General features: G+C 46.8%; 2 protein-coding genes and 2 long non-coding RNA genes across 35 annotated transcripts; all 4 read left to right on the top strand.

Moving 5' to 3' along the window:
- Positions 1-4,109: 4,109 nt before the first annotated feature.
- LOC129832251 (E3 ubiquitin-protein ligase SMURF1-like) lies at positions 4,110-101,970 on the top strand (the record flags this gene model as incomplete). The annotated part of the gene is given in 14 exon segments (XM_055896184.1): positions 4,110-4,243; positions 20,591-20,656; positions 28,611-28,686; positions 34,009-34,220; positions 42,833-42,917; positions 49,046-49,192; positions 50,666-50,882; positions 51,189-51,292; positions 80,517-80,631; positions 82,319-82,497; positions 84,719-84,977; positions 91,440-91,641; positions 92,424-92,508; positions 101,868-101,970. Coding segments are annotated over 14 exon segments (1,981 nt in total), but the record flags the coding sequence as incomplete, so codon positions are not given.
- LOC129832261 (uncharacterized) lies at positions 35,110-38,256 on the top strand. Its single transcript, XR_008755895.1, has 4 exons — positions 35,110-35,897; positions 36,193-36,264; positions 36,317-37,011; positions 37,773-38,256. It is a non-coding gene; the product is annotated as an uncharacterized LOC129832261 (long non-coding RNA).
- On the top strand, positions 38,626-40,172 carry LOC129832268 (uncharacterized). The gene is made up of 3 exons (XR_008755896.1): positions 38,626-39,418; positions 39,519-39,851; positions 40,075-40,172. It is a non-coding gene; the product is annotated as an uncharacterized LOC129832268 (long non-coding RNA).
- A 2,362-nt stretch (positions 101,971-104,332) lies between the features above and the next one.
- LOC129832123 (coiled-coil domain-containing protein 97-like) lies at positions 104,333-117,762 on the top strand. Of its 32 annotated transcripts, none has more exons than XR_008755891.1 (6): positions 104,333-104,960; positions 105,176-105,340; positions 106,028-106,187; positions 111,277-111,997; positions 112,048-112,443; positions 112,548-116,253. XR_008755891.1 is itself a non-coding variant. In XM_055896173.1 (6 exons), exons 1-6 carry the CDS (start codon positions 104,733-104,735, stop codon positions 117,632-117,634), a joined length of 1,086 nt encoding a protein of 361 aa, XP_055752148.1. In that variant the 5' UTR covers positions 104,370-104,732; the 3' UTR covers positions 117,635-117,762. The 32 variants fall into 32 exon arrangements, 31 of the variants coding, with proteins under 31 accessions (XP_055752148.1, XP_055751935.1, XP_055752117.1 ...); XM_055896173.1 differs by lacking the exons at positions 112,048-112,443; positions 112,548-116,253 and adding exons at positions 116,638-116,761; positions 117,505-117,762 and having other exon boundaries at positions 104,370-104,960; positions 111,277-111,555; XM_055896142.1 differs by lacking the exons at positions 104,333-104,960; positions 105,176-105,340; positions 106,028-106,187 and adding an exon at positions 117,490-117,762 and having other exon boundaries at positions 111,713-111,997; positions 112,548-112,829; positions 113,192-113,245; positions 113,350-116,761.
- Positions 117,763-124,256: the final 6,494 nt, after the last annotated feature.

Genomic DNA, 124,256 nt, shown 5'->3' with positions numbered 1-124,256 from the left:
GTACTATGAAGTACCAGGAACGAGATTAAAACCTCGTCTTAGAGAGCAAACTGAACGATAATTTATAGCGAATGCTATCTGGCTATGGGATACTTCTCTCTCAAGTAAAAGTCTTTCTTTGTGAAGCAGTTCCTATTATCTGTGGTTTGTCATGTCGACTAGGGGGGTGGATCTTTGCTATAAAATATCTCAGTTGCCATGTTGACCACTCTCAACTATTCATTAGAGATAGTGAATTGTTATGTGAATTGTTGAAAGTCAAATGCTATTGCAAAGCTTAATTATTATTAACCTGTTAAGGCTAGGGGGTGCTGTTGTCACTATTTATGGAAATCGTGTAATTTTTGAAACGGCTTCCTACAAAATTCTTGATCGTACAATATGCATATTATTATTATTATTGGATAGAAAACAGTCTATAGTTTCTATAGCCGTTGAAATTTTGTCTCTGAGTGGAACAGAACTCATTCTACAGCAATTTCCCTGACATGGAGTCAGATTTCACACATTTTGGCCCCTGTTCTGGAGTCAGTTTTAAGGCCACTGTTATTGCTATGAGTATACGGACACTGCTTACGTCTTCCCCTGGATGCCTTTACGTGATGACGATTTGAATGGGGTCGATTGCGTGTTCACAGGCACTATAAAACAAAAACACGTGTAGGTAGGAACTCTTTTCTAGGTGCGTCATGCGCGCGGAGGACACCGACCTACTGTTTTTCCAAGCATTAGTGTAGGGAGTAATATTTCTCCGGTCATGTTTCTACTCGTTATAGGAGTTAAAAACATCATAAGGTAGTTAATTTGAACCGTTGTATAGCAATTTATATCCTTTTAGTGCGATTTTGAGGCGCTGGGCACATTTCGGGCTCCCGGTCGTACGTTAGTGGGCATTTCGACGGACAAGTGGACATCTTTCGACCAAAAGAAGATTAGACCCAAGAAAGGATTCTTTGCCCAAGATTCTGATGGAAGAACAGCTCACAGTAAGAACAATTTATGATGATAAATCGTGTTTCTGTCGAAAAATGTTAATGGCTTAGGACGCCATCTTTTTTGACGTAGCTTCGCTTGGCGCAACCTGTATTGAAAAGTAAGGATAATTTAAAAAATGTAAATCCGCGATTGTATTAAGAATTAAATTGTCTATCAATCGCTGTCCACCCTGTATTTTGTAGTCAAGTTTATGAGTATTTATGTATAAGACTAGATCACTGTCTAATATGGTGCACGGACATTGTCTGACCAGCTGAGTTACCTTTGTCATTGTCTAACCATGATTTTGGTGGCTAAATATGCACATTTTCGAACAAACTGTATATGGATTGTGTAATATGATGTTACAGGAGTGTCATCTGAAGAATTCTGAGAAGGTTAGTGAAAAAATTTATATATTTTGGCGATGTTGACGTTATCGCTCTCTTTGGCTAGAATCAATGCTGGGGTAATGTTTGCATATGTGGTATGCTAATATAACGATTTATTGTGTTTTCGCTGTAAGACACTTAGAAAATCTGAAATATTGTCTGTATTCACAGGATCTGTGTCTTTCGATTAGTGTATGCTGTGTATTTTTACGAAATGTTTGATGATTAGTAAGTAGGTAAACACGTTGCTCATTGTATTTATTCTAGTCCATTTGTGACGGTGGGTGCAATTGTAAACTATGCCATCTACCTGAAATATGCACTTTTTTCTAACAAAACCTATCCCATACCATAAATATGTTATCAGACTGTCATCTAATGAGTTTTTTTCTTGGTTCAGGGCTATAAATATCTTAGTTTAGCCGAATTAGTGATAGCTACTGGTGTTGGTGGACAAAGAAAAGATGGTGGATTATGCTAATGTGTTTAGCTAATAGATTTACATCTTTACATATTGTGTCTTCCCTGTAAAACATTTTAAAAATCGGACATGTTGGCTGGATTCACAAGATCTGTGTCTTTCATTAGCTGTATTGGACTTTAATGTGTGAAAGTTAAATATTTAAAAATATATATTTTTTGGAATTTCGCGGCTCTGCCTTTTCAGTGGGGGTGGGGGGCCAGTCCTAGACAGGTTAAAGGTGTAGTTTAAGTATAACTCTGACTGGTGTGTGAAGTTTGTCTCTCTCTCTTTGGTAATACAGACATTAATCTACCACAGTATCCTGACTAGAGGTCGACCGATTAGGATTTTTTTAACGCCGATACCGATCAATCGGCCGATTTAAAAACAATTTTATTTTTATTTATTCATTTGTTATTTTTTTTTATTTTTTATATATGTATTTGTAATAATGACAATTACAACAATACTGAATGAACAATGAACCCTTTTATTTTAACTTAATATAATACATCAATAAAATCTATTTAGTCTCAAATAAATAATGAAACATGTTCAATTTGGTTTAAATAATGCAAAAACAAAGTGTTGGAGAAGAAAGTAAAAGTGCAATATGTGCCATGTAAGAAAGCTAACGTTTAAGTTCCTTGCTCAGAACATGAGAACATATGAAAGCTGGTGGTTCCTTTTAACATGAGTCTTCAATATTCCCAGGTAAGAAGTTTTAGATTGTAGTTATTATAGGACTATTTCTGTCTATACCATTTGTATTTCATATACCTTTGACTATTGGATGTTCTTATAGGCACTATAGTATTGCCAGCCTAATCTCGGGAGTTGATAGGCTTGAAGTCATAAACAGCTCTGTGATTCAAGCATTGCTAAGAGCTGCTGGCAAACACAGTAAAGTTTGAATGAACGCTTACGAGCCTGCTGCTGCTTACCACCGCTCAGTCAGACTGCTCTATCAAATATCAAATCATAGAGTTAATTATAATAAACACACAGAAATACGAGCCTTAGGTCATTAACTTCTCTCGGGTAGGGGGCGCAGCATTCGGAATTTTGGATGAAATGCATGCCCAAATTAAACTGCCTGCTTCTCGGGCCCAGAATATATGATATGCATATAACTGGTAGATTTGGATAGAAAACACTCTAAAGTTTCCAAAACTGTTAAAATAGTGTCTATGAGTATAACAGAACTGATTTGGCAGGCGAAAACCTGAGAGAAATCCATCCAGGAAGTAGTTTTTTTTTTTGGTTTTGTAGTTTTCTATTCAATGCCATTACAGTATCCATTGACTTAGGACTCAAATTGCAGTTTCTATGCCTTCCACTAGATGTCAACAGTCTTTGGAAATTGTTTCAGGCTTGTATTCTGAAAAATGAAGAAGTAAGAGCATTCTGAATGACTGGACCCTAAAGTGTCACAGAGCTTTTTCATGCGCGAGACCGAGACAGTGCGTTTCTTGTTTACCTTTTATATTGACAATGTTATTGTCCGGTTGAAATATTATCGATTATTTAGGCTAAAAACAACCTGAGGATTGAATATAAACATTGTTTGACATGTTTCTATGAATTTTACGGTTACAATTTAGATTTTTTTGTCTTCCTGTTTTGACTGCGTTTGAGACTGTGGATTACTGAAGAAAACGAGCAAACAAAACGGGTTTTTGGATATAAAGAGACTATCGAACAAAAGGAACATTTATTGAGTAAATGAATGTCTGCTGAGTGCAACCATATGAAGATCATCAAAGGTAAGGGATTAATTGTATCTCTATTTCTGACTTGTGTAACTCTTCTACTTGGCTGGTTACTGTTTATAATGATTTGTCTAGTGGGCTATGTTCTCAAATAATCGTATGGTATGCTTTCGCCGTAAATCATTTTTTTTACCTGACACCGTGGTTGGATTCACAAGAAGTTCATCTTTAAACCTATGTAAAATATGTTTTGTTTTCTGAATTTTTATAATGAGTATTTCTGTATTTGAATTTGGCGCCCAGCAGTTTCACTGGCTGTTGAAGAGGTGGGACGCTAACGTCTCACGTATCCAAGAGAGGTTAACCGGTAGTCAGTCTGCCACGCAGTCTCCTCGTGGAGTGCAATGTAATCGGTCGTAATCGGCGTACACGATTACCGATTGTTATGAAAACTTGAAATCGGCCCTAATTAATCGTCCGACCTCTAATCCTGACCCGTGTGTGTGTGTGTGTGTGTGTGTGTGTGTGTGTGTGTGTGTGTGTGTGTGTGTGTGTGTGTGTGTGTAGGTACATAGGGAAGACAGACTCCATCACCATCAGTGTGTGGAACCATAAGAAGATCCACAAGAGGCAAGGGGCCGGGTTCCTGGGCTGTATACGACTGCTGGCTAACTCCATCAGCAGACTGAAAGACACAGGCTGTAAGATACACACACACACACACACACACACACACACACACACACACACACACACACACACACACACACACACACACACACACACACACACACACACACACACACACACACACACACACCGGCTGTAGGGCACACACACACACACACACCGGCTGTAGGGCACACACACACACACACACCGGCTGTAGGGCACACACACACACACACACCGGCTGTAGGGCACACACACACACACACACCGGCTGTAGGGCACACACACACACACACACCGGCTGTAGGGCACACACACACACACACACCGGCTGTAGGGCACACACACACACACACACCGGCTGTAGGGCACACACACACACACACCGGCTGTAGGGCACACACACACACACACACCGGCTGTAGGGCACACACACACACACACACACACACACCGGCTGTAGGGCACACACACACACACACACCGGCTGTAAGACACACACACACACACACACCGGCTGTAAGACACACACACACACCGGCTGTAAGACACACATAGTTAATTTGAATCCACAAATCACATCACAGTCAAGAAGGATTCAAACATTATTAAAGTGACAGATACTGAACATGAACACATGATAAAGGGAGAAGCTTCAGCTAGACTGACCATAACAGCTGAAACAGAGCAGTACCTTCTCCTCCATACAGCTAGACTGACCATACCAGCTGAAACAGAGCAGTACCTTCTCCTCCATACAGCTAGACTGACCATACCAGCTGAAACAGAGCAGTACCTTCTCCTCCATACAGCTAGACTGACCATACCAGCTGAAACAGAGCAGTACCTTCTCCATACAGCTAGACTGACCATACCAGCTGAAACAGAGCAGTACCTTCTCCTCCATACAGCTAGACTGACCATACCAGCTGAAACAGAGCAGTACCTTCTCCTCCATACAGCTAGACTGACCATACCAGCTGAAACAGAGCAGTACCTTCTCCTCCATACAGCTAGACTGACCATACCAGCTGAAACAGAGCAGTACCTTCTCCTCCATACAGCTAGACTGACCATACCAGCTGAAACAGAGCAGTACCTTCTCCTCCATACAGCTAGACTGACCATACCAGCTGAAACAGAGCAGTACCTTCTCCTCCATACAGCTAGACTGACCATACCAGCTGAAACAGAGCAGTACCTTCTTCTCCATACAGCTAGACTGACCATACCAGCTGAAACAGAGCAGTACCTTCTGCTCCATACAGCTAGACTGACCATACCAGCTGAAACAGAGCAGTACCTTCTCCTCCATACAGCTAGACTGACCATACCAGCTGAAACAGAGCAGTACCTTCTCCATACAGCTAGACTGACCATACCAGCTGAAACAGAGCAGTACCTTCTCCTCCATACAGCTAGACTGACCATACCAGCTGAAACAGAGCAGTACCTTCTCCTCCATACAGCTAGACTGACCATACCAGCTGAAACAGAGCAGTACCTTCTCCTCCATACAGCTAGACTGACCATACCAGCTGAAACAGAGCAGTACCTTCTCCATACAGCTAGACTGACCATACCAGCTGAAACAGAGCAGTACCTTCTCCTCCATACAGCTAGACTGACCATACCAGCTGAAACAGAGCAGTACCTTCTTCTCCATACAGCTAGACTGACCATACCAGCTGAAACAGAGCAGTACCTTCTCCATACAGCTAGACTGACCATACCAGCTGAAACAGAGCAGTACCTTCTCCTCCATACAGCTAGACTGACCATACCAGCTGAAACAGAGCAGTACCTTCTCCTCCATACAGCTAGACTGACCATACCAGCTGAAACAGAGCAGTACCTTCTCCTCCATACAGCTAGACTGACCATACCAGCTGAAACAGAGCAGTACCTTCTTCTCCATACAGCTAGACTGACCATACCAGCTGAAACAGAGCAGTACCTTCTGCTCCATACAGCTAGACTGACCATACCAGCTGAAACAGAGCAGTACCTTCTCCTCCATACAGCTAGACTGACCATACCAGCTGAAACAGAGCAGTACCTTCTCCATACAGCTAGACTGACCATACCAGCTGAAACAGAGCAGTACCTTCTCCTCCATACAGCTAGACTGACCATACCAGCTGAAACAGAGCAGTACCTTCTCCTCCATACAGCTAGACTGACCATACCAGCTGAAACAGAGCAGTACCTTCTCCTCCATACAGCTAGACTGACCATACCAGCTGAAACAGAGCAGTACCTTCTCCATACAGCTAGACTGACCATACCAGCTGAAACAGAGCAGTACCTTCTCCTCCATACAGCTAGACTGACCATACCAGCTGAAACAGAGCAGTACCTTCTTCTCCATACAGCTAGACTGACCATACCAGCTGAAACAGAGCAGTACCTTCTCCTCCATACAGCTAGACTGACCATACCAGCTGAAACAGAGCAGTACCTTCTTCTCCATACAGCTAGACTGACCATACCAGCTGAAACAGAGCAGTACCTTCTCCATACAGCTAGACTGACCATACCAGCTGAAACAGAGCAGTACCTTCTCCTCCATACAGCTAGACTGACCATACCAGCTGAAACAGAGCAGTACCTTCTCCTCCATACAGCTAGACTGACCATACAAGCTGAAACAGAGCAGTACCTTCTCCTCCATACAGCTAGACTGACCATACCAGCTGAAACAGAGCAGTACCTTCTCCTCCATACAGCTAGACTGACCATACCAGCTGAAACAGAGCAGTACCTTCTCCTCCATACAGCTAGACTGACCATACCAGCTGAAACAGAGCAGTACCTTCTCCATACAGCTAGACTGACCATACCAGCTGAAACAGAGCAGTACCTTCTCCTCCATACAGCTAGACTGACCATACCAGCTGAGACAGAGCAGTACCTTCTCCATACAGCTAGACTGACCATACCAGCTGAAACAGAGCAGTACCTTCTCCTCCATACAGCTAGACTGACCATACCAGCTGAAACAGAGCAGTACCTTCTTCTCCATACAGCTAGACTGACCATACCAGCTGAAACAGAGCAGTACCTTCTCCTCCATACAGCTAGACTGACCATACCAGCTGAAACAGAGCAGTACCTTCTCCTCCATACAGCTAGACTGACCATACCAGCTGAAACAGAGCAGTACCTTCTCCATACAGCTAGACTGACCATACCAGCTGAAACAGAGCAGTACCTTCTCCTCCATACAGCTAGACTGACCATACCAGCTGAAACAGAGCAGTACCTTCTCCTCCATACAGCTAGACTGACCATACCAGCTGAAACAGAGCAGTACCTTCTCCTCCATACAGCTAGCCTGACCATACCAGCTGAAACAGAGCAGTACCTCCTCCTCCATACAGCTAGACTGACCATACCAGCTGAAACAGAGCAGTACCTCCTCCTCCATACAGCTAGACTGACCATACCAGCTGAAACAGAGCAGTACCTTCTCCTCCATACAGCTAGACTGACCATACCAGCTGAAACAGAGCAGTACCTTCTCCATACAGCTAGACTGACCATACCAGCTGAAACAGAGCAGTACCTTCTCCTCCATACAGCTAGACTGACCATACCAGCTGAAACAGAGCAGTACCTTCTCCTCCATACAGCTAGACTGACCATACCAGCTGAAACAGAGCAGTACCTTCTCCTCCATACAGCTAGACTGACCATACCAGCTGAAACAGAGCAGTACCTTCTCCTCCATACAGCTAGACTGACCATACCAGCTGAAACAGAGCAGTACCTTCTCCTCCATACAGCTAGACTGACCATACCAGCTGAAACAGAGCAGTACCTTCTCCTCCATACAGCTAGACTGACCATACCAGCTGAAACAGAGCAGTACCTTCTCCATACAGCTAGACTGACCATACCAGCTGAAACAGAGCAGTACCTTCTCCTCCATACAGCTAGACTGACCATACCAGCTGAAACAGAGCAGTACCTTCTCCATACAGCTAGACTGACCATACCAGCTGAAACAGAGCAGTACCTTCTCCTCCATACAGCTAGACTGACCATACCAGCTGAAACAGAGCAGTACCTTCTCCATACAGCTAGACTGACCATACCAGCTGAAACAGAGCAGTACCTTCTTCTCCATACAGCTAGACTGACCATACCAGCTGAAACAGAGCAGTACCTTCTCCATACAGCTAGACTGACCATACCAGCTGAAACAGAGCAGTACCTTCTCCTCCATACAGCTAGACTGACCATACCAGCTGAAACAGAGCAGTACCTTCTCCTCCATACAGCTAGACTGACCATACAAGCTGAAACAGAGCAGTACCTTCTCCTCCATACAGCTAGACTGACCATACCAGCTGAAACAGAGCAGTACCTTCTCCTCCATACAGCTAGACTGACCATACCAGCTGAAACAGAGCAGTCCCTTCTCCATACAGCTAGACTGACCATACCAGCTGAAACAGAGCAGTACCTTCTCCATACAGCTAGACTGACCATACCAGCTGAAACAGAGCAGTACCTTCTTCTCCATACAGCTAGACTGACCATACCAGCTGAAACAGAGCAGTACCTTCTCCATACAGCTAGACTGACCATACCAGCTGAAACAGAGCAGTACCTTCTCCTCCATACAGCTAGACTGACCATACCAGCTGAAACAGAGCAGTACCTTCTCCTCCATACAGCTAGACTGACCATACCAGCTGAAACAGAGCAGTACCTTCTCCTCCATACAGCTAGACTGACCATACCAGCTGAAACAGAGCAGTACCTTCTCCTCCATACAGCTAGACTGACCATACCAGCTGAAACAGAGCAGTACCTTCTCCATACAGCTAGACTGACCATACCAGCTGAAACAGAGCAGTACCTTCTCCTCCATACAGCTAGACTGACCATACCAGCTGAAACAGAGCAGTACCTTCTCCATACAGCTAGACTGACCATACCAGCTGAAACAGAGCAGTACCTTCTCCTCCATACAGCTAGACTGACCATACCAGCTGAAACAGAGCAGTACCTTCTCCTCCATACAGCTAGACTGACCATACCAGCTGAAACAGAGCAGTACCTTCTGCTCCATACAGCTAGACTGACCATACCAGCTGAAACAGAGCAATACCTTCTCCATACAGCTAGACTGACCATACCAGCTGAAACAGAGCAGTACCTTCTCCATACAGCTAGAGTGACCATACCAGCTGAAACAGAGCAGTACCTTCTCCTCCATACAGCTAGACTGACCATACCAGCTGAAACAGAGCAGTACCTTCTCCTCCATACAGCTAGACTGACCAGAACAGCTGAAACAGAGCAGTACCTTCTCCTCCATACAGCTAGACTGACCATACCAGCTGAAACAGAGCAGTACCTTCTCCTCCATACAGCTAGACTGACCATACCAGCTGAAACAGAGCAGTACCTTCTTCTCCATACAGCTAGACTGACCATACCAGCTGAAACAGAGCAGTACCTTCTCCTCCATACAGCTAGACTGACCATACCAGCTGAAACAGAGCAGTACCTTCTCCTCCATACAGCTAGACTGACCATACCAGCTGAAACAGAGCAGTACCTTCTCCTCCATACAGCTAGACTGACCATACCAGCTGAAACAGAGCAGTACCTTCTCCATACAGCTAGACTGACCATACCAGCTGACACAGAGCAGTACCTTCTCCTCCATACAGCTAGACTGACCATACCAGCTGAAACAGAGCAGTACCTTCTCCTCCTTACAGCTAGACTGACCATACCATCTGAAACAGAGCAGTACCTTCTCCTCCATACAGCTAGACTGACCATACCAGCTGAAACAGAGCAGTACCTTCTCCATACAGCTAGACTGACCATACCAGCTGAAACAGAGCAGTACCTTCTCCTCCATATAGCTAGACTGACCATACCAGCTGAAACAGAGCAGTACCTTCTCCTCCATACAGCTAGACTGACCATACCAGCTGAAACAGAGCAGTACCTTCTCCTCCATACAGCTAGACTGACCATACCAGCTGAAACAGAGCAGTACCTTCTCCATACAGCTAGACTGACCATACCAGCTGAAACAGAGCAGTACCTTCTCCTCCATACAGCTAGACTGACCATACCAGCTGAAACAGAGCAGTACCTTCTCCATACAGCTAGACTGACCATACCAGCTGAAACAGAGCAGTACCTTCTTCTCCATACAGCTAGACTGACCATACCAGCTGAAACAGAGCAGTACCTTCTCCTCCATACAGCTAGACTGACCATACCAGCTGAAACAGAGCAGTACCTTCTCCATACAGCTAGACTGACCATACCAGCTGAAACAGAGCAGTACCTTCTCCTCCATACAGCTAGACTGACCATACCAGCTGAAACAGAGCAGTACCTTCTCCTCCATACAGCTAGACTGACCATACCAGCTGAAACAGAGCAGTACCTTCTCCTCCATACAGCTAGACTGACCATACCAGCTGAAACAGAGCAGTCCCTTCTCCTCCATACAGCTAGACTGACCATACCAGCTGAAACAGAGCAGTACCTTCTCCTCCATACAGCTAGACTGACCATACCAGCTGAAACAGAGCAGTACCTTCTCCTCCATACAGCTAGACTGACCATACCAGCTGAAACAGAGCAGTACCTTCTCCTCCATACAGCTAGACTGACCATACCAGCTGAAACAGAGCAGTACCTTCTCCTCCATACAGCTAGACTGACCATACCAGCTGAAACAGAGCAGTACCTTCTCCATACAGCTAGACTGACCATACCAGCTGAAACAGAGCAGTACCTTCTCCATACAGCTAGACTGACCATACCAGCTGAAACAGAGCAGTACCTTCTCCTCCATACAGCTAGACTGACCATACCAGCTGAAACAGAGCAGTACCTTCTCCTCCATACAGCTAGACTGACCATACCAGCTGAAACAGAGCAGTACCTTCTCCTCCATACAGCTAGACTGACCATACCAGCTGAAACAGAGCAGTACCTTTTCCTCCATACAGCTAGGCTGACCATACCAGCTGAAACAGAGCAGTACCTTCTCCTCCATACAGCTAGACTGACCATACCAGCTGAAACAGAGCAGTACCTTCTCCTCCATACAGCTAGACTGACCATACCAGCTGAAACAGAGCAGTACCTTCTCCATACAGCTAGACTGACCATACCAGCTGAAACAGAGCAGTACCTTCTCCTCCATACAGCTAGACTGACCATACCAGCTGAAACAGAGCAGTACCTTCTCCTCCATACAGCTAGACTGACCATACCAGCTGAAACAGAGCAGTACCTTCTCCTCCATACAGCTAGACTGACCATACCAGCTGAAACAGAGCAGTACCTTCTCCTCCATACAGCTAGACTGACCATACCAGCTGAAACAGAGCAGTACCTTCTCCTCCATACAGCTAGACTGACCAAACCAGCTGAAACAGAGCAGTACCTTCTCCTCCATACAGCTAGACTGACCATACCAGCTGAAACAGAGCAGTACCTTCTCCTCCATACAGCTAGACTGACCATACCAGCTGAAACAGAGCAGTACCTTCTCCTCCATACAGCTAGACTGACCATACCAGCTGAAACAGAGCAGTACCTTCTCCTCCATACAGCTAGACTGACCATACCAGCTGAAACAGAGCAGTACCTTCTCCTCCATACAGCTAGACTGACCATACAAGCTGAAACAGAGCAGTACCTTCTTCTCCATACAGCTAGACTGACCATACCAGCTGAAACAGAGCAGTACCTTCTCCTCCATACAGCTAGACTGACCATACCAGCTGAAACAGAGCAGTACCTTCTCCATACAGCTAGACTGACCATACCAGCTGAAACAGAGCAGTACCTTCTCCTCCATACAGCTAGACTGACCATACCAGCTGAAACAGAGCAGTACCTTCTCCTCCATACAGCTAGACTGACCATACCAGCTGAAACAGAGCAGTACCTTGCTAGCTGCTTTGCCCTGGTACTAGAGGCTCTGTACTAGCTGCTTTGCCCTGGTACTAGAGGCTCTGTACTGGCTGCTTTGCCCTGGTACTAGAGGCTCTGTACTGGCTGCTTTGCCCTGGTACTAGAGGCTCTGTACTGGCTGCTTTGCCCTGGTACTAGAGGCTCTGTACTAGCTGCTTTGCCCTGGTACTAGAGGCTCTGTACTAGCTGCTTTGCCCTGGTACTAGAGGCTCTGTACTAGCAGCTTTGCCCTGGTACTAGAGGCTCTGTACTAGCTGCTTTGCCCTGGTACTAGAGGCTCTGTACTGGCTGCTTTGCCCTGGTACTAGAGGCTCTGTACTGGCTGCTTTGCCCTGGTACTAGAGTCTCTGTACTGGCTGCTTTGCACTGGTACTAGAGGCTCTGTACTAGCTGCTTTGCCCTGGTACTAGAGGCTCTGTACTGGCTGCTTTGCCCTGGTACTAGAGGCTCTGTACTGGCTGCTTTGCCCTGGCACTAGAGGCTCTGTACTGGCTGCTTTGCCCTGGTACTAGAGGCTCTGTACTTTCTGCTTTGCCCTGGTACTAGAGGCTCTGTACTAGCTGCTTTGCCCTGGTACTAGAGGCTCTGTACTGGCTGCTTTGCCCTGGTACTAGAGGCTCTGTACTGGCTGCTTTGCCTTGGTACTAGAGGCTCTGTACTGGCTGCTTTGCCCTGGTACTAGAGGCTCTGTACTAGCTGCTTTGCCCTGGTACTAGAGGCTCTGTACTGGCTGCTTTGCCCTGGTACTAGAGGCTCTGTACTGGCTGCTTTGCCCTGGTACTAGAGGCTCTGTCCTGGCAGCTTTGCCCTGGTACTAGAGGCTCTGTACTGGCAGCCTACAGTTCATTCTGAAAATATTCAGACCCTTTTACTTTTGACACATTTACAGCCTTATTCTAAAATTGTTTTTTTCTACACACCCCATAATGACAAAGGAAATACAGGTTTTTATAAATGTTTGCACAAAAAAAAACAAATGAAAAATATCACATTTAAATGTTGATAATTTATCAAAATAATTTACATAAGTATTCAGACCCTTTACTCAGTACTTTGTTGAAGCAGCTTTGGCAGCGATTACAGCCTTCTTGGGTATGGTGCTACAAGCTTGGCACACCTGTATTTGGGGAGTTTCTCCCATTCTTCTCTGCAGATCCTCTCAAGCTCTGTCAGGTTGGATGGGGAGCGTTGCTGCTCAGCTATTTTCTCTCCAGAGATGTTAGATCGGGTTCAAGTCCGGGCTCTGGCTGGGCCACTCGAGGACAGCATGATGCTTCACCGTAGGGATGGTGCCAGGTTTCCTCCAGACGTGACGCTTGGCATTCAGGCCAAAGAGTTCAATCTGGATTTCATCAGACCAGAGAATCTTGTTTCTCATGTTCTGAGAGTCTCTAGGTGCCTTTGACAAAACTCCAAGCTCGCTAGGTTGCAATAGAGCCCGCTTTGCCTGATTTATCCAACAAACTTTTCCAGCGATGTAGAAGCTGTGTTTATTACGCTCTTGTCCGCGACAATATTGACAATCCAGTATTCCAATGCAGCAATTGTTTGCTAGCGGAGGATTACAGGAATGATGTGGCTATTCTCAATTCTGCGCGGTTAAATCCCTGTGGATTGATGAGGATATAAAAAATGGTATGGTTGGGAGGGATGAGGCAAAAGGAATAGCAAATAAGTCTGGATGCACAACCGATTGGCAAATGTACTGCAAATTGAGAAAATCGTGTGACTAAACTAAATAAAAAGAAGAATAACCTACACTATGAAACAAAGACAAATGATATAAAGAACGACAGTAAAAACCTTTGGAGCAACTTAAATTACATTTTGGGCAATAAGGCAAACTCGGCTCCATCATTCATTGAATCAGATGAAGAAACTATGCCATGAAACAAATATAAATTATATAAAGAATGATAGTAAAATGCTTTGGAGCACCTTCGATGACATTTTGAGCAAAAAGGCAAACTCAGCTCCATCATTCATTCAATCAGATGCCTCATTCATCACAAAACTCACTGATTTTGCCAATTAGTTTAATGATTTTATAAAACAGGACAAAACATTGTTGTTTTGTCAACAATGACAAGCCACCGGGGTCTGACAACAACGGCTCAAATAGCCGACCAATCAGCCTATTACCAACTCTTGTTAAACGTTTGGAAAATGTTGTTTGACCAGATACAATGCTATTTTACAGTAAACAAATTGAAAACCGATTTTCAGCACGCTTATAGGGAAGGACATTCAACAAGCACAGCACTTACACAAATTACTGATGATTGGCTGAGAGAAATTGATGATAAAAAGATTGTGGAGGCTGTCTTGTTAGACTTCAGTACGGCTTTTGACATTATCGATCATAGTCTGCTGTTGAAAAAACGTATGTGTTATGGCTTTAAACCACCTGTTGTATTGTGGGTAAAGAGTTACCTGTATAACAGAACACAGAGGATGTTCTTTGTTGGAAGCCATTACATAATAATCCAGGTAGAATCAGGAATTCCCCAGGGCAGCTGTCTAGGCCCCTTACTGGTAGAATTAGGAATTCCCCAGGGCAGCTGTCTAGGCCCCTTACTGGTAGAATTAGGAATTCCCCAGGGCAGCTGTCTAGGCCCCTTACTGGTAGAATCAGGAATTCCCCAGGGCAGCTGTCTAGGCCCCTTACTGGTAGAATCAGGAATTCCCCAGGGCAGCTGTCTAGGCCCCTTACTGGTAGAATCAGGAATTCCCCAGGGCAGCTGTCTAGGCCCCTTACTGGTAGAATCAGGAATTCCCCAGGGCAGCTGTCTAGGCCCCTTACTGGTAGAATCAGGAATTCCCCAGGACAGCTGTCTAGGCCCCTTACTGGTAGAATCAGGAATTCCCCAGGGCAGCTGTCTAGGCCCCTTTTTCCAATCTTTACTAAAACAGGTATGTCTATTTATGCAGATGACTCAACACTATACACGTCAGCTACTACAGTGACTGAAATTACTATAACACTTAACAAAGAGCTGCAGCTAGCGTCCCACCTGGCCAACATCCAGTGAAATTGCAGAGCGCCAAATTCAAAAACAGAAATATTCATTATAAAAATTCATAAAACATACAAGTGTTATACATAGGTTTAAAGATTAACTTCTTGTTAATCCAATCACGGTGTCATATTTTAAAAAGGCTTTACGTCGAAAGCATACCATGCGATTATCTGAGAACAGCGCCCAGCAGACAAATCATTACAAACAGTAACCAGCCAAGTAGAAGAGTTACACAAGTCAGAAATAGAGATACAATTAATCCCTTACCTTTGATGAGCTTCATATGGTTGCACTCAGAAGACATTCATTTACTCAATAAATGTTTGTTTTGTTCGATAAAGTCTCTCTTTATATCTAAAAACCTCCGTTTTGTTCGCTCGTTTTCTTCAGTAATCCACAGGCTCAAACGTAGTCACAACAGGCAGACACAAAATCCAAATAGTATCCGTAAAGTTTGTAGAAACATGTTTATAATCAATCCTAAGGTTGTTTTTAGCCTAAATAATCGATAATATTTAAACCGGACAAATAACATCGTTAATTTATAACGTATACACGAAAGACGTGCTCTCGGTCTCGCGCATGAAAAACCTCTGGGCCACCGTAGTGTCCACTCATTCAGACTGGTCTTACGCCCTCATTTTTCAGAATACAAGCCTGAAACAATTTCTAAAGACTGTTGACATCTAGTGGAAGGTATAGGAAGTGCAATTTGAGTCCTAAATCAATGGATACTGTAAAGGCATTCAATAGAAAACTACAACACAAAAAAGAAATCCTACTTCCTGGATGGATTTCTCTCAGATTTTCGCCAGCCATATCAGTTCTGTTATACTCACAGACATTATTTTAACAGTTTTGGAAACTGTAGAGTGTTTTCTATCCAAATCTACAAATTATATGCATATCATATCTTCTGGGCCCGAGTAGCAGGCAGTTTACTTTGGGCACGCTTTTCATCCGGAGTGCCCCCTACCCTAGAGAAGTTAATAATATGCATGTCAATCTCTCCTGGCTCAAAGTGGAGGAGAGATTGACTTCATCACTACTTGTATTTGTGAGAGGTATTGACATGTTGAATGCACTGAGCTGTCTGTTAGCTCGGACACCCCATGAATACCCCACAAGACATGCCACCAGAGGTCTCTTCAGTCCCCAAGCATACCCCACAAGACATGCCACCAGAGGTCTCTTCACAGTCCACCCATGCATACCCCACAAGACATGCCACCAGAGGTCTCTTCACAGTCCACCACATGCATACCCCACAAGACATGCCACCAGAGGTCTCTTCACAGTCCCCAAGTCCAGAACAGACTATTGGAGGTACTCAGTACTACATAGAGCCATGCATACCCCACAAGACATGCCACCAGAGGTCTCTTCACAGTCCCCAAGTCCAGAACAGACTATGGGAGGCTCACAGTACTACATAGAGCCATGCATACCCCCACAAGACATGCCACCAGAGGTCTCTTCACAGTCCCCAAGTCCAGAACAGACTATGGGAGGCTCACAGTACTACATAGAGCCATGCATACCCCACAAGACATGCCACCAGAGGTCTCTTCACAGTCCACCCATGCATACCCCACAAGACATGCCACCAGAGGTCTCTTCACAGTCCACCCATGCATACCCCACAAGACATGCCACCAGAGGTCTCTTCACAGTCCACCCATGCATACCCCACAAGACATGCCACCAGAGGTCTCTTCACAGCCCCCAAGTCCAGAACAGACTATGGGAGGCTCACAGTACTACATAGAGCCATGCATACCCCACAAGACATGCCACTAGAGGTCTCTTCACAGTCCCCAAGTCCAGAACAGACTATTGGAGGTACTCAGTACTACATAGAGCCATGCATACCCCCACAAGACATGCCACCAGAGGTCTCTTCACAGTCCCCAAGTCCAGAACAGACTATGGGAGGCTCACAGTACTACATAGAGCCATGCATACCCCACAAGACATGCCACCAGAGGTCTCTTCACAGTCCCCAAGTCCAGAACAGACTATGGGAGGCTCACAGTACTACATAGAGCCATGCATACCCCACAAGACATGCCACCAGAGGTCTCTTCACAGTCCCCAAGTCCAGAACAGACTATGGGAGGCTCACAGTACTACATAGAGCCATGCATACCCCACAAGACATGCCACCAGAGGTCTCTTCACAGTCCCCAAGTCCAGAACAGACTATGGGAGGCTCACAGTACTACATAGAGCCATGCATACCCCACAAGACATGCCACTAGAGGTCTCTTCACAGTCCCCAAGTCCAGAACAGACTATTGGAGGTACTCAGTACTACATAGAGCCATGAATACCCCACAAGACATGCCACTAGAGGTCTCTTCACAGTCCCCAAGTCCAGAACAGACTATGGGAGGCTCACAGTACTACATAGAGCCATGCATACCCCACAAGACATGCCACCAGAGGTCTCTTCACAGTCCCCAAGTCCAGAACAGACTATGGGAGGCTCACAGTACTACATAGAGCCATGCATACCCCACAAGACATGCCACCAGAGGTCTCTTCACAGTCCCCAAGTCCAGAACAGACTATGGGAGGCTCACAGTACTACATAGAGCCATGCATACCCCACAAGACATGCCACCAGAGGTCTCTTCACAGTCCCCAAGTCCAGAACAGACTATGGGAGGCTCACAGTACTACATAGAGCCATGCATACCCCACAAGACATGCCACCAGAGGTCTCTTCACAGTCCCCAAGTCCAGAACAGACTATGGGAGGCTCACAGTACTACATAGAGCCATGCATACCCCACAAGACATGCCACCAGAGGTCTCTTCACAGTCCCCAAGTCCAGAACAGACTATGGGAGGCTCACAGTACTACATAGAGCCATGACGACATGGAACTCTATTCCACATCAGTAGAATCAGATTTAAAAACAGATTAAAATACACCTTATGGAACAGCGGGGACTGTGAAGAGACACACACAGACACAATAACATACACACTACTATACAGACAAGTACACATGGATGTAGTGTTGTAGATATGTGGTAGTGGAGTAGTGGCCTGAGGGCACACACTGAATATGTTGTGAAATGTATTGTAATGTTTTTCAAATTGTATAACTATGATTGAAAAGGCAATCGCATGTCTGTGCTGTCTGTTGTTCAGGTGCATGGTTTCTCATCTAAAATTGTATAACTGCCTTCATTTTCTCTGGAGGAAGAGTAGCTGCTGCCTTGACAGGAACTAATGGGGATCCATAATAAACCCCAGGAAGAGTAGCTGCTGCCTTGGCAGGAACTAATGGGGATCCATAATAAACCCCAGGAAGAGTAGCTGCTGCCTTGGCAGGAACTAATGGGGATCCATAATAAACCCCAGGAAGAGTAGCTGCTGCCTTGGCAGGAACTAATGGGGATCCATAATAAACCCCAGGAAGAGGAGCTGCTGCCTTGACAGGAACTAATGGGGATCCATAATAAACCCCAGGAAGAGTAGCTGCTGCCTTGGCAGGAACTAATGGGGATCCATAATAAACCCCAGGAAGAGTAGCTGCTGCCTTGACAGGAACTAATGGGGATCCATAATAAACCCCAGGAAGAGTAGCTGCTGCCTTGGCAGGAACTAATGGGGATCCATAATAAACCCCAGGAAGAGTAGCTGCTGCCTTGACAGGAACTAATGGGGATCCATAATAAACCCCAGGAAGAGTAGCTGCTGCCTTGACAGGAACTAATGGGGATCCATAATAAACCCCAGGAAGAGTAGCTGCTGCCTTGGCAGGAACTAATGGGGATCCATAATAAACCCCAGGAAGAGTAGCTGCTGCCTTGGCAGGAACTAATGGGGATCCATAATAAATACAAACCAGTTGTAGAAACATAAAGGATGATCAATGGAAACAGGAAGCACCTGAGCTCAATTTTAAGTCTCATAGAAAATGGTCTGAATACTTATGTAAGTAAGGTATTTCTGTTTTTAATTTATTTATACATTTGCAAAAATGTCAAAAAACCTGTTTTCGTTTTGTCATTATGGGGTATTGTGATGTCATTATGGGGTATTGTGATGTCATTATGGGGTATTGTGATGTCATTATGGGGTACTGTGTGTAGATTGATGAGGGAAATGCTTTATTTAATCCATTTTAGAATAAGGCTGTAATGTAACAACATTACAGTGAAAGGGACTGACAAACTTCAGTTTCGTTAGGTACCAAAAGGGTCCAAAACATGTTCAGACCTTTACAGCCGACGGCAGTTACAACGGGGGGGCTTTAGTTCTGTTAGCAGATTGACATGTTCTGGCATGGATCTATAGCACACGGGTACACTACAAACTCCTCTCTGTCTTTCTGTCTCTCTGTCTCTCTCTCTCTCTCTCTGACTATGTCTCTCTCTCTCTCTCTCTCTCTCTCTCTCTCTCTCTCTCTCTCTCTGTCTCTCTCTCTCTCTCTGTCTCTCTCTGACTATGTCTCTCTCTCTCTCTCTCTCTCTCTCTCTCTGTCTCTCTCTCTCTCTCTCTCTCTCTCTCTCTCTGACTATGTCTCTCTCTCTCTCTCTCTCTCTCTCTGACTATGTCTCTCTCTGACTATGTCTCTCTCTCTCTCTCTCTCTCTCTCTCCTCTCTCTCTCTCTCTTCTCTCTCTCTCTCTGTCTCTCTGTCTCTCTGTCTCTCTGTCTCTCTCTCTCTCTCTCTGTCTCTCTCTCTGTCTATGTCTCTCTCTCTCTCTCTCTCTCTCTCTCTGACTCTGTCTCTCTCTCTCTCTCTCTCTGACTATGTCTCTCTCTCTCTCTACTGTCTCTCTCTTCTCTCTTCTCTCTCTCTCCCTCTCCTCTCTCTCTCTCTCTCTCTCTCTGACTCTTTCTCTCTCTGTCTCTCTCTCTGACTCTTTTCTCTCTCTCTCTCTCTCTCTCTCTTTTCTCTCTCTCTCTCTCTCTTTTCTCTCTCTCTCTCTCTTTTCTCTCTCTCTTCTCTCTCTCTTTTCTCTCTCTCTCTTTTCTCTCTCTCTCTCTTTTCTCTCTCTCTCTCTCTCTCTCCTCTTTCTCTCTCTCTCTTTTCTCTCTCTCTCTCTCTTTTCTCTCTTCTCTCTCTCTCTTTTCTCTCTCTCTTTTCTCTCTCTCTCTTTTCTCTCTCTCTCTCTCTTTCTCTCTCTCTCTCTCTTTTCTCTCTCTCTCTCTTTTCTCTCTCTCTCTCTCTTTTCTCTCTCTCTCTCTTTCTCTCTCTCTCTCTTTTCTCTCTCTCTCTCTTTTCTCTCTCTCTCTCTTTTCTCTCTCTCTCTTTTCTCTCTCTCTCTCTCTCTCTCTCTCTCTTTTCTCTCTCTCTCTCTCTCTCTCTCTTTTCTCTCTCTTTTCTCTCTCTCTCTCTCTCTCTTTCTCTCTCTCTCTCCAGACCAGCGGTTGGATCTGTGTAAGCTGAATCCATCAGACAGTGATGCAGTACGGGGACAGATCGTAGGTAAGACTGATACGTATGCTATGACGCTGTCACAACGATTCATCGATACGTATGCTATGGTGCTGTCACAACGATTCATCGATACGTATGCTATGATGCTGCCACAACGATTCATCAATACGTATGCTATGATGCTGTCACAACGATTCATTGATATGTATGCTATGGCGCTGTCACAGCGATTCATCGATACGTATGCTATGATGCTGGTGAAGTTGTCTCGCGCACCTACAGTGCTGGTCATAAAGAAAAGCTAGCTAGCTCATGGAGGCAAACAATGTTCTTCCCCAAAAGCAAAACGACATCTGTTTCAGTAGCTAACTAGCTCGCTAACGGTATAGCTAGGTGTCATTATCTAAAATAACCCTAATTTATAAGACAGCTCTTATTTGATTAATGGTGGTCGGATCCATCTATGTGAAGCTAGCCACAATAAGGATTAGCCACAATAGTGGACTTTGCGGTTGAGCCTTCAAAATAAAAGTATGTAATTGACAGTGATGCAAATTAATACAAATAGTAGAATTATGCCATAATTTAATAGATTGTGCTAAACGAGGTTGGAATGTTGTTATATGAAATCAACAAAAGACAATAATTTGTTAAATTTTACAAAAATCTGTTGAAATCCCACTGGATGTATTATAGTTTAGAGTTGCATTTGAGGGCATCCTTATTTCACGGTACAGCCTCACCTATGGATTGGGGATCAATGACACGGGGCATCCTTATTTCACGGTACAGCCTTACCTATGGATTGGGGATCAATGACACGGGGCATCCTTATTTCACGGTACAGCCTTACCTATGGATTGGGGATCAATGACACGGGGCATCCTTATTTCACGGTACAGCCTTACCTATGGATTGGGGATCAATGACACGGGGCATCCTTATTTCACGGTACAGCCTTACCTATGGATCAATGACACGGGGCATCCTTATTTCACGGTACAGCCTTACCTATGGATTGGGGATCAATGACACGGGGCATCCTTATTTCACGGTACAGCCTCACCTATGGATTGGGGATCAATGACACGGGGCATCCTTATTTCACGGTACAGCCTTACCTATGGATTGGGGATCAATGACACGGGGCATCCTTATTTCACGGTACAGCCTTACCTATGGATTGGGGATCAATGACACGGGGCATCCTTATTTCACGGTACAGCCTTACCTATGGATTGGGGATCAATGACACGGGGCATCCTTATTTCACGGTACAGCCTTACCTATGGATTGGGGATCAATGACACGGGGCATCCTTATTTCACGGTACAGCCTTACCTATGGATCAATGACACGGGGCATCCTTATTTCACGGTACAGCCTTACCTATGGATCAATGACACGGGGCATCCTTATTTCACGGTACAGCCTCACCTATGGATCAATGACACGGGGCATCCTTATTTCACGGTACAGCCTCACCTATGGATCAATGACACGGGGCATCCTTATTTCACGGTACAGCCTCACCTATGGATCAATGACACGGGGTATCAGTCTACTCAGTGACACCCAGAGAACATTAGCACCGTAGCTCCTACTGTAGGACTCTGAAACCACTGTGAATTGAGTTTATTGTCAACCTAATGTGTATTGAACACAATTCCCGAGGAGAAACAATACTGCGTGGATGTTTTGGAGTCCGATAACTCTGAGGAGGACGATGGGACAAAAGGTATTGGGTATTGAGTAGACTGTTACCCCATATCATTGATCCCCAATCCTGAGGTGAAGCTGTACAGTGCAATATGAATGTCAGTACACACAATAGGCTGACTGGGGAGGTGATGTCACAGTCCCGCGATAAGAGCTACAACCCTAATATTTGCATAAACTCTCCCCGGTTGTGTTCTGTGGGTGTCACCGAGTAGACGGATACCCCATTTCATTGGTTCACATTCCAACCTCGTTTAACATGATCTAGTCTAAATATGACGTGATTCCACCAATTGTAACCTCCTGCATCACCTTCAAAGATGGACTTTTATTTTGAAGGCAAAACGCAAATTCCACTGTTGTGCCTAATCCTTATTGTGGCTAGCTTCACAACACATAACCCGGTCCGGCCGAGCATCACTAGCCACATGAAGCTAGCTGGCTGCTTATAACGTTAGCTTTGGACAACAGGGTTTAGTAGCTGGCTGCTTATAACGTTAGCTTTGGGCAACAGGGTTTAGTAGCTGGCTGCTTACAACGTTAGCTTTGGGCAACAGGGTTTAGTAGCTGGCTGCTTATAACGTTAGCTTTGGGCAACAGGGTTTAGTAGCTGGCTGCTTATAACGTTAGCTTTGGGCAACAGGGTTTAGTAGCTGGCTGCTTATAACGTTAGCTTTGGGCAACAGGGTTTAGTAGCTGGCTGCTTATAACGTTAGCTTTAGGCAACAGGGTTTAGTAGCTGGCTGCTTATAACGTTAGCTTTGGGCAACAGGGTTTAGTAGCTGGCTGCTTATAACGTTAGCTTTGGACAACAGGGTTTAGTAGCTGGCTGCTTATAACGTTAGCTTTGGGCAACAGGGTTAAGTAGCTGGCTGCTTATAACGTTAGCTTTGGGCAACAGGGTTTAGTAGCTGGCTGCTTATAACGTTAGCTTTGGGCAACAGGGTTTAGTAGCTGGCTGCTTATAACGTTAGCTTTGGACAACAGGGTGAAGTAGCTGGCTGCTTATAACGTTAGCTTTGGACAACAGGGTGAAGTAGCTGGCTGCTTATAACGTTAGCTTTGGGCAACAGGGTTTAGTAGCTGGCTGCTTATAACGTTAGCTTTGGGCAACAGGGTTTAGTAGCCGGCTACTTATAACGTTAGCTTTGGACAACAGGGTTTAGTAGCTAGCTGCTTATAACGTTAGCTTTGGACAACAGGGTTTAGTAGCTGGCTGCTTATAACGTTAGCTTTGGGCAACAGGGTTTAGTAGCTGGCTGCTTATAACGTTAGCTTTGGGCAACAGGGTTTAGTAGCTGGCTGCTTATAACGTTAGCTTTGGGCAACAGGGTTTAGTAGCTGGCTGCTTATAACGTTAGCTTTGGGCAACAGGGTTTAGTAGCTGGCTGCTTATAACGTTAGCTTTGGGCAACAGGGTTTAGTAGCTGGCTGCTTATAACGTTAGCTTTGGGCAACAGGGTTAAGTAGCTGGCTGCTTATAACGTTAGCTTTGGGCCACAGGGTTTAGTAGCTGGCTACTTATAATGTTAGCTTTGGGCAACAGCGTTAAGTAGCTGGCTGCTTATAACGTTAGCTTTGGGCAACAGGGTTTAGTAGCCGGCTGCTTATAAAGTTAGCTTTGGGCAACAGGGTTTAGTAGCTGGCTACTTATAACGTTAGCTTTGGGCAACAGGGTTTAGTAGCCGGCTACTTATAACGTTAGCTTTGGGCAGCAGGGTTTAGTAGCCGGCTGCTTATAACGTTAGCTTTGGGCAACAGGGTTTAGTAGCTAGCTGCTTATAACGTTAGCTTTGGGCAACAGGGTTTAGTAGCCGGCTACTTATGACGTTAGCTTTGTGCAACAGGGTTTAGTAGCCGGCTGCTTATAACGTTAGCTTTGGGCAACAGGGTTTAGTAGCTAGCTGCTTATAACGTTAGCTTTGGGCAACAGGGTTTAGTAGCTGGCTGCTTATAACGTTAGCTTTGGGCAACAGGGTTTAGTAGCTGGCTGCTTATAAAGTTAGCTTTGGACAACAGGGTTTAGTAGCCGGCTGCTTATAACGTTAGCTTTGGGCAACAGGGTTTAGTAGCTGGCTGCTTATAACGTTAGCTTTAGGCAACAGGGTTTAGTAGCTGGCTGCTTATAACGTTAGCTTTAGGCAACAGGGTTTAGTAGCTGGCTGCTTATAACGTTAGCTTTAGGCAACAGGGTTTAGTAGCTGGCTGCTTATAACGTTAGCTTTGGGCAACAGGGTTTAGTAGCTGGCTGCTTATAACGTTAGCTTTGGGCAACAGGGTTTAGTAGCTGGCTGCTTATAACGTTAGCTTTGGGCAACAGGGTTTAGTAGCTGGCTGCTTATAACGTTAGCTTTGGGCAACAGGGTTAAGTAGCTGGCTGCTTATAACGTTAGCTTTGGACAACAGGGTTAAGTAGCTAGCTGCTTATAACGTTAGCTTTGGGCAACAGGGTTTAGTAACTGGCTGCTTATAACGTTAGCTTTGGGCAACAGGGTTTAGTAGCTGGCTGCTAATAACGTTACCTTTGGACAACAGGGTTTAGTAGCTGGCTGCTTATAACGTTAGCTTTAGGCAACAGGGTTTAGTAGCTGGCTGCTTATAACGTTAGCTTTGGGCAACAGGGTTTAGTAGCTGGCTGCTTATAACGTTAGCTTTGGGCAACAGGGTTTAGTAGCTGGCTGCTTATAACGTTAGCTTTGGGCAACAGGGTTTAGTAGCTGGCTGCTTATAACGTTAGCTTTGTGCAACAGGGTTAAGTAGCTGGCTGCTTATAACGTTAGCTTTGGGCAACAGGGTTAAGTAGCCGGCTAGCTATTTATTTTCATGAACTGAAGTTCAATTCCAATAGGCGAACAACAAGTGGGAACCTAGCTAATACTTACTCAAGGATTCCTAAATCATTGCTAAGAATAATGAAAATGACTGCAGGTTCTACTGGTCATTGTTTTCAGGCTGGTTGTATTGGTGCTAGCTAGGTACCAAGCTAAAGCTAGCGACCCCAGAAGATGCCGTCGAACAAATAATGCTTTATTACCAAGCGATATTGTAAACGCGTCGTTCGTGGCCGGTGTTTGCTTGAACTGTGTTATTTAACGCATCAAATTAAAAGCTTATTTAACGTGTCAAATATTGTTATTGTCAAATAGTGTTATTTGACGTGTCTTTTTTGACACGCTAAGACGCAAACGGCGTTCCATAGTATGTATGTCGTGACGCTAATAGCAGTGACGCTATTACTGTGTAACTCCGGTAGGGCAACATCTGAAAAATAGCGCCTACTTGGTAGTGTGTACCGGTGCTCGACCAGTCGGTGAATGCCAACATCACCCACGACAGAGAATGGTTGATTGTCAAGGGCAACGAATCCCATTATCTTGGTGTTATGGATTTCACCTTTGAGTTGTCTCTCGCTGTAAATCAAATCTATTTATAAAGCCCTTCTTACATCAGCTGATATCTCAAAGTGCTGTACAGAAACCTGAAATGTTCTTACTCTTTCAAATGACTGCTGGACTTGTTGACTGCTCGATCCACACAGCAGACATTGTGGGCTAGGTTGGGAATGCTGTGTTGCACGTGTAGTGACATTTTTACGTGGCATCATTACGCCGTGTACCTACGTTATATAGGTATGCACGTCAGCTTTGACATTACGCCGTGTACCTACGTTATATAGGTATGGACGTCAGCTTTGACATTACGCCATGTACCTACGTTATATAGGTATGCACGTCAGCTTTGACATTACGCCGTGTACCTACGTTATATAGGTATGGACGTCAGCTTTGACATTACACCGCCGTGTACCTACGTTATATAGGTATGGACGTCACCTTTGACATTACACTGTGTACCTACGTTATATAGGTATGGACGTCACCTTTGACATTACACCGTGTACCTACGTTATATAGGTATGGACGTCACCTTTGACATTACACCGTGTACCTACGTTATATAGGTATGGACGTCACCTTTGACATTACACCGTGTACCTACGTTATATAGGTATGGACGTCACCTTTGACATTACACCGTGTACCTACGTTATATAGGTATGGACGTCAGCTTTGACATTACGCCGTGTACCTACGTTATATAGGTATGGACGTCAGCTTTGACATTACACCGCCGTGTACCTACGTTATATAGGTATGGACGTCAGCTTTGACATTACGCCGTGTACCTACGTTATATAGGTATGTACGTCAGCTTTGACATTACGCCGTGTACCTACGTTATATAGGTATGGACGTCAGCTTTGACATTACGCCGTGTACCTACGTTATATAGGTATGGACGTCAGCTTTGACATTACACTGTGTACCTACGTTATATAGGTATGGACGTCAGCTTTGACATTACGCCATGTACCTACGTTATATAGGTATGGACGTCAGCTTTGACATTACGCCATGTACCTACGTTATATAGGTATGGACGTCAGCTTTGTCATTACGCCATGTACCTACGTTATATAGGTATGGACGTCACCTTTGACATTACACCGCCGTGTACCTACGTTATATAGGTATGGACGTCAGCTTTGACATTACGCCGTGTACCTACGTTATATAGGTATGGACGTCAGCTTTGACATTACGCCGTGTACCTACGTTATATAGGTATGTACGTCAGCTTTGACATTACACCGTGTACCTACGTTATATAGGTATGGACGTCACCTTTGACATTACACCGTGTACCTACGTTATATAGGTATGGACGTCACCTTTGACATTACACCGTGTACCTACGTTATATAGGTATGGACGTCACCTTTGACATTACACCGTGTACCTACGTTATATAGGTATGGACGTCACCTTTGACATTACGCCGTGTACCTACGTTATATAGGTATGGACGTCAGCTTTGACATTACACCGTGTACCTACGTTATATAGGTATGGACGTCACCTTTGACATTACGCCGTGTACCTACGTTATATAGGTATGGACGTCACCTTTGACATTACGCCGTGTACCTACGTTATATAGGTATGGACGTCAGCTTTGACATTACACTGTGTACCTACGTTATATAGGTATGGACGTCACCTTTGACATTACACCGCCATGTACCTACGTTATATAGGTATGGACGTCAGCTTTGACATTACACCGTGTACCTACGTTATATAGGTATGGACGTCAGCTTTGACATTACGCCGTGTACCTACGTTATATAGGTATGGACGTCACCTTTGACATTACGCCGTGTACCTACGTTATATAGGTATGGACGTCAGCTTTGACATTACGCCGTGTACCTACGTTATATAGGTATGGACGTCACCTTTGACATTACGCCGTGTACCTACGTTATATAGGTATGGACGTCAGCTTTGACATTACGCCGTGTACCTACGTTATATAGGTATGGACGTCACCTTTGACATTACGCCGTGTACCTACGTTATATAGGTATGGACGTCAGCTTTGACATTACGCCGTGTACCTACGTTATATAGGTATGGACGTCACCTTTGACATTACACCGTGTACCTACGTTATATAGGTATGGACGTCACCTTTGACATTACACCATGTACCTACGTTATATAGGTATGGACGTCAGCTTTGACATTACACCGCTGTGTACCTACGTTATATAGGTATGGACGTCACCTTTGACATTACACCGCCGTGTACCTACGTTATATAGGTATGGACGTCAGCTTTGACATTACGCCGCCGTGTACCTACGTTATATAGGTATGGACGTCACCTTTGACATTACACTGTGTACCTACGTTATATAGGTATGGACGTCAGCTTTGACATTACACTGTGTACCTACGTTATATAGGTATGGACGTCACCTTTGACATTACACTGTGTACCTACGTTATATAGGTATGGACGTCAGCTTTGACATTACACCGTGTACCTACGTTATATAGGTATGGACGTCAGCTTTGACATTACGCCGCCGTGTACCTACGTTATATAGGTATGGACGTCACCTTTGACATCGATTTTGCACATCGACTTTAAACTAGACTTCGGGCCAATACCGATGTTGGCATTTTTAGCTAATATCGTCCGATTCCTATATGTTGACCGATATATCGTGCATCCCGAGTACGGGTTAGGGTTAAGGTTAAGGTAAGAGTATGGGTTAGGGTTAGGGTTAGGGTAAGAGTATGGGTTAGGGTTAAGGTTAAGGTAAGAGTACGGGTTAGGGTTAATAGGATTTTGAATGGGGCTGAATTGTGTGTCCCCACAAGGTTAGCTGTACAAGACTGTGTGTGTAATGTGTGTTAACTGTGTTTTCCAGTGAGCCTCCAGACCAGAGATGGTTTGGGCAGTGGAGGACCCGTGGTCGACTGTAGAGGACTGTTGGAGAATGAGGGGTGAGGATCCTACTGTGTGTGTGTGTGTGTGGGTCCAGACCAGAGATGGTTTGGGCAGTGGAGGACCCGTGGTCGACTGTAGAGGACTGTTGGAGAATGAGGGGTGAGGATCCTACTGTGTGTGTGTGTCCAGACCAGAGATGGTTTGGGCAGTGGAGGACCCGTGGTCGACTGTAGAGGACTGTTGGAGAATGAGGGGTGAGGATCCTACTGTGTGTGTGTGTGGGTCCAGACCAGAGATGGTTTGGGCAGTGGAGGACCCGTGGTCGACTGTAGAGGACTGTTGGAGAATGAGGGGTGAGGATCCTACTGTGTGTGTGTGGGTCCAGACCAGAGATGGTTTGGGCAGTGGAGGACCCGTGGTCGACTGTCGAGGACTGTTGGAGAATGAGGGGTGAGGATCCTACTGTGTGTGTGTGTCCAGACCAGAGATTGTTTGGGCAGTGGAGGACCCGTGGTCGACTGTAGAGGACTGTTGGAGAATGAGGGGTGAGGATCCTACTGTGTGTGTGTGGGTCCAGACCAGAGATGGTTTGGGCAGTGGAGGACCCGTGGTCGACTGTAGAGGACTGTTGGAGAATGAGGGGTGAGGATCCTACTGTGTGTGTGTGTGTGTGGGTCCAGACCAGAGATGGTTTGGGCAGTGGAGGACCCGTGGTCGACTGTAGAGGACTGTTGGAGAATGAGGGGTGAGGATCCTACTGTGTGTGTGTGGGTCCAGACCAGAGATGGTTTGGGCAGTGGAGGACCCGTGGTCGACTGTAGAGGACTGTTGGAGAATGAGGGGTGAGGATCCTACTGTGTGTGTGTGGGTCCAGACCAGAGATGGTTTGGGCAGTGGAGGACCCGTGGTCGACTGTAGAGGACTGTTGGAGAATGAGGGGTGAGGATCCTACTGTGTGTGTGTGTGTGTGGGTCCAGACCAGAGATGGTTTGGGCAGTGGAGGACCCGTGGTCGACTGTAGAGGACTGTTGGAGAATGAGGGGTGAGGATCCTACTGTGTGTGTGTGTGTGTGGGTCCAGACCAGAGATGGTTTGGGCAGTGGAGGACCCGTGGTCGACTGTAGAGGACTGTTGGAGAATGAGGGGTGAGGATCCTTCTGTGTGTGTGTGGGTCCAGACCAGAGATGGTTTGGGCAGTGGAGGACCCGTGGTCGACTGTAGAGGACTGTTGGAGAATGAGGGGTGAGGATCCTACTGTGTGTGTGTGTGTGTGTGTGGGTCCAGACCAGAGATGGTTTGGGCAGTGGAGGACCCGTGGTCGACTGTAGAGGACTGTTGGAGAATGAGGGGTGAGGATCCTTCTGTGTGTGTGTGGGTCCAGACCAGAGATGGTTTGGGCAGTGGAGGACCCGTGGTCGACTGTAGAGGACTGTTGGAGAATGAGGGGTGAGGATCCTACTGTGTGTGTGTGTGTGCGTGTGTGTGGGTCCAGACCAGAGATGGTTTGGGCAGTGGAGGACCCGTGGTCGACTGTAGAGGACTGTTGGAGAATGAGGGGTGAGGATCCTACTGTGTGTGTGTGTGTGTGTGTGTGTGTGTGTGGGTCCAGACCAGAGATGGTTTGGGCAGTGGAGGACCGTGGTCGACTGTAGAGGACTGTTGGAGAATGAGGGGTGAGGATCCTACTGTGTGTGTGTGGGTCCAGACCAGAGATGGTTTGGGCAGTGGAGGACCCGTGGTCGACTGTAGAGGACTGTTGGAGAATGAGGGGTGAGGATCCTACTGTGTGTGTGTGTGTGTGGGTCCAGACCAGAGATGGTTTGGGCAGTGGAGGGCCCGTGGTCGACTGTAGAGGACTGTTGGAGAATGAGGGGTGAGGATCCTACTGTGTGTGTGTGTGTGTGGGTCCAGACCAGAGATGGTTTGGGCAGTGGAGGACCCGTGGTCGACTGTAGAGGACTGTTGGAGAATGAGGGGTGAGGATCCTACTGTGTGTGTGTGTGTCCAGACCAGAGATGGTTTGGGCAGTGGAGGACCCGTGGTCGACTGTAGAGGACTGTTGGAGAATGAGGGGTGAGGATCCTACTGTGTGTGTGTGTGTGTGGGTCCAGACCAGAGATGGTTTGGGCAGTGGAGGACCCGTGGTCGACTGTAGAGGACTGTTGGAGAATGAGGGGTGAGGATCCTTCTGTGTGTGTGTGGGTCCAGACCAGAGATGGTTTGGGCAGTGGAGGACCCGTGGTCGACTGTAGAGGACTGTTGGAGAATGAGGGGTGAGGATCCTACTGTGTGTGTGTGTGTGTGGGTCCAGACCAGAGATGGTTTGGGCAGTGGAGGACCCGTGGTCGACTGTAGAGGACTGTTGGAGAATGAGGGGTGAGGATCCTACTGTGTGTGTGTGGGTCCAGACCAGAGATGGTTTGGGCAGTGGAGGACCCGTGGTCGACTGTAGAGGACTGTTGGAGAATGAGGGGTGAGGATCCTACTGTGTGTGTGTGTGTGTGGGTCCAGACCAGAGATGGTTTGGGCAGTGGAGGACCCGTGGTCGACTGTAGAGGACTGTTGGAGAATGAGGGGTGAGGATCCTACTGTGTGTGTGTGTGTGGGTCCAGACCAGAGATGGTTTGGGCAGTGGAGGACCCGTGGTCGACTGTAGAGGACTGTTGGAGAATGAGGGGTGAGGATCCTACTGTGTGTGTGTGTGTGTGGGTCCAGACCAGAGATGGTTTGGGCAGTGGAGGACCCGTGGTCGACTGTAGAGGACTGTTGGAGAATGAGGGGTGAGGATCCTACTGTGTGTGTGTGTGTGTGGGTCCAGACCAGAGATGGTTTGGGCAGTGGAGGACCCGTGGTCGACTGTAGAGGACTGTTGGAGAATGAGGGGTGAGGATCCTACTGTGTGTGTGTGGGTCCAGACCAGAGATGGTTTGGGCAGTGGAGGACCCGTGGTCGACTGTAGAGGACTGTTGGAGAATGAGGGGTGAGGATCCTACTGTGTGTGTGTGTCCAGACCAGAGATGGTTTGGGCAGTGGAGGACCCGTGGTCGACTGTAGAGGACTGTTGGAGAATGAGGGGTGAGGATCCTACTGTGTGTGTGTGGGTCCAGACCAGAGATGGTTTGGGCAGTGGAGGACCCGTGGTCGACTGTAGAGGACTGTTGGAGAATGAGGGGTGAGGATCCTACTGTGTGTGTGTGTGTGGGTCCAGACCAGAGATGGTTTGGGCAGTGGAGGACCCGTGGTCGACTGTAGAGGACTGTTGGAGAATGAGGGGTGAGGATCCTACTGTGTGTGTGTGGGTCCAGACCAGAGATGGTTTGGGCAGTGGAGGGCCCGTGGTCGACTGTAGAGGACTGTTGGAGAATGAGGGGTGAGGATCCTACTGTGTGTGTGTGTGTGTGGGTCCAGACCAGAGATGGTTTGGGCAGTGGAGGACCCGTGGTCGACTGTAGAGGACTGTTGGAGAATGAGGGGTGAGGATCCTACTGTGTGTGTGTGTGTCCAGACCAGAGATGGTTTGGGCAGTGGAGGACCCGTGGTCGACTGTAGAAGACTGTTGGAGAATGAGGGGTGAGGATCCTACTGTGTGTGTGTGTGTGTGGGTCCAGACCAGAGATGGTTTGGGCAGTGGAGGACCCGTGGTCGACTGTAGAGGACTGTTGGAGAATGAGGGGTGAGGATCCTACTGTGTGTGTGTGTGTGTGTGGGTCCAGACCAGAGATGGTTTGGGCAGTGGAGGACCCGTGGTCGACTGTAGAGGACTGTTGGAGAATGAGGGGTGAGAAGCCTTCTGTGTGTGTGTGTGTGTGTGTGGGTCCAGACCAGAGATGGTTTGGGCAGTGGAGGACCCGTGGTCGACTGTAGAGGACTGTTGGAGAATGAGGGGTGAGGATCCTACTGTGTGTGTGTGTGTGTGTGTGGGTCCAGACCAGAGATGGTTTGGGCAGTGGAGGACCCGTGGTCGACTGTAGAGGACTGTTGGAGAATGAGGGGTGAGGATCCTACTGTGTGTGTGTGTGTGTGGGTCCAGACCAGAGATGGTTTGGGCAGTGGAGGACCCGTGGTCGACTGTAGAGGACTGTTGGAGAATGAGGGGTGAGGATCCTACTGTGTGTGTGTGTGTCCAGACCAGAGATGGTTTGGGCAGTGGAGGACCCGTGGTCGACTGTAGAGGACTGTTGGAGAATGAGGGGTGAGGATCCTACTGTGTGTGTGTGTGTGTGGGTCCAGACCAGAGATGGTTTGGGCAGTGGAGGGCCCGTGGTCGACTGTAGAGGACTGTTGGAGAATGAGGGGTGAGGATCCTACTGTGTGTGTGTGGGTCCAGACCAGAGATGGTTTGGGCAGTGGAGGACCCGTGGTCGACTGTAGAGGACTGTTGGAGAATGAGGGGTGAGGATCCTACTGTGTGTGTGTGTGTGTGTGGGTCCAGACCAGAGATGGTTTGGGCAGTGGAGGACCCGTGGTCGACTGTAGAGGACTGTTGGAGAATGAGGGGTGAGGATCCTACTGTGTGTGTGTGTGTGTGTGTGTGGGTCCAGACCAGAGATGGTTTGGGCAGTGGAGGACCCGTGGTCGACTGTAGAGGACTGTTGGAGAATGAGGGGTGAGGATCCTACTGTGTGTGTGTGTGTGTGTGTGTGTGTGGGTCCAGACCAGAGATGGTTTGGGCAGTGGAGGACCCGTGGTCGACTGTAGAGGACTGTTGGAGAATGAGGGGTGAGGATCCTACTGTGTGTGTGTGTGTGTGTGTGTGTGTGTGGGTCCAGACCAGAGATGGTTTGGGCAGTGGAGGACCCGTGGTCGACTGTAGAGGACTGTTGGAGAATGAGGGGTGAGGATCCTACTGTGTGTTGGAGGGCTCTCTCACTGTGTGTGTGTGTGTGTGTGTAACAGGGGTGTGTGTGTGTGGGTCCAGACCAGAGATGGTTTGGGCAGTGGAGGGCCCGTGGTCGACTGTAGAGGACTGTTGGAGAATGAGGGGTGAGAAGCCTTCTGTGTGTGTGTGTGTGTGTGTGTGTGTGTGTGTGTGTGTGTGTGTGGGTCCAGACCAGAGATGGTTTGGGCAGTGGAGGACCCGTGGTCGACTGTAGAGGACTGTTGGAGAATGAGGGGTGAGGATCCTACTGTGTGTGTGTGTGTGTGGGTCCAGACCAGAGATGGTTTGGGCAGTGGAGGACCCGTGGTCGACTGTAGAGGACTGTTGGAGAATGAGGGGTGAGGATCCTACTGTGTGTGTGTGTGTGTGTACGTAACAGGTGTGTGTGTATGTAACAGGTGTGTGTGTGTGTACGTAACAGGTGTGTTTGTGTGTAACGTGTATGTAACGTGTGTGTGTGTGTGTGTGTGTGTGTGTGTGTGTGTGTGTGTGTGTGTAGGCCTGTGTTTGAGAGCTGTTTCAGTGAGGAGCCGCTGCCGTACTCAGACGCCACGGGCGCCGCTGGGGGCGGGACCTGTCCACCGGATTCACCCAACCAGGAGAACCGGCTCCAGGCTCAGCGAATCAGAGGCCAGGATTCCCAAAGACACACCCACACCCCTCAGAACCGACTGCATGGCAACCAATCACCTGATCTGCCTGAGGGATACGGTGAGGGAGACGGAGAGAGAGTTTGTACAAACGGTACAGGGCCAGCTGTGTGTTATTGAGCAGGGCCAGGTGTGTGTGTGTTATTGAGCAGGGCCAGGTGTGTGTGTGTTATTGAGCAGGGCCAGGTGTGTGTGTGTTATTGAGCAGGGCCAGGTGTGTGTGTTATTGAGCAGGGCCAGGTGTGTGTTATTGAGCAGGGCCAGGTGTGTGTTATTGAGCAGGGCCAGGTGTGTGTTATTGAACAGGGCCAGGTGTGTGTTATTGAGCAGGGCCAGGTGTGTGTTATTGAGCAGGGCCAGGTGTGTGTGTTATTGAGCAGGGCCAGGTGTGTGTTATTGAGCAGGTCCAGGTGTGTGATATTGAGCAGGGCCAGGTGTGTGTTATTGAGCAGGGCCAGGTGTGTGTTATTGAGCAGGGCCAGCTGTGTGTTATTGAGCAGGGCCAGGTGTGTGTTATTGAGCAGGGCCAGCTGTGTGTTATTGAGCAGGGCCAGCTGTGTGTTATTGAGCAGGGCCAGCTGTGTGTTATTGAACAGGGCCAGGTGTGTGTTATTGAGCAGGGCCAGGTGTGTCTGTTTATTGAGCAGGGCCAGGTGTGTCTGTTATTGAGCAGGGCCAGGTGTGTGTTATTGAGCAGGGCCAGGTGTGTGTTATTGAACAGGGCCAGGTGTGTGTTATTGAGCAGGGCCAGGTGTGTGTTATTGAGCAGGGCCAGCTGTGTGTTATTGAGCAGGGCCAGGTGTGTGTTATTGAGCAGGGCCAGCTGTGTGTATTGAGCAGGGCCAGCTGTGTGTTATTGAGCAGGGCCAGCTGTGTGTTATTGAGCAGGGCCAGCTGTGTGTTATTGAGCAGGGCCAGCTGTGTGTTATTGAACAGGGCCAGCTGTGTGTTATTGAGCAGGGCCAGGTGTGTGTTATTGAGCAGGGCCAGGTGTGTGTGTTATTGAGCAGGGCCAGGTGTGTCTGTTTATTGAGCAGGGCCAGGTGTGTCTGTTATTGAGCAGGGCCAGGTGTGTCTGTTATTGAGCAGGGCCAGCTGTGTGTTATTGAGCAGGGCCAGCTGTGTGTTATTGAACAGGGCCAGGTGTGTGTTATTGAGCAGGGCCAGGTGTGTGTTATTGAGCAGGGCCAGGTGTGTGTTATTGAGCAGGGCCAGGTGTGTGTTATTGAGCAGGGCCAGGTGTGTGTTATTGAGCAGGGCCAGCTGTGTGTTATTGAGCAGGGCCAGCTGTGTGTTATTGAGCAGGGCCAGCTGTGTGTTATTGAGCAGGGCCAGCTGTGTGTTATTGAACAGGGCCAGGTGTGTGTTATTGAGCAGGGCCAGGTGTGTGTTATTGAGCAGGGCCAAGTGTGTGTTATTGAGCAGGGCCAGGTGTGTGTTATTGAGCAGGGCCAGGTGTGTGTGTTATTGAGCAGGGCCAGGTGTGTGTGTTATTGAGCAGGGCCAGGTGTGTCTGTTTATTGAGCAGGGCCAGGTGTGTCTGTTTATTGAGCAGGGCCAGGTGTGTGTTATTGAGCAGGGCCAGGTGTGTGTTATTGAGCAGCGCCAGGTGTGTGTGTTATTGAGAAGGGCCAGGTGTGTCTGTTTATTGAGCAGGGCCAGGTGTGTCTGTTATTGAGCAGGGCCAGGTGTGTCTGTTATTGAGCAGGGCCAGGTGTGTGTTATTGAGCAGGGCCAGGTGTGTGTTATTGAGCAGGGCCAGCTGTGTGTTATTGAGCAGGGCCAGGTGTGTGTTATTGAGCAGGGCCAGCTGTGTGTTATTGAGCAGGGCCAGCTGTGTGTTATTGAGCAGGGCCAGGTGTGTGTTATTAAGCAGGGCCAGGTGTGTGTGTTATTGAGCAGGGCCAGGTGTGTCTGTTTATTAAGCAGGTCCAGGTGTGTCTGTTATTGAGCAGGGCCAGGTGTGTGTTATTGAGCAGGGCCAGCTGTGTGTTATTGAGCAGGGCCAGCTGTGTGTTATTGAACAGGGCCAGGTGTGTGTTATTGAGCAGGGCCAGGTGTGTGTTATTGAGCAGGGCCAGGTGTGTGTTATTGAGCAGGGCCAGGTGTGTGTGTTATTGAGCAGGGCCAGTTGTGTGTGTTATTGAGCAGGGCCAGGTGTGTGTGTTATTGAGCAGGGCCAGGTGTGTCTGTTTATTGAGCAGGGCCAGGTGTGTGTTATTGAGCAGGGCCAGGTGTGTGTTATTGAGCAGGGCCAGGTGTGTGTTATTGAGCAGGGCCAGGTGTGTGTTATTGAGCAGGGCCAGGTGTGTGTGTTATTGAGCAGGGCCAGGTGTGTCTGTTTATTGAGCAGGGCCAGGTGTGTCTGTTATTGAGCAGGGCCAGGTGTGTCTGTTATTGAGCAGGGCCAGGTGTGTCTGTTATTGAGCAGGGCCAGGTGTGTGTTATTGAGCAGGGCCAGGTGTGTGTTATTGAGCAGGGCCAGCTGTGTGTTATTGAGCAGGGCCAGGTGTGTGTTATTGAGCAGGGCCAGCTGTGTGTTATTGAGCAGGGCCAGCTGTGTGTTATTGAGCAGGGCCAGCTGTGTGTTATTGAGCAGGGCCAGCTGTGTGTTATTGAACAGGGCCAGGTGTGTGTTATTGAGCAGGGCCAGGTGTGTGTTATTGAGCAGGGCCAAGTGTGTGTTATTGAGCAGGGCCAGGTGTGTGTTATTGAGCAGGGCCAGGTGTGTGTGTTATTGAGCAGGGCCAGGTGTGTGTGTTATTGAGCAGGGCCAGGTGTGTCTGTTTATTGAGCAGGGCCAGGTGTGTGTTATTGAGCAGGGCCAGGTGTGTGTTATTGAGCAGGGCCAGGTGTGTGTGTTATTGAGAAGGGCCAGGTGTGTCTGTTATTGAGCAGGGCCAGGTGTGTCTGTTATTGAGCAGGGCCAGGTGTGTCTGTTATTGAGCAGGGCCAGGTGTGTCTGTTATTGAGCAAGGCCAGGTGTGTGTTATTGAGCAGGGCCAGGTGTGTGTTATTGAGCAGGGCCAGCTGTGTGTTATTGAGCAGGGCCAGCTGTGTGTTATTGAGCAGGGCCAGCTGTGTGTTATTGAGCAGGGCCAGGTGTGTGTTATTGAGCAGGGCCAGGTGTGTGTGTTATTGAGCAGGGCCAGGTGTGTCTGTTTATTGAGCAGGGCCAGGTGTGTCTGTTATTGAGCAGGGCCAGGTGTGTCTGTTATTGAGCAGGGCCAGATGTGTCTGTTATTGAGCAGGGCCAGGTGTGTCTGTTATTGAGCAGGGCCAGGTGTGTCTGTTATTGAGCAGGGCCAGGTGTGTCTGTTTATTGAGCAGGGCCAGGTGTGTCTGTTTATTGAGCAGGGCCAGGTGTGTCTGTTATTGAGCAGGGCCAGGTGTGTCTGTTATTGAGCAGGGCCAGGTGTGTCTGTTATTGAGCAGGGCCAGGTGTGTGTTATTGAACAGGGCCAGGTGTGTGTTATTGAACAGGGCCATGTGTGTGTTATTGAGCAGGGCCAGGTGTGTCTGTTATTGAGCAGGGCCAGGTGTGTCTGTTATTGAACAGGGCCAGGTGTGTGTTATTGAACAGGGCCAGGTGTGTGTTATTGAGCAGGGCCAGGTGTGTGTTATTGAGCAGGGCCAGGTGTGTGTTATTGAGCAGGGCCAGCTGTGTGTTATTGAGCAGGGCCAGGTGTGTGTTATTGAGCAGGGCCAGCTGTGTGTTATTGAGCAGGGCCAGGTGTGTGTTATTGAGCAGGGCCAGGTGTGTGTTATTGAGCAGGGCCAGGTGTGTGTTATTGAGCAGGGCCAGGTGTGTGTTATTGAGCAGGGCCAGGTGTGTCTGTTTATTGAGCAGGGCCAGGTGTGTCTGTTTATTGAGCAGGGCCAGGTGTGTCTGTTATTGAGCAGGGCCAGGTGTGTCTGTTATTGAGCAGGGCCAGGTGTGTCTGTTTATTGAGCAGGGCCAGGTGTGTCTGTTTATTGAGCAGGGCCAGGTGTGTCTGTTTATTGAGCAGGGCCAGGTGTGTCTGTTTATTGAGCAGGGCCAGGTGTGTCTGTTATTGAGCAGGGCCAGGTGTGTCTGTTATTGAGCAGGGCCAGGTGTGTCTGTTATTGAGCAGGGCCAGGTGTGTCTGTTATTGAGCAGGGCCAGGTGTGTCTGTTATTGAGCAGGGCCAGGTGTGTCTGTTATTGAACAGGGCCAGGTGTGTGTTATTGAGCAGGGCCAGGTGTGTGTTATTGAGCAGGGCCAGGTGTGTGTTATTGAGCAGGGCCAGCTGTGTGTTATTGAGCAGGGCCAGCTGTGTGTTATTGAGCATGGCCAGGTGTGTGTTATTGAGCAGGGCCAGGTGTGTGTTATTGAGCAGGGCCAGGTGTGTGTTATTGAGCAGGGCCAGGTGTGTGTTATTGAGCAGAGCCAGGTGTGTGTTATTGAGCAGGGCCAGGTGTGTGTGTTATTGAGCAGGGCCAGGTGTGTCTGTTATTGAGCAGGCCAGGTGTGTCTGTTATTGAGCAGGGCCAGGTGTGTCTGTTTATTGAGCAGGGCCAGGTGTGTCTGTTTATTGAGCAGGGCCAGGTGTGTCTGTTATTGAGCAGGGCCAGGTGTGTCTGTTATTGAGCAGGGCCAGGTGTGTCTGTTATTGAGCAGGGCCAGGTGTGTCTGTTATTGAGCAGGGCCAGGTGTGTCTGTTATTGAACAGGGCCAGGTGTGTGTTATTGAACAGGGCCAGGTGTGTGTTATTGAGCAGGGCCAGGTGTGTGTTATTGAGCAGGGCCAGCTGTGTGTTATTGAGCAGGGCCAGGTGTGTGTTATTGAGCAGGGCCAGCTGTGTGTTATTGAGCAGGGCCAGGTGTGTGTTATTGAGCAGGGCCAGCTGTGTGTTATTGAGCAGGGCCAGGTGTGTGTTATTGAGCAGGGCCAGGTGTGTGTTATTGAGCAGGGCCAGGTGTGTGTGTTATTGAGCAGGGCCAGGTGTGTGTGTTATTGAGCAGGGCCAGGTGTGTCTGTTATTGAGCAGGGCCAGGTGTGTGTTATTGAGCAGGGCCAGCTGTGTGTTATTGAGCAGGGCCAGGTGTGTGTTATTGAGCAGGGCCAGCTGTATGTTTATTGAGCAGGGCCAGGTGTGTGTTATTGAGCAGGGCCAGGTGTGTGTTATTGAGCAGGGCCAGGTGTGTGTTATTGAGCAGGGCCAGGTGTGTGTTATTGAGCAGGGCCAGGTGTGTGTTATTGAGCAGGGCCAGGTGTGTGTTATTGAGCAGGGCCAGGTGTGTGTGTTATTGAGCAGGGCCAGGTGTGTGTGTTATTGAGCAGGGCCAGGTGTGTGTTATTGAGCAGGGCCAGCTGTGTGTTATTGAGCAGGGCCAGCTGTGTGTTATTGAGCAGGGCCAGGTGTGTGTTATTGAGCAGGGCCAGCTGTATGTTATTGAGCAGGGCCAGGTGTGTGTTATTGAGCAGGGCCAGGTGTGTGTGTTATTGAGCAGGGCCAGGTGTGTGTGTTATTGAGCAGGGCCAGGTGTGTCTATTTATTGAGCAGGGCCAGGTGTGTGTGTTATTGAGCAGGGCCAGGTGTGTCTGTTTATTGAGCAGGGCCAGGTGTGTCTGTTTATTGAGCAGGGCCAGGTGTGTCTGTTTATTGAGCAGGGCCAGGTGTGTCTGTTTATTGAGCAGGGCCAGGTGTGTGTTATTGAGCAGGGCCAGGTGTGTGTTATTGAGCAGGGCCAGCTGTGTGTTATTGAACAGGGCCAGCTGTGTGTTATTGAACAGGGCCAGGTGTGTGTTATCGAGCAGGGCCAGGTGTGTGTTATTGAGCAGGGCCAGGTGTGTGTTATTGAGCAGGGCCAGGTGTGTGTGTTATTGAGCAATGCCAGGTGTGTGTGTTATTGAGCAGGGCCAGGTGTGTCTGTTTATTGAGCAGGGCCAGGTGTGTGTTATTGAGCAGGGCCAGGTGTGTGTTATTGAGCAGGGCCAGGTGTGTGTTATTGAGCAGGGCCAGGTGTGTGTGTTATTGAGCAGGGCCAGGTGTGTCTGTTTATTAAGCAGGGCCAGGTGTGTCTGTTATTGAGCATGGCCAGGTGTGTCTGTTATTGAGCAGGGCCAGGTGTGTGTTATTGAGCAGGGCCAGCTGTGTGTTATTGAGCAGGGCCAGCTGTGTGTTATTGAGCAGGGCCAGCTGTGTGTTATTGAGCAGGGCCAGCTGTGTGTTATTGAGCAGGGCCAGCTGTGTGTTATTAAGCAGGGCCAGGTGTGTGTTATTGAGCAGGGCCAGGTGTGTGTTATTGAGCAGGGCCAGGTGTGTGTGTTATTGAGCAGGGCCAGGTGTGTCTGTTTATTGAGCAGGGCCAGGTGTGTGTTATTGAGCAGGGCCAAGTGTGTGTGTTATTGAGCAGGGCCAGGTGTGTGTTATTGAGCAGGGCCAGGTGTGTGTGTTATTGAGCAGGGCCAGGTGTGTCTGTTTATTGAGCAGGGCCAGGTGTGTGTTATTGAGCAGGGCCAGGTGTGTGTGTTACTGAGCAGGGCCAGGTGTGTGTTATTGAGCAGGTCCAGGTGTGTGTTATTGAGTAGGGCCAGGTGTGTGTGTTATTGAGCAGGGCCAGGTGTGTGTTATTGAGCAGGGCCAGGTGTGTGTTATTGAGCAGGGCCAGCTGTGTGTTATTGAGCAGGGCCAGCTGTGTGTTATTGAGCAGGGCCAGGTGTGTGTTATTGAGCAGGGCCAGGTGTGTGTTATTGAGCAGGTCCAGGTGTGTGTTATTGAGTAGGGCCAGGTGTGTGTGTTATTGAGCAGGGCCAGGTGTGTGTTATTGAGCAGGGCCAGGTGTGTGTTATTGAGCAGGGCCAGCTGTGTGTTATTGAGCAGGGCCAGCTGTGTGTTATTGAGCAGGGCCAGGTGTGTCTGTTATTGAGCAGGGCCACCAACAGGAGGCTGTTTTATCTGAATGGGGTTGTAGACTACAAGGAACAACCAACAGGGAGGCTGTTTTATCTGAATGGGGTTGTAGACTACAAGGAACAACCAACAGAGAGGCTGTTTTATCTGAATGGGGTTGTACACTACAAGGAACAACCAACAGGGGGGCTGTTTTATCTGAATGGGGTTGTAGACTACAAGGAACAACCAACAGGGAGGCTGTTTAATCTGAATGGGGTTGTAGACTACAAGGAACAACCAAAAAGGAGGCTGTTTTATCTGAATGGGGTTGTAGACTACAAGGAACAACCAACAGGGAGGCTGTTTTATCTGAATGGGGTTGTAGACTACAAGGAACAACCAACAGGGAGGCTGTTTTATCTGAATGGGGTTGTAGACTACAAGGAACAACCAACAGAGAGGCTGTTTTATCTGAATGGGGTTGTAGACTACAAGGAACAACCAACAGGAGGCTGTTTTATCTGAATGGGGTTGTAGACTACAAGGAACAACCAACAGGGAGGCTGTTTTATCTGAATGGGGTTGTTGACTACAAGGAACAACCAACAGGAGGCTGTTTTATCTGAATGGGGTTGTAGACTACAAGGAACAACCAACAGGAGGCTGTTTTATCTGAATGGGGTTGTAGACTACAAGGAACAACCAACAGGGAGGCTGTTTTATCTGAATGGGGTTGTAGACTACAAGGAACAACCAACAGGGAGGCTGTTTTATCTGAATGGGGTTGTAGACTACAAGGAACAACCAACAGGAGGCTGTTTTATCTGAATGGGGTTGTAGACTACAAGGAACAACCAACAGGGAGGCTGTTTTATCTGAATGGGGTTGTAGACTACAAGGAACAACCAACAGAGAGGCTGTTTTATCTGAATGGGGTTGTAGACTACAAGGAACAACCAACAGGAGGCTGTTTTATCTGAATGGGGTTGTAGACTACAAGGAACAACCAACAGACAGGCTGTTTTATCTGAATGGGGTTGTAGACTACAAGGAACAACCAACAGGGAGGCTGTTTTATCTGAATGGGGTTGTAGACTACAAGGAACAACCAACAGGGAGGCTGTTTTATCTGAATGGGGTTGTAGACTACAAGGAACAACCAACAGGAGGCTGTTTTATCTGAATGGGGTTGTAGACTACAAGGAACAACCAACAGACAGGCTGTTTTATCTGAATGGGGTTGTAGACTACAAGGAACAACCAACAGGAGGCTGTTTTATCTGAATGGGGTTGTAGACTACAAGGAACAACCAACAGGGAGGCTGTTTTATCTGAATGGGGTTGTAGACTACAAGGAACAACCAACAGGGAGGCTGTTTTATCTGAATGGGGTTGTAGACTACAAGGAACAACCAACAGGAGGCTGTTTTATCTGAATGGGGTTGTAGACTACAAGGAACAACCAACAGAGAGGCTGTTTTATCTGAATGGGGTTGTAGACTACAAGGAACAACCAACAGGGAGGCTGTTTAATCTGAATGGGGTTGTAGACTACAAGGAACAACCAACAGGAGGCTGTTTTATCTGAATGGGGTTGTAGACTACAAGGAACAACCAACAGGGAGGCTGTTTAATCTGAATGGGGTTGTAGACTACAAGGAACAACCAACAGAGAGGCTGTTTTATCTGAATGGGGTTGTAGACTACAAGGTGTGTGTGACCTTTCTGTGTGTGTGTGTGACCTTTCTGTGTGTGTGTGACCTTTCTGTGTGTGTGTGTGTGTGTGTGTGACCTTTCTGTGTGTGTGTTACAGAGCAGCGCACCACAGTGCAGGGACAGGTGTATTTTCTTCACACACAGACGGGAGTCAGCACCTGGCATGACCCACGCATACCCAGGTAATACACGCCCACCATACAGACAGCCATCTACTTACTACCTTTTACCCTTACCATCCAACCCTCTACCCTTACTATCCTACCCTCTACCCTTACCATCCTACCCTCTACCCTTACTCTCCTACCCTCTACCCTTATTATCCTACCCTCTACCCTTATTATCCTACCCTCTACCCTTACTATCCTACCCTCTACCCTTACTCTCCTACCCTCTACCCTTACTCTCCTACCCTCTACCCTTACTATCCTACCCTCTACCCTTACTATCCTACCCTCTACCCTTACCATCCTACCCTCTACCCTTACTATCCTACCCTCTACCCTTACCATCCTACCCTCTACCCTTACTATCCTACCCTCTACCCTTACTATCCTACCCTGTACCCTTACTATACTACCCTCTACCCTTACCATCCTACCCTCTACCCTTACTATCCTACCCTCTACCCTTACTGGCCTACCCTCTACCCTTACCATCCTACCCTCTACCCTTACCATCCTACCCTCTACCCTTACTATCCTACCCTCTACCCTTACTATCCTACCCTCTACCCTTACTATCCTACCCTCTACCCTTACTATCCTACCCTCTACCCTTACTATCCTACCCTCTACCCTTACTATCCTACCCTCTACCCTTACTATCCTACCCTCTACCCTCTACCCTCTACCCTTACTATCCTACCCTCTACCCTTACCATCCTACCCTCTACCCTTACTATACTACCCTCTACCCTTACCTCCCTACCCTCTACCCTTACTATCCTACCCTCTACCCTTACTATCCTACCCTCTACCCTTACTATCCTACCCTCTACCCTTATTATCCTACCCTCTATCCTACCCTTACTATCCTACTCTCTACCCTTACCATCCTACCCTCTACCCTTACTATCCTACCCTCTACCCTTACTATCCTACCCTCTACCCTTACTATCCTACCCTCTACCCTTACTATCCTACCCTCTACTCTTACCTCCCTACCCTCTACCCTTACTATCCTACCCTCTACCCTTACTATACTACCCTCTACCATTACTATCCTACCCTTACTATACTACCCTCTACCCTTACTATCCTACCCTCTACCCTTACTATCTTACCCTCTACCCTTACTATCCTACCCTTACTATACTACCCTTTACCCTCACCATCCTACCCTCTACCCTTACTATCCTACCCTCTACCCTTACTATCCTACCCTCTACCCTTACTATCCTACCCTCTACCTTTACTATCCTACCCTCTACCTTTACTATCCTACCCTCTACCCTTACTATACTACCCTCTACCCTTACTATCCTACCCTCTACCCTTACTATCCTACCCTCTACCTTTACTATCCTACCCTCTACCCTTACTATACTACCCTCTACCCTTACTATCCTACCCTCTACCCTTACTATCCTACCCTCTACCCTTACTATCCTACCCTCTACCCTTACCATCCTACCCTCTACCCATACTATCCTACCCTCTACCTTTACCATCCTACCCTCTACCCTTACTATCCTACCCTCTACCCTTACTATCCTACCCTCTACCCTTGCCATCCTACCCTCTACCCTTACTTACCTACCCTCTACCCTTACTATCCTACCCTTACTATACTACCCTCTACCCTTACCATCCTACCCTCTACCCTTACTATTCTACCCTCTACCCTTGCCCTCCTACCCTCTACCCTTACTTACCTACCCTCTACCCTTACTATCCTACCCTTACTATACTACCCTCTACCCTTACCATCCTACCCTCTACCCTTACTATCCTGCCCTCTACCCTTGCCATCCTACCCTCTACCCTTACTTACCTACCCTCTACCCTTACTATCCTACCCTCTACCTTTACTATCCTACCCTCTACCCTTGCCATCCTACCCTCTACCCATACTATACTACCCTCTACCCTTACTATCCTACCCTCTACCCTTACTATCCTACCCTCTACCCTTACTATCCTACCCTCTACCCTTACTATCCTACCCTCTACCTTTACTATCCTACCCTTTACCCTTACTACTCTACCCTCTACCCTTACTATCCTACCCTCTACCCTTACTATCCTACCCTCTACCCTTACTATCCTACCCTCTGCCCTTACTATCCTACCCTCTACCCTTACTATCCTACCCTCTACCCTTACTATCCTACCCTCTACCCTTACTATCCTACCCTCTACCCTTACTCGCCTACCCTCTACCCTTACCATCCTACCCTCTACCCTTACTATCCTACCCTCTACCCTTACTATACTACCCTCTACCCTTACTATCCTACCCTCTACCCTTACCATCCTACCCTCTACCCTTACTATACTACCCTCTACCCTTACTATCCTACCCTCTACCCTTACTATCCTACCCTCTACCCTTACTATCCTACCCTCTACCTTTACTATCCTACCCTTTACCCTTACTATCCTACCCTCTACCCTTACTATCCTACCCTCTACCCTTACTATCCTACCCTTTACCCTTACTACTCTACCCTCTACCCTTACTATCCTACCCTCTACCCTTACTATCCTACCCTCTACCCTTACTATCCTACCCTCTACCCTTACTATCCTACCCTCTACCCTTACTATCCTACCCTCTGCCCTTACTATCCTACCCTCTTCCCTTACTATCCTACCCTCTACCCTTACTATCCTACCCTCTACCCTTACTATCCTACCCTCTACCCTTACTATCCTACCCTCTACCCTTACTCTCCTACCCTCTACCCTTACCATCCTACCCTCTACCCTTACTATCCTACCCTCTACCCTTACTATCCTACCCTCTACCCTTACTATCCTACCCTGTACCCTTACTCTCCTACCCTGTACCCTTACCATCCTACCCTCTACCCTTACTATCCTACCCTCTACCCTTACTATACTACCCTCTACCCTTACTATCCTACCCTCTACCCTTACTATCCTACCCTCTACCCTTACTATCCTACCCTGTACCCTTACTATCCTACCCTCTACCCTTACTATTCTACCCTTACCATCCTACCCTCTACCCTTACTATCCTACCCTCTACCCTTACTATACTACCCTCTACCCTTACCATCCTACCCTCTACCCTTACTATCCTACCCTTTACCCTTACTATCCTACCCTCTACCCTTACCATCCTACCCTCTACCCTTACTATACTACCCTCTACCCTTACTATCCTACCCTCTACCCTTACCATCCTACCCTCTACCCTTACTATACTACCCTCTACCCTTACTATCCTACCCTTACTATCCTACCCTCTACCCTTACTATCCTACCCTGTACCCTTACTATCCTACCCTCTACCCTTACTATTCTACCCTTACTATCCTACCCTCTACCCTTACTATCCTACCCTCTACCCTTACTATCCTACCCTCTACCCTTACTATACTACCCTCTACCCTTACCATCCTACCCTCTACCCTTACTATCCTACCCTTTACCCTTACTATCCTACCCTCTACCCTTACCATCCTACCCTCTACCCTTACTATACTACCCTCTACCCTTACTATACTACCCTCTACCCTTACTATACTACCCTCTACCCTTACTATCCTACCCTCTACCCTACCCTTACTATACTACCCTTTACCCTTACTATCCTACCCTCTACCCTTACCATCCTACCCTCTACCCTTACTATCCTACCCTCTACCCTTACTATCCTACCCTCTACCCTTACCATCCTACCCTCTACCCTTACCATCCTACCCTCTACCCTTACCATCCTACCCTCTACCCTTACCATCCTACCCTCTACCCTTACTATCCTACCCTTTACCCTTACCATCCTACCCTTTACCCTTACCATCCTACCCTCTACCCTTACCATCCTACCCTCTACCCTTACCATCCTACCCTCTACCCTTACCATGCTACCCTCTACCCTTACTATCCTACCCTTTACCCTTACCATCCTACCCTTTACCCTTACCATCCTACCCTCTACCCTTACTATCCTACCCTCTAGCCTTACCATCCTACCCTCTAACCTTATTATCCTACACTCTATTCTAACACCACCCCTACCTCTCCATCTACCCTACCTCCCCACTACCTCATCTCTTACCACCTTACCTGAATTGGAACACATCCAGTTGGAAGGCTTAGAGCTCAGTAAGGTGTGTTGTGATTGGTTTAGAGCTCAGTTAGGTGTGTTTTGATTGGTGTAGAGCTCAGTTAGGTGTGTTTTGATTGGTGTAGAGCTCAGTTAGGTGTGTTTTGAATGGTGTAGAGCTCAGTAAGGTGTGTTTTGATTGGTGTAGAGCTCAGAAAGGTGTGTTTTGATTGGTGTAGAGCTCAGGAAGGTGTGTTTTGATTGGTGTAGAGCTCAGTAAGGTGTGGTTTGATTGGTGTAGAGCTCAGAAAGGTGTGTTTTGATTGGTGTAGAGCTCAGGAAGGTGTGTTTTGATTGGTGTAGAGCTCAGGAAGGTGTGTTTTGATTGGTGTAGAGCTCAGTAAGGTGTGTTGTGATTGGTTTAGAGCTCAGTTAGGTGTGTTTTGATTGGTGTAGAGCTCAGTTAGGTGTGTTTTGATTGGTGTAGAGCTCAGGAAGGTGTGTTTTGATTGGTGTAGAGCTCAGTAAGGTTTGGTTTGATTGGTGTAGAGCTCAGTAAGGTGTGTTTTGATTGGTGTAGAGCTCAGTAAGGTGTGTTTTGATTGGTGTAGAGCTCAGTAAGGTGTGGTTTTGATTGGTGTAGAGCTCAGTAAGGTGTGTTTTGATTGGTGTAGAGGTCAGAAAGGTGTATTGTGATTGTTCCAGGCACCTGATAGAGAGGTGTGTTGTGATTGGTCCAGGGACCTGATAGTAAGGTGTGTTGTGATTGGTCCAGGCACCTGATAGTGAGGTGTGTTGTGATTGGTCCAGGCACCTGATAGTGAGGTGTGTTGTGATTGGTCCAGGCACCTGATAGAGAGCTGTGTTGTGATTGGTCCAGGCACCTGATAGAGAGCTGTGTTGTGATTGGTCCAGGCACCTGATAGAGAGGTGTGTTGTGATTGGTCCAGGCACCTGATAGAGAGGTGTGTTGTGATTGGTCCAGGCACCTGATAGTGAGGTGTGTTGTGATTGGTCCAGGCACCTGATAGTGAGGTGTGTTGTGATTGGTCCAGGCACCTGATAGTGAGGTGTGTTGTGATTGGTCCAGGCACCTGATAGTGAGGTGTGTTGTGATTGGTCCAGGCACCTGATAGAGAGGTGTGTTGTGATTGGTCCAGGGACCTGATAGTAAGGTGTGTTGTGATTGGTCCAGGCACCTGATAGTGAGGTGTGTTGTGATTGGTCCAGGCACCTGATAGTGAGGTGTGTTGTGATTGGTCCAGGCACCTGATAGAGAGCTGTGTTGTGATTGGTCCAGGCACCTGATAGAGAGGTGTGTTGTGATTGGTCCAGGCACCTGATAGAGAGGTGTGTTGTGATTGGTCCAGGGACCTGATAGTAAGGTGTGTTGTGATTGGTCCAGGCACCTGATAGTGAGGTGTGTTGTGATTGGTCCAGGCACCTGATAGTGAGGTGTGTTGTGATTGGTCCAGGCACCTGATAGTGAGGTGTGTTGTGATTGGTCCAGGCACCTGATAGTGAGGTGTGTTGTGATTGGTCCAGGCACCTGATAGAGAGGTGTGTTGTGATTGGTCCAGGGACCTGATAGTAAGGTGTGTTGTGATTGGTCCAGGCACCTGATAGTGAGGTGTGTTGTGATTGGTCCAGGCACCTGATAGTGAGGTGTGTTGTGATTGGTCCAGGCACCTGATAGTGAGGTGTGTTGTGATTGGTCCAGGCACCTGATATTGAGGTGTGTTGTGTTTGGTCCAGGCACCTGATAGTGAGGTGTGTTGTGATTGGTCCAGGCACCTGATAGTGAGGTGTGTTGTGATTGGTCCAGGCACCTGATAGAGAGGTGTGTTGTGATTGGTCCAGGGACCTGATAGTAAGGTGTGTTGTGATTGGTCCAGGCACCTGATAGTGAGGTGTGTTGTGATTGGTCCAGGCACCTGATAGTGAGGTGTGTTGTGATTGGTCCAGGCACCTGATAGTAAGGTGTGTTGTGATTGGTCCAGGCACCTGATAGTGAGGTGTGTTGTGATTGGTCCAGGCACCTGATAGAGAGGTGTGTTGTGATTGGTCCAGGGACCTGACCAGTGTGAGCTGTGAGGAGTTGGGTCCGCTACCGTCCGGCTGGGAGGTGAGGAGCACGGTGTCGGGACGGATCTACTTTGTGGATCACAACAACCGAACAACACAGTTCACTGACCCCCGGCTGCACAGCATCATCAGGTACACACACACACACACACACACACACACACACACACACACACACACACACACACACACACACACACACACACACACACACACACACAGTTATTTAATTTATTTCATAAACATAGAACGTTCTTTTAACTCATCTGTCCATAGAACGTTCTTTTAACTCATCTGTCTATAGAACGTAATTTTAACCCATCTGTCCATAGAACGTTCTTTTAACTCATCTGTCTATAGAACGTAATTTTAACCCATCTGTCCATAGAACGTTCTTTTAACTCATCTGTCTATAGAACGTAATTTTAACCCATCTGTCTATAGAACGTTCTTTTAACTCATCTGTCTATAGAACGTAACTTTAACTCATCTGTCTATAGAACGTAACTTTAACTCATCTGTCTATAGAACGTTCTTTTAACTCATCTGTCCATAGAACGTAATTTTAACTCATCTGTCTATAGAACGTAACTTTAACTCATCTGTCCATAGAACGTAATTTTAACTCATCTGTCCATAGAACGTAATTTTAACTCATCTGTCCATAGAACGTTCTTTTAACTCATCTGTCCATAGAACGTTCTTTTAACTCATCTGTCTATAGAACGTTCTTTTAACTCATCTGTCCATAGAACGTAATTTTAACTCATCTGTCCATAGAACGTTCTTTTAACTCATCTGTCTATAGAACGTAATTTTAACCCATCTGTCCATAGAACGTTCTTTTAACTCATCTGTCTATAGAACGTAATTTTAACCCATCTGTCTATAGAACGTTCTTTTAACTCATCTGTCTATAGAACGTAACTTTAACTCATCTGTCCATAGAACGTAATTTTAACTCATCTGTCTATAGAACGTAACTTTAACTCATCTGTCCATAGAACGTAATTTTAACTCATCTGTCCATAGAACGTTCTTTTAACTCATCTGTCCATAGAACGTTCTTTTAACTCATCTGTCCATAGAACGTAATTTTAACTCATCTGTCCATAGAACGTAACTTTAACTCATCTGTCCATAGAACGTAATTTTAACTCATCTGTCCATAGAACGTTCTTTTAACTCATCTGTCCATAGAACGTTCTTTTAACTCATCTGTCCATAGAACGTAATTTTAACTCATCTGTCTATAGAACGTAATTTTAACTCATCTGTCCATAGAACGTAATTTTAACTCATCTGTCCATAGAACGTAATTTTAACTCATCTGTCTATAGAACGTAATTTTAACTCATCTGTCCATAGAACGTTCTTTAACTCATCCAGTTATTTAGTGTAAGGGGGGCAATACTTTTTTGAAATAGGAATTTGGTGTTACATAACTTTGTTAATTAAATAAATAAAATAATAAAATATATTTTTTGTTATTTGTAAACTCAGGTTTATCTAATGTTAGGTTTTGGTTGAATATCTGATAACATTCAGTATATCAAAGATATGTAAATAAATCCTAAAGGGGAGAAATCCACTGTGTTCCTCCAGCCACCACTCCCAGGTGAAGGAGTCGTCTCAGCCCCTGGGTGGGGGAGGCGGGAGAGAGATGGAGGAGGGAGGCGAGGAGGGAGGAGAAGGGGAGGTGACACTGCGTTATGAGAGAGACCTGGTCCACAAACTGAAGCTGCTCCGACACGAGCTGTCGCTACAGCAACCACAGGCCGGACACTGTCGCATAGAGGTGTCACGAGACGAGATCTTTGAGGTATGGACATATATACACACACACACACACACACACACACACACACACACACACACACACACACACACACACACACACACACACACACACACACACACACACACACACATACCCACACACACACACACACACCCTTACTTTTATAGGCATGCCTACACAATTCAAGATGGATTTTTCTTCAGGTTATATTTTCTTTAATTGTGTGTGTGTGTGTGTGTGTGCGCGTTTGTGTGCACGTGTGTGTGTGTGTGTGTGTGTGTGTGTGTGTGTGCGCGTGCCTGCGTGTGTGTGTGTGTGTGTGTGTAGGAGTCTTATCGTCAGATCATGAAGATGAGGCCCAAGGATCTGAAGAAGCGTCTGATGGTGAAGTTTAGAGGAGAGGAAGGACTGGACTACGGAGGAGTGGCAAGGTGACTGTTGTACGAACGTTGAGTTGTGGTTACGTTGCGATGACGTTGTGAGGACGTTGTTTTATGGTTGTGGCGGGTGGCCTGCTGTGTGCACGGTGGGAAATTAACACCCACCACCAGGGAGTGGCTGTACCTGCTGTGTGCACGGTAGGAAATTAACACCCACCACCAGGGAGTGGCCATACCTGCTGTGTGCACGGTGGGAAATTAACACCCACCACCAGGGAGTGGCTGTACCTGCTGTGTGCACGGTGGGAAATTAACACCCACCACCAGGGAGTGGCTGTACCTGCTGTGTGCACGGTAGGAAATTAACACCCACCACCAGGGAGTGGCTGTACCTGCTGTGTGCACGGTAGGAAATTAACACCCACCACCAGGGAGTGGCCATACCTGCTGTGTGCACGGTAGGAAATTAACACCCACCACCAGGGAGTGGCTGTACCTGCTGTGTGCACGGTAGGAAATTAACACCCACCACCAGGGAGTGGCCATACCTGCTGTGTGCACGGTGGGAAATTAACACCCACCACCCAAAAGATTGGCATTGACGGGTAAGAATGCCTATTTCACCACGGTGGCATTTGGGAACATTTTGTAATATTTTGATCCAAAGCCCACGTTGCCCTAAAGAATATAAAAGATGAATCGGTGATGTGTATTTCCTGAAGAAGTTACGGCCCTGAGTCCCTGTCTACCAGTTACCTGCAACTTTCTTATGGCATGGGAATCCCTGTCTACCATGTTGGTTAGTTGGACATGGGAATCCCTGTCTACCATGTTGGTTAGTTGGACATGGGAATCCCTGTCTACCATGTTGGTTAGTTGGACATGGGAATCCCTGTCTACCATGTTGGTTAGTTGGACATGGGAATCCCTGTCTACCATGTTTAGTTGGACATGGGAATCCCTGTCTACCATGTTGGTTAGTTGGACATGGGAATCCCTGTCTACCATGTTGGTTAGTTGGACATGGGAATCCCTGTCTACCATGTTGGTTAGTTGGACATGGGAATCCCTGTCTACCATGTTGGTTAGTTGGACATGGGAATCCCTGTCTACCATGTTGGTTAGTTGGACATGGGAATCCCTGTCTACCATGTTGGTTAGTTGGACATGGGAATCCCTGTCTACCATGTTGGTTAGTTGGACATGGGAATCCCTGTCTACCATGTTGGTTAGTTGGACATGGGAATCCCTGTCTACCATGTTTAGTTGGACATGGGAATCCCTGTCTACCATGTTGTTTAGTTGGACATGGGAATCCCTGTCTACCATGTTGTTTAGTTGGACATGGGAATCCCTGTCTACCATGTTGTTTAGTTGGACATGGGAATCCCTGTCTACCATGTTGGTTAGTTGGACATGGGAATCCCTGTCTACCATGTTGGTTAGTTGGACATGGGAATCCCTGTCTACCATGTTGTTTAGTTGGACATGGGAATCCCTGTCTACCATGTTGGTTAGTTGGACATGGGAATCCCTGTCTACCATGTTGGTTAGTTGGACATGGGAATCCCTGTCTACCATGTTGTTTAGTTGGACATGGGAATCCCTGTCTACCATGTTGTTTAGTTGGACATGGGAATCCCTGTCTACCATGTTGGTTAGTTGGACATGGGAATCCCTGTCTACCATGTTGTTTAGTTGGACATGGGAATCCCTGTCTACCATGTTGGTTAGTTGGACATGGGAATCCCTGTCTACCATGTTGGTTAGTTGGACATGGGAATCCCTGTCTACCATGTTGGTTAGTTGGACATGGGAATCCCTGTCTACCATGTTGGTTAGTTGGACATGGGAATCCCTGTCTACCATGTTGTTTAGTTGGACATGGGAATCCCTGTCTACCATGTTGGTTAGTTGGACATGGGAATCCCTGTCTACCATGTTGGTTAGTTGGACATGGGAATCCCTGTCTACCATGTTGTTTAGTTGGACATGGGAATCCCTGTCTACCATGTTGGTTAGTTGGACATGGGAATCCCTGTCTACCATGTTGTTTAGTTGGACATGGGAATCCCTGTCTACCATGTTGTTTAGTTGGACATGGGAATCCCTGTCTACCATGTTGTTTAGTTGGACATGGGAATCCCTGTCTACCATGTTGGTTAGTTGGACATGGGAATCCCTGTCTACCATGTTGGTTAGTTGGACATGGGAATCCCTGTCTACCATGTTGGTTAGTTGGACATGGGAATCCCTGTCTACCATGTTGTTTAGTTGGACATGGGAATCCCTGTCTACCATGTTGTTTAGTTGGACATGGGAATCCCTGTCTACCATGTTGTTTAGTTGGACATGGGAATCCCTGTCTACCATGTTGTTTAGTTGGACATGGGAATCCCTGTCTACCATGTTGGTTAGTTGGACATGGGAATCCCTGTCTACCATGTTGGTTTTAAACAACGTTGTAATAACGTTGTATTATGGTTATACAGGGAGTGGCTGTACCTGCTGTGGTAATGTTGTATTATGGTTATACAGGGAGTGGCTGTACCTGCTGTGGTAATGTTGTATTATGGTTATACAGGGAGTGGCTGTACCTGCTGTGGTAACGTTGTATTATGGTTATACAGGGAGTGGCTGTACCTGCTGTGGTAACATTGTATTATGGTTATACAGGGAGTGGCTGTACCTGCTGTGGTAACATTGTAATAACGTTGTATTATGGTTATACAGGGAGTGGCTGTACCTGCTGTGGTAACGTTGTATTATGGTTATACAGGGAGTGGCTGTACCTGCTGTGGTAATGTTGTATTATGGTTATACAGGGAGTGGCTGTACCTGCTGTGGTAACGTTGTATTATGGTTATACAGGGAGTGGGTGTACCTGCTGTGGTAACGTTGTATTATGGTTATACAGGGAGTGGCTGTACCTGCTGTGGTAACGTTGTATTATGGTTATACAGGGAGTGGCTGTACCTGCTGTGGTAACATTGTAATAATGTTGTATTATGGTTATACAGGGAGTGGCTGTACCTGCTGTGATAACGTTGTATTATGGTTATACAGGGAGATGGCTGTACCTGCTGTGGTAACGTTGTATTATGGTTATACAGGGAGTGGCTGTACCTGCTGTGGTAACATTGTAATAACGTTGTATTATGGTTATACAGGGAGTGGCTGTACCTGCTGTGGTAACGTTGTATTATGGTTATACAGGGAGTGGCTGTACCTGCTGTGGTAACGTTGTAATAACGTTGTATTATGGTTATACAGGGAGTGGCTGTACCTGCTGTGGTAACGTTGTATTATGGTTATACAGGGAGTGGCTGTACCTGCTGTGGTAACGTTGTATTATGGTTATACAGGGAGTGGCTGTACCTGCTGTGGTAACATTGTATTATGGTTATACAGGGAGTGGCTGTACCTGCTGTGGTAACGTTGTATTATGGTTATACAGGGAGTGGCTGTACCTGCTGTGGTAACGTTGTAATAACGTTGTATTATGGTTATACAGGGAGTGGCTGTACCTGCTGTGGTAACATTGTATTATGGTTATACAGGGAGTGGCTGTACCTGCTGTGGTAATGTTGTATTATGGTTATACAGGGAGTGGCTGTACCTGCTGTGGTAACATTGTATTATGGTTATACAGGGAGTGGCTGTACCTGCTGTGGTAACATTGTATTATGGTTATACAGGGAGTGACTGTACCTGCTGTGGTAATGTTGTATTATGGTTATACAGGGAGTGGCTGTACCTGCTGTGGTAATGTTGTATTATGGTTATACAGGGAGTGGCTGTACCTGCTGTGGTAATGTTGTATTATGGTTATACAGGGAGTGGCTGTACCTGCTGTGGTAATGTTGTATTATGGTTATACAGGGAGTGGCTGTACCTGCTGTGGTAATGTTGTATTATGGTTATACAGGGAGTGGCTGTACCTGCTGTGGTAACATTGTATTATGGTTATACAGGGAGTGGCTGTACCTGCTGTGGTAACATTGTATTATGGTTATACAGGGAGTGGCTGTACCTGCTGTGGTAATGTTGTATTATGGTTATACAGGGAGTGGCTGTACCTGCTGTGGTAACATTGTATTATGGTTATACAGGGAGTGGCTGTACCTGCTGTGGTAACGTTGTAATAACGTTGTATTATGGTTATACAGGGAGTGGCTGTACCTGCTGTGGTAACGTTGTATTATGGTTATACAGGGAGTGGCTGTACCTGCTGTGGTAACGTTGTATTATGGTTATACAGGGAGTGGCTGTACCTGCTGTGGTAACGTTGTATTATGGTTATACAGGGAGTGGCTGTACCTGCTGTGGTAACGTTGTAATAACGTTGTATTATGGTTATACAGGGAGTGGCTGTACCTGCTGTGGTAACATTGTATTATGGTTATACAGGGAGTGGCTGTACCTGCTGTGGTAATGTTGTATTATGGTTATACAGGGAGTGGCTGTACCTGCTGTGGTAACATTGTATTATGGTTATACAGGGAGTGGCTGTACCTGCTGTGGTAACGTTGTAATAACGTTGTATTATGGTTATACAGGGAGTGGCTGTACCTGCTGTGGTAACGTTGTAATAACGTTGTATTATGGTTATACAGGAAGTGGCTGTACCTGCTGTGGTAACGGTGTAATAACGTTGTATTATGGTTATACAGGGAGTGGCTGTACCTGCTGTGGTAACATTGTAATAATGTTGTATTATGGTTATACAGGGAGTGGCTGTACCTGCTGTGGTAACATTGTATTATGGTTATACAGGGAGTGGCTGTACCTGCTGTGGTAACATTGTAATAATGTTGTATTATGGTTATACAGGGAGTGGCTGTACCTGCTGTGGTAACGTTGTATTATGGTTATACAGGGAGTGGCTGTACCTGCTGTGGTAACATTGTATTATGGTTATACAGGGAGTGGCTGTACCTGCTGTGGTAACATTGTATTATGGTTATACAGGGAGTGGCTGTACCTGCTGTGGTAACGTTGTATTATGGTTATACAGGGAGTGGCTGTACCTGCTGTGGTAATGTTGTATTATGGTTATACAGGGAGTGGCTGTACCTGCTGTGGTAACATTGTATTATGGTTATACAGGGAGTGGCTGTACCTGCTGTGGTAACGTTGTATTATGGTTATACAGGGAGTGGCTGTACCTGCTGTGGTAACGTTGTATTATGGTTATACAGGGAGTGGCTGTACCTGCTGTGGTAACATTGTAATAATGTTGTATTATGGTTATACAGGGAGTGGCTGTACCTGCTGTGGTAACGTTGTATTATGGTTATACAGGGAGTGGCTGTACCTGCTGTGGTAATGTTGTATTATGGTTATACAGGGAGTGGCTGTACCTGCTGTGGTAACATTGTATTATGGTTATACAGGGAGTGGCTGTACCTGCTGTGGTAACATTGTATTATGGTTATACAGGGAGTGGCTGTACCTGCTGTGGTAACGTTGTATTATGGTTATATAGGGAGTGGCTGTACCTGCTGTGGTAACATTGTAATATCGTTGTATTATGGTTATACAGGGAGTGGCTGTACCTGCTGTGGTAACGTTGTAATAACGTTGTATTATGGTTATACAGGGAGTGGCTGTACCTGCTGTGGTAACATTGTATTATGGTTATACAGGGAGTGGCTGTACCTGCTGTGGTAACGTTGTATTATGGTTATACAGGGAGTGGCTGTACCTGCTGTGGTAATGTTGTATTATGGTTATATAGGGAGTGGCTGTACCTGCTGTGGTAACATTGTAATATCGTTGTATTATGGTTATACAGGGAGTGGCTGTACCTGCTGTGGTAACATTGTAATAACGTTGTATTATGGTTATACAGGGAGTGGCTGTACCTGCTGTGGTAATGTTGTATTATGGTTATACAGGGAGTGGCTGTACCTGCTGTGGTAACGTTGTAATAATGTTGTATTATGGTTATACAGGGAGTGGCTGTACCTGCTGTGGTAACATTGTATTATGGTTATACAGGGAGTGGCTGTATCTGCTGTGGTAATGTTGTATTATGGTTATATAGGGAGTGGCTGTACCTGCTGTGGTAACATTGTAATATCGTTGTATTATGGTTATACAGGGAGTGGCTGTACCTGCTGTGGTAACATTGTAATAACGTTGTATTATGGTTATACAGGGAGTGGCTGTACCTGCTGTGGTAATGTTGTATTATGGTTATACAGGGAGTGGCTGTACCTGCTGTGGTAACGTTGTAATAATGTTGTATTATGGTTATACAGGGAGTGGCTGTACCTGCTGTGGTAACATTGTATTATGGTTATACAGGGAGTGGCTGTATCTGCTGTGGTAACATTGTATTATGGTTATACAGGGAGTGGCTGTACCTGCTGTGGTAACGTTGTAATAATGTTGTATTATGGTTATACAGGGAGTGGCTGTACCTGCTGTGGTAACATTGTAATAATGTTGTATTATGGTTATACAGGGAGTGGCTGTACCTGCTGTGGTAATGTTGTAATAACGTTGTATTATGGTTATACAGGGAGTGGCTGTACCTGCTGTGGTAACGTTGTATTATGGTTATACAGGGAGTGGCTGTACCTGCTGTGGTAACGTTGTATTATGGTTATACAGGGAGTGGCTGTACCTGCTGTGGTAACATTGTAATAACGTTGTATTATGGTTATACAGGGAGTGGCTGTACCTGCTGTGGTAACGTTGTATTATGGTTATACAGGGAGTGGCTGTACCTGCTGTGGTAACGTTGTAATAACGTTGTATTATGGTTATACAGGGAGTGGCTGTACCTGCTGTGGTAACATTGTAATAACGTTGTATTATGGTTATACAGGGAGTGGCTGTACCTGCTGTGGTAATGTTGTATTATGGTTATACAGGGAGTGGCTGTACCTGCTGTGGTAACGTTGTAATAACGTTGTATTATGGTTATACAGGGAGTGGCTGTACCTGCTGTGGTAACATTGTATTATGGTTATACAGGGAGTGGCTGTACCTGCTGTGGTAACATTGTATTATGGTTATACAGGGAGTGGCTGTATCTGCTGTGGTAACATTGTATTATGGTTATACAGGGAGTGGCTGTACCTGCTGTGGTAACATTGTAATAATGTTGTATTATGGTTATACAGGGAGTGGCTGTACCTGCTGTGGTAATGTTGTAATAACGTTGTATTATGGTTATACAGGGAGTGGCTGTACCTGCTGTGGTAACGTTGTATTATGGTTATACAGGGAGTGGCTGTACCTGCTGTGGTAACGTTGTATTATGGTTATACAGGGAGTGGCTGTACCTGCTGTGGTAACATTGTAATAACGTTGTATTATGGTTATACAGGGAGTGGCTGTACCTGCTGTGGTAACGTTGTATTATGGTTATACAGGGAGTGGCTGTACCTGCTGTGGTAACGTTGTAATAACGTTGTATTATGGTTATACAGGGAGTGGCTGTACCTGCTGTGGTAACGTTGTATTATGGTTATACAGGGAGTGGCTGTACCTGCTGTGGTAACGTTGTAATAAGTTGTATTATGGTTATACAGGGAGTGGCTGTACCTGCTGTGGTAACATTGTAATAACGTTGTATTATGGTTATACAGGGAGTGGCTGTACCTGCTGTGGTAACATTGTATTATGGTTATACAGGGAGTGGCTGTACCTGCTGTGGTAATGTTGTATTATGGTTATACAGGGAGTGGCTGTACCTGCTGTGGTAACATTGTATTATGGTTATACAGGGAGTGGCTGTACCTGCTGTGGTAACATTGTAATAATGTTGTATTATGGTTATACAGGGAGTGGCTGTACCTGCTGTGGTAACTTGTAATAATGTTGTATTATGGTTATACAGGGAGTGGCTGTACCTGCTGTGGTAACGTTGTAATAACGTTGTATTATGGTTATACAGGGAGTGGCTGTACCTGCTGTGGTAACGTTGTATTATGGTTATACAGGGAGTGGCTGTACCTGCTGTGGTAACGTTGTAATAATGTTGTATTATGGTTATACAGGGAGTGGCTGTACCTGCTGTGGTAATGTTGTATTATGGTTATACAGGGAGTGGCTGTACCTGCTGTGGTAACGTTGTATTATGGTTATACAGGGAGTGGCTGTACCTGCTGTGGTAACGTTGTATTATGGTTATACAGGGAGTGGCTGTACCTGCTGTGGTAACGTTGTATTATGGTTATACAGGGAGTGGCTGTACCTGCTGTGGTAACTTGTAATAATGTTGTATTATGGTTATACAGGGAGTGGCTGTACCTGCTGTGGTAACAGTTGTATTATGGTTATACAGGGAGTGGCTGTACCTGCTGTGGTAACGTTGTATTATGGTTATACAGGGAGTGGCTGTACCTGCTGTGGTAACTTGTAATAATGTTGTATTATGGTTATACAGGGAGTGGCTGTACCTGCTGTGGTAATTGTAATAACGTTGTATTATGGTTATACAGGGAGTGGCTGTACCTGCTGTGGTAACGTTGTATTATGGTTATACAGGGAGTGGCTGTACCTGCTGTGGTAACGTTGTAATAACGTTGTATTATGGTTATACAGGGAGTGGCTGTACCTGCTGTGGTAACTGTAATAAGTTGTATTATGGTTATACAGGGAGTGGCTGTACCTGCTGTGGTAACGTTGTATTATGGTTATACAGGGAGTGGCTGTACCTGCTGTGGTAACGTTGTAATAATGTTGTATTATGGTTATACAGGGAGTGGCTGTACCTGCTGTGGTAATGTTGTAATAATGTTGTATTATGGTTATACAGGGAGTGGCTGTACCTGCTGTGGTAACATTGTAATAATGTTGTATTATGGTTATACAGGGAGTGGCTGTACCTGCTGTGGTAACGTTGTAATAACGTTGTATTATGGTTATACAGGGAGTGGCTGTACCTGCTGTGGTAACGTTGTATTATGGTTATACAGGGAGTGGCTGTACCTGCTGTGGTAACGTTGTATTATGGTTATACAGGGAGTGGCTGTACCTGCTGTGGTAACATTGTAATAACGTTGTATTATGGTTATACAGGGAGTGGCTGTACCTGCTGTGGTAACGTTGTATTATGGTTATACAGGGAGTGGCTGTACCTGCTGTGGTAACGTTGTAATAACGTTGTATTATGGTTATACAGGGAGTGGCTGTACCTGCTGTGGTAACATTGTAATAACGTTGTATTATGGTTATACAGGGAGTGGCTGTACCTGCTGTGGTAATGTTGTATTATGGTTATACAGGGAGTGGCTGTACCTGCTGTGGTAACGTTGTAATAATGTTGTATTATGGTTATACAGGGAGTGGCTGTACCTGCTGTGGTAACATTGTATTATGGTTATACAGGGAGTGGCTGTACCTGCTGTGGTAACATTGTATTATGGTTATACAGGGAGTGGCTGTACCTGCTGTGGTAACATTGTATTATGGTTATACAGGGAGTGGCTGTACCTGCTGTGGTAACATTGTAATAATGTTGTATTATGGTTATACAGGGAGTGGCTGTACCTGCTGTGGTAATGTTGTAATAATGTTGTATTATGGTTATACAGGGAGTGGCTGTACCTGCTGTGGTAACGTTGTATTATGGTTATACAGGGAGTGGCTGTACCTGCTGTGGTAACGTTGTATTATGGTTATACAGGGAGTGGCTGTACCTGCTGTGGTAACATTGTAATAACGTTGTATTATGGTTATACAGGGAGTGGCTGTACCTGCTGTGGTAACGTTGTATTATGGTTATACAGGGAGTGGCTGTACCTGCTGTGGTAACGTTGTAATAACGTTGTATTATGGTTATACAGGGAGTGGCTGTACCTGCTGTGGTAACGTTGTATTATGGTTATACAGGGAGTGGCTGTACCTGCTGTGGTAATGTTGTAATAATGTTGTATTATGGTTATACAGGGAGTGGCTGTACCTGCTGTGGTAACATTGTAATAACGTTGTATTATGGTTATACAGGGAGTGGCTGTACCTGCTGTGGTAACATTGTATTATGGTTATACAGGGAGTGGCTGTACCTGCTGTGGTAATGTTGTATTATGGTTATACAGGGAGTGGCTGTACCTGCTGTGGTAACATTGTATTATGGTTATACAGGAAGTGGCTGTACCTGCTGTGGTAACATTGTAATAATGTTGTATTATGGTTATACAGGGAGTGGATGTACCTGCTGCGGTAACATTGTAATAATGTTGTATTATGGTTATACAGGGAGTGGCTGTACCTGCTGTGGTAACGTTGTAATAACGTTGTATTATGGTTAAACAGGGAGTGGCTGTACCTGCTGTGGTAACGTTGTATTATGGTTATACAGGGAGTGGATGTACCTGCTGTGGTAACGTTGTAATAATGTTGTATTATGGTTATACAGGGAGTGGCTGTACCTGCTGTGGTAATGTTGTATTATGGTTATACAGGGAGTGGCTGTACCTGCTGTGGTAATGTTGTATTATGGTTATACAGGGAGTGGCTGTACCTGCTGTGGTAATGTTGTATTATGGTTATACAGGGAGTGGCTGTACCTGCTGTGGTAACGTTGTATTATGGTTATACAGGGAGTGGATGTACCTGCTGTGGTAACGTTGTAATAATGTTGTATTATGGTTATACAGGGAGTGGCTGTACCTGCTGTGGTAACATTGTAATATGGTTATACAGGGAGTGGCTGTATCTGCTGTGGTAACATTGTATTATGGTTATACAGGGAGTGGCTGTACCTGCTGTGGTAACATTGTAATAATGTTGTATTATGGTTATACAGGGAGTGGCTGTACCTGCTGTGGTAATGTTGTAATAACGTTGTATTATGGTTATACAGGGAGTGGCTGTACCTGCTGTGGTAACGTTGTATTATGGTTATACAGGGAGTGGCTGTACCTGCTGTGGTAACGTTGTAATAACGTTGTATTATGGTTATACAGGGAGTGGCTGTACCTGCTGTGGTAACGGTGTAATAACGTTGTATTATGGTTATACAGGGAGTGGCTGTACCTGCTGTGGTAACGTTGTATTATGGTTATACAGGGAGTGGATGTACCTGCTGTGGTAACGTTGTAATAATGTTGTATTATGGTTATACAGGGAGTGGCTGTACCTGCTGTGGTAATGTTGTATTATGGTTATACAGGGAGTGGCTGTACCTGCTGTGGTAATGTTGTATTATGGTTATACAGGGAGTGGATGTACCTGCTGTGGTAACGTTGTAATAATGTTGTATTATGGTTATACAGGGAGTGGCTGTACCTGCTGTGGTAACATTGTAATATGGTTATACAGGGAGTGGCTGTATCTGCTGTGGTAACATTGTATTATGGTTATACAGGGAGTGGCTGTACCTGCTGTGGTAACATTGTAATAATGTTGTATTATGGTTATACAGGGAGTGGCTGTACCTGCTGTGGTAATGTTGTAATAACGTTGTATTATGGTTATACAGGGAGTGGGTGTACCTGCTGTGGTAACGTTGTATTATGGTTATACAGGGAGTGGCTGTACCTGCTGTGGTAACGTTGTAATAACGTTGTATTATGGTTATACAGGAAGTGGCTGTACCTGCTGTGGTAACGGTGTAATAACGTTGTATTATGGTTATACAGGGAGTGGCTGTACCTGCTGTGGTAACATTGTAATAATGTTGTATTATGGTTATACAGGGAGTGGCTGTACCTGCTGTGGTAACATTGTAATAATGTTGTATTATGGTTATACAGGGAGTGGCTGTACCTGCTGTGGTAACGTTGTAATAACGTTGTATTATGGTTATACAGGGAGTGGCTGTACCTGCTGTGGTAACGTTGTATTATGGTTATACAGGGAGTGGCTGTACCTGCTGTTGTAATGTTGTATTATGGTTATACAGGGAGTGGCTGTACCTGCTGTGGTAACATTGTAATAACGTTGTATTATGGTTATACAGGGAGTGGCTGTACCTGCTGTGGTAACGTTGTATTATGGTTATACAGGGAGTGGCTGTACCTGCTGTGGTAATGTTGTAATAACGTTGTATTATGGTTATACAGGGAGTGGCTGTACCTGCTGTGGTAATGTTGTAATAACGTTGTATTATGGTTATACAGGGAGTGGCTGTACCTGCTGTGGTAACGTTGTATTATGGTTATACAGGGAGTGGCTGTACCTGCTGTGGTAACATTGTAATAACGTTGTATTATGGTTATACAGGGAGTGGCTGTACCTGCTGTGGTAACGTTGTATTATGGTTATACAGGGAGTGGCTGTACCTGCTGTGGTAACGTTGTAATAACGTTGTATTATGGTTATACAGGGAGTGGCTGTACCTGCTGTGGTAACGTTGTATTATGGTTATACAGGGAGTGGCTGTACCTGCTGTGGTAACGTTGTATTATGGTTATACAGGGAGTGGCTGTACCTGCTGTGGTAACGTTGTATTATGGTTATACAGGGAGTGGCTGTACCTGCTGTGGTAACGTTGTAATAACGTTGTATTATGGTTATACAGGGAGTGGCTGTACCTGCTGTGGTAACATTGTATTATGGTTATACAGGGAGTGGCTGTACCTGCTGTGGTAATGTTGTATTATGGTTATACAGGGAGTGGCTGTACCTGCTGTGGTAACATTGTATTATGGTTATACAGGGAGTGGCTGTACCTGCTGTGGTAACATTGTATTATGGTTATACAGGGAGTGGCTGTACCTGCTGTGGTAATGTTGTATTATGGTTATACAGGGAGTGGCTGTACCTGCTGTGGTAATCGTTGTATTATGGTTATACAGGGAGTGGCTGTACCTGCTGTGGTAACGTTGTATTATGGTTATACAGGGAGTGGCTGTACCTGCTGTGGTAATGTTGTATTATGGTTATACAGGGAGTGGCTGTACCTGCTGTGGTAATGTTGTATTATGGTTATACAGGGAGTGGCTGTACCTGCTGTGGTAACATTGTATTATGGTTATACAGGGAGTGGCTGTACCTGCTGTGGTAACGTTGTATTATGGTTATACAGGGAGTGGCTGTACCTGCTGTGGTAATGTTGTATTATGGTTATACAGGGAGTGGCTGTACCTGCTGTGGTAACATTGTATTATGGTTATACAGGGAGTGGCTGTACCTGCTGTGGTAACGTTGTAATAACGTTGTATTATGGTTATACAGGGAGTGGCTGTACCTGCTGTGGTAACATTGTATTATGGTTATACAGGGAGTGGCTGTACCTGCTGTGGTAACGTTGTATTATGGTTATACAGGGAGTGGCTGTACCTGCTGTGGTAACGTTGTATTATGGTTATACAGGGAGTGGCTGTACCTGCTGTGGTAACTTGTAATAACGTTGTATTATGGTTATACAGGGAGTGGCTGTACCTGCTGTGGTAACGTTGTATTATGGTTATACAGGGAGTGGCTGTACCTGCTGTGGTAATGTTGTATTATGGTTATACAGGGAGTGGCTGTACCTGCTGTGGTAACATTGTATTATGGTTATACAGGGAGTGGCTGTACCTGCTGTGGTAACTTGTAATAAGTTGTATTATGGTTATACAGGGAGTGGCTGTACCTGCTGTGGTAACTGTTAGTTGTATTATGGTTATACAGGGAGTGGCTGTACCTGCTGTGGTAACGTGTAATAACGTTGTATTATGGTTATACAGGGAGTGGCTGTACCTGCTGTGGTAACATTGTAATAATGTTGTATTATGGTTATACAGGGAGTGGCTGTACCTGCTGTGGTAACATTGTATTATGGTTATACAGGGAGTGGCTGTACCTGCTGTGGTAACATTGTAATAATGTTGTATTATGGTTATACAGGGAGTGGCTGTACCTGCTGTGGTAACATTGTATTATGGTTATACAGGGAGTGGCTGTACCTGCTGTGGTAACATTGTAATAATGTTGTATTATGGTTATACAGGGAGTGGCTGTACCTGCTGTGGTAACGTTGTATTATGGTTAAACAGGGAGTGGCTGTACCTGCTGTGGTAACGTTGTATTATGGTTATACAGGGAGTGGATGTACCTGCTGCGGTAACATTGTAATAATGTTGTATTATGGTTATACAGGGAGTGGCTGTACCTGCTGTGGTAACGTTGTATTATGGTTATACAGGGAGTGGCTGTACCTGCTGTGGTAACGTTGTATTATGGTTATACAGGGAGTGGCTGTACCTGCTGTGGTAACATTGTATTATGGTTATACAGGGAGTGGCTGTACCTGCTGTGGTAATGTTGTATTATGGTTATACAGGGAGTGGCTGTACCTGCTGTGGTAACGTTGTATTATGGTTATACAGGGAGTGGCTGTACCTGCTGTGGTAACATTGTAATAATGTTGTATTATGGTTATACAGGGAGTGGCTGTACCTGCTGTGGTAACATTGTAATAATGTTGTATTATGGTTATACAGGGAGTGGCTGTACCTGCTGTGGTAACATTGTAATAATGTTGTATTATGGTTATACAGGGAGTGGCTGTACCTGCTGTGGTAACGTTGTATTATGGTTATACAGGGAGTGGCTGTACCTGCTGTGGTAACGTTGTATTATGGTTATACAGGGAGTGGCTGTACCTGCTGTGGTAACATTGTAATAACGTTGTATTATGGTTATACAGGGAGTGGCTGTACCTGCTGTGGTAACGTTGTATTATGGTTATACAGGGAGTGGCTGTACCTGCTGTGGTAACGTTGTAATAACGTTGTATTATGGTTATACAGGGAGTGGCTGTACCTGCTGTGGTAACATTGTAATAACGTTGTATTATGGTTATACAGGGAGTGGCTGTACCTGCTGTGGTAATGTTGTATTATGGTTATACAGGGAGTGGCTGTACCTGCTGTGGTAACGTTGTAATAATGTTGTATTATGGTTATACAGGGAGTGGCTGTACCTGCTGTGGTAACATTGTATTATGGTTATACAGGGAGTGGCTGTACCTGCTGTGGTAACATTGTATTATGGTTATACAGGGAGTGGCTGTATCTGCTGTGGTAACATTGTATTATGGTTATACAGGGAGTGGCTGTACCTGCTGTGGTAACATTGTAATAATGTTGTATTATGGTTATACAGGGAGTGGCTGTACTTGCTGTGGTAATGTGTAATAATGTTGTATTATGGTTATACAGGGAGTGGCTGTACCTGCTGTGGTAACGTTGTATTATGGTTATACAGGGAGTGGCTGTACCTGCTGTGGTAACGTTGTATTATGGTTATACAGGGAGTGGCTGTACCTGCTGTGGTAACATTGTAATAACGTTGTATTATGGTTATACAGGGAGTGGCTGTACCTGCTGTGGTAACGTTGTATTATGGTTATACAGGGAGTGGCTGTACCTGCTGTGGTAACGTTGTAATAACGTTGTATTATGGTTATACAGGGAGTGCCTGTACCTGCTGTGGTAACGTTGTATTATGGTTATACAGGGAGTGGCTGTACCTGCTGTGGTAATGTTGTAATAATGTTGTATTATGGTTATACAGGGAGTGGCTGTACCTGCTGTGGTAACATTGTAATAACGTTGTATTATGGTTATACAGGGAGTGGCTGTACCTGCTGTGGTAACATTGTATTATGGTTATACAGGGAGTGGCTGTACCTGCTGTGGTAATGTTGTATTATGGTTATACAGGGAGTGGCTGTACCTGCTGTGGTAACATTGTATTATGGTTATACAGGAAGTGGCTGTACCTGCTGTGGTAACATTGTAATAATGTTGTATTATGGTTATACAGGGAGTGGATGTACCTGCTGCGGTAACATTGTAATAATGTTGTATTATGGTTATACAGGGAGTGGCTGTACCTGCTGTGGTAACGTTGTAATAACGTTGTATTATGGTTAAACAGGGAGTGGCTGTACCTGCTGTGGTAACGTTGTATTATGGTTATACAGGGAGTGGATGTACCTGCTGTGGTAACGTTGTAATAATGTTGTATTATGGTTATACAGGGAGTGGCTGTACCTGCTGTGGTAATGTTGTATTATGGTTATACAGGGAGTGGCTGTACCTGCTGTGGTAATGTTGTATTATGGTTATACAGGGAGTGGCTGTACCTGCTGTGGTAATGTTGTATTATGGTTATACAGGGAGTGGCTGTACCTGCTGTGGTAACGTTGTATTATGGTTATACAGGGAGTGGATGTACCTGCTGTGGTAACGTTGTAATAATGTTGTATTATGGTTATACAGGGAGTGGCTGTACCTGCTGTGGTAACATTGTAATATGGTTATACAGGGAGTGGCTGTATCTGCTGTGGTAACATTGTATTATGGTTATACAGGGAGTGGCTGTACCTGCTGTGGTAACATTGTAATAATGTTGTATTATGGTTATACAGGGAGTGGCTGTACCTGCTGTGGTAATGTTGTAATAACGTTGTATTATGGTTATACAGGGAGTGGGTGTACCTGCTGTGGTAACGTTGTATTATGGTTATACAGGGAGTGGCTGTACCTGCTGTGGTAACGTTGTAATAACGTTGTATTATGGTTATACAGGAAGTGGCTGTACCTGCTGTGGTAACGGTGTAATAACGTTGTATTATGGTTATACAGGGAGTGGCTGTACCTGCTGTGGTAACGTTGTATTATGGTTATACAGGGAGTGGATGTACCTGCTGTGGTAACGTTGTAATAATGTTGTATTATGGTTATACAGGGAGTGGCTGTACCTGCTGTGGTAATGTTGTATTATGGTTATACAGGGAGTGGCTGTACCTGCTGTGGTAATGTTGTATTATGGTTATACAGGGAGTGGATGTACCTGCTGTGGTAACGTTGTAATAATGTTGTATTATGGTTATACAGGGAGTGGCTGTACCTGCTGTGGTAACATTGTAATATGGTTATACAGGGAGTGGCTGTATCTGCTGTGGTAACATTGTATTATGGTTATACAGGGAGTGGCTGTACCTGCTGTGGTAACATTGTAATAATGTTGTATTATGGTTATACAGGGAGTGGCTGTACCTGCTGTGGTAATGTTGTAATAACGTTGTATTATGGTTATACAGGGAGTGGGTGTACCTGCTGTGGTAACGTTGTATTATGGTTATACAGGGAGTGGCTGTACCTGCTGTGGTAACGTTGTAATAACGTTGTATTATGGTTATACAGGAAGTGGCTGTACCTGCTGTGGTAACGGTGTAATAACGTTGTATTATGGTTATACAGGGAGTGGCTGTACCTGCTGTGGTAACATTGTAATAATGTTGTATTATGGTTATACAGGGAGTGGATGTACCTGCTGCGGTAACATTGTAATAATGTTGTATTATGGTTATACAGGGAGTGGCTGTACCTGCTGTGGTAACGTTGTAATAACGTTGTATTATGGTTAAACAGGGAGTGGCTGTACCTGCTGTGGTAACGTTGTATTATGGTTATACAGGGAGTGGCTGTACCTGCTGTTGTAATGTTGTATTATGGTTATATAGGGAGTGGCTGTACCTGCTGTGGTAACATTGTAATAACGTTGTATTATGGTTATACAGGGAGTGGCTGTACCTGCTGTGGTAACGTTGTATTATGGTTATACAGGGAGTGGCTGTACCTGCTGTGGTAATGTTGTAATAACGTTGTATTATGGTTATACAGGGAGTGGCTGTACCTGCTGTGGTAATGTTGTAATAACGTTGTATTATGGTTATACAGGGAGATGGCTGTACCTGCTGTGGTAACGTTGTATTATGGTTATACAGGGAGTGGCTGTACCTGCTGTGGTAACATTGTAATAACGTTGTATTATGGTTATACAGGGAGTGGCTGTACCTGCTGTGGTAACGTTGTATTATGGTTATACAGGGAGTGGCTGTACCTGCTGTGGTAACGTTGTAATAACGTTGTATTATGGTTATACAGGGAGTGGCTGTACCTGCTGTGGTAACGTTGTATTATGGTTATACAGGGAGTGGCTGTACCTGCTGTGGTAACGTTGTATTATGGTTATACAGGGAGTGGCTGTACCTGCTGTGGTAACGTTGTATTATGGTTATACAGGGAGTGGCTGTACCTGCTGTGGTAACGTTGTAATAACGTTGTATTATGGTTATACAGGGAGTGGCTGTACCTGCTGTGGTAACATTGTATTATGGTTATACAGGGAGTGGCTGTACCTGCTGTGGTAATGTTGTATTATGGTTATACAGGGAGTGGCTGTACCTGCTGTGGTAACATTGTATTATGGTTATACAGGGAGTGGCTGTACCTGCTGTGGTAACATTGTATTATGGTTATACAGGGAGTGACTGTACCTGCTGTGGTAATGTTGTATTATGGTTATACAGGGAGTGGCTGTACCTGCTGTGGTAATGTTGTATTATGGTTATACAGGGAGTGGCTGTACCTGCTGTGGTAACATTGTATTATGGTTATACAGGGAGTGGCTGTACCTGCTGTGGTAATGTTGTATTATGGTTATACAGGGAGTGGCTGTACCTGCTGTGGTAACATTGTATTATGGTTATACAGGGAGTGGCTGTACCTGCTGTGGTAACGTTGTTAAGTATTATGGTTATACAGGGAGTGGCTGTACCTGCTGTGGTAACTTGTAATAACGTTGTATTATGGTTATACAGGGAGTGGCTGTACCTGCTGTGGTAACGTTGTAATAACGTTGTATTATGGTTATACAGGGAGTGGCTGTACCTGCTGTGGTAACATTGTAATAATGTTGTATTATGGTTATACAGGGAGTGGCTGTACCTGCTGTGGTAACATTGTATTATGGTTATACAGGGAGTGGCTGTACCTGCTGTGGTAACGTTGTAATAATGTTGTATTATGGTTATACAGGGAGTGGCTGTACCTGCTGTGGTAACGTTGTATTATGGTTATACAGGGAGTGGCTGTACCTGCTGTGGTAACATTGTAATAATGTTGTATTATGGTTATACAGGGAGTGGCTGTACCTGCTGTGGTAACGTTGTATTATGGTTATACAGGGAGTGGCTGTACCTGCTGTGGTAACGTTGTATTATGGTTATACAGGGAGTGGCTGTACCTGCTGTGGTAACATTGTAATAATGTTGTATTATGGTTATACAGGGAGTGGCTGTACCTGCTGTGGTAACGTTGTATTATGGTTATACAGGGAGTGGCTGTACCTGCTGTGGTAACTAGTTGTATTATGGTTATACAGGGAGTGGCTGTACCTGCTGTGGTAACAGTTGTATTATGGTTATACAGGGAGTGGCTGTACCTGCTGTGGTAATGTTGTATTATGGTTATACAGGGAGTGGCTGTACCTGCTGTGGTAACGTTGTATTATGGTTATACAGGGAGTGGCTGTACCTGCTGTGGTAACATTGTAATAATGTTGTATTATGGTTATACAGGGAGTGGCTGTACCTGCTGTGGTAACATTGTAATAATGTTGTATTATGGTTATACAGGGAGTGGCTGTACCTGCTGTGGTAACATTGTAATAATGTTGTATTATGGTTATACAGGGAGTGGCTGTACCTGCTGTGGTAATGTTGTAATAACGTTGTATTATGGTTATACAGGGAGTGGCTGTACCTGCTGTGGTAACGTTGTATTATGGTTATACAGGGAGTGGCTGTACCTGCTGTGGTAACGTTGTATTATGGTTATACAGGGAGTGGCTGTACCTGCTGTGGTAACATTGTAATAACGTTGTATTATGGTTATACAGGGAGTGGCTGTACCTGCTGTGGTAACGTTGTATTATGGTTATACAGGGAGTGGCTGTACCTGCTGTGGTAACGTTGTAATAACGTTGTATTATGGTTATACAGGGAGTGGCTGTACCTGCTGTGGTAACATTGTAATAACGTTGTATTATGGTTATACAGGGAGTGGCTGTACCTGCTGTGGTAATGTTGTATTATGGTTATACAGGGAGTGGCTGTACCTGCTGTGGTAACGTTGTAATAATGTTGTATTATGGTTATACAGGGAGTGGCTGTACCTGCTGTGGTAACATTGTATTATGGTTATACAGGGAGTGGCTGTACCTGCTGTGGTAACATTGTATTATGGTTATACAGGGAGTGGCTGTATCTGCTGTGGTAACATTGTATTATGGTTATACAGGGAGTGGCTGTACCTGCTGTGGTAACATTGTAATAATGTTGTATTATGGTTATATAGGGAGTGGCTGTACCTGCTGTGGTAACAGTGTAATAATGTTGTATTATGGTTATACAGGGAGTGGCTGTACCTGCTGTGGTAACGTTGTATTATGGTTATACAGGGAGTGGCTGTACCTGCTGTGGTAACGTTGTATTATGGTTATACAGGGAGTGGCTGTACCTGCTGTGGTAACATTGTAATAACGTTGTATTATGGTTATACAGGGAGTGGCTGTACCTGCTGTGGTAACGTTGTATTATGGTTATACAGGGAGTGGCTGTACCTGCTGTGGTAACGTTGTAATAACGTTGTATTATGGTTATACAGGGAGTGCCTGTACCTGCTGTGGTAACGTTGTATTATGGTTATACAGGGAGTGGCTGTACCTGCTGTGGTAATGTTGTAATAATGTTGTATTATGGTTATACAGGGAGTGGCTGTACCTGCTGTGGTAACATTGTAATAACGTTGTATTATGGTTATACAGGGAGTGGCTGTACCTGCTGTGGTAACATTGTATTATGGTTATACAGGGAGTGGCTGTACCTGCTGTGGTAATGTTGTATTATGGTTATACAGGGAGTGGCTGTACCTGCTGTGGTAACATTGTATTATGGTTATACAGGAAGTGGCTGTACCTGCTGTGGTAACATTGTAATAATGTTGTATTATGGTTATACAGGGAGTGGATGTACCTGCTGCGGTAACATTGTAATAATGTTGTATTATGGTTATACAGGGAGTGGCTGTACCTGCTGTGGTAACGTTGTAATAACGTTGTATTATGGTTAAACAGGGAGTGGCTGTACCTGCTGTGGTAACGTTGTATTATGGTTATACAGGGAGTGGATGTACCTGCTGTGGTAACGTTGTAATAATGTTGTATTATGGTTATACAGGGAGTGGCTGTACCTGCTGTGGTAATGTTGTATTATGGTTATACAGGGAGTGGCTGTACCTGCTGTGGTAATGTTGTATTATGGTTATACAGGGAGTGGCTGTACCTGCTGTGGTAATGTTGTATTATGGTTATACAGGGAGTGGCTGTACCTGCTGTGGTAACGTTGTATTATGGTTATACAGGGAGTGGATGTACCTGCTGTGGTAACGTTGTAATAATGTTGTATTATGGTTATACAGGGAGTGGCTGTACCTGCTGTGGTAACATTGTAATATGGTTATACAGGGAGTGGCTGTATCTGCTGTGGTAACATTGTATTATGGTTATACAGGGAGTGGCTGTACCTGCTGTGGTAACATTGTAATAATGTTGTATTATGGTTATACAGGGAGTGGCTGTACCTGCTGTGGTAATGTTGTAATAACGTTGTATTATGGTTATACAGGGAGTGGGTGTACCTGCTGTGGTAACGTTGTATTATGGTTATACAGGGAGTGGCTGTACCTGCTGTGGTAACGTTGTAATAACGTTGTATTATGGTTATACAGGAAGTGGCTGTACCTGCTGTGGTAACGGTGTAATAACGTTGTATTATGGTTATACAGGGAGTGGCTGTACCTGCTGTGGTAACGTTGTATTATGGTTATACAGGGAGTGGATGTACCTGCTGTGGTAACGTTGTAATAATGTTGTATTATGGTTATACAGGGAGTGGCTGTACCTGCTGTGGTAATGTTGTATTATGGTTATACAGGGAGTGGCTGTACCTGCTGTGGTAATGTTGTATTATGGTTATACAGGGAGTGGATGTACCTGCTGTGGTAACGTTGTAATAATGTTGTATTATGGTTATACAGGGAGTGGCTGTACCTGCTGTGGTAACATTGTAATATGGTTATACAGGGAGTGGCTGTATCTGCTGTGGTAACATTGTATTATGGTTATACAGGGAGTGGCTGTACCTGCTGTGGTAACATTGTAATAATGTTGTATTATGGTTATACAGGGAGTGGCTGTACCTGCTGTGGTAATGTTGTAATAACGTTGTATTATGGTTATACAGGGAGTGGGTGTACCTGCTGTGGTAACGTTGTATTATGGTTATACAGGGAGTGGCTGTACCTGCTGTGGTAACGTTGTAATAACGTTGTATTATGGTTATACAGGAAGTGGCTGTACCTGCTGTGGTAACGGTGTAATAACGTTGTATTATGGTTATACAGGGAGTGGCTGTACCTGCTGTGGTAACATTGTAATAATGTTGTATTATGGTTATACAGGGAGTGGATGTACCTGCTGCGGTAACATTGTAATAATGTTGTATTATGGTTATACAGGGAGTGGCTGTACCTGCTGTGGTAACGTTGTAATAACGTTGTATTATGGTTAAACAGGGAGTGGCTGTACCTGCTGTGGTAACGTTGTATTATGGTTATACAGGGAGTGGCTGTACCTGCTGTTGTAATGTTGTATTATGGTTATATAGGGAGTGGCTGTACCTGCTGTGGTAACATTGTAATAACGTTGTATTATGGTTATACAGGGAGTGGCTGTACCTGCTGTGGTAACGTTGTATTATGGTTATACAGGGAGTGGCTGTACCTGCTGTGGTAATGTTGTAATAACGTTGTATTATGGTTATACAGGGAGTGGCTGTACCTGCTGTGGTAATGTTGTAATAACGTTGTATTATGGTTATACAGGGAGATGGCTGTACCTGCTGTGGTAACGTTGTATTATGGTTATACAGGGAGTGGCTGTACCTGCTGTGGTAACATTGTAATAACGTTGTATTATGGTTATACAGGGAGTGGCTGTACCTGCTGTGGTAACGTTGTATTATGGTTATACAGGGAGTGGCTGTACCTGCTGTGGTAACGTTGTAATAACGTTGTATTATGGTTATACAGGGAGTGGCTGTACCTGCTGTGGTAACGTTGTATTATGGTTATACAGGGAGTGGCTGTACCTGCTGTGGTAACGTTGTATTATGGTTATACAGGGAGTGGCTGTACCTGCTGTGGTAACGTTGTATTATGGTTATACAGGGAGTGGCTGTACCTGCTGTGGTAACGTTGTAATAACGTTGTATTATGGTTATACAGGGAGTGGCTGTACCTGCTGTGGTAACATTGTATTATGGTTATACAGGGAGTGGCTGTACCTGCTGTGGTAATGTTGTATTATGGTTATACAGGGAGTGGCTGTACCTGCTGTGGTAACATTGTATTATGGTTATACAGGGAGTGGCTGTACCTGCTGTGGTAACATTGTATTATGGTTATACAGGGAGTGACTGTACCTGCTGTGGTAATGTTGTATTATGGTTATACAGGGAGTGGCTGTACCTGCTGTGGTAATGTTGTATTATGGTTATACAGGGAGTGGCTGTACCTGCTGTGGTAATGTTGTATTATGGTTATACAGGGAGTGGCTGTACCTGCTGTGGTAATGTTGTATTATGGTTATACAGGGAGTGGCTGTACCTGCTGTGGTAATGTTGTATTATGGTTATACAGGGAGTGGCTGTACCTGCTGTGGTAACAGTTGTATTATGGTTATACAGGGAGTGGCTGTACCTGCTGTGGTAACATTGTATTATGGTTATACAGGGAGTGGCTGTACCTGCTGTGGTAATGTTGTATTATGGTTATACAGGGAGTGGCTGTACCTGCTGTGGTAACGTTGTATTATGGTTATACAGGGAGTGGCTGTACCTGCTGTGGTAACGTTGTATTATGGTTATACAGGGAGTGGCTGTACCTGCTGTGGTAACGTTGTAATAACGTTGTATTATGGTTATACAGGGAGTGGCTGTACCTGCTGTGGTAACATTGTATTATGGTTATACAGGGAGTGGCTGTACCTGCTGTGGTAATGTTGTATTATGGTTATACAGGGAGTGGCTGTACCTGCTGTGGTAACATTGTATTATGGTTATACAGGGAGTGGCTGTACCTGCTGTGGTAACGTTGTATTATGGTTATACAGGGAGTGGCTGTACCTGCTGTGGTAACGTTGTAATAACGTTGTATTATGGTTATACAGGGAGTGGCTGTACCTGCTGTGGTAACGTGTAATAACGTTGTATTATGGTTATACAGGGAGTGGCTGTACCTGCTGTGGTAACATTGTAATAAGTTGTATTATGGTTATACAGGGAGTGGCTGTACCTGCTGTGGTAACATTGTATTATGGTTATACAGGGAGTGGCTGTACCTGCTGTGGTAACATTGTAATAATGTTGTATTATGGTTATACAGGGAGTGGCTGTACCTGCTGTGGTAACATTGTATTATGGTTATACAGGGAGTGGCTGTACCTGCTGTGGTAACATTGTAATAATGTTGTATTATGGTTATACAGGGAGTGGCTGTACCTGCTGTGGTAACATTGTATTATGGTTATACAGGGAGTGGCTGTATCTGCTGTGGTAACATTGTATTATGGTTATACAGGGAGTGGCTGTACCTGCTGTGGTAACATTGTAATAATGTTGTATTATGGTTATACAGGGAGTGGCTGTACCTGCTGTGGTAACTTGTAATAAGTTGTATTATGGTTATACAGGGAGTGGCTGTACCTGCTGTGGTAACATTGTAATAATGTTGTATTATGGTTATACAGGGAGTGGCTGTACCTGCTGTGGTAACTTGTAATAAGTTGTATTATGGTTATACAGGGAGTGGCTGTACCTGCTGTGGTAACTTGTAATAAGTTGTATTATGGTTATACAGGGAGTGGCTGTACCTGCTGTGGTAACATTGTAATAATGTTGTATTATGGTTATACAGGGAGTGGCTGTACCTGCTGTGGTAACATTGTAATAATGTTGTATTATGGTTATACAGGGAGTGGCTGTACCTGCTGTGGTAACGTTGTATTATGGTTATACAGGGAGTGGCTGTACCTGCTGTGGTAACGTTGTAATAACGTTGTATTATGGTTATACAGGGAGTGGCTGTACCTGCTGTGGTAACGTTGTATTATGGTTATACAGGGAGTGGCTGTACCTGCTGTGGTAACGTTGTATTATGGTTATACAGGGAGTGGCTGTACCTGCTGTGGTAACATTGTAATAACGTTGTATTATGGTTATACAGGGAGTGGCTGTACCTGCTGTGGTAACAGTTGTATTATGGTTATACAGGGAGTGGCTGTACCTGCTGTGGTAACTTGTAATAAGTTGTATTATGGTTATACAGGGAGTGGCTGTACCTGCTGTGGTAACGTTGTAATAACGTTGTATTATGGTTATACAGGGAGTGGCTGTACCTGCTGTGGTAACATTGTAATAACGTTGTATTATGGTTATACAGGGAGTGGCTGTACCTGCTGTGGTAACGTTGTATTATGGTTATACAGGGAGTGGCTGTACCTGCTGTGGTAACGTTGTAATAACGTTGTATTATGGTTATACAGGGAGTGGCTGTACCTGCTGTGGTAACATGTTGTATTATGGTTATACAGGGAGTGGCTGTACCTGCTGTGGTAACATTGTATTATGGTTATACAGGGAGTGGCTGTACCTGCTGTGGTAACATTGTATTATGGTTATACAGGGAGTGGCTGTACCTGCTGTGGTAACATTGTATTATGGTTATACAGGGAGTGGCTGTACCTGCTGTGGTAACATTGTAATAATGTTGTATTATGGTTATACAGGGAGTGGCTGTACCTGCTGTGGTAACATTGTAATAATGTTGTATTATGGTTATACAGGGAGTGGCTGTACCTGCTGTGGTAATGTTGTAATAACGTTGTATTATGGTTATACAGGGAGTGGCTGTACCTGCTGTGGTAACGTTGTATTATGGTTATACAGGGAGTGGCTGTACCTGCTGTGGTAACGTTGTATTATGGTTATACAGGGAGTGGCTGTACCTGCTGTGGTAACATTGTAATAACGTTGTATTATGGTTATACAGGGAGTGGCTGTACCTGCTGTGGTAACGTTGTATTATGGTTATACAGGGAGTGGCTGTACCTGCTGTGGTAACGTTGTAATAACGTTGTATTATGGTTATACAGGGAGTGCCTGTACCTGCTGTGGTAACGTTGTATTATGGTTATACAGGGAGTGGCTGTACCTGCTGTGGTAATGTTGTAATAATGTTGTATTATGGTTATACAGGGAGTGGCTGTACCTGCTGTGGTAACGTTGTAATAACGTTGTATTATGGTTATACAGGGAGTGGCTGTACCTGCTGTGGTAACATTGTATTATGGTTATACAGGGAGTGGCTGTACCTGCTGTGGTAATGTTGTATTATGGTTATACAGGGAGTGGCTGTACCTGCTGTGGTAACATTGTATTATGGTTATACAGGAAGTGGCTGTACCTGCTGTGGTAACATTGTAATAATGTTGTATTATGGTTATACAGGGAGTGGATGTACCTGCTGCGGTAACATTGTAATAATGTTGTATTATGGTTATACAGGGAGTGGCTGTACCTGCTGTGGTAACGTTGTAATAACGTTGTATTATGGTTAAACAGGGAGTGGCTGTACCTGCTGTGGTAACGTTGTATTATGGTTATACAGGGAGTGGATGTACCTGCTGTGGTAACGTTGTAATAATGTTGTATTATGGTTATACAGGGAGTGGCTGTACCTGCTGTGGTAATGTTGTATTATGGTTATACAGGGAGTGGCTGTACCTGCTGTGGTAATGTTGTATTATGGTTATACAGGGAGTGGCTGTACCTGCTGTGGTAATGTTGTATTATGGTTATACAGGGAGTGGCTGTACCTGCTGTGGTAACGTTGTATTATGGTTATACAGGGAGTGGATGTACCTGCTGTGGTAACGTTGTAATAATGTTGTATTATGGTTATACAGGGAGTGGCTGTACCTGCTGTGGTAACATTGTAATATGGTTATACAGGGAGTGGCTGTATCTGCTGTGGTAACATTGTATTATGGTTATACAGGGAGTGGCTGTACCTGCTGTGGTAACATTGTAATAATGTTGTATTATGGTTATACAGGGAGTGGCTGTACCTGCTGTGGTAATGTTGTAATAACGTTGTATTATGGTTATACAGGGAGTGGGTGTACCTGCTGTGGTAACGTTGTATTATGGTTATACAGGGAGTGGCTGTACCTGCTGTGGTAACGTTGTAATAACGTTGTATTATGGTTATACAGGAAGTGGCTGTACCTGCTGTGGTAACGGTGTAATAACGTTGTATTATGGTTATACAGGGAGTGGCTGTACCTGCTGTGGTAACGTTGTATTATGGTTATACAGGGAGTGGATGTACCTGCTGTGGTAACGTTGTAATAATGTTGTATTATGGTTATACAGGGAGTGGCTGTACCTGCTGTGGTAATGTTGTATTATGGTTATACAGGGAGTGGCTGTACCTGCTGTGGTAATGTTGTATTATGGTTATACAGGGAGTGGATGTACCTGCTGTGGTAACGTTGTAATAATGTTGTATTATGGTTATACAGGGAGTGGCTGTACCTGCTGTGGTAACATTGTAATATGGTTATACAGGGAGTGGCTGTATCTGCTGTGGTAACATTGTATTATGGTTATACAGGGAGTGGCTGTACCTGCTGTGGTAACATTGTAATAATGTTGTATTATGGTTATACAGGGAGTGGCTGTACCTGCTGTGGTAATGTTGTAATAACGTTGTATTATGGTTATACAGGGAGTGGGTGTACCTGCTGTGGTAACGTTGTATTATGGTTATACAGGGAGTGGCTGTACCTGCTGTGGTAACGTTGTAATAACGTTGTATTATGGTTATACAGGAAGTGGCTGTACCTGCTGTGGTAACGGTGTAATAACGTTGTATTATGGTTATACAGGGAGTGGCTGTACCTGCTGTGGTAACATTGTAATAATGTTGTATTATGGTTATACAGGGAGTGGATGTACCTGCTGCGGTAACATTGTAATAATGTTGTATTATGGTTATACAGGGAGTGGCTGTACCTGCTGTGGTAACGTTGTAATAACGTTGTATTATGGTTAAACAGGGAGTGGCTGTACCTGCTGTGGTAACGTTGTATTATGGTTATACAGGGAGTGGCTGTACCTGCTGTGGTAATGTTGTATTATGGTTATATAGGGAGTGGCTGTACCTGCTGTGGTAACATTGTAATAACGTTGTATTATGGTTATACAGGGAGTGGCTGTACCTGCTGTGGTAACGTTGTATTATGGTTATACAGGGAGTGGCTGTACCTGCTGTGGTAATGTTGTAATAACGTTGTATTATGGTTATACAGGGAGTGGCTGTACCTGCTGTGGTAATGTTGTAATAACGTTGTATTATGGTTATACAGGGAGTGGCTGTACCTGCTGTGGTAATGTTGTAATAATGTTGTATTATGGTTATACAGGGAGTGGCTGTACCTGCTGTGGTAATGTTGTAATAACGTTGTATTATGGTTATACAGGGAGTGGCTGTACCTGCTGTGGTAACGTTGTATTATGGTTATACAGGGAGATGGCTGTACCTGCTGTGGTAACGTTGTATTATGGTTATACAGGGAGTGGGTGTACCTGCTGTGGTAATGTTGTAATAACGTTGTATTATGGTTATACAGGGAGTGGCTGTACCTGCTGTGGTAATGTTGTATTATGGTTATACAGGGAGTGGCTGTACCTGCTGTGGTAACGGTGGAATAACGTTGTATTATGGTTATACAGGGAGTGGCTGTACCTGCTGTGGTAACGGTGTAATAACGTTGTATTATGGTTATACAGGGAGTGGCTGTACCTGCTGTGGTAATGTTGTAATAACGTTGTATTATGGTTATACAGGGAGTGGCTGTACCTGCTGTGGTAATGTTGTATTATGGTTATACAGGGAGTGGCTGTACCTGCTGTGGTAATGTTGTAATAACGTTGTATTATGGTTATACAGGGAGTGGCTGTACCTGCTGTGGTAACGTTGTATTATGGTTATACAGGGAGTGGCTGTACCTGCTGTGGTAACATTGTATTATGGTTATACAGGGAGTGAATGTACCTGCTGTGGTAATGTTGTAATAACGTTGTATTATGGTTATACAGGGAGTGGCTGTACCTGCTGTGGTAATGTTGTAATAACGTTGTATTATGGTTATACAGGGAGTGGCTGTACCTGCTGTGGTAACATTGTAATAACGTTGTATTATGGTTATACAGGGAGTGGCTGTACCTGCTGTGGTAACGTTGTATTATGGTTATACAGGGAGTGGCTGTACCTGCTGTGGTAACGTTGTATTATGGTTATACAGGGAGTGGCTGTACCTGCTGTGGTAACGTTGTAATATGGTTATACAGGGAGTGGCTGTACCTGCTATGCCATGAGATGTTAAACCCGTACTACGGCCTGTTCCAGTACTCAACAGACAACATTTACACACTACAGATCAACCCTGACTCCTCTATCAACCCTGTGAGTACACACACACTACAGATCAACCCTGTGAGTACACACACACTACAGATCAACCCTGACTCCTCTATCAACCCTGTGAGTACACACACACTACAGATCAACCCTGACTCCTCTATCAACCCCGTGAGTACACACACTACAGATCAACCCTGTGAGTACACACACACTACAGATCAATCCTTTGAGTACACACACACTACAGTTCAACCCTGACTCCTCTATCAACCCTGTGAGTACACACACACTACAGATCAACCCTGTGAGTACACACACACTACAGATCAACCCTGTGAGTACACACACACTACAGATCAACCCTGACTCCTCTATCAACCCTGTGAGTACACACACTACAGATCAACCCTGACTCCTCTATCAACCCTGTGAGTACACACACTACAGATCAACCCTGACTCCTCTATCAACCCTGTGAGTACACACACTACAGATCAACCCTGACTCCTCTATCAACCCTGTGAGTACACACACACTACAGATCAACCCTGTGAGTACACACACACTACAGATCAACCCTGTGAGTACACACACACACTACAGATCAACCCTGTGAGTACACACACACTACAGATCAGCCCTGTGAGTACACACACTACAGATCAACCCTGTGAGTACACACACACTACAGATCAACCCTGTGAGTACACACACACTACAGATCAACCCTGTGAGTACACACACACTACAGATCAACCCTGTGAGTACACACACACTACAGATCAACCCTGTGAGTACACACACACTACAGATCAACCCTGTGAGTACACACACACTACAGATCAACCCTGTGAGTACACACACACTACAGATCAACCCTGTGAGTACACACGCACACTACAGATCAACCCTGTGAGTACACACACACACTACAGATCAACCCTGTGAGTACACACACACTACAGATCAACCCTGTGAGTACACACACACTACAGATCAACCCTGTGAGTACACACACACTACAGATCAACCCTGTGAGTACACACGCACACTACAGATCAACCCTGTGAGTACACACACACACTACAGATCAACCCTGTGAGTACACACACACTACAGATCAACCCTGTGAGTACACACACACTACAGATCAACCCTGACTCCTCTATCAACCCTGTGAGTACACACACACACTACAGATCAACCCTGTGAGTACACACACACTACAGATCAACCCTGACTCCTCTATCAACCCTGTGAGTACACACACACTACAGATCAACCCTGTGAGTACACACACACTACAGATCAGCCCTGTGAGTACACACACACTACAGATCAACCCTGACTCCTCTATCAACCCTGTGAGTACACACACACTACAGATCAACCCTGTGAGTACACACACACTACAGATCAACCCTGTGAGTACACACACACTACAGATCAACCCTGTGAGTACACACACTACAGATCAACCCTGTGAGTACACACACACACTACAGATCAACCCTGACTCCTCTATCAACCCTGTGAGTACACACACACTACAGATCAACCCTGTGAGTACACACACTACAGATCAACCCTGTGAGTACACACACACTACAGATCAACCCTGTGAGTACACACACTACAGATCAACCCTGTGAGTACACACACACTACAGATCAACCCTGACTCTATCAACCTGTGAGTACTGATGATGATGATGGTGGTGTGTGTATAGGACCACCTGTCGTATTTCCACTTTGTGGGTCGTGTGATGGGCCTGGCCGTGTTCCATAGTCACTATATCAACGGAGGCTTCACCCTGCCCTTCTACAAGCAGCTGCTGGGGAAACCTATTACGCTACAAGACCTGGAGACCACTGACCCTGAACTACACAAGAGTCTGGTCTGGATACTGTGAGTACCACACACTAGTAATTACACTAGCTTTACTGACCCTGGACTACACAAGAGTCTGGTCTGGATACTGTGAGTACCACACACTAGTAATTACACTAGCTTTACTGACCCTGGACTACACAAGAGTCTGGATACTGTGAGTACCACACACTAGTAATTACACTAGCTTTACTGACCCTGAACTACACAAGAGTCTGGTCTGGATACTGTGAGTACCACACACTAGTAATTACAATAGCTTTACTGACCCTGAACTACACAAGAGTCTGGTCTGGATACTGTGAGTACCACACACTAGTAATTACACTAGCTTTACTGACCCTGGACTACACAAGAGTCTGGTCTGGATACTGTGAGTACCACACACTAGTAATTACACTAGCTTTACTGACCCTGGACTACACAAGAGTCTGGTCTGGATACTGTGAGTACCACACACTAGTAATTACACTAGCTTTACTGACCCTGGACTACACAAGAGTCTGGATACTGTGAGTACCACACACTAGTAATTACACTAGCTTTACTGACCCTGGACTACACAAGAGTCTGGTCTGGATACTGTGAGTACCACACACTAGTAATTACACTAGCTTTACTGACCCTGGACTACACAAGAGTCTGGTCTGGATACTGTGAGTACCACACACTAGTAATTACACTAGCTTTACTGACCCTGGACTACACAAGAGTCTGGATACTGTGAGTACCACACACTAGTAATTACACTAGCTTTACTGACCCTGGACTACACAAGAGTCTGGTCTGGATACTGTGAGTACCACACACTAGTAATTACACTAGCTTTACTGACCCTGGACTACACAAGAGTCTGGTCTGGATACTGTGAGTACCACACACTAGTAATTACACTAGCTTTACTGAACTTGGACTACACAAGAGTCTGGATACTGTGAGTACCACACACTAGTAATTACAATAGCTTTACTGACCCTGAACTACACAAGAGTCTGGTCTGGATACTGTGAGTACCACACACTAGTAATTACAATAGCTTTACTGACCCTGAACTACACAAGAGTCTGGTCTGGATACTGTGAGTACCACACACTAGTAATTACACTAGCTTTACTGACCCTGGACTACACAAGAGTCTGGTCTGGATACTGTGAGTACCACACACTAGTAATTACACTAGCTTTACTGACCCTGGACTACACAAGAGTCTGGTCTGGATACTGTGAGTACCACACACTAGTAATTACACTAGCTTTACTGACCCTGGACTACACAAGAGTCTGGATACTGTGAGTACCACACACTAGTAATTACACTAGCTTTACTGACCCTGGACTACACAAGAGTCTGGATACTGTGAGTACCACACACTAGTAATTACACTAGCTTTACTGACCCTGGACTACACAAGAGTCTGGTCTGGATACTGTGAGTACCACACACTAGTAATTACACTAGCTTTACTGACCCTGGACTACACAAGAGTCTGGTCTGGATACTGTGAGTACCACACACTAGTAATTACACTAGCTTTACTGACCCTGGACTACACAAGAGTCTGGTCTGGATACTGTGAGTACCACACACTAGTAATTACACTAGCTTTACTGACCCTGGACTACACAAGAGTCTGGATACTGTGAGTACCACACACTAGTAATTACACTAGCTTTACTGACCCTGGACTACACAAGAGTCTGGTCTGGATACTGAGTACCACACACTAGTAATTACACTAGCTTTACTGACCCTGGACTACACAAGAGTCTGGATACTGTGAGTACCACACACTAGTAATTACACTAGCTTTACTGACCCTGGACTACACAAGAGTCTGGATACTGTGAGTACCACACACTAGTAATTACACTAGCTTTACTGACCCTGGACTACACAAGAGTCTGGATACTGTGAGTACCACACACTAGTAATTACACTAGCTTTACTGACCCTGGACTACACAAGAGTCTGGATACTGTGAGTACCACACACTAGTAATTACACTAGCTTTACTGACCCTGGACTACACAAGTGTCTGGATACTGTGAGTACCACACACTAGTAATTACACTAGCTTTACTGACCCTGGACTACACAAGAGTCTGGATACTGTGAGTACCACACACTAGTAATTACAGCAGTGTCTCTTCGTTTCTGGGTATTACAATGTTATCTGTGTGTGTGTGTGTCTGTGTGTCTGTGTCTGTGTGTGTGTGTGTCTGTGTGTGTGTGTGTGTAGGGAGAACGACATCTCGTCGGTTCTAGATCATACGTTCTGCGTGGAACACAGTGCCTTCGGCAAGTTCCTTCAACATGAGCTGAAACCCAACGGCCAGAACCTCCCGGTAACCGAGGACAACAAGAAGGAGTACGTGAAGCTGTACGTCACCTGGAGGTTTATGAGGGGGATCGAGGCTCAGTTCTTAGCTCTGCAGAAAGGATTCAGCCAACTGATTCCTCAGCACCTCCTCAAACCGTTTGACCACAAGGAGCTGGAGGTACCTGTCTGTCTGTCTGTCTGTCTGTCTGTCTGTCTGTCTGTCTGTCTGTCTGCTTTACCTGCCTGTTATACCTGGCTGTCTGTCTGCCTGCATGTTATACCTGTCTGTCTGCCTGTTATACCTGTCTGTCTGTCTGTTATACCTGTCTGCCTGTCTGTTATACCTGTCTGTCTGTCTGTTATACCTGTCTGCCTGTCTTTTATACCTGTCTGGCTGTCTGCCTGCCTGTTATACCTGTCTGTCTGCCTGCCTGTCTGTTATACCTGTCTGCCTGCTTTACCTGCCTGTTATACCTGTCTGCCTGTCTGTTATACCTGGCTGTCTGTCTGTTATACCTGTCTGCCTGTCTGTTATACCTGTCTGTCTGTCTGTTATACCTGTCTGCCTGTCTTTTATACCTGTCTGGCTGTCTGCCTGCCTGTTATACCTGTCTGTCTGCCTGCCTGTCTGTTATACCTGTCTGCCTGCTTTACCTGCCTGTTATACCTGTCTGCCTGTCTGTTATACCTGGCTGTCTGTCTGCCTGTCTGTTATACCTGTCTGGCTGTCTGCCTGCCTGTTATACCTGTCTGTCTGCCTGTCATGACTGTCTGTCTGCCTGCCTGTTATACCTGCCTGTTATACCTGTCTGTCTGCCTGTCTGTTATACCTGTCTGTCTGTTTGCCTGGCTGTCTGTCTGTTACAGTTGAAGTCCGAAGTTTACCTTAGCCAAATACATTTCAACTCAGTTTTTCACAATTCCTGACATTTAATCAGAGTAAAAATTCCCTGTCTTAGGTCAGTTAGGATCAGCACTTTATTTTAAGAATGTGAAATGTCAGAATAATAGTAGAGAGAATTATTTATTTCAGCTTTAATTTCTTTCATCACATTCCCAGTGGGTCAGAAGTTTGCAATCACTCAATTAGTATTTGGTAGCATTGCCTTTAAATAGTTTAACTTGGGTCAAACGTTTCGGGTAGCCTTCCACAAGCTTCCCACAATAAGTTGGGTGAATTTTGGCCCATTCCTCCTGACAGAGCTGGTGTAACTGAGTCAGGTTTGTAGGCCTCCTTGCTCGCACACGCTTTTTCAGTTCGGCCCACACATTTTCTAGGGGATTGAGGTCAGGGCTCTGTGATGGCCACTCCAATACCTTGACTTTGTTGTCCGAAAGCCATTTTGCCACAACTTTGGAAGTATGCTTGGGGTCATTGTCCATTTGGACAATACTTGCCTACTATTGTTTGTACAGATGAACGTGGTACCTTCAGGCGTTTGGAAATTGCTCCCAAGGATGAACCAGACTCTTGGCTAATTTCTTTTGATTTTCCCATGATGTCAAGCAAAGAGGCACTGAGTTGGAAGGTAGGCCTTGAAGTACATCCACAGGTACACCTCAAATTATGTCAATTAGCCTATCAGAAGATCCAAAGCTTCTAAAGCCATGACGTCATTTTCTGGAATTTTCCAAGCTGTTTAAAGGCACAGTCAACTTAGTGTATGTAAACCTCTGACCCACTGGAATTGTAATACAGTAAATTATAAGTGAAATAATTTGTCTGTAAACAATTGTTAGGAAAAATGACTTGTGTCAAGCACAAAGTAGATGTCCTAACCGACTTGCCAAAACTATAGTTTGTTAACAAGAAATTTGTGGAGTGGTTGAAAAACGAGTTTTAATGACTCCAACCTAAGTGTATGTAAACTTCCTACTTCAACTGTATACCTGTCTGTCTGTTTCTGCCTTTCTGGCTGGCTGTTATACCTGCCTCTCCTCTCTAATTGATCATCTGGGGCCTATCCAACTCTCTCTCCCTGTCTCTCTCTCTAGTTGATAACCTGTCTCCCTGTCTCTCTCTCTAGTTGATAACCTGTCTCCCTGTCTCTCTCTCTAGTGTATAATCGGAGGCCTGTCTCTCTCTCTAGTTGATAACCTGTCTCCCTGTCTCTCTCTCTAGTGTTTAATCAGAGGCCTGTCTCCCTGTCTCTCTCTCTAGTGTATAATCGGAGGCCTGTCTCCCTGTCTCTCTCTCTAGTGTATAATTTGAGGCCTGTCTCTCTCTCTAGTTGATAACCTGTCTCCCTGTCTCTCTCTCTAGTGTTTAATCAGAGGCCTGTCTCCCTGTCTCTCTCTCTAGTGTTTAATCGGAGGCCTGTCTCCCTGTCTCTCTCTAGTGTATAATCGGAGGCCTGTCTCCCTGTCTCTCTCTCTAGTGTATAATCGGAGGCCTGTCTCCCTGTCTCTCTCTCTAGTGTATAATCAGAGGCCTGTCTCCCTGTCTCTCTCTCTAGTGTATAATCGGAGGCCTGTCTCTCTCTCTAGTGTATAATCAGAGGCCTGTCTCCCTGTCTCTCTCTCTAGTGTATAATCGGAGGCCTGTCTCTCTCTCTAGTGTATAATCGGAGGCCTGTCTCCCTGTCTCTCTCAAGTGTATAATCAGAGGCCTGTCTCCCTGTCTCTCTCTCTAGTGTATAATCGGAGGCCTGTCTCTCTCTCTAGTTGATCATCGGAGGCCTGTCTCCCTGTCTCTCTCTCTAGTGTATAATCGGAGGCCTGTCTCTCTCTCTAGTGTATAATCGGAGGCCTGTCTCCCTGTCTCTCTCTCTAGTGTATAATCAGAGGCCTGTCTCCCTGTCTCTCTCTCTAGTGTATAATCAGAGGCCTGTCTCCCTGTCTCTCTCTCTAGTGTATAATCGGAGGCCTGTCTCTCTCTCTAGTGTATAATCAGAGGCCTGTCTCCCTGTCTCTCTCTCTAGTGTATAATCGGAGGCCTGTCTCTCTCTCTAGTGTATAATCGGAGGCCTGTCTCCCTGTCTCTCTCTCTAGTGTATAATCGGAGGCCTGTCTCTCTCTCTAGTGTATAATCGGAGGCCTGTCTCCCTGTCTCTCTCTCTAGTGTATAATCGGAGGCCTGTCTCCCTGTCTCTCTCTAGTGTATAATCGGAGGCCTGTCTCCCTGTCTCTCTCTCTAGTGTATAATCGGAGGCCTGTCTCCCTGTCTCTCTCTCTAGTGTATAATCGGAGGCCTGTCTCCCTGTCTCTCTCTCTAGTGTATAATCGGAGGCCTGTCTCTCTCTCTAGTGTATAATCGGAGGCCTGTCTCTCTCTCTAGTGTATAATCGGAGGCCTGTCTCCCTGTCTCTCTCTCTAGTGTATAATCGGAGGCCTGTCTCCCTGTCTCTCTCTCTAGTGTATAATCGGAGGCCTGTCTCTCTCTCTAGTGTATAATCGGAGGCCTGTCTCTCTCTCTAGTGTATAATCGGAGGCCTGTCTCCCTGTCTCTCTCTCTAGTGTATAATCGGAGGCCTGTCTCCCTGTCTCCCTCTCTAGTGTATAATCGGAGGCCTGTCTCCCTGTCTCCCTCTCTAGTGTATAATCGGAGGCCTGTCTTCCTGTCTCTCTCTCTAGTGTATAATCGGAGGCCTGTCTCCCTGTCTCTAGTGTATAATCGGAGGCCTGTCTCCCTGTCTCTCTCTCTAGTGTATAATCGGAGGCCTGTCTCTCTCTCTAGTGTATAATCGGAGGCCTGTCTCTCTCTCTAGTGTATAATCGGAGGCCTGTCTCCCTGTCTCTCTCTCTAGTGTATAATCGGAGGCCTGTCTCCCTGTCTCCCTCTCTAGTGTATAATCGGAGGCCTGTCTCCCTGTCTCTCTCTCTAGTGTATAATCGGAGGCCTGTCTCTCTCTCTAGTGTATAATCGGAGGCCTGTCTCTCTCTCTAGTGTATAATCGGAGGCCTGTCTCCCTGTCTCTCTCTAGTGTATAATCGGAGGCCTGTCTCTCTCTCTAGTGTATAATCGGAGGCCTGTCTCCCTGTCTCTCTCTCTAGTGTATAATCGGAGGCCTGTCTCTCTCTCTAGTGTATAATCGGAGGCCTGTCTCCCTGTCTCTCTCTCTAGTGTATAATCGGAGGCCTGTCTCTCTCTCTAGTGTATAATCGGAGGCCTGTCTCTCTCTCTAGTTGATAATCGGAGGCCTGTCTCTCTCTCTAGTTGATAATCGGAGGCCTGTCTCCCTGTCTCTCTCTCTAGTGTATAATCGGAGGCCTGTCTCCCTGTCTCTTTCTCTAGTGTATAATCGGAGGCCTGTCTCTCCCTCTAGTGTATAATCGGAGGCCTGTCTCCCTGTCTCTCTCTAGTGTATAATCGGAGGCCTGTCTCCCTGTCTCTCTCTCTAGTGTATAATCGGAGGCCTGTCTCCCTGTCTCTCTCTAGTGTATAATCAGAGGCCTGTCTCTCTCTCTAGTGTTTAATCAGAGGCCTGTCTCCCTGTCTCTCTCTCTAGTGTATAATCGGAGGCCTGTCTCCCTGTCTCTCTCTCTAGTGTATAATCGGAGGCCTGTCTCCCTGTCTCTCTCTCTAGTGTATAATCGGAGGCCTGTCTCCCTGTCTCTCTCTCTAGTGTATAATCGGAGGCCTGTCTCTCTCTCTAGTGTATAATCGGAGGCCTGTCTCTCTCTCTAGTGTATAATCGGAGGCCTGTCTCCCTGTCTCTCTCTAGTGTATAATCGGAGGCCTGTCTCCCTGTCTCTCTCTCTAGTGTATAATCGGAGGCCTGTCTCTCTCTCTAGTGTATAATCGGAGGCCTGTCTCCCTGTCTCTCTCTCTAGTGTATAATCGGAGGCCTGTCTCTCTCTCTAGTGTATAATCGGAGGCCTGTCTCCCTGTCTCTCTCTCTAGTGTATAATCGGAGGCCTGTCTCTCTCTCTAGTGTATAATCGGAGGCCTGTCTCTCTCTCTAGTGTATAATCGGAGGCCTGTCTCTCTCTCTAGTTGATAATCGGAGGCCTGTCTCCCTGTCTCTCTCTCTAGTGTATAATCGGAGGCCTGTCTCCCTGTCTCTTTCTCTAGTGTATAATCGGAGGCCTGTCTCTCTCTCTAGTGTATAATCGGAGGCCTGTCTCCCTGTCTCTCTCTAGTGTATAATCGGAGGCCTGTCTCCCTGTCTCTCTCTCTAGTGTATAATCGGAGGCCTGTCTCCCTGTCTCTCTCTAGTGTATAATCAGAGGCCTGTCTCTCTCTCTAGTGTTTAATCAGAGGCCTGTCTCCCTGTCTCTCTCTCTAGTGTATAATCGGAGGCCTGTCTCCCTGTCTCTCTCTCTAGTGTATAATCGGAGGCCTGTCTCCCTGTCTCTCTCTCTAGTGTATAATCGGAGGCCTGTCTCCCTGTCTCTCTCTCTAGTGTATAATCGGAGGCCTGTCTCTCTCTCTAGTGTATAATCGGAGGCCTGTCTCTCTCTCTAGTGTATAATCGGAGGCCTGTCTCCCTGTCTCTCTCTAGTGTATAATCGGAGGCCTGTCTCCCTGTCTCTCTCTCTAGTGTATAATCGGAGGCCTGTCTCTCTCTCTAGTGTATAATCGGAGGCCTGTCTCCCTGTCTCTCTCTCTAGTGTATAATCGGAGGCCTGTCTCTCTCTCTAGTGTATAATCGGAGGCCTGTCTCCCTGTCTCTCTCTCTAGTGTATAATCGGAGGCCTGTCTCTCTCTCTAGTGTATAATCGGAGGCCTGTCTCTCTCTCTAGTGTATAATCGGAGGCCTGTCTCTCTCTCTAGTTGATAATCGGAGGCCTGTCTCCCTGTCTCTCTCTCTAGTGTATAATCGGAGGCCTGTCTCCCTGTCTCTTTCTCTAGTGTATAATCGGAGGCCTGTCTCCCTGTCTCTTTCTCTAGTGTATAATCGGAGGCCTGTCTCCCTGTCTCTCTCTCTAGTTGATCATCGGAGGCCTGGAGAAGATAGACCTGTCTCCCTGTCTCTCTCTCTAGTGTATAATCGGAGGCCTGTCTCTCTCTAGTGTATAATCGGAGGCCTGTCTCTCTCTCTAGTGTATAATCGGAGGCCTGTCTCCCTGTCTCTCTCTCTAGTGTATAATCGGAGGCCTGTCTCCCTGTCTCTCTCTCTAGTGTATAATCAGAGGCCTGTCTCCCTGTCTCTCTCTAGTGTATAATCGGAGGCCTGTCTCCCTGTCTCTCTCTCTAGTGTATAATCGGAGGCCTGTCTCCCTGTCTCTCTCTAGTGTATAATCGGAGGCCTGTCTCCCTGTCTCTCTCTCTAGTGTATAATCGGAGGCCTGTCTCCCTGTCTCTTTCTCTAGTGTATAATCGGAGGCCTGTCTCTCTCTCTAGTGTATAATCGGAGGCCTGTCTCCCTGTCTCTCTCTAGTGTATAATCGGAGGCCTGTCTCCCTGTCTCTCTCTCTAGTGTATAATCGGAGGCCTGTCTCCCTGTCTCTCTCTCTAGTGTATAATCGGAGGCCTGTCTCTCTCTCTAGTGTATAATCGGAGGCCTGTCTCCCTGTCTCTCTCTCTAGTTGATCATCGGAGGCCTGTCTCCCTGTCTCTCTCTCTAGTGTATAATCGGAGGCCTGTCTCCCTGTCTCTCTCTCTAGTTGATCATCGGAGGCCTGGGGAAGATAGACCTGTCTCCCTGTCTCTCTCTAGTGTATAATCGGAGGCCTGTCTCCCTGTCTCTCTCTCTAGTTGATCATCGGAGGCCTGGGGAAGATAGACCTGGCAGATTGGAAGTCTAACACCCGTTTGAAGCACTGTGCTGTAGACAGTAATGTGGTTTGCTGGTTCTGGGAGGCGGTAGAGAGCTTCACTGAGGAGAGGAGAGGACGACTACTGCAGTTTGTTACCGGTTCTACCAGAGTTCCACTACAGGGGTTCAAGGCACTACAGGGTGGGTCACACGCACACCCCGCATCACGCACTATTAACAAAGAACAGTGATAACTAGAATGTGTTGTACATCAGTAATGTTGGTGTTCTAGAACAGTGATAACTAGAATGTGTTGTACATCAGTAATGTTGGTGTTCTAGAACAGTGATAACTAGAATGTGTTGTACATCAGTAATGGTGGTGTTCTAGAACAGTGATAACTAGAATGTGTTGTACATCAGTAATGTTGGTGTTCTAGAACAGTGATAACTAGAATGTGTGTGTGTTCTAGAACAGTGATAACTAGAATGTGTCTGTGTTCTAGACCAGTGATAACTAGAATGTGTGTGTGTTCTAGAATGTGTGTGTGTTCTAGAACAGTGATAACTAGAATGTGTGTGTGTTCTAGAACAGTGATAACTAGAATGTGTGTGTGTTCTAGAACAGTGATAACTAGAATGTGTGTGTGTTCTAGAACAGTGATAACTAGAATGTGTGTGTGTTCTAGAACAGTGATAACTAGAATGTGTATGTGTTCTAGAACAGTGATAACTAGAATGTGTGTGTGTTCTAGAACAGTGATAACTAGAATGTGTGTGTGTTCTAGAACAGTGATAACTAGAATGTGTGTGTGTTCTAGAACAGTGATAACTAGAATGTGTGTGTGTTCTAGAACAGTGATAACTAGAATGTGTGTGTGTTCTAGAACAGTGATAACTAGAATGTGTGTGTGTTCTAGAACAGTGATAACTAGAATGTGTGTGTGTTCTAGAACAGTGATAACTAGAATGTGTGTGTGTAAGGTTCTACAGGTTCAGCAGGCCCAAGGCTGTTCACCATCCATCTGATAGAAGCCAACACAGACAACCTACCCAAGGCACACACATGGTAAGAACACACACACACACACACACACACACACACACACACACACACACACACACACACACACACACTCTCAAAGAACCATGTCTTTAACACCTGGGTGTCAAACTGCCCACGGCTTCTCCTCCTCGTCTTTGCTGAAACTTTCTCACCACAGGAAGAAACCGATCCATCAAAGAGTATGACATGCAGTCCTCTGCTTTAACATGTAACTCTGTCTACAGAAAGTATTGGCACCCCCTGCTTTAACATGTAACTCTGTCTACAGAAAGTATTGGCACCCCCTGCTTTAACATGTAACTCTGTCTACAGAAAGTATTGGCACCCCCTGCTTTAACATGTAACTATGTCTACAGAAAGTATTGGCACCCCATGCTTTAACATGTAACTCTGTCTACAGAAAGTATTGGCACCCCCCTGCTTTAACATGTAACTCTGTCTTCAGGAAGTATTGGCACCCCCTGCTTTAACATGTAACTCTGTCTTCAGGAAGTATTGGCACCCCCTGCTTTAACATGTAACTCTGTCTACAGAAAGTATTGGCACCCCCTGCTTTAACATGTAACTCTGTCTACAGAAAGTATTGGCACCCCCTGCTTTAACATGTAACTCTGTCTTCAGAAAGTATTGGCACCCCCCTGCTTTAACATGTAACTCTGTCTACAGAAAGTATTGGCACCCCCCTGCTTTAACATGTAACTCTGTCTTCAGAAAGTATTGGCACCCCATGCTTTAACATGTAACTCTGTCTACAGAAAGTATTGGCACCCCCTGCTTTAACATGTAACTCTGTCTTCAGAAAGTATTGGCACCCCCTGCTTTAACATGTAACTCTGTCTACAGAAAGTATTGGCACCCCCTGCTTTAACATGTAACTCTGTCTACAGAAAGTATTGGCACCCCCCTGCTTTAACATGTAACTCTGTCTTCAGAAAGTATTGGCACCCCCTGCTTTAACATGTAACTCTGTCTACAGAAAGTATTGGCACCCCCCTGCTTTAACATGTAACTCTGTCTACAGAAAGTATTGGCACCCCCTGCTTTAACATGTAACTCTCTCTTCAGGAAGTATTGGCACCCCCTGCTTTAACATGTAACTCTGTCTACAGAAAGTATTGGCACCCCCCTGCTTTAACATGTAACTCTGTCTTCAGAAAGTATTGGCACCCCATGCTTTAACATGTAACTCTGTCTACAGAAAGTATTGGCACCCCCTGCTTTAACATGTAACTCTGTCTTCAGAAAGTATTGGCACCCCCTGCTTTAACATGCAACTCTGTCTTCAGAAAGTATTGGCACCCCATGCTTTAACATGTAACTCTGTCTTCAGAAAGTATTGGCACCCCCTGCTTTAACATGTAACTCTGTCTTCAGAAAGTATTGGCACCCCTTGACTTATTCCACATTTTGTTGTAACAGCCTGAATTGAAAATGGATTAAACTATATGTTATCATCACCCATCTACACACAGTACCCCATAATGACATCACAATACCCCATAACGACATCACAATACCCCATAATGACATCACAATACCCCATAACGACATCACAATACCCCATAATGACATCACAATACCCCATAATGACATCATAATACCCCATTTGAATTTATTGAAAATAAAATACAAAAATATCTAATTGACATAAGTATTCCCACCCCTGAGTCAATACATGTTAGAATCACCTTTTCCAGAGATTACAGCTGTGAGTCTTTCTGGGTAATTCTCTAAGAGCTTTCCACACCTGGATTGTACAACATTTGCACATATTTTTTTATTTATTTATTCTTCAAGCTCTGTCAAGTTGGTTGTTGATCGTTGCTAGACAACCATTTTCAGGTCTTGCCGTAGATTTTCAAGCCGATGTGAAAACTGTCACTAGGCCACTCAGGAACATTCAATGTCGTCTTGGTAAATAACTCCGGTGTAGATTTGGCCTCGTGTTGTACGTTATTGTCCCGCTGAAAGGTCTCCCAGTGTCTGCTGGGAAACAGACTGAACCAGGTACCCCCGGTATATAGCCAGCCTCGTGTTGTACGTTATTGTCCCGCTGAAAGGTCTCCCAGTGTCTGCTGGGAAACAGACTGAACTAGGTACCCCCGGTATATAGCCAGCCTTGTGTTGTACGTTATTGTCCCGCTGAAAGGTGAATTTGTCTCCCAGTGTCTGTTGGGAAACAGACTGAACCAGGTTTTCCTCGAGGATTTTGTCCGTGCTTCGCTCTATTCCGTTTATTTTTATCCTAAAAAACTCCCTAGTCCTTGCCGATGACAAGCATACCAATAACATGATGCAGCCACCACCATGCTTGAAAATATGAAAAGCGGTACTCAGTGATGTTGTATTGGATTTGCCCCAAAAATAACACTTTGAATTCAGGACATAAAGTTAATTTCTTTGCCACATTGTTTTGCATTTTTAATTTAGTGCCTCGACAAGAGGCTTCCTCTTCACGCTGTACCGGTAACCCCCTGTATATAACCGGTACAGGCTTCCTCTTCACGCTGTACCGGTAACCCCCTGTATATAACCGGTACAGGCTTCCTCTTCACGCTGTACCGGTAACCCCCTGTATATAACCTGTACAGGCTTCCTCTTCACGCTGTACCGGTAACCCCCTGTATATAACCGGTACAGGCTTCCTCTTCACGCTGTACCGGTAACCCCCTGTATATAACCTGTACAGGCTTCCTCTTCACGCTGTACCGGTAACCCCCTGTATATAACCTGTACAGGCTTCCTCTTCACGCTGTACCGGTAACCCCCTGTATATAACCGGTACAGGCTTCCTCTTCACGCTGTACCGGTAACCCCCTGTATATAACCTGTACAGGCTTCCTCTTCACGCTGTACCGTAACCCCCTGTATATAACCTGTACAGGCTTCCTCTTCACGCTGTACCGGTAACCCCCTGTATATAACCGGTACAGGCTTCCTCTTCACGCTGTACCGGTAACCCCCTGTATATAACCTGTACAGGCTTCCTCTTCACGCTGTACCGGTAACCCCCTGTATATAACCTGTACAGGCTTCCTCTTCACGCTGTACCGGTAACCCCCTGTATATAACCTGTACAGGCTTCCTCTTCACGCTGTACCGGTAACCCCCTGTATATAACCGGTACAGGCTTCCTCTTCACGCTGTACCGGTAACCCCCTGTATATAACCGGTACAGGCTTCCTCTTCACGCTGTACCGGTAACCCCCTGTATATAACCGGTACAGGCTTCCTCTTCACGCTGTACCGGTAACCCCCTGTATATAACCGGTACAGGCTTCCTCTTCACGCTGTACCGGTAACCCCCTGTATATAACCGGTACAGGCTTCCTCTTCACGCTGTACCGGTAACCCCCTGTATATAACCGGTACAGGCTTCCTCTTCACGCTGTACCGGTAACCCCCTGTATATAACCGGTACAGGCTTCCTCTTCACGCTGTACCGGTAACCCCCTGTATATAACCGGTACAGGCTTCCTATTCACGCTGTACCGGTAACCCCCTGTATATAACCTGTACAGGCTTCCTCTTCACGCTGTACCGGTAACCCCCTGTATATAACCTGTACAGGCTTCCTCTTCACGCTGTACCGGTAACCCCCTGTATATAACCTGTACAGGCTTCCTCTTCACGCTGTACCGGTAACCCCCTGTATATAACCGGTACAGGCTTCCTCTTCACGCTGTACCGGTAACCCCCTGTATATAACCGGTACAGGCTTCCTCTTCACGCTGTACCGGTAACCCCCTGTATATAACCTGTACAGGCTTCCTCTTCACGCTGTACCGGTAACCCCCTGTATATAACCTGTACAGGCTTCCTCTTCACGCTGTACCGGTAACCCCCTGTATATAACCTGTACAGGCTTCCTCTTCACGCTGTACCGGTAACCCCCTGTATATAACCTGTACAGGCTTCCTCTTCACGCTGTACCGGTAACCCCCTGTATATAACCGGTACAGGCTTCCTCTTCACGCTGTACCGTAACCCCCTGTATATAACCTGTACAGGCTTCCTCTTCACGCTGTACCGGTAACCCCCTGTATATAACCTGTACAGGCTTCCTCTTCACGCTGTACCGGTAACCCCCTGTATATAACCTGTACAGGCTTCCTCTTCACGCTGTACCGGTAACCCCCTGTATATAACCGGTACAGGCTTCCTCTTCACGCTGTACCGGTAACCCCCTGTATATAACCGGTACAGGCTTCCTCTTCACGCTGTACCGGTAACCCCCTGTATATAACCGGTACAGGCTTCCTCTTCACGCTGTACCGGTAACCCCCTGTATATAACCTGTACAGGCTTCCTCTTCACGCTGTACCGGTAACCCCCTGTATATAACCTGTACAGGCTTCCTCTTCACGCTGTACCGGTAACCCCCTGTATATAACCTGTACAGGCTTCCTCTTCACGCTGTACCGGTAACCCCCTGTATATAACCGGTACAGGCTTCCTCTTCACGCTGTACCGGTAACCCCCTGTATATAACCTGTACAGGCTTCCTCTTCACGCTGTACTGGTAACCCCCTGTATATAACCTGTACAGGCTTCCTCTTCACGCTGTACCGGTAACCCCCTGTATATAACCGGTACAGGCTTCCTCTTCACGCTGTACCGGTAACCCCCTGTATATAACCGGTACAGGCTTCCTCTTCACGCTGTACCGGTAACCCCCTGTATATAACCGGTACAGGCTTCCTCTTCACGCTGTATCGGTAACCCCCTGTATATAACCTGTACAGGCTTCCTCTTCACGCTGTACCGGTAACCCCCTGTATATAACCGGTACAGGCTTCCTCTTCACGCTGTACCGGTAACCCCCTGTATATAACCTGTACAGGCTTCCTCTTCACGCTGTACCGGTAACCCCCTGTATATAACCTGTACAGGCTTCCTCTTCACGCTGTACCGGTAACCCCCTGTATATAACCGGTACAGGCTTCCTCTTCACGCTGTACCGGTAACCCCCTGTATATAACCGGTACAGGCTTCCTCTTCACGCTGTACCGGTAACCCCCTGTATATAACCGGTACAGGCTTCCTCTTCACGCTGTACCGGTAACCCCCTGTATATAACCGGTACAGGCTTCCTCTTCACGCTGTACCGTAACACCCTGTATATAGCCTCCACATTGACTCTGTACCAGTACCCCCTGTATATAGCCTCCACATTGACTCTGTACCGGTACCCCCTGTATATAGCCTCCACATTGACTCTGTACCGTAACACCCTGTATATAGCCTCCACATTGACTCTGTACCGGTACCCCCTGTATATAGCCTCCACATTGACTCTGTACCGTAACACCCTGTATATAGCCTCCACATTGACTCTGTACCGGTACCCCCTGTATATAGCCTCCACATTGACTCTGTACCGGTACCCCCTGTATGTAGCCTCCACATTGACTCTGTACCGTAACACCCTGTATATAGCCTCCACATTGACTCTGTACCGTAACACCCTGTATATAGCCTCCACATTGACTCTGTACCGGTACCCCCTGTATATAGCCTCCACATTGACTCTGTACCGGTACCCCCTGTATATAGCCTCCACATTAACTCTGTACCAGAACCCCCTGTATATAGCCTCCACATTGACTCGGTACTGGTACCCCCTGTATATAGCCTCCACATTGACTCTGTACTGGTACCCCCTGTATATAGCCTCCACATTGACTCGGTACCGGTACCACCTGTATATAGCCTCCACATTGACTCTGTACCGGTAACCCCTGTATATAGCCTCCACATTGACTCTGTACCGGTACACCCTGTATATAGCCTCCACATTGACTCTGTACCGGCACCCCCTGTATATAGCCTCCACATTGACTCTGTACCAGTACCCCCTGTATATAGCCTCCTCATTGACTCTGTACCGTAACACCCTGTATATAGCCTCCACATTGACTCTGTACCGGTACCCCCTGTATATAGCCTGTACAGGCTTCCTCTTCACGCTGTACCGGTAACCCCCTGTATATAACCTGTACAGGCTTCCTCTTCACGCTGTACCGGTAACCCCCTGTATATAACCTGTACAGGCTTCCTCTTCACGCTGTACCGGTAACCCCCTGTATATAACCTGTACAGGCTTCCTCTTCACGCTGTACCGGTAACCCCCTGTATATAACCTGTACAGGCTTCCTCTTCACGCTGTACCGGTAACCCCCTGTATATAACCTGTACAGGCTTCCTCTTCACGCTGTACCGGTAACCCCCTGTATATAACCTGTACAGGCTTCCTCTTCACGCTGTACCGGTAACCCCCTGTATATAACCTGTACAGGCTTCCTCTTCACGCTGTACCGGTAACCCCCTGTATATAACCTGTACAGGCTTCCTCTTCACGCTGTACCGGTAACCCCCTGTATATAACCTGTACAGGCTTCCTCTTCACGCTGTACCGGTAACCCCCTGTATATAACCTGTACAGGCTTCCTCTTCACGCTGTACCGGTAACCCCCTGTATATAACCTGTACAGGCTTCCTCTTCACGCTGTACCGGTAACCCCCTGTATATAACCTGTACAGGCTTCCTCTTCACGCTGTACCGGTAACCCCCTGTATATAACCGGTACAGGCTTCCTCTTCACGCTGTACCGGTAACCCCCTGTATATAACCGGTACAGGCTTCCTCTTCACGCTGTACCGGTAACCCCCTGTATATAACCTGTACAGGCTTCCTCTTCACGCTGTACCGGTAACCCCCTGTATATAACCGGTACAGGCTTCCTCTTCACGCTGTACCGGTAACCCCCTGTATATAACCGGTACAGGCTTCCTCTTCACGCTGTACCGGTAACCCCCTGTATATAACCGGTACAGGCTTCCTCTTCACGCTGTACCGGTAACCCCCTGTATATAACCTGTACAGGCTTCCACTTCACGCTGTACCGGTAACCCCCTGTATATAGCCTCCACATTGACTCTGTACCGGTACCCCCTGTATATAGCCTCCACATTGACTCTGTACCGGTACCCCCTGTATATAGCCTCCACATTGACTCTGTACCGGTACCCCCTGTATATAGCCTCCACATTGACTCTGTACCGTAACACCCTGTATATAGCCTCCACATTGACTCTGTACCAGAACCCCCTGTATATAGCCTCCACATTGACTCTGTACCAGTACCCCCTGTATATAGCCTCCACATTAACTCTGTACCAGAACCCCCTGTATATAGCCTCCACATTGACTCTGTACCGGTAACCCCTGTATATAGCCTCCACATTGACTCTGTACCGGTACACCCTGTATATAGCCTCCACATTGACTCTGTACCGGTACCCCCTGTATATAGCCTCCACATTGACTCTGTACCGGTACCCCCTGTATATAGCCTCCACATTGACTCTGTACCGGCACCCCCTGTATATAGCCTCCACATTGACTCTGTACCAGTACCCCCTGTATATAGCCTCCTCATTGACTCTGTACCGTAACACCCTGTATATAGCCTCCACATTGACTCTGTACCGGTACCTCCTGTATATAGCCTCCACATTGACTCTGTACCGGTACCCCCTGTATATAGCCTCCACACTGACTCTGTACCGTAATACCCTGTATATAGCCTCCACATTGACTATGTACCGGTACCCCCTGTATATAGCCTCCACATTGACTCTGTACCGTAACACCCTGTATATAGTCTCCACATTAACTCTGTACCAGAACCCCCTGTATATAGCCTCCACATTGACTCTGTACCGGTACCCCCTGTATATAGCCTCCACATTAACTCTGTACCGGTACCCCCTGTATATAGCCTCCACACTGACTCTGTACCGGTACCCCCTCGCTATTGTTATTTTCACTGTCATTTTACTGTTTTTTATTTCTTTACATATCTATTGTTTACCTAATACCAATTGTTTTACTTAAATTACACTGTTGGTTAAGGGCTTGTATTCAGCATTTCACTGTAAGGTCTACTACACCTGTTGTATTCGGTTTTCTCCTATCACAGGCATTAAACTCTTTAACTATTTTAAAGTCACCATTGGCCTCATGGTGAAATCCATGAGCAGTTTCCTTCCTCTCCGGCAACTAAGTTAGGAAGGACACCTGTATCTTTGTAGTGACTGGGTGTATTGATACACCATCCAAAGTGTAATTAATAACTTCACCATCAGAGGTTTGATTCTGTGGTTGAAATTCACTGCTCAACGTGAGGGACCTGACAGATAATTGTATGTGTGGGGTACAGAGATGAGATAGTCATTAAACAATCATGTAAAACACTATATATACATAATTACTGCACACAGAGTGAGTCCATGCAACTTATGTGACTTGTTCAGCACATTTTTACTACGGATTTAGACCATAACAAAGGGGTTTAATAGTTATTGACTCATTTCAGCTTTTACATTTTTAATTGATTTGTACACATTTCTAAAAACATCATTCCACTTTGACATTAATCTACATTTCATCCATTTTAAATTCAGGCTGTAATGGAAAAGGTCAAGAATACTTTCTGAAGACACATCACTGTCTGGATATTAATCTGTCTCTCCCTCTCTCTCTCTCTCTCTCTCTCTCTCTCTCTTCCTCTCTCTCTTCCTCTCTCTCTTCCTCTCTCTCTGTCTCTCTCTGTCTCTCTCTCCCTCTCCCTCTCTCTTCCTCTCTCTCTCTCTTCCTCTCTCTCTTCCTCTCTCTCTGTCTCTCTCTCTGTCTCTCCCTCTCTTCTCTGTCTCGTCCTCGTCTCTGTCTCTCTCTCTCTCTCTCTCTCTGTCTCTTCTCTCTCTCTCTCTCTCTGTCTCTCTCTCTCTCTCTCTCGTCTCTCGCTCTCTCTCTCGGTCTCTCTCTCTCTCTCTCTGTCTCTCTCTCTCTCTCTCTCTCTCTCTCTCTCTCTCTCTCTCTCTCTCTCTCTCTCTCTCTCTCTCTCTCTCTCTTCCTCTCTCTCTGTCTCTCTCTGTCTCTCTCTCCCTCTCCCTCTCTCTTCCTCTCTCTCTCTCTTCCTCTCTCTCTTCCTCTCTCTCTGTCTCTCTCTCTGTCTCTCCCTCTCTCTGTCTCTCTCTCTCTGTCTCTCTCTCTCTCTCTCTCTCTCTGTCTCTCTCTCTGTCTCTCCCTCTCTCTGTCTCTCTCTCTCTGTCTCTCTCTCTCTCTCTCTCTCGGTCTCTCTCTCTCTCTCTCTGTCTCTCTCTCTCTCTCTCTCGGTCTCTCTCTCTCTCTCTCTGTCTCTCTCTCTCTCTCTCTGTCTCTCTCTCTCTCTCTCTCTCTCTCTCTCTCTCTCTCTCTCTCTCTCTCTCTCTCTCTCTCTCTCTCTCTCTCTCTGTCTCTCTCTCTCTGTCTGTCTGTCCCTCCCTCCCTCCCTCCCTCTCTCCTTCTCCTCCTTTAGTTTTAACAGAATAGATATCCCTCCCTACGAGTCGTACGAGAAACTTTATGAGAAGCTGCTGACGGCCGTGGAGGAGACGTGTGGCTTCGCTGTGGAGTGACACACAATAACCCTACAGAACTACTATTGACCAATCACAGGACAATACCACCTAACTCCTCCCATCCCCACTGATCTCCAGGGGAACTGGCATCATGGGTCACGGCCGGGTTTGTTACCATGGATCCGGGGATGTCATGGCTTCCTGTATTTTAGAGGTTTTTCAGATTTTGAAGAAACATTTTTATCCTTCAGTTTTATCGAGCTATGATGTCACTCTTCAGAACAACCAATGACTTTGATTCTGTCTCCAATCACACGCAGTCTCTGTACAGAATAAGCCAATCAGAGACGATCTGAGCTGAAATCCTCCAATCAGAAAGCAGATTGATTAATGTTCATGTTTGACCACTGGTGTGTGTGTGTGTGTGTGTGTGTGTGTGTGTGTGTGTGTGTGTGTGTGTGTGTGTGTGTGTGTGTGTGTGTGTGTGTGTGTGTGTGTGTGTGTGTGTGTGTGTGTGTGTGTGTGTGGGGCACCTGGTCCTCTGTAAAATGGTATTGAGCCTGTCTGTCTCTCTGATGATTATTTTATTTATTTACTGTGATGATGATGATGATACTGACCTGCTGCTACTCTACAGAGACGGACCCCCTAACCCCTCCTCTCATCCCTCCTTCTTTCGTCTCCCTCTCTCCTCGTCCCTCCCTCTCCTTCTCTCATCCCTCCTTCTCTTCTCCTCCCTCTCTCCTCGTCCCTCCTTCTCTCCTCTCATCCCTCCTTCTCTTCTCATCCCTCCTTCTTTCGTCTCCCTCTCTCCTCATCCCTCTCCTCTCATTCCTCCTTCTCTTCTCCTCCCTCTCTCCTCATCCCTCCTTCTCTTCTCCCTCTCCTCTCATCCCTCCTTCCCTCCTCCCTCCTTCTCTCCTCCTCCCTCTCTCCTCTCATCCCTCTCTCCCTCTCCTTCACTCACAGCCATTAACCCTCTTTCCTCTCATCCCTCCCTCTCCCCTCTCATCCCTCTCCTCTCATCCATCCCTCTCATCTCTCCTCCACTCCTATTCAGACCCCTTATTAACCCTAGGTTAACCTTCTCTCCTCTCATCCTCCCTCATCCTTGTTCGGGTTCGTCTGGGTCTGACAAACAGACTGGCTGTGAGCTCCACAATAATCTAACCTGTCTCACTCCCCAGCCTGTCTCATCCCCACAACTGTCTGAAATATGCAATAAACCCCCAAACTTCATCTCTCTCTCCATCTCTGTCCCTCCCTACCTCCATCCCTCTCTCTCCATCTGTGTCCCACCCTACCCTCCATCCCTCTCTCTCCATCTCTGTCCCTCCCTACCTCCATCCCTCTCTCTCCATCTGTGTCCCACCCTATCCGCCATCCCTCTCTCTCTCCATCTCTCTGTCCCTCCCTACCTCCAACCCTCTCTCTCTCCATCTCTGTGTCCCTCTCTACCTCCAACCCTCTCTCTCTCCATCTCTGTGTCCCTCCCTACCTCCAACCCTCTCTCTCTCCATCTCTGTGTCCCTCTCTCTCCATCCCTCTCCCTCTCGTGTCCCTCCCTACCTCCATCCATCCCTCTCTCTCTCTCGTGTCCCTCCCTACCTCCATCTCTCTCTCTCCCTCCAAACTTCACATCTCTACATCTGTGTCCATCCCTCCCACCATCCCCCTCTTTCTCCCTCTCCTGAACAGACAGACACAAGGTCGGGGAATGGTTACTATGGTTACGTTTCTGTTTATTTCTCTCCCTTGAAGGAGTGAATCCGTCGTTTAAAAAACCTCCATAGAAACAAAAAAAGAAATCCAACTAAACGTTGAAGGTCAAAGACGATGAGGACGTTGGTGGAACGTAAACAGAGGACTGCATGAGTGACCTCTGACCTGAGACCCGATGCCTTGAGGCTTTAGCTCAGTGGGCTACAGGACCGCGGCTCCCAGTACTGCAGTGTGTCGGTGACAGCGGAGAAGGATCTTCGTTGTGTGGAGATGGAAGCGGAGTATGGCTACTACTAAACATTAATGACAAAATACTGTGTAAATAAGATTCTATTAAAAGAAACTAAATTGAAAAAATAAAGTAAAAGTGTTCCACCGTGTCTTTATTCCGGAGAATATCTGGTGCAAATCCTAATGGAGGATTCATGAGAAAAGCCTTAACATACAACGACACATAGACATTTGTTAAAGACAAAACATGCCCGGAATCTCATTGCTGATATGACATGTGGAATTTTATTTATTTATTTTAATTTAATTTTACCGTTATTTTACCAGGTAAGTTGACTGAGAACACGTTCTCATTTGCAGCAACGACCTGGGGAATAGTTACAGGGGAGAGGAGGGGGATGAATGAGCCAATTGTAAACTGGGGATTATTAGGTGACCATGATGGACTTGAATGTATAGTATACAGTATAAGATCTGACGTTTGTTAAAATATATATATTCTTTAAATCTGTGTGTTTGGTTATGTTTCCTTTGTTAAATATGCATTTTAAATGTATCATTCAACTTCCGTATATGTTTGTATAATTGGAAAGTTAAAAGAAAAAAAATGATGCCCCGTAACGTTGGTGGTAGGAACCTTGAGCTACGTACCTTGGTAATCAGGGGACTGATAACAACGACGGACCAGGAAGCGACGTTTTCGAAATAGCAAGAAATGCAAAAAGGTTTATAAACGTTTAAATGCAGTGAGAACTCTAGAATTGTGTTCAACCAATATTTATCAGATAAGGCAAGAAAGAGGGACCTTCCGTCTGCGCTAACATTGCTAGTAAGTTAGAGGTCTAACGTTAGTCATTGTGCTACCAGCCATGTGGGGGGAGATCGACCCTGCTCCCGATCCCAGTCCGCCTGTCAGCGTTGAACCGGTGGCCTTCAGACAGCCCGAACCCCGGCGACCACAGCCCGAACCCCGGCGACCACAGCCCGAACCCCGGCGACCACCGCCCGAACCCAGGGGAACCGGACCAGCTTCTAGCTGCTCTGCAACCGCCCACACCGAGGAGGACGAGCCGCAGGACGAGTCGCAGGACAACCAGGTGAGAAGCAGCAACAAGGAGAGAGATAGTGACGGTAAAACCAGATGTTACCAAAGATATTGACGACTACGTCCCTTTCATCTGTGATGTTAATGTGTGAACTAGCTAGCTACCAACCGGTGAATGACAGGGAATTGGAGAAGACACGTGTGTGTGTGTGTGTGTGTGTGTGTGTGTGTGTGTGTGTGTGTGTGTGTGTGTGTGTGTCTTCCCAGGCGGATCCCAGCGGTGTGTGTGCCATGGTGGAGGTGGTGGCTGTGAGTAGTGTCCAGGTGAAGAGCCAGCAGGTAGGTGAGGCAGAGCTGACCTTAGCCCAGCGGAGAGAGGAGCTGCTGGGACAGTACCGGACCAAGCCCTTGGTGTTTCTGGAGCGATACCAGGTACCTCTTTTCTCAAACCCTGACAAACAGAACCGGGCTGGTCTTTCTTTCTTTTACTTATGGCCTCAGGGCACCACTGAAGATGAGACCCTGGGCTCCTCCTGATTTAAATAAAAGATTAGAAAGTTAAAGTATGTTTGAAATCTATATTTCTAGACAAATTCTTTACACTTATTGTTTTGGAGACACGAATGCTTTGCCATCTCATTCACTTACTGTATTCACACAGTATCTCTGTATCTGAAACTGGCCTGAGTACGACTTGGTTTTGTATAGAGGCTGACATATGACCAAACCCTGCTCCCCCATCACCTCTAACCCTCTGTCCCATCACCTTTGACCTCTAACCCTCTGTCCCATCACATCTGACCTCTAACCCTCTGTCCCATCACCTCTGACCTCTAACCCTCTGTCCCATCACCTCTAACCCTCTGTCCCATCACCTCTGACCTCTAACCCTCTGTCCCATCACCTTTGACCTCTAACCCTCTGTCCCATCACATCTGACCTCTAACCCTCTGTCCCATCACCTCTGACCTCTAACCCTCTGTCCCATCACCTCTGACCCTCTGTCCCATCACCTCTGACCTCTAACCCTCTGTCCCATCACCTCTGACCCTCTGTCCCATCACCTTTGACCTCTAACCCTCTGTCCCAGCACCTTTGACCTCTAACCCTCTCCCACAGGCCCACCTGAAGCCTCAGCACCTGTCAGCGTTCTGCCATCTGACCTCTGACCCCCGGGCGCAGTACTACTGCCGGGAGGTGAGGCGGAGAGCGGCGGGACGCGCCAACAGGACCCGGGTACGCAACCAACGCTACGCTGCCCTCAGGGAGCTGCAGAGGGGTGAGCCTAGCAACCAATCACAGACCCTGGTACTCAGTCTTCAGCACCAATCACAGACCCTGGTACTCAGTCTTCAGCACCAATCACAGACCCTGGTACTCAGTCTTCAGCACTTCAGGATGTTCTCTGTTTAGTGAGTCCTCCAGATCAGAGGCAGTAGGGATGACCAGGGATGTTCTCTGTTTAGTGAGTCCTCCAGATCAGAGGCAGTAGGGATGACCAGGGATGTTCTCTGTTTAGTGAGTCCTCCAGATCAGAGGCAGTAGATGACCAGGGATGTTCTCTGTTTAGTGAGTCCTCCAGATCAGAGGCAGTAGTGATGACCAGGGATGTTCTCTGTTTAGTGAGTCCTCCAGATCAGAGGCAGTAGGGATGACCAGGGATGTTCTCTGTTTAGTGAGTCCTCCAGATCAGAGGCAGTAGGGATGACCAGGGATGTTCTCTGTTTAGTGAGTCCTCCAGATCAGAGGCAGTAGGGATGACCAGGGATGTTCTCTGTTTAGTGAGTCCTCCAGATCAGAGGCAGTAGGGATGACCAGGGATGTTCTCTGTTTAGTGAGTCCTCCAGATCAGAGGCAGTAGGGATGACCAGGGATGTTCTCTGTTTAGTGAGTCCTCCAGATCAGAGGCAGTAGATGACCAGGGATGTTCTCTGTTTAGTGAGTCCTCCAGCACCAGATCAGAGGCAGTAGATGACCAGGGATGTTCTCTGTTTAGTGAGTCCTCCAGATCAGAGGCAGTAGGGTTGACCAGGGATGTTCTCTGTTTAGTGAGTCCTCCAGATCAGAGGCAGTAGGGATGACCAGGGATGTTCTCTGTTTAGTGAGTCCTCCAGATCAGAGGCAGTAGGGATGACCAGGGATGTTCTCTGTTTAGTGAGTCCTCCAGATCAGAGGCAGTAGGGATGACCAGGGATGTTCTCTGTTTAGTGAGTCCTCCAGATCAGAGGCAGTAGGGATGACCAGGGATGTTCTCTGTTTAGTGAGTCCTCCAGATCAGAGGCAGTAGGGATGACCAGGGATGTTAAGTGTGTAAATTGGACCATTTTCTTGTCCTGCTAAGCATTCCCCAGAGGACCAGTACTTCAACATGTCTCTAACCCCCCCCCCCCCCCCCCCCCCCCCAGAGGGCCAGTACTTCAACATGTCTCTAACCCCCCCCCCCCAGAGGACCAGTACTTCAACATGTCTCTAACCCCCCCCCCCCCCCCCCCCAGAGGGCCAGTACTTCAACATGTCTCTAACTCCCCCCCCCCCCCCAGAGGGCCAGTGCTTCAACATGTCTCTAACCCCCCCCCCCAGAGGACCAGTACTTCAACATGTCTCTAACCACCTCAGAGGGCCAGTACTTCAACATGTCTCTAACCCCCCCCCCCCCCCAGAGGGCCAGTACTTCAACATGTCTCTAACCCCCCCCCCCCCCCCAGAGGGCCAGTACTTCAACATGTCTCTAACCCCCCCCCCCCCCCAGAGGGCCAGTACTTCAACATGTCTCTAACCCCCCCCCCCCCCCCAGAGGGCCAGTACTTCAACATGTCTCTAACCCCCCCCCCCCCCCCCAGAGGACCAGTACTTTAACATGTCTCTAACCCCCCCCCCCCAGAGGACCAGTACTTCAACATGTCTCTAACCCCCCCCCCCCCCCCCCAGAGGACCAGTACTTCAACATGTCTCCAACCCCCCCCCCCCCAGAGGGCCAGTACTTCAACATGTCTCTAACCCCCCCCCCCAGAGGACCAGTACTTCAACATGTCTCTAACCCCCCCCCCCCCCAGAGGACCAGTACTTCAACATGTCTCTAACCCCCCCCCCCCCCCAGAGGGCCAGTACTTCAACATGTCTCTAACCCCCCCCCACCCCCAGAGGACCAGTACTTCAACATGTCTCTAACCCCCCCCCCCCCCCCAGAGGGCCAGTACTTCAACATGTCTCTGACCCCCCCCAGAGGGCCAGTACTTCAACATGTCTCTAACCCCCCCCCCCCCCCAGAGGGCCAGTACTTCAACATGTCTCTAACCCCCCCCCCCCCCCCCCCCCCCCAGAGGACCAGTACTTCAACATGTCTCTAACCCCCCCCAGAGGACCAGTACTTCAACATGTCTCTAACCCCCCCCCCCCCCCAGAGGGCCAGTACTTCAACATGTCTCTGACCCCCCCCAGAGGGCCAGTACTTTAACATGTCTCTAACCCCCCCCCCCCCCCCCAGAGGACCAGTACTTCAACATGTCTCTAACCCCCCCCCCCCCAGAGGACCAGTACTTCAACATGTCTCTAACCCCCCCAGAGGACCAGTACTTTAACATGTCTCTAACCCCCCCCCCCCCCAGAGGACCAGTACTTCAACATGCCTCTAACCCCCCCCCCCCCAGAGGACCAGTACTTCAACATGTCTCTAACCCCCCCCCCCCCCAGAGGACCAGTACTTCAACATGTCTCTAACCCCTCCCCCCCCCCAGAGGACCAGTACTTCAACATGTCTCTAACCCCCCCCCCACCCCCAGAGGACCAGTACTTCAACATGTCTCTAACCCCCCCCCCCCCCCCCCCCCCAGAGGACCAGTACTTCAACATGTCTCTAACCCCCCCCCCCCCCCCAGAGGGCCAGTACTTCAACATGTCTCTAACCCCCCCCCCCCAGAGGGCCAGTACTTCAACATGTCTCTAACCCCCCCCCCCCCCCCAGAGGGCCAGTACTTCAACATGTCTCTAACCCCCCCCCCCCCCAGAGGGCCAGTACTTCAACATGTCTCTAACCCCCCCCCCCAGAGGGCCAGTACTTCAACATGTCTCTAACCCCCCCCCCCCCCCAGAGGACCAGTACTTCAACATGTCTCTAACCCCCCCCCCCCCCCAGAGGACCAGTACTTCAACATGTCTCTAACCCCCCCCCAGAGGACCAGTACTTCAACATGTCTCTAACCCCCCCCCAGAGGACCAGTACTTCAACATGTCTCTAACCCCCCCCCCCCCCAGAGGGCCAGTACTTCAACATGTCTCTAACCCCCCCCCCCCCCAGAGGACCAGTACTTCAACATGTCTCTAACCCCCCCCCCCCCCCCCCCAGAGGGCCAGTACTTCAACATGTCTCTAACCCCCCCCCCCCCAGAGGGCCAGTACTTCAACATGTCTCTAACCCCCCCCCCCCAGAGGGCCAGTACTTCAACATGTCTCTAACCCCCCCCCCCCCCAGAGGGCCAGTACTTCAACATGTCTCTAACCCCCCCAGAGGACCAGTACTTCAACATGTCTCTAACCCCCCCAGAGGACCAGTACTTCAACATGTCTCTAACCCCCCCCCCCCAGAGGACCAGTACTTCAACATGTCTCTAACCCCCCCCCCCAGAGGACCAGTACTTTAACATGTCTCTAACCCCCCCCCCCCCCCCCAGAGGGCCAGTACTTCAACATGTCTATAACCCCCCCCCCCCCAGAGGGCCAGTACTTCAACATGTCTCTAACCCCCCCAGAGGACCAGTACTTCAACATGTCTCTAACCCCCCCCCCCCCCCCCCCCTAGAGGACCAGTACTTCAACATGTCTCTAACCCCCCCCCCCCCCCCCCTAGAGGACCAGTACTTTAACATGTCTCTAACCCCCCCCCCCAGAGGACCAGTACTTTAACATGTCTCTAACCCCCCCCCCCCCCCCTAGAGGACCAGTACTTTAACATGTCTCTAACCCCCCCCCCCAGAGGACCAGTTTTTTAACATGTCTCTAACCCCCCCCCCCCCCAGAGGACCAGTACTTTAACATGTCTCTAACCCCCCCCCCCCAGAGGACCAGTATTTTAACATGTCTCTAACCCCCCCAGAGGGCCAGTACTTCAACATGCCTCTAACCCCCCCCCCCCAGAGGACCAGTACTTCAACATGTCTCTAACCCCCCCCCCCCCAGAGGACCAGTACTTCAACATGTCTCTAACCCCTCCCCCCCCCCAGAGGACCAGTACTTCAACATGTCTCTAACCCCCCCCCCCCCCCCCAGAGGGCCAGTACTTTAACATGTCTCTAACCCCCCCCCCCCCCCCCCCCCAGAGGGCCAGTACTTTAACATGTCTCTAACCCCCCCCCCCCAGAGGACCAGTACTTCAACATGTCTCTAACCCCCCCCCCCCAGAGGACCAGTACTTCAACATGTCTCTAACCCCCCCAGAGGACCAGTACTTTAACATGTCTCTAACCCCCCCCCCCCCCAGAGGACCAGTACTTCAACATGTCTCTAACCCCCCCAGAGGGCCAGTACTTCAACATGTCTCTAACCCCCCCCCCCCCCCCAGAGGACCAGTACTTCAACATGTCTCTAACCCCCCCAGAGGACCAGTACTTTAACATGTCTCTAACCCCCCCCCCCCCCCCCCCCCCAGAGGACCAGTATTTTAACATGTCTCTAACCCCCCCGGAGGACCAGTACTTCAACATGTCTCTAACCCCCCCCCCCCCCCCAGAGGACCAGTACTTTAACATGTCTCTAACCCCCCCCCCCCCCCAGAGGACCAGTATTTTAACATGTCTCTAACCCCCCCCCCCCCCCCCCAGAGGACCAGTATTCTAACATGTCTCTAACCCCCCCAGAGGACCAGTACTTCAACATGTCTCTAACCCCCCCCCCCCCCAGAGGACCAGTACTTTAACATGTCTCTAACCCCCCCCCCCCCCCCCAGAGGACCAGTACTTCAACATGTCTCTAACCCCCCCCCCCCCCCCCTAGAGGACCAGTACTTTAACATGTCTCTAACCCCCCCCCCAGAGGACCAGTATTTTAACATGTCTCTAACCCCCCCCCCCCCCCCAGGGGACCAGTACTTCAACATGTCTCTAACCCCCCCCCCCCCCCCCCCTAGAGGACCAGTACTTTAACATGTCTCTAACCCCCCCCCCCCAGAGGACCAGTATTTTAACATGTCTCTAACCCCCCCCCCCCCCCTAGAGGACCAGTACTTTAACATGTCTCTAACCCCCCCCCCCCAGAGGACCAGTATTTTAACATGTCTCTAACCCCCCCCCCCCCAGAGGACCAGTACTTCAACATGTCTCTAACCCCCCCCCCCCCCCCAGAGGACCAGTATTTTAACATGTCTCTAACCCCCCCAGAGGGCCAGTACTTCAGCGAGGACCAGATGAGAACCCGGGAGCCCTTACTGTATGAGCAATACATCGGCCAATACCTGACTGAGGAGGAGCTGCTACATCGCTCCCTGGAGGCCATGCAGGGAGGAGCAGCGGAGGAGCGGGGGCCGGGGGGAGCAGAGGGGGGACTGGCCGACCTCCTCCTCAGCTCCTACCAGGAGAGACTGATCCAGAGCCGGCTGCAGGAGGAGCAGGACAGGGAGGAGAACGCACTGGAGGAGGAGGAGGAAGAGGGGGAGGAGGGTAAGACACACACAGCATCACCAGACGTGGGTTCAACAAGGGAAATAGTTTGCCAAGTAGTCTGCAGCGAAGGTGATTCTCTACAGTTGACTAACAGTTTGAGGAGGTAGTCTGCAGCGAAGGTAAGTGATTCTCTACAGTTGACTAACAGTTTGAGGAGGTAGTCTGCAGCGAAGGTAAGTGATTCACCACAGTTGGCTAACAGTTTGAGGAGGTAGTCTGCAGCGAAGGTGATTCTCTACAGTTGACTAACAGTTTGAGGAGGTAGTCTGCAGCGAAGGTAAGTGATTCACTACAGTTGACTAACAGTTTGAGGAGGTAGTCTGCAGCGAAGGTGATTCACTACAGTTGACTAACAGTTTGAGGAGGTAGTCTGCAGCGAAGGTAAGTGATTCTCTACAGTTGACTAACAGTTTGAGGAGGTAGTCTGCAGCGAAGGTAAGTGATTCACCACAGTTGGCTAACAGTTTGAGGAGGTAGTCTGCAGCGAAGGTGATTCTCTACAGTTGACTAACAGTTTGAGGAGGTAGTCTGCAGCGAAGGTAAGTGATTCACTACAGTTGACTAACAGTTTGAGGAGGTAGTCTGCAGCGAAGGTGATTCACTACAGTTGACTAACAGTTTGAGGAGGTAGTCTGCAGCGAAGGTAAGTGATTCTCTACAGTTGACTAACAGTTTGAGGAGGTAGTCTGCAGCGAAGGTGATTCACTACAGTTGACTAACAGTTTGAGAAGGTAGTCTGCAGCGAAGGTGATTCACTACAGTTGACTAACAGTTTGAGAAGGTAGTCTGCAGCGAAGGTAAGTGATTCACTACAGTTGACTAACAGTTTGAGGAGGTAGTCTGCAGCGAAGGTGATTCTCTACAGTTGACTAACAGTTTGAGAAGGTAGTCTGTAGCGAAGGTGATTCACTACAGTTGACTAACAGATTGAGGAGGTAGTCTGCAGCGAATGTAAGTGATTCACTACAGTTGACTAACAGTTTGAGAAGGTAGTCTGCAGCGAAGGTAAGTGATTCTCTACAGTTGACTAACAGTTTGAGAAGGTAGTCTGCAGCGAAGGTAAGTGATTCTCTACAGTTGACTAACAGTTTGAGGAGGTAGTCTGCAGCGAAGGTAAGTGATTCTCTACAGTTGACTAACAGTTTGAGGAGGTAGTCTGCAGCGAAGGTAAGTGATTCACTACAGTTGACTAACAGTTTGAGGAGGTAGTCTGCAGCGAAGGTGATTCTCTACAGTTGACTAACAGTTTGAGGAGGTAGTCTGTAGCGAAGGTAAGTGATTCACTACAGTTGACTAACAGTTTGAGGAGGTAGTCTGCAGCGAAGGTGATTCACTACAGTTGACTAACAGTTTGAGAAGGTAGTCTGCAGCGAAGGTGATTCACTACAGTTGACTAACAGTTTGAGAAGGTAGTCTGCAGCGAAGGTGATTCACTACAGTTGACTAACAGTTTGAGGAGGTAGTCTGCAGCGAAGGTAAGTGATTCACTACAGTTGGCTAACAGTTTGAGAAGGTAGTCTGCAGCGAAGGTGATTCACTACAGTTGACTAACAGTTTGAGAAGGTAGTCTGCAGCGAAGGTAAGTGATTCACTACAGTTGACTAACAGTTTGAGAAGGTAGTCTGCAGCGAAGGTAAGTGATTCTCTACAGTTGACTAACAGTTTGAGAAGGTAGTCTGCAGCGAAGGTGATTCTCTACAGTTGACTAACAGTTTGAGAAGGTAGTCTGCAGCGAAGGTAAGTGATTCACTACAGTTGACTAACAGTTTGAGGAGGTAGTCTGCAGCGAAGGTAAGTGATTCTCTACAGTTGACTAACAGTTTGAGGAGGTAGTCTGCAGCGAAGGTGATTCTCTACAGTTGACTAACAGTTTGAGGAGGTAGTCTGTAGCGAAGGTAAGTGATTCACTACAGTTGACTAACAGTTTGAGGAGGTAGTCTGTAGCGAAGGTGATTCACTACAGTTGACTAACAGTTTGAGGAGGTAGTCTGTAGCGAAGGTGATTCACTACAGTTGATTAACAGTTTGAGGAGGTAGTCTGTAGCGAAGGTAAGTGATTCACTACAGTTGACTAACAGTTTGAGGAGGTAGTCTGCAGCGAAGGTGATTCACTACAGTTGACTAACAGTTTGAGAAGGTAGTCTGCAGCGAAGGTAAGTGATTCACTACAGTTGACTAACAGTTTGAGAAGGTAGTCTGCAGCGAAGGTAAGTGATTCACTACAGTTGACTAACAGTTTGAGGAGGTAGTCTGCAGCGAAGGTGATTCACTACAGTTGACTAACAGTTTGAGGAGGTAGTCTGCAGCGAATGTAAGTGATTCACTACAGTTGACTAACAGTTTGAGGAGGTAGTCTGCAGCGAATGTGATTCTCTACAGTTGACTAACAGTTTGAGAAGGTAGTCTGCAGCGAAGGTAAGTGATTCTCTACAGTTGACTAACAGTTTGAGAAGGTAGTCTGCAGCGAAGGTGATTCACTACAGTTGACTAACAGTTTGAGGAGGTAGTCTGCAGCGAATGTGATTCTCTACAGTTGACTAACAGTTTGAGAAGGTAGTCTGCAGCGAAGGTAAGTGATTCTCTACAGTTGACTAACAGTTTGAGAAGGTAGTCTGCAGCGAAGGTGATTCACTACAGTTGACTAACAGTTTGAGAAGGTAGTCTGCAGCGAATGTAAGTGATTCACTACAGTTGACTAACAGTTTGAGAAGGTAGTCTGCAGCGAAGGTGATTCACTACAGTTGACTAACAGTTTGAGGAGGTAGTCTGCAGCGAAGGTAAGTGATTCTCTACAGTTGACTAACAGTTTGAGGAGGTAGTCTGCAGCGAAGGTGATTCACTACAGTTGGCTAACAGTTTGAGAAGGTAGTCTGCAGCGAAGGTAAGTGATTCTCTACAGTTGGCTAACAGTTTGAGAAGGTAGTCTGCAGCGAAGGTGATTCACTACAGTTGACTAACAGTTTGAGGAGGTAGTCTGTAGCGAAGGTAAGTGATTCTCTACAGTTGACTAACAGTTTGAGGAGGTAGTCTGCAGCGAAGGTAAGTGATTCACTACAGTTGACTAACAGTTTGAGGAGGTAGTCTGTAGCGAAGGTAAGTGATTCACTACAGTTGACTAACAGTTTGAGGAGGTAGTCTGCAGCGAAGGTGATTCTCTACAGTTGACTAACAGTTTGAGGAGGTAGTCTGCAGCGAAGGTAAGTGATTCTCTACAGTTGGCTAACAGTTTGAGAAGGTAGTCTGCAGCGAAGGTAAGTGATTCACTACAGTTGGCTAACAGTTTGAGGAGGTAGTCTGCAGCGAAGGTAAGTGATTCTCTACAGTTGACTAACAGTTTGAGAAGGTAGTCTGCAGCGAAGGTAAGTGATTCTCTACAGTTGACTAACAGTTTGAGAAGGTAGTCTGCAGCGAAGGTAAGTGATTCTCTACAGTTGACTAACAGTTTGAGGAGGTAGTCTGCAGCGAAGGTAAGTGATTCTCTACAGTTGACTAACAGTTTGAGGAGGTAGTCTGCAGCGAAGGTAAGTGATTCTCTACAGTTGACTAACAGTTTGAGGAGGTAGTCTGCAGCGAAGGTGATTCTCTACAGTTGACTAACAGTTTGAGGAGGTAGTCTGCAGCGAAGGTAAGTGATTCTCTACAGTTGACTAACAGTTTGAGGAGGTAGTCTGCAGCGAAGGTAAGTGATTCTCTACAGTTGACTAACAGTTTGAGGAGGTAGTCTGCAGCGAAGGTAAGTGATTCTCTACAGTTGACTAACAGTTTGAGGAGGTAGTCTGCAGCGAAGGTAAGTGATTCTCTACAGTTGACTAACAGTTTGAGGAGGTAGTCTGCAGCGAAGGTAAGTGATTCACTACAGTTGACTAACAGTTTGAGAAGGTAGTCTGCAGCGAAGGTGATTCACTACAGTTGGCTAAGAGTGTGTGTGTCTCTATGTGTCTCACGGTACTGTGTGTGTGTGTGTGTGTCTCACGGTACTGTGTGTGTGTCTCACGGTACTGTGTGTGTGTCTCACGGTACTGTGTGTGTCTCTGTGTGTCTCACGGTACTGTGTGTGTGTCTCACGGTACTGTGTGTGTCTCTGTGTGTCTCACGGTACTGTGTGTGTCTCTGTGTGTCTCACGGTACTGTTTGTGTGTCTCACGGTACTGTGTGTGTGTCTCACGGTACTGTGTGTGTGTATGTCTCACGGTACTGTGTGTGTGTGTGTCTCACGGTACTGTGTGTGTGACTCACGGTACTGTGTGTGTCTCTGTGTGTCTCACGGTACTGTGTGTGTGTCTCACGGTACTGTGTGTGTGTCTCACGGTACTGTGTGTGTGTCTCACGGTACTGTGTGTGTGTCTCACGGTACTGTGTGTGTGTCTCACGGTACTGTGTGTGTGTGTGTGTGTCTCACGGTACTGTGTGTGTGTCTCACGGTACTGTGTGTGTGTCTCACGGTACTGTGTGTGTCTCTGTGTGTCTCACGGTACTGTGTGTGTGTCTCACGGTACTGTGTGTGTCTCTGTGTGTCTCACGGTACTGTGTGTGTCTCTGTGTGTCTCACGGTACTGTTTGTGTGTCTCACGGTACTGTGTGTGTGTCTCACGGTACTGTGTGTGTGTATGTCTCACGGTACTGTGTGTGTGTGTGTCTCACGGTACTGTGTGTGTGACTCACGGTACTGTGTGTGTCTCTGTGTGTCTCACGGTACTGTGTGTGTGTCTCACGGTACTGTGTGTGTGTCTCACGGTACTGTGTGTGTGTCTCACGGTACTGTGTGTGTGTCTCACGGTACTGTGGGTGTGTCTCACGGTACTGTGGGTGTGTCTCACGGTACTGTGTGTGTGTCTCACGGTACTGTGTGTGTGTCTCACGGTACTGTGTGTGTGTCTCACGGTACTGTGTGTGTGTCTCACGGTACTGTGTGTGTGTCTCACGGTACTGTGTGTGTGTCTCACGGTACTGTGTGTGTGTCTCACGGTACTGTGTGTGTGTCTCACGGTACTGCGTGTGTGTCTCACGGTACTGCGTGTGTGACTCACGGTACTGTGTGTGTGACTCACGGTACTGTGTGTGTGTGTGTGGTGCCTCCAGGTGGAGGGTTGGGGGCAGAGGGCTATGAACCAACTCCCCAGGAGAAAGCTCTGCTCAGGGACGAGTTCATCACTCAGATGTACCAACGCTTCCTGGACGGACACGACAAGGACTTTAACTACAGGTTAGTAGCTGGCTGGCTGAACAACTGGGTAGACTAACCAAATTACTAACCGGTAACTGGTTGGCGAACCGGGTTGACTACCTAAATGACTAACAGGGTTGACTGACGAACCAACTACAGGTCAGTACACAGACTGAACTCACACTACTTTACTAGCTGTGTGTGTTACAGTGGACAGACTGAACTCACACTACTTTACTAGCTGTGTGTGTTACAGTGGACAGACTGAACTCACACTACTTTACTAGCTGTGTGTGTTACAGTGGACAGACTGAACTCACACTACTTTACTAGCTGTGTGTGTTGCAGTGAAGTGGACAGACTGAACTCACACTACTTTACTAGCTGTGTGTGTTACAGGGGACAGACTGAACTCACACTACTTTACTAGCTGTGTGTGTTACAGGGAAGTGGACAGACTGAACTCACACTACTTTACTAGCTGTGTGTGTTGCAGTGGACAGACTGATCTCACACTACTTTACTAGCTGTGTGTGTTGCAGTGGACAGACTGAACTCACACTACTTTACTAGCTGTGTGTGTTACAGTGAAGTGGACAGACTGATCTCACACTACTTTACTAGCTGTGTGTGTTGCAGGGAAGTGGACAGACTGAACTCACACTACTTTACTAGCTGTGTGTGTTGCAGTGGACAGACTGATCTCACACTACTTTACTAGCTGTGTGTGTTGCAGTGGACAGACTGAACTCACACTACTTTACTAGCTGTGTGTGTTGCAGGGAAGTGGATGGGAACCCCGACTACGACAACCTGGACATTGTCAACAGAGATGCAGAGGAGAAGTACTTCGATGAGGATGAAGAAGAGGAGGAGGAGGAAGAGGAGGACATGACTATAGTTATGTCATGACAGCAGCTGTCATTGGACTGTAAATATGATAACTTCTGTAATAACTAAACTATGTCACGTTTCTGCTCTTAATTTTCATCACATTTAATATTCAGTTTGTACGGATAGCAATAAATCATGTTTACGTACCTCGTTAGTCAGTTTAATTATTTCCTAGTTTTGGACTGTAAGACTCCACACCCTGCTGACAACACTGGCCGCTGAAGTTGTTAGAGTCAGAGAGCTGATTGTAACTGAGTCAGTAACTCAATGAGTCAGAGAGCTGATTGTAACTGAGTCAGCAACTCAATGAGTCAGAGAGCTGATTGTAACTGAGTCAGAGAGCTGATTGTAACTGAGTCAGTAACTCAATGAGTCAGAGAGCCGATTGTAACTGAGTCAGAGAGCTGATTGTAACTGAGTCAGTAACTCAATGAGTCAGAGAGCTGATTGTAACTGAGTCAGCAACTCAATGAGTCAGAGAGCTGATTGTAACTGAGTCAGCAACTCAATGAGTCAGAGAGCTGATTGTAACTGAGTCAGCAACTCAATGAGTCAGAGAGCTGATTGTAACTGAGTCAGCAACTCAATGAGTCAGAGAGCTGATTGTAACTGAGTCAGCAACTCAATGAGTCAGAGAGCTGATTGTAACTGAGTCAGAGAGCTGATTGTAACTGAGTCAGCAACTCAATGAGGCAGAGAGCTGATTGTAACTGGGTCAGTAACTCAATGAGTCAGAGAGCTGATTGTAACTGAGTCAGTAACTCAATGAGTCAGAGAGCTGATTGTAACTGAGTCAGTAACTCAATGAGTCAGAGAGCTGATTGTAACTGAGTCAGCAACTCAATGAGTCAGAGAGCTGATTGTAACTGAGTCAGCAACTCAATGAGTCAGAGAGCTGATTGTAGCTGAGTCAGCAACTCAATGAGTCAGAGAGCTGATTGTAACTGAGTCAGCAACTCAATGAGGCAGAGAGCTGATTGTAACTGAGTCAGAGAGCTGATTGTAACTGAGTCAGTAACTCAATGAGTCAGAGAGCTGATTGTAACTGAGTCAGTAACTCAATGAGTCAGAGAGCTGATTGTAACTGAGTCAGCAACTCAACGAGTCAGGGAGCTGATTGTAACTGAATCAGCAACTCAATGAGTCAGAGAGCTGATTGTAACTGAGTCAGAGAGCTGATTGTAACTGAGTCAGTAACTCAATGAGTCAGAGAGCTGATTGTAACTGAATCAGCAACTCAATGAGGCAGAGCTGATTGTAACTGAGTCAGCAACTCAACGAGTCAGAGAGCTGATTGTAACTGAATCAGCAACTCAATGAGTCAGAGAGCTGATTGTAACTGAGTCAGCAACTCAATGAGTCAGAGAGCTGATTGTAACTGAGTCAGCAACTCAATGAGGCAGAGAGCTGATTGTAACTGAGTCAGAGAGCTGATTGTAACTGAGTCAGTAACTCAATGAGTCAGAGAGCTGATTGTAACTGAGTCAGTAACTCAATGAGTCAGAGAGCTGATTGTAACTGAGTCAGCAACTCAACGAGTCAGGGAGCTGATTGTAACTGAATCAGCAACTCAATGAGTCAGAGAGCTGATTGTAACTGAGTCAGAGAGCTGATTGTAACTGAGTCAGTAACTCAATGAGTCAGAGAGCTGATTGTAACTGAGTCAGCAACCCAATGAGTCAGAGAGCTGATTGTAACTGAGTCAGCAACTCAATGAGAAAGAGCTGATTGTAACTGAGTCAGTAACTCAATGAAGAGGTAGTATTTGAAAGGGCTGAAAAGAGGTAGAAATTGTTAATTCCAGGAGTGAAATCAGTTAAATTTTTATTTCGGAAGGATTTTTTCCGTTCCATTTCCAGCTAATGGGGATCCATAATAAACCCCAGGAAGAGTAGCTGCTGCCTTGGCAGGAACTAATGGGGATCCATAATAAACCCCAGGAAGAGTAGCTGCTGCCTTAGCAGTAACTAATGGGGATCCATAATAAACCCCAGGAAGAGTAGCTGCTATGGGGATCCATAATAAACCCCAGGAAGAGTAGCTGCTATGGGGATCCATAATAAACCCCAAGAAGAGTAGCTGCTGCCTTAGCAGTAACTAATGGGGATCCATAATAAACCCCAGGAAGAGTAGCTGCTGCCTTGGCAACAGCTAATGGAGATCCATAATAAACCCCAGGAAGAGTAGCTGCTGCCTTGGCAGGAACTAATGGGGATCCAGAATAAACCCCAGGAAGAGTAGCTGCTGCCTTGGCAGGAACTAATGGGGATCCATAATAAACCCCAGGAAGAGTAGCTGCTGCCTTGACAGTAACTAATGGGGATCCATAATAAACCCCAGGAAGAGTAGCTGCTGCCTTGGCAGGAACTAATGGGGATCCATAATAAACCACAGGAAGAGTAGCTGCTGCCTTGGCAGGAACTAATGGGGATCCATAATAAACCCCAGGAAGAGTAGCTGCTGCCATGACAGTAACTAATGGGGATCCGTAATAAACCCCAGGAAGAGTAGCTGCTGCCTTGGCAGGAACTAATGGGGATCCGTAATAAACCCCAGGAAGAGTAGCTGCTGCCTTGGCAGTAACTAATGGGGATCCGTAATAAACCCCAGGAAGAGTAGCTGCTGCCATGACAGGAACTAATGGGGATCCATAATAAACCCCAGGAAGAGTAGCTGCTGCCTTGGCAGTAACTAATGGGGATCCATAATAAACCCCAGGAAGAGTAGCTGCTGGTTGGGACAGGAACTAATGGGGATCCATAATAAACCCCAGGAAGAGTAGCTGCTGCCTGGGAAAGGAACTAATGGGGATCCATAATAAACCCCAGGAAGAGTAGCTGCCGCCTGGGACAGGAACTAATGGGGATCCATAATAAACCCCAGGAAGAGTAGCTGCTATCTGGACCAGGAACTAATGGGGATCCATAATAAACCCCAGGAAGAGTAGCTGCTGCCTGGGACAGGAACTAATGGGGATCCATAACAAACCCCAGGAAGAGTAGCTGCTGCCTTGGCAACATCTGATGGGGGTCCATAATAAACCCCAGGAAGAGTAGCTGCTGCCTTGGCAACAGCTAATGGGGATCCATGATAAACCCTAGGAAGAGTAGCTGCTGCCTTGGCAACAGCTAATGGGGATCCATAATAAACCCCAGGAAGAGTAGCTGCTGGCTTGGCAGGAACTAATGACTAGACTGACCAGCCTGGTCTCTCAGACTAGACAGGCCTGGTCTCTCAGACTAGACAGACCTGCCTGGTCTCAGACTAGTTAGGCTAGCCTGGTCTCTCAGACTAGACAGACCAGCCTGGTCTCTCAGACAAGACAGACCAGCCTGGTCTCTCAGACTAGACCGACCAGCCTGGTCTCTCAGACCAGACAGACCAGACAGACAAGCCTGGTCTCAGACTAGTTAGGCTAGCCTGGTCTCTCAGACCAGACAGACCAGCCTGGTCTCTCAGACCAGACAGACCAGACAGACCAGCCTGGTCTCTCAGACTAGACAGACCAGCCTGGTCTCTCAGACTAGACAGACCAGCCTGGTATCTCAGACTAGACAGACCTGCCCGGTCTCTCAGACAAGACAGACCAGCCTGGTCTCTCAGACTAGACAGACCAGCCTGGTCTCTCAGACAAGACAGACCAGCCTGGTCTCTCAGACAAGACAGACCAGCCTGGTCTCTCAGACAAGACAGACCAGCCTGGTCTCTTGACAAGACAGACCAGACTGGTCTCTCAAGACTAGACAGACCAGCCTGGTGTCTCAGACAAGACAGACCAGCCTGGTCTCTCAAGACTAGACAGACCAGCCTGGTCTCTCAGACAAGACAGACCAGCCTGGTCTCTCAGACAAGACAGACCAGCCTGGTCTCTCAGACAAGACAGACCAGCCTGGTCTCCCAGACAAGACAGACCAGCCTGGTTTCTCAAGACTAGACAGACCAGCCTGGTCTCTCAGACAAGACAAACCAGCTTGGTCTCTCAGACAAGACAGACCAGCCTGGTCTCTCAGACTAGACAGACCAGCCTGGTATCTCAGACTAGACAGACCAGCCCGGTCTCTCAGACAAGACAGACCAGCCTGGTTTCTCAGACTAGACAGACCAGCCTGGGCTCTCAAGACTAGACAGACCAGCCCGGGGTATCAGACTAGACAGACCAGCCCGGTCTCTCAGAAAAGACAGACCAGCCTGGTCTCTCAGAAAAGACAGACCAGCCTGGTCTCTCAGACTAGACAGACCAGCCTGGTCTCTCAGACAAGACAGACCAGCCTGGTCTTTAAGACAAGACAGACCAGCCTGGTCTCAGACTAGACAGACCAGCCTGGCCTCTCAAGACTAGACATACCAGCCTGGTCTCTCAAGACTAGACAGACCAGCCTGGTCTCTCAGACAAGACAGACCAGCCTGGTCTCTCAGACAAGACAGATCAGCCTGGTCTCTCAGACAAGACAGACCAGCCTGGTCTCTCAGACAAGACAGACCAGACTGGTCTCTCAGACAAGACAGACCAGCCTGGTTTTTCAGACAAGACAGAACAGCCTGGTCTCTCAGACTAGACAGACCAGCCTGGTCTCTCAGACAAGACAGACCAGCCTGGTCTCTAAGACTAGACAGACCAGCCTGGTCTCTCAGACAAGACAGACCAGCCTGGTCTCTCAGACAAGACAGACCAGCTTGGTCTCTCAGACAAGACAGACCAGGCTGTTTTTTCAGACAAGACAGAACAGCCTGGTCTCTCAGACTAGACAGACCAGCCTGGTCTCAGACTAGGCAGACCAGCCTGTTTTTTCAGACAAGACAGACCAGCCTGGTCTCTAAGACTAGACAGACCAGCCTGGTCTCTAAGACTAGACAGACCAGCCTGGTCTCAGACTAGACAGACCAGCCTGGTCTATAAAAGACTAGACAGACCTGCCTGGTCTCTCAAGACTAGACAGACCTGCCTGGTCTCTCAAGACTAGACAGACCAGCCTGGTCTCTCAAGACTAGACAGACCAGCCTGGTCTCCAAGACTAGACAGACCAGCCTGGTCTCTCAGACAAGACAGACCAGCCTGGTCTATAAAAGACTAGACAGACCAGCCTGGTCTCTCAAGACTAGACAGACCAGCATGGTCTCTCAAGACTAGACAGACCAGCCTGGTCTCCAAGACTAGACAGACCAGCCTGGTCTCTCAGACAAGACAGACCAGCCTGGTCTCAGACTAGACAGACCAACCTGGTCTCTCATACTAGACAGACCAGCCTGGTCTCTCAAGACTAGAAAGACCAGCCTGATCTCTCAAGACTAGACAGACCAGCCTGATCTCTCAGACAAGACAGACCAGCCTGGTCTCTCAAGACTAGACAGACCAGCCTGGTCTATAAAAGACTAGACAGACCTGCCTGGTCTCTCAAGACTAGACAGACCAGCCTGGTCTCTCAAGACTAGACAGACCAGCCTGGTCTCTCAGACAAGACAGACCAGCCTGGTCTCAGACTAGACATACCAACCTGGTCTCTCATACTAGACAGACCAGCCTGGTCTCTCAAGACTAGAAAGACTAGCCTGGTCTCTCAAGACTAGACAGACCAGCCTGATCTCTCAAGACAAGACAGACCAGCCTGGTCTCTCAAGACTAGACAGACCAGCCTGGTCTATAAAAGACAAGAAAGACCTGCCTGGTCTCTCAAGACTAGACAGACCAGCCTGGTCTCTCAAGACTAGACAGACCAGCCTGGTCTCTCAGACAAGACAGACCAGCCTGGTCTCTCAAGACTAGACAGACCAGCCTGGTCTCTCAGACAAGACAGACCAGCCTGGTCTGTCAAGACTAGACAGACCAGCCTGGTCTATAAAAGACTAGACAGACTTGCCTGGTCTCTCAAGACTAGACAGACCAGCCTGGTCTCTCAAGACTAGACAGGCCAGCCTGGTCTCTCAGACAAGACAGACCATCCTGGTCTCTCAAGACTAGACAGACCAGCCTGGTCTCTCAAGACTAGACAGACCAGCCTGGTCTCTCAGACAAGACAGACCAGCCTGGTCTCTCAAGACTAGACAGACCAGCCTGGTCTCTTAAGACTAGACAGACCAGCCTGATCTCTCAAGACTAGACAGACCAGCCTGGTCTCTCAAGACAAGACAGACCAGCCTGGTCTCTCAAGACTAGACAGACCAGCCTGGTCTCTCAAGACTAGACAGACCAGCCTGGTCTCTCAAGACAAGACAGACCAGCCTGGTCTCAGATGGGTCTCAGACTAGACAGAACAGCCTGGTCTCAGACGGGTCTCAGACTAGACAGACCAGCCTGGTCTCTCAGACAAGACAGACCAGCCTGGTCTCTAAAGACATGACAGACCAGCATGGTCTCTCAAGACTAGACAGACCAGCCTGGTCTCAGACTAGACAGACCAACCTGGTCTCTCAGACTAGACAGACCAGCCTGGTCTCTCAAGACTAGAAAGACCAGCCTGGTCTATAAACGACTAGACAGACCTACCTTGTCTCTCAAGACTAGACAGACCAGCCTGGTCTCTCAAGACTAGACAGACTAGCCTGGTCTCCAAGACTAGACAGACCAGCCTTGTCTCTCAGACAAGACAGACCAGCCTCGTCTATAAAAGACTAGACAGACCAGCCTGGTCTCTCAAGACTAGAC

The sequence above is a fragment of the Salvelinus fontinalis genome, chromosome 2 (assembly GCF_029448725.1).
Source record: "Salvelinus fontinalis isolate EN_2023a chromosome 2, ASM2944872v1, whole genome shotgun sequence".
Classification (NCBI taxonomy): Eukaryota; Metazoa; Chordata; class Actinopteri; order Salmoniformes; family Salmonidae; genus Salvelinus; species Salvelinus fontinalis.
The sequence above is the reverse complement of the archived record's forward strand: the minus strand, read 5'-3'. Positions and strand labels throughout refer to the sequence as shown.

Bases quoted from the DNA above. Each gene is read 5' to 3' on its own strand.
- LOC129832123 (XM_055895960.1), top strand. From the start codon at position 115,740: ATGTCTCACGGTACTGTGTGTGTGTGTGTCTCACGGTACTGTGTGTGT. The intron at 116,762-117,489 runs GTTAGTAGCTGG...CTACTTTACTAG, and splicing joins GACAAGGACTTTAACTACAG to CTGTGTGTGTTGCAGGGAAG.